General features: G+C 43.9%; 6 protein-coding genes across 17 annotated transcripts; 3 read left to right on the top strand and 3 right to left on the bottom strand.

Moving 5' to 3' along the window:
- Positions 1-18,958: 18,958 nt before the first annotated feature.
- On the bottom strand, positions 18,959-30,643 carry LOC110527931 (RNA-binding protein 38). 4 transcript variants are annotated; one of them, XR_016497265.1, is made up of 5 exons: positions 28,988-29,821; positions 26,041-26,164; positions 25,586-25,640; positions 21,969-22,088; positions 18,959-20,580 (listed from the first exon to the last, which is right to left on the bottom strand). XR_016497265.1 is itself a non-coding variant. In XM_021609564.3 (4 exons), the coding sequence occupies exons 1-4, from the start codon at positions 29,198-29,200 to the stop codon at positions 20,268-20,270; spliced, it is 720 nt and encodes a 239-aa protein (XP_021465239.1). In that variant the 5' UTR covers positions 29,201-30,643; the 3' UTR covers positions 18,959-20,267. The 4 variants fall into 4 exon arrangements, 2 of the variants coding, with proteins under 2 accessions (XP_021465239.1, XP_021465240.1); XR_016497264.1 differs by having other exon boundaries at positions 26,026-26,164; positions 28,988-29,483; XM_021609564.3 differs by lacking the exon at positions 21,969-22,088 and having other exon boundaries at positions 26,026-26,164; positions 28,988-30,643.
- A 34,219-nt stretch (positions 30,644-64,862) lies between these two features.
- LOC100136282 (bone morphogenetic protein 7) lies at positions 64,863-80,838 on the top strand. 2 transcript variants are annotated; one of them, XM_036983421.2, is made up of 7 exons: positions 64,863-65,470; positions 77,313-77,502; positions 78,443-78,591; positions 78,948-79,154; positions 79,391-79,467; positions 79,638-79,748; positions 80,041-80,838. In XM_036983421.2, the coding sequence occupies exons 1-7, from the start codon at positions 65,059-65,061 to the stop codon at positions 80,188-80,190; spliced, it is 1,296 nt and encodes a 431-aa protein (XP_036839316.1). In that variant the 5' UTR covers positions 64,863-65,058; the 3' UTR covers positions 80,191-80,838. The 2 variants fall into 2 exon arrangements, with proteins under 2 accessions (XP_036839316.1, XP_021465238.1); XM_021609563.3 differs by having other exon boundaries at positions 78,440-78,591.
- A 1,276-nt stretch (positions 80,839-82,114) lies between these two features.
- On the bottom strand, positions 82,115-84,118 carry LOC149982549 (uncharacterized). The gene is made up of 2 exons (XM_090242314.1): positions 82,942-84,118; positions 82,115-82,597 (listed from the first exon to the last, which is right to left on the bottom strand). Exons 1-2 carry the CDS (start codon positions 84,016-84,018, stop codon positions 82,238-82,240), a joined length of 1,437 nt encoding a protein of 478 aa, XP_090098440.1. The 5' UTR covers positions 84,019-84,118; the 3' UTR covers positions 82,115-82,237.
- A 12,024-nt stretch (positions 84,119-96,142) lies between these two features.
- LOC110527928 (dysbindin) lies at positions 96,143-120,415 on the top strand. 7 transcript variants are annotated; one of them, XM_021609560.3, is made up of 5 exons: positions 96,181-96,524; positions 98,736-98,836; positions 118,038-118,190; positions 119,173-119,322; positions 119,491-120,415. In XM_021609560.3, the coding sequence occupies exons 3-5, from the start codon at positions 118,070-118,072 to the stop codon at positions 119,739-119,741; spliced, it is 522 nt and encodes a 173-aa protein (XP_021465235.1). In that variant the 5' UTR covers positions 96,181-96,524; positions 98,736-98,836; positions 118,038-118,069; the 3' UTR covers positions 119,742-120,415. The 7 variants fall into 7 exon arrangements, with proteins under 7 accessions (XP_021465233.2, XP_021465235.1, XP_021465234.2 ...); XM_021609561.3 differs by having other exon boundaries at positions 96,195-96,524; positions 119,173-119,316; XM_090241085.1 differs by having other exon boundaries at positions 96,208-96,524; positions 118,763-119,316.
- Positions 120,416-126,607: 6,192 nt separating this feature from the next.
- On the bottom strand, positions 126,608-131,645 carry LOC110527926 (protein LSM14 homolog B). Of its 2 annotated transcripts, none has more exons than XM_021609555.3 (8): positions 130,272-131,645; positions 129,937-130,100; positions 129,672-129,807; positions 129,261-129,449; positions 128,733-128,810; positions 128,494-128,655; positions 128,154-128,286; positions 126,608-128,069 (listed from the first exon to the last, which is right to left on the bottom strand). In XM_021609555.3, exons 1-8 carry the CDS (start codon positions 130,390-130,392, stop codon positions 127,910-127,912), a joined length of 1,143 nt encoding a protein of 380 aa, XP_021465230.2. In that variant the 5' UTR covers positions 130,393-131,645; the 3' UTR covers positions 126,608-127,909. The 2 variants fall into 2 exon arrangements, with proteins under 2 accessions (XP_021465230.2, XP_021465231.2); XM_021609556.3 differs by having other exon boundaries at positions 127,219-128,066; positions 130,272-131,583.
- A 33-nt stretch (positions 131,646-131,678) lies between these two features.
- Positions 131,679-141,362, top strand: LOC110527927 (transcription initiation factor TFIID subunit 4B). Its single transcript, XM_021609557.3, has 6 exons — positions 131,679-132,091; positions 135,443-135,507; positions 135,753-135,842; positions 139,025-139,081; positions 139,178-139,291; positions 139,508-141,362. The coding sequence occupies exons 2-6, from the start codon at positions 135,454-135,456 to the stop codon at positions 139,739-139,741; spliced, it is 549 nt and encodes a 182-aa protein (XP_021465232.3). The 5' UTR covers positions 131,679-132,091; positions 135,443-135,453; the 3' UTR covers positions 139,742-141,362.
- Positions 141,363-144,179: the final 2,817 nt, after the last annotated feature.

Below are 144,179 nucleotides of genomic sequence, written 5' to 3'. Positions count from 1 at the left end.
CCAAGGTAACCTGCCTACATGACAACCGACCTGTAGCACTCACGTCTGTAGCCATGAAGTGCTTTGAAAGGCTGGCTCACATCAATACCATTATCCCAGAAACACTAGACCCACTCCAATTTTCATACCACCCCAACAGATCACGCAATCTCTTGCACTCCACACTGCCCTTTCCCACCTGGACAAAAGGAACACCTACGTGAGAATGCTATTCATTGACTATAGCTCAGCGTACAACACCATAGTGCCCTCAAAGCTCATCACTAAGCTAAGGACTCTGGGACTAAACACCTCCCTCTGCAAATGAATCCTGGACTTACTGACGGCCCGCCCCCAGGTGGTAAGGATAGGTAACAACACATCTGCCACGCTGATCCTCAACATGTGGGCCCCTCAGGGGTGCGTGCTCAGACCCCTCCTTTACTCCCTGTCCACCCATGACTGCACGGCCAAGTGCAACTCCAACACCATCATTAAGTTTGCCGACGACACAACGATGAGACAGCCTATAGAGATGAGGTCAGAGACCTGGCAGTGTAGTGCCAAGTTAACAACCTCTACCTCAAAGTGATCAAGACAAAGGAGATGGACTACAGGAAAAGGAGGCGTAAGCACATCTCATTGACAGGGCTGCAGGGGAGCAGGTTGAGAGCTTCAAGTTCCTTGGTGTCCACATCACCAACGAACTATCATGGTCCAAATGTATTTATTTAACCTTTATTTAACTTGGCAAGTCAGCTACTCTTATTGTCAATGACGGCCTACACCGGCCAAACCCAAATGATTTGTGTGATGCCCCATGGGACTCCCAATCATGGCTGGATGTGATGCAGCCTGGATTCAAACCAGGTACTGTAGTGACTCCTCTTGCACTGAGATGCAGTGTCTTAGAACACTGCACCACTCAGGAGCCTTGCTACTGTTATTTTATTTGTTGCTCTTTAAATCTCAGACTGAAAAATCGTTTTGAACAGTCATCAACTTGGAATTCCAAGTTGTAAACTGGCATCTTTCTAGAACTCCGACTTTCTGAGAGGCTTTGAAGCCACTGGTCGGCCATATTGGCACTCCCCAGAAAAACTGTCCCCCATAGGAATGAATGGAATTCTACAGTATTTCAATTAAAGACAAAATTACATTTATTTAAGTATTTTTTTGTTGTAGTGGGGACAGTAAGATATAGCATAAAATCAAATGTAAACTTCTAGCTTACATAATATAATTTAAAAGTATGTATTAAGGTGTTCGTAATAGAATAAACATTGCAAAAACAAATGACATTAATAAATGCATTAAAACTACCCTTTCCTCACTAAAAGGCACACAACTCACCTGTTTGTATATCAGCTGAAAGCCCCCAGTGTGTACCCCTCGGTCCAGCCAGAGGTCCAGGTCCACCCAGGGAGTGTCCCCCTGCACGGCAGCACACAGGCATGTTGTCACTGCTGTAGAGGTGCCCGTGGTGGGGCTGGCGTTGATCTCTATCAGCCAAGGCATCGACCTATAGAATAAAATATGTTTAGCTATCTACCTTTTCACTCTTCACTGCCAATAATAACAAATACTGATGTAACTATGTGACATCCATAGAGATCCTATTAAATTGCTAGAGGAGAGATGTCAAACCTTCAAAGTTCCAGAATGGTCCGAAAATGGCAGCCACACTCCCAGTCAGAATGGGCGAGTTCGTTTTACACCGTTGCCCCAGGTAGCCGGAGTCTGTACCCCGGGCCATGCAAAACAAACTCTCCCTATGATAGAATGTCCTGTCAGAATGTCCTTGGGGGAAAACAACCCGTGGTTATATTTGTTACCACATTGGCCCACAGCAAAATCTTGACCTTTTTCCAAACAGAATTTTCTTGTGTGCTTGTTTTAGTCAATTATAAAACTATGGGTTAATTATAAAACAGTGGGTTAACTGCCTTGCTCAGGGGCAGAACGACAGTTTTTTACCTTGTCAGCTCGGGATTCGGTTATGGATTCGGTTACTGGCCCAAAGCTCTAACCACTATGCTACCTGCCCTCCCTGGAGTTAGAGATTCCTAAAATGAAAGGTGGGAGGTAAGAAGAGGAATATGAACAGAGGGGTATAGTCAGATAAATCGGGGTAGGAGAAAAGTATGGAAAACTAAAGGGATGAAAAGGCAGTGCTGTAAATCCCACCAAGACTAATGAAGTGACGCATTCCGTTAGAGGGGGGAAATAGGAAGATCAGAGAAAGAGGGTTTGGGATAGAGAACTTTAACTATTTGCACATTGTTACAACACTGTATAGAGACATAATATGACATTTGAAATGTCTTTATTCTTTTGGAACTTCTGTGAGTGTAATGTTTAGTGTACATTTGTATTTTTATTATCTACTTTACTTGCTTTGGCAATGTTAACATGTTTCCCATACCAATAAAGCCCTTGAATTCAGAGAGAGAGAGGGAGGGAGAGTATATCTACATCTCCTTAAGCATCACATACAGTATATGGACAGAAGGGTTGTGCTATTTTAGAATCTTAGCTTTACAGCTCCAGCTGTACTCCACCAGTACTTTGGTTGTCTGCGGTCTCTCTGGGTTGATGATGGGCAGGTTGAGGCTGTGCCTCACTCTTCCCTCACCAGGTGGCGCTGATACACACACATGTACATAAACACACAGTCAGATACAGTGGCTGTAATAACCACTTACTTTACAAGCTGTTTAAGTGTTACTGTAGGCCAAGTCTGTGTTTAGTATGAATGGCTAGTCAGAGTGTTAAGTGTCTGAGGGTCCTGCGTGCAGGCCTGCATGGTGTTTGCTGTTGGCCCTTCTCTGTGGTGAGGTTCAGCAGCATTGGAGTGCGTCGCTGGCACAGGGCTCTGCTCTGCCGGTGTTTACAGGGGTTTCCCTCCTAGAGGGTCTGAATCTGAGGAGGGAAAACAACTCCATCCATCTACATGGGGTTTGAGGTACATGTAGCAATTCAGTGTTCTAACGAAAGTTCTGTATTCAGTCAAAACAAAACACATTGCTGTGACAATGACGCGGAACAATTCGCAGAGTACTAACAAGTAAATAACATGACATGCTGCTAGACACTTCAAGGGAAGAATATAACATCATCACATCTCCATGTAGGCCTAATGTGCACAGCAGATAAATGTCATGAAGTTCACAAACCCCTGGGAGTGTAAATGAAACCTAAACCTTGACCTCTTCAGCCCAGGACCAAAAGAGCAAACAACCTATCCCTCAACGTAGACAAGCCTAAGGAGATGATTGTGGACTACAGGAAAAGTATGATCGAGCACACCCCCATTCTCATCGACGGGGCTGTAGTGGAGCAGGTTGAGAGCTTCAAGTTTCTCGGTGTCCACATCAAAATCACCCACCTGTAGCACGTGCTCAAGAAACTTGAAGCTCTCAACCTGCTCTCAACCTGCTCCACTACAGCCCCGTCGATGAGAATGGGGGTGTGCTCGGTCATACTTTTCCTGTAGTCCACAATCATCTCCTTAGGCAGGTATATCTCTCTGGTCACCCCCAAAACCAATTATTTCTTTGGCCGCCTCTCCTTCCAGTTCTCTGCTGCCAATGACTGGAACAAACTACAAAAATCTCTGAAACTGGAAACACTTATCTCCCTCACTAGCTTTAAGCACCAGCTGTCAGAGCAGCTCACAGATTACTGCACCTGTACATAGCCCATCTATAATTTAGCCCAAACAACTACCTCTTCCCCTACTGTATTTATTTATTTTGCTCCTTTGCACCCCATTATTTTTATTTCTACTTTGCACATTCTTCCACTGCAAATCTACCATTCCAGTGTTTTACTTGCTATATTGTATTTACTTTGCCACCATGGCCTTTTTTTTGCCTTTACCTCTCTTATCTCACCTCATTTGCTCACATCGTATATAGACTTGTTTCTACTGTATTATTGACTGTATGTTTGTTTTACTCCATGTGTAACTCTGTGTCGTTGTATGTCTCGAACTGCTTTGCTTTATCTTGGCCAGGTCTCAATTGTAAATGAGAACTTATTTTCAACTTGCCTACCTGGTTAAATAAAGGTGAAATAAATAAAATAAATAAAAAACTAGAATGGTCCAAACACACCAAGACAGTTGTGAAGAGGGCACAATGAAGCCTATTCCCCCTCAGGAGACTGAAAAGATTTGGCATGGGTCCTGAGATTCTCAAAAGGCTCTACAGCTGCAACATCGAGAGCATCCTGACTGGTTGCATCACTGCCTGGTACGGCAATTGCTCGGCCTCTGACTGCAAGGGTAGTGCGTACGGCCCAGTACATCACTGGGGCTAAGCTGCCTGCCATCCAGGACCTCTACACCAGGCGGTGTCAGAGGAAGGCCCTAAAAATTGTCAAAGCCACCCCAGTCATAGACTGTTCTCTCTACTACTATTATTGGAGTACCAAGTCTAGGGAAAAAAGGCTTCCCAACAGTTTTTACCCCCAAGCCACGACTCCTGAACAGGTAATCAAATGGCTACCCGGACTATTTGCATTGTGTGCCTCTCGCCCAACCCCTCTTTTTACGCTGCTGCTACTCTCCGTTTATCACATATGTATAGTCACTTTAACTATACATTCATGTACATACTACCTCAATTGGGCCGACCAACCAGTGCTCCTGCACATTGGCTAACCGGGCTATCTGCATTGTGTCCCGCCAACCCCTCTTTTATGCTATTGCTACTCTCTGTTCATCATATATGCATAGTCACTTTAACCATATCTACATGTACATACTACCTCAATCAGCCTGACTAACCGGTGTCTGTATGTAGCCTCGCTACTTTTATAGCCTCGCTACTGTATATAGCCTGTCTTTTTACTGTTGTTTTATTTCTTTACTTATTTATTATTCACCTAACACATTTTTTGCACTATTGGTTAGAGCCTGTAAGTAAGCATTTCACTGTAAGGTCTACACCTGTTGTATTCCGTGTATGTGACAAATAAACTTTGATTTGATTTGAAAAGTTCATGCCTAACCTCTATAATCAAACATTCAACCATCTGACAATTTCAAGTGTGACCTCATGACTTATCCAACAGTCTTTATACATACATACGGTATTCACACAAAGGCTGAATCTACTGAGAGTGTAAGCCGTGCAGAACACCCATAGCTTATATTATATCTGCTGCTGAGTTCAGTGGAAAATAAATGCTGCACTGTAGCAGAAACCCCTATTAGTTGAAATGTGTGTATGTTCCTTATCTTTGACAGACAGATGATTACAGAGGGCTTCCCTCACCACTGTCAATGCATGGTGATGGGCTTCCATCAATGTGCTGATCTCCCTCCTGCCTCTGCCCCAGATGGACACACTTTCTGGGCTTGGGAGCCTCCAAAGAGACACTGGCCTAGGGGCCCCTGGTCTCTACTCCCTATATCATGTTGCCTCCAGCTTGTACTCTTCTTTTAAGTCTCTGTTTGGCTTGATCAGTTTGCCATAGTAACTGTACAAATAATTCACAGGTTATTGTGAGGTTTCAATTATGGGAACTATAATACCCCATGCATAATTACAAACATATCATATCCATTCAAATGTTTACATCCACTGTTCATCTAATGCGAGACAGTTGATTGGTGCATGCAACGTGTCTTTACTAGATGCAGTGGACTATAAAGTGGGTCAAATTGCTGAGTGGAGACAGCTTGGCTACACCTGTCACGTTTCTTACACCCTGGACCAGGCACTGTTACGTTACACCTACTATTGTCACCTACTACTTCAGACAATGGAACACTGGCCGAGTTCTGAACAGCCTATATCTGTGACATTCACAGATTAACACAGCAGGAGGACTGACCAAAAATCCTAAATGACAAAAATGAACCTGTCATTGATCGACAGACACAAAAATCAACTACCTCTTCTCACACTGCCACGTCTGTATTCGTGATTTTGCTGTTCGTTTACAAGACACCCTCGCTTCTAAAGACCCCGGCTTCACTCAATGATTGTGACGCTACAATAATCGGAGTGATTGCCCGATTGCACAAAACATTCTTCCCGGGAATAGGTTTAATTTTCTGTTCAATTTATTCTGCGTACGGGGTTTCTTGATGTTTAGGCCTACTGACATTTCAGTACGGGAAAATCGAGCTGTCAGAAAGCAAATTTTCGGGCATACTTCACTCGCCTCATAGGACATGGTGCGTTCTTCAGTTTGCAGGGTCGCACCTGTGCAATGCCATTTCTCCCTGCTATCAGTTTAGCCAGTTTAGCCCACTGTCTCCATACTGTAACAATAGCGAATATGACAGTGTGAGGGCTAGGCAAACGTTTTGCTCAAAGCAAAATAAAACTTTTTTTGGATAACATTTCATTCAGGTGACATTACCTTTCCATTTAATTTACTGCACGACTTTGCTTATCTCGTGAGAGTTTAATCTACGGAAATCTAAGAAGAACTGATATTTGTGATGCGTTGCCTTCTGCTCAGAGTTGCTGTCTTGTTACAATGTTGTTATGTAGCAATATTGTTTCCTGTATAATTTTTTTTTATCAGAAATTGATGTTATGATCACTCTGTTTATGATCACTAGGTGGCGGTCAATGCCCATAGTAGCATATCTCCGTATTTGGAGAAAAGGGCAAAGCAAAAGCAAAGCCTCTCTAATGTGGTTCGAGAAAAATGCACAAGCCGACAACCATGTTTTATTTCTGGCTTTTGTACAACGATGGACTGATATCTATCCACATCTCAACCATGTTTTCATGGATATGAACAGAGAAAATCTGGGTAATCTCACTCTCACTGCCAATAGCTCCCTGTGGGATGACTATGCAAGGTCATGGTTCTCATCCTATGTCCATTGCCCTCTGGGGCTAGTATTTTATTTATTTTTATTTAAATTCTTATTGACAATGATGGCCTACCAAAATGCAAAAGGCCTCCTGCAGGGACGGGGGCCTGGGATTAACATTTTTAAATAAATACATTATAAATATAGGACAAAACACACATCACAACAAGAGAGACAACACAACACTACATCAAGAGAGTCCTAAGACAACATAGCAAGGCAGCAAAACATGACAACACATCATGGGACATGGTAGCAGCACAAAACATGGTACAAACATTATTGGGCACAGACAACAGCACAATGGGCAAGAAGGTCGAGACAACAATACATCACACAAAGCAGCCACAACTGTCAGTAAGAGTGTCCATGATTGAGTCTTTGAATGAAGAGATTGAGATAAAACTGTCCAGTTTGAGTGTTTGTTGCAGCTCGTTCCAGTTGCTAGCTGCAGCGAACTGAAAAGAGGAGCGACCCAGGGATGTGTGTGCTTTGGGGACCTTAAACAGAATGCGACTGGCAGAACGGGTGTTGAATGTGGAGGATGAGGGCTACACTAGATATCTCAGATAAGGGGGAGTGAGGCCTAAGAGGGTTTTTATAAATAAAAAAGGTTGCAAGTATTCAGCCCAGTCATTCAGGGATCTCTCACCGGGGAAATGTCAGGGCCTTATGCAGCTGGTGAAGTAGTGTAAATCTTGGATACTTTTTTTTATACCATAACATGAGATAATACAAGCTATTTAAACTCCAGCATTGTCAGTAGGCCTACAGTAGCTACTGGTATAGGAGGCAGCCCCCATGGTAGCCTACCTGAAGACCTGGGGTCTCATTTATAAACGTTGCATAACCACAAATATATGTCCCGAAACATATATGCACCAGTTTTCACGCAAAAGTCAGCATTTATAAATACTGAACTTGATGTGAGAGTGTGGTTATCCTCCCCCAAACTTTAGATCATGCTTGTGCACAGTTTCTAGTTGTTGAAGTATTGCATTGCAAGAAGGCAAAAGTAGCCTAGTAGTAGCCTTGTGTAAAAGTGGAATATACGATAACACTTTTATTCAAAACAAAAAAAACAGGTAGGCCTAGCTAAATATAACAGCATTAGGAGAAAAGTTAGCTGAAAGGGTTATGGTTAGTGGAAGGGTTAGCTAACATGCGAATTAGCTAAACCTCTAAAAGTTGTCCGTGATGAGATTCGAACTTGCAACCTTTCAGTTGCTAAACCTGCACGTTATATGCCCACCCACCCTACCTTTGTTTTTGCCTTAAGTAACCATCTGTCTCATGCAACCATACCAAAACATAACATATCAGACTAAACATAATGTACTCCCTGTTCACTCATGACTGCAATGCCAGGCCCGACTCCAACACCATTATTTAGTTTGCCGACAACACACCAGTGGTAGGCCTGATCACCGACAACGATGAGACAGCCTATAGGGAAGTCAGAGACCTGGCCGTGTGTTGCCAGGACAACAACCTCTCCCTCAATGTGATCAAGACAAAGGAGGAGATTATGGACTACAGGAAAAGGAGGACTGAGCACACCCCCATTCTCATCGACGGGGCTGTAGTGGAGCAGGTTGAGTGCCTGGTATGGCAACTGCTCGGCCTCCGACGCAAGGCACTATAGAGGTTAGTGCGTACGGCCCAGTGCATCACTGGGGCCAAGCTTTCTGTCATCCAGGATCTCTATACCAGGTGGTGTCAGAGGAAGACCCTAAAAATTGTCAAAGACTCCAGCCACCCTATTCATAGACTGTTCTCTCAGCAAATGCACAGCAAGCGGTACCAGAGTGCCAAGTCTAGGACCAAGAGGCTTCTAAACCGCTTCTACCCCCAAGCCATAAGACTCCTGAACATCTAATCAAATGGCTACCCAGACTATTTGCATTGCCCCCCCCCCCTCCCCTTACGCTGCTGTTACTCTCTGTTATTATCTATGCATAGTCACTCTACCTACATGTACATATTACCTCAATTTCCTCGACTAACCGGTGCCCCCGCACACTGACTCTACCGGTACCCCCTGTATGTAGCCTCGCTATTGTTATTTTACTACCTCTCTTTAATTATTTGTTACTGCTGCTCTTTAATTATTTGTTACTTGTATCTATTTTTTTATGTATTATTCTTAAAACTGCATTGTTGGTTAAGGGCTTGTTAGTAAGCATTTCACTGTAAGGTCTACTACACCTGTTGTATTCGGCACATGTGGCAAATAAGATTTGATTTAATAATTTGAGTGTCCCGGATTAACATTTAGCATGTTACATCTGTCTATAAGACCAGGCTGTTAAAAGCTTGTAAAGCTGCTACCTGTGTCCTCTAAGCAAATTCATAATGCTAATGACTGTCATTTAATCTTTAAAAACAGATGGAGCTATTGAAACCTATTCAACGAGTGTGTGTAAGTGAATGAGATAAAAGGTAATGAGATGCTGAATAGCTGTTGGTTGGTTGCATTGTGCCGTGTGCTTTTGTTCCGTTCTGTACTCATAAACTGAAGGGCAGGAGGGCTTTATGTTGATTCAGAGCTCATACACCCTCAATGATGCTCATCCACTATTTGCAAAAACACTTATTGTATTGGCTTTAAATGCCAGTAGGACTCATTTTACTACACAGGTGGTTCTACCCTGTCATGAATCTTCAAGGCCATAACTTCACCCTGCCTCACACCAAAGCTCTACTCAGTCACAGATGACCTCCTCCTTCTCAATGTGCTTGTGAAATTGAGCTCAGTAGTGAGTGTATTCGCTCCTCTCTGTTATGGCCAGTAAACCTTTGTGGGTGTTTGAAGAGGAAGGCACTCCATTTGGAGGGTCTGGTAAACACTACTCTAACTCAGATCAGCTCCACTGGCACAAGGTTGAAATGGCAAGGAAGGGAAAGAGGCAAACGGTGTGCACCGTGTGTGAGGGTTGTGGTGGTGTTGAAGAGAGGATGAATATATTGTGTTTTTTGTTTTTTTTATATTGTGTGTGTGTCAATGTGTTTGTACGTGCCTGCGTGTGTCTCTACAGAGAGAGGGGCTCTCTGTCCATTGGACCTTTGTCTTTCAGTCTGTGCAAGCCATCTCTTTATCTCGGTCTCTCCTCCTACTCCACCTCCATCCCTACGTTCCAGTGTTTGAGGCAAACAGAGAGAGGGAGTGGGGTGAAGGCAGGGAGACACACAGCGGTTCAGACAGCTGCTGTGGTCCTTCCAGTGTGAGGAGCCTCTGTCCAGATAGGCCACGCCCCGGCTCCTCTGCCTCACAGAGCTTCCATTGTCCACACCATGACTGCCTCTACTATTGTGATGTCACAGTTTGTCATTCTCAGAGCTATGCGGCTGCTGCTAGGGTAAACTGACATTCACATTTTATTCGGGAGAGAATAATCACTAATGCACATGTTGACACGACATTCGCACACACTTGTTTTACTGTCTTTCTCTCTAACCAAGAGGAAGAGATCCAGCCTCCCATATTAACCAGGTGTCTCTGGTACAGGCTCTTCTCGTGTGGATGTAACTGTGACTCATATGTCATGACAGATGTAAACAGACTGTCTGTAACCCTCACCCTTTGACCCGCTCTTTATCATCCCTCATTTCAATCTATTTGCATCTCATTTGCATGGCAGTTGGAGCTCCCTGTGTAGCGCCGATGAGGCTGGCAGCACATGCAAACCAAACTTTTTCTTTCCCATCCAGCTCAGATGACTATTAGAACCCAGAGGTGTTAAAGAAGTATGTTTTGGGTCTCCCCCACTTCCCCCTCGTTTCCCTTCCTGACCTGGGTAGCACTACGGGCCATTCACTCTCAGAGGATCAGCAGAGGAAACAACGGTCGACATGTGAACAGGACAACACCCTCCTGTTTACTTTGTAGGCTGTTGTTGGTGCTTATATCAACGGGAACTAAATCTGGTTATTGGACTGTCTGATATGCAGTAGATCCGGATAGAATCGACAGTGGCTAGACCAACAACATCATATTATGTTCGATTTTGCTCCACTATACGTTCAATAGGGTTCTTACATCATGTCATACTTCATGGTGACACATCTAATGTTTGACAAAGCTTGAAACTACATGGAGGTTGCCCTGGCAACCGATACAAGAGATAGAATCGCTATGATGCAGCGATAACGACCAGACGCTGAATTATCAGTTAGTTCATATTTACTTTCTGTATCTTTTCATTGTTGTTCTTCCTGAGTCTCACCCACTGTTAAACTCTCCTAGTTCACGATGTGTCCTTGTCAGCACAGGATCATAATTAAATCCCTCCCCCCTTATGCTCTGGACCTATGAGAGAGCCCCCTGAGCTGACAGGGTGTCCTTCATTGGTAGTCTACTATTTCGACCACACAGAGCAGCAGTTTGTAAGAATCACTAAGGGATTACATGGGAGATAAGAAAAATAGGTATCCTGCGGGCGCCACATTAGAGCGCTGTTTGGACAGCAGTGGTCAAAGCTTTTGAGTGGCGATGGAGATAAGGCCTGATACAAGAGGTATGTGGAGAGCAAGTTTAACAAGAATCTCTGAAACTGGAAACACTTATCTCCCTCACTAGCTTTAAGCACCAGCTGTCAGAGCAGCTCACAGATTACTGCACCTGTACATAGCCCACCTATAATTTAGCCCAAACAACTACCTCTTCCCCTACTGTATTTATTTTATTTATTTATTTTGCTCCTTTGCACCCCATTATTTTTATTTCTACTTTGCACATTCTTCCACTGCAAATCTACCATTCCAGTGTTTTACTTGCTATATTGTATTTACTTTGCCACCATGGCCTTTTTTTGCCTTTACCTCCCTTATCTCACCTCATTTGCTCACATCGTATATAGACTTGTTTCTACTGTATTATTGACTGTATGTTTGTTTTACTCCATGTGTAACTCTGTGTCGTTGAATATGTCGAACTGCTTTGCTTTATCTTGGCCAGGTCGCAGTTGTAAATGAGAACTTGTTCTCAACTTGCCTACCTGGTTAAATAAAGGTGAAATAAATGAATAAAAAAGTTGAATGGCTTCAAAATGCACTGAGAGGCAGGCTAGGAAAGTCGTACACACAGAGATGTGTGCGCACAAAAACAAACCACAAGCACATTTTTAGCATATAATTGAAACAATTATAGTCACCCCAGGGTGCCTAAACAATCCAAGAGGTGGAACAGAGCAGAGACGCCTGTCAAGGGGGCAGTAGAAGGACCCATTAGGGGCTGATAATACGTGCCCTGTATTGACTTCCGACATCCCACCAGGCCACTGGCAGAGATTTAGATGACAGCCTTTGAAGAGCGCTCAACATGTGAGGCACAGTGACACCCACAGTGACTCTTTCTCTCTCCTCCTCTTTCTCTCTTACACTGTCTTTCTGCTCTGTTATTATCCAGATCATTATTATTCTCCTCTCCCTTCTGTTCTTAGGGAGAGAAAGGCCTGCATGCCCGCCCACATGGCTTTGGTGAGATTCCTAACAGAAGTAGAGGGAGAGAAAATAGACAAGAGGCCCAGTAAAGTCTGTCTAAATATAGACTACATGCCTTTTTTCCCTCTGTCCTTATAAAGATCTGTGGTTAATCCGTGTGGCGTATCTTCCTCACTCCTGAGAGAGCAGAGCTGTGCGCTCCCCCTCGGACTGGGAACACTGCCACACTGCCTCTGTACTGTTTAAAAAATATATTTTCTTTTAAAAAAAAAACATCTTAACTTTTCATCTTTACACGAGAGAGGGGAAATAACATTAAGCGGAACATACTGAAATAGGAGAGGTTCAAGGGAGGAAATCAGGGAGAGAGGGAGTGTGAGGAGTTAGGCTTCACAGAGGAAGATACTGTGGCAGATTAGGAGTTGACCTTCAGATGAACTGCTGTCAGTTAATACTGCCCAGGTATCTTTTATTCTATAGTCCTATTCAATACAATTCCTTCCTAATCTAATTTCTATGACCAAAATACCATTGACAGCTTTTGTCCTTATCGGTTTCTTTCTCCCTCCCTTAGTTGAGTTCACTTTATCTTTCCCCTAGTAGATTCTCTTGAGATTTAATCTAAATTTAAGGAAAAATCTCTGTTAAAGCACACAGAGTTCTAGAGATTGTTGCACAAGACAGGCAGGGGCGGACTGGGACCAGAAATCGGTCCTGGCATTCTTAACACACCTGACAATTTTTTTCCCTTGAGGCCCCCATACCGGCCCATCTTTTTCCTCGAGGCCCCCACACTGGCAACATTTTTTCCTTAAAGCTCCTATTATTAGCCAGAAAATGATAATTTAGCACAAAAGAAAAACCAAGTTACACAGGCCCACCTGGCATTTGCCCAAAATTCCAGATGGCCGGTCTGCCCATGAAGACAGGTGAGAAAGACTTGAGTCTAGTCTTTGTCTATGACCCCCCTCCCATCTCCAGACTGTTCCTATCTGTCTCTGTCCCTTTTTATCAGTAATTGACTGCCCTGCTTTCCTCATCCAGCTGTAGCATGGTGCCGCTGTCAGCATCCAGCTGCTCTGTCGCACAGTTATCTCAATCATCATTAACAACACAAGTGCCCCCTCACTTATCAGCAGATTGAAAGAAACACATACATAGTCAAAAACATATATTCATCCATGCATTTACACACACACGGACAAAGACACAATATCACGCATAGATACCAACTCACAAAATACAACTCTTCATTCTGCTTCCAAGGGTGTTAGATAACAAAATCTATACAGCTGTCTCCATATGAGAACAATGAACCAAGAGGGCCTCGGTTCAGAAGTCGCTGACAGAGGGAGAGAGTTGTTGTGTTTTTAACATCCCCCTTACACCTGTTGCCTGCTCTCTCCTGTTGTATGTGGCCACACACAAAGGACCTTATGAGAACACATACTGTGAAGTCTCACACACACTTCCTGTGACTGTAAAGCCTCACACAGGTCCGCACACGCAAACACGTTCAACACATGCTCACACACACACACACACACACACACACACACACACACACACACACACACACACACACACACACACACACACACACACACACACACACACACACACACACACACACACACACACACACACACACACACGGCTCATGTTAGTATTGTGCTGGCCGTCTGAACTGAGATCAGTTCGAATGCTTCAAAGAAAGGCAGGCTCCGGGAGGCTGAATAACATCCATGCAGAGCAGATGACACAGACTCATCATAATATAATCAGCCATTGCATTCCTTTCCACAGCAGAGCCAGTCAGAGTCGGTGTGTGAGACAGAGCTAGTATTTCTCAGTGTATAGGTATTTTTTTGTTTTGTTTGTGGATGTGTTGGGGTGTGTGCCTGTACCAGTACATGTATGCATGTGAGTGTGCAGAATGTGTGGGCACACATGTCCCCTGTTTGCTGCTGTGAATGACACACTGAATGAGGAAGCTCAACTTTCAGAACACATCAGGCTTTCAGGCCTCTCTGTCTCTGTAGGTTCTGCCACTTAGCCTCTCCTCCCTTCTCCTGTCAGTAGCTCTCGCTTGGGCACTGCTGGGGGTTAGGGCAGGGGCCAAGCCCTGGGTGTATGCATGCTGACCAGAGATAAGGAAATCTGGCATAGAATCAAGGAAACCCCACTGCGGAGAGCACACGTGAGTGCCCTCTCACATTGGGGCCATGGTATGGTTTGGTCCTCAGAGGTAGAGTAATGGTTGGGGAACGGGGGTTAGGAGGGAGCAGAGGCACTTGTTCCAGTTTGTTAAAAGCTAAAATAACACCTCGAGTGGATCCCTTCCCCCCTCACTCTCTCCTCTCACCCCTGCTCACCCTAACCCTTCCTCCCTCACCCTCCTTAAGGCGTCCGCATGCTTCCCATCTGAAACAGTTCGGAATAGTTTGTGCATATATTCTGAAATTATTTTGGCAAGGGGTTTTCCGGCTGTTCTTGCACACAAAACATTTTCTCTAAAGTCTATGCCTCTTTGTCTGTGACTTGTCAACAGAGAGACTAGTTTTCAAGCAATTTTTTTCACTTGAGAAATACTGCACCAAACATCTTAGTCAGATGTAAAAATTGCAACTAAGATCTCGTCGGCAAAAACGTTAAAATGAATGACAGATTTCTTGAGTTACCTTAGATTAACTCAGACTATTTTGAGGAAACGGCTACAGTGTCTCAAGATGGACAAACTTTTTTCTAGTTTTCAAGCGAAGGTCTTTTAAGTTAGTAAACAAGCACACTCGTTCAGCCGAACCGAACTATGCTGATGCCTTTACCTGAACCTATCACCCCTCCTCATAACCACACACACACAGACACACACATTTTAATATCCTTGTGGGGACCTAAAATTGATTTCCATTCACAATCCTATTTTCCTTAAACCTAACCCCAAACCCAAATCCAAAACCTAAACCGAACTCTAATCCTAAACCTAACCCCTAAGCCTAAAATAGCATTTTTTTCTTGTGGGAATCGGCAAAATGTCTTGTTTCACTATCCTTTGTTAGAACTTATTTTCCCCACAAGGATAGTCAAACCAAAAGCACACACACACAAACACATACACCTCACCCTTCTCTTCTCACCGCTCCTCACACTATAACCTTTCCCCTCGCCCCTGTATGTGATCTCACCCAGAGGAATGTGTTAGCCATGCTACATTAGCCACTCATACTGCATGATGACACAAAGCCCTTGTGACTGCACAGAGAAACCCCCTTTTTCCAGCTGTATGTACAGCAAGGCCCATGTCCTGTATGTGAGCAGACTGTGCACAATCACACATCGCTGGGTAAAGTGTGTGTGGTGCACTGTCCATCCTACTGAGGATTGTGTTTGTGTGCATTGCTGAAGAGTGTGTGTGACAGTGTGTATGTGCATCGTGTAGGGCGTGTGAACTGTACATATAGGCTGGTGTGAACAGATTAGTAGACAGGGGGAAGGATATGGAGATAAGAGGGTTTTGTCTTCCTCGCCTGGCCTGGTCTGTATGTCTGTCTCTTGGAGACTGAGCCAATGATTACACACTGCTCCTGCCTGTCCTCCCCAGGCTTAAACTCAGTGAGACAAACTCAGATCAAATTACAGGCTTGAAAACATGGGGGATCTGAAGGGAGAGAAAGAGAACAAAACACAAACACTCCATCACAAGGGTGATGAGAGCACACATACACTCACTCACTCACTCACCCACCCACCCACACACATTTAATTTCACTCCCTCACACTTCCTGTAAATTCATACATAATCACACTCCCAGAGCAAAACCTGTGCATCAACATTCTGTTATTAACACCAAAAGACTGAAAATGTCCAAGTGCATCATCGCTCTAGAATAAAACACTCATGACCTTGCAAGCACACACTCACATAATCACACGCATACCAATTAACCAACCTCCACTTCCATTTAGCCTTTAATGCACATGACTGACAGTAACAGCCTGCTATAGATAGTCTGAGTAGTAGATGTCTTCATTATCATCACCCACCCACACCTTTTAATGGCTGAGTGTGAGAATCACACAGAGGTCCATTAGCCTAGCTGATAGGGAGCAAGCCTGTTTATTGGAACGCACAATAACCTATCCCATTCCCACTCAACGGCCCCCTGTCCATAGCAACCTATCCTCTACTCCCTACCTCCTGGTTTTTCTACATCCCATTCCTTTCTAACTATGTCCATAAGAGCAACCTGCCTTCACAATAAACCCCTGTCTGGCTCCCCCACCCCCCCATACCCTACCACCCATCAGCCCTCTGCCCTGTCTGTCGATGTTCCACATACATATCCCCAACACTCTACCCCACTCCAGACCTGTCCTTATAATCTCTCTGGGTTGGCACGGGAAGATGACATGGGTCAGGGCTGGGCACTTTGAGAGGGGGGAGGGGTAAATATAGAGCTGACCCTATCTGAAATGGCTGCTGATATTACCCAGGCCCCAGGGGGCCACTTCAGACTGTTACACAGGACCACTAATACAGCCGAGTTGAGAGATGGTCAGAGTAGCTGGATATAGGGGGTGGTGTGTTTACAGAGGAAACAGAATACAGACTTTGAGTAGATGGGTTAGTTCAGTATTGCAACAGTACACAACATTCCAGTTATAGTACGCAATAGGATATACCAGAACATTCACCTTTTGCTGTTGGTGTTTTGCAAAGGGGTTTCCTTCAATCCAATCTATGTGGCTTTTTGAATATCACTAGATGAGGTGACCATGACAGGCATTACCTCATACCATTTTCCATTTTAAAAAAAAGTTCATTAATAGTTGTCGATTAATATTGAAATATATTACACAAATATTTTATAATTATAAAAACGAGTAATTGCAAGAGGCATCACAGAGAGTTATAAAATGTGTCTGAGGGATGGTGTGGAAATCCACCTCAAAGTGAAAGATCAACACATAGTGAAATCAAGAAGGGTGGGAGTTGGGGGGTAACCGAGTAGAAAAAGTCATTTCATTCTGAAGGTAGCTGGGGGCTGATAAGACAGGACAGAGTTATATGAGTTCTGAGGAATCCATTGACATCAGAGGGGAACATGACTCAGAGTAGAGCATGTGTGGAGTTAGATTTGAGTGAACTGCACTGTAGAATGTGCGTGTGATGCCTTATGGTGACTCTGCAAAACATGCTCCAATAGGCCTGTGTATGACCTCCTTCATCCACCTGACACTCTACTCGGTTTCTCCCCGCTCATGATTCAGTGAGAGACAGTGGGAAGGTGAGAGAGAGGTTAGAATGACAGGGAGAGAGTGAGATAAGAACGAAGCGTGAGGAGGAGAAACAGAGGCAGTAGGAAAGAGAGAGGGAGAGTGAGATAAGAACGAAGCGTGAGGAGGAGAAACAGAGGCAGTAGGAAAGAGGGAGAGTGAGAAAAGAACAACGAAGCGTGAGGAGGAGAAACAGAGGCAGTAGGAAAGAGAGAGGGAGAGTGAGATAAGAATGAAGCGTGAGGAGGAGAAACAGAGGCAGTAGGAAAGAGAGAGGGAGAGTGAGATAAGAACAACGAAGCGTGAGGAGGAGAAACAGAGGCAGTAGGAAAGAGAGCGGGAGAGTGAGAAAAGAAAGTGAGAATAGAAACAGAGAGCATGCAGGGGAACGGGCTACAAGGAGAAACTGAGGACTGTGAGAATGTGAGGGAAGCCAGACGATTGGGAGGAGCATTGGGGAGAGTAGGGAAAGTAACGAGGCGACCATACATTCACAGCACTTGAACTCCGCACTCTCCTACTTAAACACAGTGACGTCACAGACCAGAGGACACCCAGTCTGTCACCACACACTTGCCATAAACACCTATGACATGATTCAACAATGTAACCGTAACCCCTGAGACATGTGTTCCATTACTGCACATTGCTTATTTAAACATGCTGTATGGTTCCCTGAAAATGTCCAGAATACTGCAACAAAGCCATCTGGTATCCCTCTGCGTTCTTTAAATATACACACGGTCCTTCTTCCTCCACTAGACCTTTGTACAGAGTCCTGTCAGTCAGTGAGGCTTCACAACCTTGTACTTGACATGTTCCAAGGCGTTTTACAAGACTCCGCCAGCATCTCTGATGTGTGGTCTGGTAAAATAAAACATCTCAAATTGTTAAACAAAGGACTTAAGCGCAGATAGAGGGAACCAACCAGGTAAACCGTTTATGTTTGACAACTCACATGGTTACGATGCATTAAAATAAGCACGGTAACCAGGGTGACTGTGCTTTTAACCACTTACTGTACTAATAAACTCCTCCCCTTCTGGCTCTACAGTTCCAAGCTTGTCATGTCCTCAGCAACACCCCGTGGCCCTGGCAGGTGGTAGTGTTGTGGGCTGATAAAGTATGGTCTCCTGCTCCCAGAGTCCTTACCCCCGCCACAAAGCAGACAGAACACACAGCACTGTGATAACGACTGTCACACACCAGCAACTGAACCCTCTCACCCCAACAGGAGCTAGTTTGTAGCTCTAGTCAACCTTTATTAGAAATAACTGAGTCCATTCTCGAGATTGTAAAAAACCCATTCCATCGTACATTTAAGGCAAAAATGACAGAGTTTGAAATGTTATCTGTTCTTCATAGAGTTGTGGGTATCAAGTTAGATTTTTAAATCAGGAAACAAGTCAAAGACCCTTTTTAAATACAAATTCTTTATTTTTCCAAGATTTTTTTGGTTTGGCTTCTTTGAATGGACTGGAAATGACATTTTGCTGAAACAGTCTACAGTGTCTGATCCCAGCCAGCAGCAGTGAAACTGGGGCTACAAAAGAGCATCTAGCATTGTGCATACAGGCAAATCCATTGGTTCAGAGGGAACATGGAAAATACAAATATGGCCATCATCAAATGAATAAGACAAATTGTGGATCTGCACATACACTTACCAAGTTGTAGGACTTCAGTGCAACAAGACCAAGTTACAAAAAAGCTACAGAATTTCCTATAAATACCTCAAAACATAAATATTGTAAATGTACTTGATAATGAAACACTTACAAATACTGTACATGTCCTTTCTGAGATCAACATTTGACAATCCTAGATGAACAGTTCGACAAAATATGCAGGCACTGGTTACATCAGCTGCCTTACATAAAATACCCAATGCTCTTTGACCCCTCCTCCCACTTCCTGCATATGATTATCTACAACAATCAAGACAAAGTGAGTCAATAGACTACAAGTGTCTGGTATAAATATGAAGTCAGGCCATGTGAAAACTTCCTGTGGCTCTGTGAGTGAAGGAAGGGGTTAAAGGAGGAGTGTTTGTAAAAACAGGAGTTTTATTAAGGCATCTTTCATAAAAATAAATGTCGTTCTGATGTCTAACGATTGATCGACTCAAATAAGGGGATCCCAGGATCTCTTCGTTCTCCATTTAGTGATGACCTCTAAAAGACAGAGTCATGCCCCCCATGGTGTTGGAGCAATAACACTGGGGGTATGAGAGGGCAGAATCCTCGTCTGCTCTGGTGTGGATGGAAACAGTTGGCGTCATGCCTCCCACCTCTGTTCCAATTCCCAGTGTACCCAAGCAGCAGTGCCGTCGCCAACCCCATGCCCTGGTAAAGAGGGGGGAGGGGGAAAATGTCCAAGTAAGCCCACCACCCCCCTCAGCTCTCTCCAAAACACAGGTATGTACCATGGACATTGAAGGTTTCCACTGATTGAAACAAAACAATTAATAATGACATTGATAAAGGATACTAGTATTAATACAATAAAGACTAATAATAAAAATGAAGTGTCTGTTTCTGGAAGCCCTCTGAAGCAACCATGCATTTTATTCTAGCCCAACCCCCCCACCCCAAACTCAGGGGAGGGCTCATTCTATATAGTGCAATAGTCCCGCTTTCTCCAGCCCTTCCCTGAAAGCCCTGGCAGGGGCAGCACAGGGTGACTCCCCTGGCGGCCTACAGGACTCCCTGCATCCTGCCTCTCCTCACTGCATGCGGTCTGGCTGAACATGCTGCTGGGGGGCGTACTGTAAGAAGTTGGGGGCTGGGCCTGCCCCTGTGGGGAGAGTCTGATGAACAGAAGCAGGGGCCTGGGAGGGGGCGGCGGCAGGGCTGGGGGTGTAGCCGTAGCCCAGGAACCCTGGGGAGGCAGCGTAGGGGTACTGCTCAAAGGCTGCCTGGGCGTACTGGGCATAGGCAGCACTGTAGTCCAGGTAGGGGGCGGAGGAGGACACCTGAGAGGGGAGAACCAGGCTGGGCTGGATGAAGGCTTGGGGATACACATACTGCTGGGCCAACCTGGAGAACACAGACAACAGGACACTAGTTACACACTTGAACATACAATGAAGGACAGGAGCAAAGAAAGCTTAGGCCTGGATGCTGTCATTTACATTCTCCAGCAGGTCTTCAATACAGTAGAGTTGTGCTGAGCCCAGTACATCCAGTGGGGGGGAAACTAACCAGATGCCACACCACCCACTACTAATGTGCAAAGAGAGCGAGGTAATGAGAAGAAATCAACATCCCTCGTCACTTAAAAAAAAAAAAAAAAAAAAAAAAAAAAATACAAAACCTGTTAGGTAAGCCCCCTGAGAGAGAAAGGGTGTGGTAGTGGGGAGAAGAGACAGCCGTTACTGGCAGGTTTTCAAGCCCAGACACCAGCTAGTGTTTTAACAGCTGCTGCTCTTCACTCACTGAGCACACTCCAACCAATGTCTGCGCACACACACACTTGCTCACAAAGGGGAAGTTTGATGGAGTTGTGGTTCCTGTTTTTGAGTGCAAGCTACATTGGGCATCAATGGTTGAAAGGTGGGGAGTACTTATCAAGGCAGTCTATTAGCCAGTTGGGTCTCATGTACTCAAAGCTTTCCCTCCCTGAATGATGATTTGTGCGCTGGAGTCTTTAGACAGCTCATTCTCCTCCAGTCTCAGTCTAGCAGCACATCATTCATGGGGAGACAGACGGAGTTGGGGCGATATTTTTAACCAGGCCTCAAAGTGCCTCTAGGGTCTGTTCCTCTGGGGTTGCACCCCCTCCCCTCCCCCTTGATACTGCAGCTCGAGGGAAACAGAGGAACTCGCTCACTGCAAAAGCACACAAGCCAAAAGCAGAGCTCAGAGGAGAGTAACATGGGGAACGTTCTTCACACAGAGTGTCTGGTAGGAGACTGCAGTACGGTCGGAGTGAAAGAAGGTAAAGAAAAGATAGTACAGTCACAGCACAGCACACAACGCAACACTTCTCAGCTGAGTTTCAATACGCCAACGGCTTCCTTTCCTTGCCTCTTAACGTCATGGCCACTGGATGGGTTACCACCATGTGGTGTTCACCCCGCGTCCTTTCAGGTCAGTGGTCATGAGAGAAGACGTGGGAATGAAGCAATGGAAGACAGCCATCAACTCAAACACAGCAAAGGGGAAGCGTGCAGGAGTGACAAGACATACTCACAACATCCAACTGCACCCTGCCTTACACACTCACCCAGCCACACCCCCAAACCCGTCAGCCCCACACTGGAACTTTAAACAGCAACCAAAGTCACCACTGCAAACCATGCCATAATAGGGAATAGGCACTCTAATCAGCATAACCTTTTCATGTCATATCACACACACACAGGGAAAAATAAAGGCACTCCAAACCATCACAACACACTGCACTCTCAAGCCATCGTTGGCACCTTAGAGAGGGGCGGGAACAGTCACAACTGCCTGCTACCCTCCTCCTGGGAGCCTCCAAACAAGGCCGAACGAAGCCTGTACCTCAGGTATCTTCACTCCCCTTCCGGCACACTGTTCAGCTGGGAGCACAGAGCAACCATGAGGGGGTTGGGGAGGATAGTGGAGGTTAACAACATGTATTCATCATCTGGATCCTCATTGATACTATTGGGATCGTTCCATCCTTCAGGGTGATGAGTGAAGCTAGCGGCTAAGCTGTTTTGCAACGTCTGAAGACATTATGCTGATATGATACAGAAATCAAGACCAGTGTTGCCTGGGTTCACACACATAGCAAGTCTTTTTCTGTGTAGGTAGGCATTTAATAGTCAGGACAAGAGGTCTGCTGAGTGGTATAGACCAACAATAATCCACACAAAAATAAAAACATGAACACTATAGACAGAGATAATATGAACCAACCAGGAGCCCATGGCAGAGGGAACAGAGCATGCTGATACACTGTTCCCCTCTAACGGTACTGAATGGTCAGCTACTCACAAAGAACCATTCAGACACCCACACAGACAGGCACAGACAGTTGACTATACATGAAGCCTGTCGGGCATACGCACATTCACACACACAGAGATGAGCCTCTCCTTTCTGTGGCCACAGACCTCGATCAAGATGACCTTTCTGATGTACATTAGTAGGAAGTACAACAAAATGGTCAATGCTTCAATCATTTTGATAGAAAAATTAATAGAAATTACTATACTGAGAGGATGAGACGTGAACGCAGAGAAACAGAGTGAGAGAAGAGGCAGAAAAGGAGAAGATGAAACAGGGAAGCAGAGCTCCCTGGGCCATCTGACATCACAAGGCCTGTGGGGGTCTTGGGGGTGGAGGGATCGGGGGTCAGTTGGTTATGACAGGGAGGGGGGGCTGCCAGGGCGAAGGGACTGCCGCACCAAGCAGATGGACTTCCTGACCTAGCCCTCATGTTTTCATCGCGGTGAACAAATTGAAGGGCTTCATCAATTCATGCTAAATGTTGCTAGATAGGATAAATCCGTTACATTTTGGCTTTCATGGCAAATAAATCCACTGCCAATACGTAGTTCTGACATACATGCTAGGGCTGACCCCATTTAGTCGACTGGTCGATTGTTTGGTCAATAGCTTGTCAGTCGATATCAAAACAAATTTTTACCCTCGTCTCATCACTGCAACTCCCCAACGGGCTCGGAAGAGGCGAAGGTAGAGTCATACATTCGCCGAAACACCCGCTGACTTAATCCAGAATCACCAATGTGTCGGACGAAACACAGCGCAACTGACGACCAAAATCAGCCTGCAGGCACTTGACCCGCCACAGGGAGTTGCTAGAGCACAATGAGCCAAGTAAAGCCCCCCGGCCAAACCCTCCACTAACCCGGATGACGCTGGGCCAACGGGACTCCCGGCTACAGCCGGTAATGATCAAACCCCAGGCTGTGGTGATGCTGCAACACTGCGCCGCAGTGCCTTAGACCACTGCACCTTGTGCTGGGGAAAAGAAAATGCCACTTCAAAATGTGCACAACTTAGACACTTGTGAGAAAAAAAGTTTGTTTATTTCATTCCATTTATGAGTTGTCAATTTATTCATTATGTTGTGTTTGGAGCGCTCCTGTCAATGTTGAGTAAGGACGTGCACCTGATTACGCATGGAAGAAGGCATAAACTACCTGGCCTGCGCGCAAATGTAGGCTTATAAAATGTGCCCATTTGGGGATCTGATAGTATTTCGGATCACTCACCACCACTAATGAGCTGTGGAGCTTCTTAAAGTAATTTTCTCTTCACAAAAAACAGCAAGTATGTTTTTACATCCATTGAGAATGACAATAGTTCCTCAACGTAGCCCATTTGGAAAATCTTTCCAGCTCTCTCCCTTTTGATAACCACTCGGCATGAAAGGGAAAACAATGTCATGCTCTGATCCACTGGAAACATACAATAGGTCTACCTGATTACTTCTTATCCCTTGCGCGCAAATAGCCTATAGCGGTGTCTGTCCAGAACTCACTTTCACAGGAAAATGAGGGTCCAGAATGTTTTATACAATGCTGCAAGTTTGTTAGATCAAGCTTTCTGCTGGACCAAGTTGATACAACATTTCAAGTTCCTAGCAGACAGTATGTGCGGCCAATGTGATTTATTTGTATCAAGATATTTTCGACCTGCAGGCAGCAATGTTTTTATTTGTTGGCTTTACGTACGCAATTTTTTTTTTTAAATTTAAGAGATTTGTATAATTTAGATGCATTTGAAAATCATAATTGGCACACAGATCAGTAGAAATGTTAAGATAAATTGGCACTCCAAATGGAAAAAAAGGTTGCCAACCCCTAGTGTAGCTGCATTCAAACTTAAGGCTACATGCAAAAAAAAGGTCCTGGCATCGCAAATTCTGGCCTGAAAGTAAAGCAATATTATACAGAAAAGCGATCATAATGCTAAATACATTGTGGGTAACACCTGTAGGAGGTGTGGCGCCAGGTGAAAGTACAGCATCATTAAGCACAATGCCTCTTCAGAGACAGAGCTGTCGCAACCCCCCAACTTAAACCCCTTCCCTAATCTTCCCCCCTTATTCCCACCCCCAGTCTCACAGGGGTGTCAATTTTCAGTGTCTCAGTCTAATCATCCTCCCCGACACCCAGCAGAAAATAGTGTTAGGGCTTTGTCTTTCTCGTCTCGTTTCTTCTCCTTCTAGGAGGGGAGGACAAGAGGCAAAAAAATACTATAGGGTAAAATGAAGGGGGAGTGGAAGAGAGGCACTATGCTACGGTCCAGTCTGGTCCACACACATGCTCAATCCCTCCCAACCATACCACTTCATAACATGCCGTTTAAGGGTCTGGTGCGGGAGAAAGGCTGAAAGAACACTTGTGTGCGCTCCATCTTAGAGCAGCCTGTGTCTGTCACAAGCCCATAGAGAGATCTCTGAGCTCAACAGACAGGTGCCCTCTCTCCCTCTGGGGCTGCAGTCAGTCACAGGGGATTAGGTAGTGTAAAAAGCTCCAATAAGAGCCAACACCTGTCAGACACATGACCACAGAGCACGTTTCAGACCCTGAGGGGCTCCGCCCAGCCCGTTATGACATAGGGGGGATTCTAAGCACCCAAAGTCCATTGACACGATCTTATAACATGTAAGGGCTTAGACCGCTGGCTTCAAAGCTAGGACTTGAGGAGAGAGGGAGGGGGGGTGACACTGCAACAGCAGGGGGCGAGTGGTGTCAATCCCATGTCAGTGGCATGGCCATTAAATACCCAGCGGAACACTTGTCCTGGACACCAGTCACAGACTGGCCTCCCTCCAGACTGTTTCTACAACACAGACAAACACTCTGCCCCGGAGCCTTGCTCAGTGAGAGCCCACTCAACCAGATAGATACAGGAGGGTCTAAAAGAGGGGATGAGCGTCACATGTCCCCATGGAATGTACCATGCTACGACCATTTGAAAACAAAAAAAGTTAGCAATTGGCAAAAGTCTAGCACGTACATACATTATGCACATATGGGTTTAATCTGTCCTAATGTGTCATTCAGAAAATACTGTGGTATACTGCCCACTCACTTACCCATACTGCCTCTGGATGAGCGCTGGGTGAATAGGTTGCATGCCGATGGATATGCCTGGAAGACAGGAAACTTCCCTTCAGATACATTTGCATTTACAGAAGAGGGCCAGAGAACAACGCAGAGGAGAGGCAGAGCAAAATACACTAAACTCTGGGGTAACTCAAGCAACCTACCAATAACAAACAAAACATGCAGAGATGGCAAATTACATTGCGCTTTTGGAATACATTAACCCAGTCCCCTATTACACAAGTGTAAGAGTCAATCCAGATGCAATTAAAAAGGTTTGTACATTTCTGTATGACGTGAGATTTCTGAATTACCATTTACCAACAGATATTTGCCTAAACATTACGATATGTGTGTGTGTGTGTGTGTGTGTGTGTGTGTACGTGACAACTGTAGTTGTGGTGTTGGTGCGTCCGGCGGTTGTTCTCACCCCTGGTCGGCTCACCTAGTTGCATATTCCGGGGCTTGGCGCCAATGTAAGCCAGGTTCACGTTGGACTTGCGCCCGTCGATGATGGGGTTGGGGTCTTTACAGGCCCTCTCTGCTGATCCCCGATCTGTCATCGTCACCTGACATGTAATCACACAGACGTTGACAATATTAGCAATACTGAAAAGACACCAGTTCCCCCCTTTAGCTGGTAATACAGTCGAAAGTAGATATCTATTCATCGCCAATTGTGGCAGCGAAGCTATAAAAAGGTCAGTCAAGGACAGGGCCACCCTGATCCGCAAAGCAGAACTAAAAGAAACAACCCCTGCTGGTATGTCATCACAGAAATCCCCCTGTCCAGCTTCCACTGTAAAAATACCCCTTTCTGAACAGAAGAGGAAATCGTAAACAAAGCAGCGATTATCAGTTAAACACAACCCAGAAGACTTGATCAGTCACCCACCCACTTGTCAGCAGCACAGTCAAAGAAGTCAGCTGAAATATGTCTCAGTAATGATGAATAACAAGGGCTTATCCAATTAGGCAATAAGAGCATAAGGAGATTGTTAGAATCCACCCCTCACCTTTCAAGGCATTAGACAGCATCACCTTCTGCCAATTCAAGATGTCTCAGATGATTACATATCTAAGGTGTAGATCTACTCTAGTCTGTTGAAGAAAGCATACCTCTTTAGACTAGACGAGAGGTTGAGACCACTCCATGACGTGTTATGAACACATATGAGCAGCGAGGCTGTGTTGACACTGAAACTCTATTGGAGAGGGTCTACTAATCCACCATTGGAGTGTGTTTAAAAGTACTCCTAGCTCTGGAGACGTGTTTTCTCCTCCTGCTACTCAAGCAGTGAGCAACAGGATGATCAAGTTGGCCCTGTCGGTTACTGGGATAAAGCCGGAGGGGTTTTTGCCCTCCGCTGCATGCAAGGTGGGGAACACCTATTTTTCCAACCTCGAGCACCCTCATAGGCCCGAGCCAGTCAGACCTGAAACACCAGACACATTTGGCAGCAGTAGCAGCCATTAATGACAGAGCTCCACTGTTTTTTGGTCACCGCTGATGTGTAAACAAAGTGCAATTTTCTTAACAGTTAAACTGGCTGAGGCGTAAACGACACACCAGTTTTCCATTCCATCTTCGGCCTCTGTTAATGCTGATGAGTCTCCAAGTTTATGGTAAATATTAGCATTTCTGCCATTTATGTTCTGTGTAACCATGAGAAGGAAGATGGGTTTCTTTTTGCCTGCCTCATACAGATTATCTTTGTTACTGTTTCTGCTCACACTGGCTGATTACCAGAGGGTCATTACAGAAGCTGGCAGACAATCTGAATTTGGGCTGAATCATGTCAATCTTAGGAGCTGAAGATTTGGTTTTATAAAATGATTAATGGAACCATCTATGGCAATCAAAAAACCACCTGTGGTGATTGGTTAAGCTGACACAGGAAAGGGAAGCCCACATAACTTCCATCTCCATCTTGGGAGAGAAAAGAACTCCCACTTTCTAACTCATAACCGCAGTTATGATTCTATAAACGCCACATGTAAGGCCTGAGTGCTTCAGTTGTTTACAAATGGGAGGGTCTATGTCCACACCACTCCAAAATCCCCATATAAAGCAAGCAAGGACAGCAGCTCTCACTTCGGTGTGCCCTTGCAGAGCTCATAAACGATAAGAGCTAAGTCCTTCACGGGCCAGTGCCGGGAGGTTGGTGAAAAAAAGGAAAGGCATGTGGTGTGTTCGTTTTAATGGATAAGCAGAGGGACATTAGATATATAATCTTCTTATCAATAAACTCGTGTGATCTCTCATCCTGATTACAGCTGTGATAACAGCAAGGCAAAAAACGATTCTCTGCATTTGCGCATTTAAGCCGTACATTTGGGCAAGGATTTATTTTGACATGCGTTTGAATGACCGCAATATGCAAGAGATGCAACTTTGGCGACAGCATTGTATTCGGCTGGGGATATCCATCTGTACTTCAAGGGCCAGTGCAGTCAAAAACGTGATTTTTCTGAGTTCTGTATACATTTCCACACTGAGGTTGGAATAAGAATGTGAAATGAAAATGATGCCCTTTTAGTGTCATGGCGAGGTGTTGCTTGATGCAATGAGTTAAGTATAAAAACAATTTTAAAAAGTGACCTACGTTTAAATTGCGCCGCCATTTTCTGAAATTAAGTTTCAGTTTGTGACAAAACAAGAAAGTATAGTGCAGAGAATCATTGCCGCAATGAAATAATTTTACCATAAACAAAAAGTGTTTTTTCAGCAAATGTACAAACACGAGAAAGAAATGTGAGTTATAGATCTTTCAATGTGAATTGGGTCAGGTCGCCCAAAAAGTTACATATTGCCGCTTTAAAATGGGAAGTGCTAATCCAGTAAATGTTCCAGAATATAAACATGTACTGAAAGCAGCCCTCGTCAAGTTTTGCCCATTTTAGACCATTCAATTGGTCTTCAAGTGAACTCCACCAACAGCTAGCAGTTCCCCCTCCCCACTCAGACCACTCACAGGCAGTCCTAGCTAAATTATTGCTTGCGAAAATGCATATGCCAAGGAAAAAAAAGTCTTTTTGACCATTTTAATTGAAAAACAATCACCAAGAAAAAATTGGTGATTGGGGATTACGTAGTGTAAAATTATTTTTTAACTGCTGCTTTGGGCTTTTATACAGGTACTTGGCGCAGCCTCATGTATTACGGTTTTCCTCTAGGCAAGTAGCACAGACAGTTCCATGGAACAATAACTTGGTGGCGGAAGGAAACGTGGTGAGCATTTGCCCAATGACAACTACATAGAAAACAAATAGACCAACCATTAACATTTTATAGGCAACTCGATTTTACGGTGTCGCCGTAAAGACGCACGTGCTGCCACTGATCAAGCTGCAGGATAAATGCATAACCGACAAGTGTCAATGTTACTTACAAAGCCATATCCTCTGGATTTCCCCGTTTGTCTGTCCGTTATCACCACCGCCTCGTCGATGTCTCCGAAGGCCTCAAAATACTTTCTCAAGGAAGCATCGTTAGTGTGGTAGGGCAAACCGCCCACGAAAATTTTGGTAAAAGTAGTGTCTTTTTGAATTGCTGTAGAATGCATCACTTCCAGGCCTCCGTTCCCGAACTGATGCAAAAGCATTGACAAGCCGAGCCGATAAGAGAGCTAGGCTAAAGACTAGTGAACAGTTAACTAAAAGATAGCCTAGTTGGTTAACCAACTATTGATATGTCCAGCATCAAAAGGCTATTAGCTGCTCGACTCGAGATGTTTTCAAATATGCAACAGGGGTCTGTTCTCGCTTGCTTCTCAATTTTACGTTTTTTCTTTCCTGATTCAGAACTTGAACTTCTTGTTGCCAAGTTCACTGCGTTTCCGAATAGGCTACTGCTTGAAATAATTCTTTGAGTTGCCTCTATATTGAAAGTGTTCCGGGAGAGTTTATATACTCGCCGAACCTGATCACGCCCATTTTAGATAACTGGCCTATGGGCAATGATTCTGGATGACCATTTTTTTTCTAACGCAGTAAAACCCGCCCCCACGCGTTCTTCTTGCACCTGCTTTTGTCCTTTACTACACAAAGACGAGTAATAACTGTAGGTCTACAGCCCGCCTCACGCACATGTTACATTGTATCACTCTCGTAGTAATAGAGTAACAACTCTCTACTCTACCTCGTCTGTTGTACCTTAATAAAGATACATTTGTTGACTTCATTTTCATTTTGTTTTGCAATTTTCTATGACCATATGCTGCACATGTGACATGCCTTTTGATTGTAATGGCTCAACAATAGAGTACCACAGTATGCGTCACAATACTGACACCTCCACTGTGACACTATTTTGACTATGCCTGCTACAACACATTATGCCTGCTAAAACGTGAGTGTCTTACAGTTCATCTTGTCATTCTTCTCATTGTCATAAATTCCAAATTGTCATTTCAGTTTTTAGACTTAGCCTACAAGGGGTTCTCAATATAAGTGGCACAAACACATGTGATTCCAATATACGAATTACATGTGGTTAGTATATACCACAATAATGATAGCCTATAAGCCAAATTGTACACCTCGGCAGTAATAGGTTACAGACGACCGTGTTTTCCGGTCAACCCATTCATATAACGAGGATGATACATAGCATTATAATAGGCCCGCCAAAGACGAGCACCCTTTAGGTTATTATCAACAAGGTATTTTTGCTAGCGCCCATTATAAAACAAATACTTGGCTCACATTGATTTCAAGAGTGATAACAGCGTGCAAATACCGCATTACTCTGTTTACTTAAACATTGCCGTTATATGATTCAGGGGGAGTTCACAGACTCGTAAATAGTGTGTGTCAGTCAGACAAGATTGTAGGCTATAATGCCACGTTCAAAATAACTGGGTTCTCAGAAATCTCCGACTTCCGAATTCAACGCGCAAAAGACAACTGGGAACTCGACAACCAAAAAGAGCTCCTCCTGGAAAAAAACAAAACAGTTATTGGGCCATATCTCTGAGGCCATGCAAACCACTGTATTAAGTCCTGTTGTCCCTTTTCAGAGGACATTTTGCATTCTTTTCATTGATATCACGTGTAGGGGTGTGACCTTGACAACTTTATCTTCCTGGTTCATGCAAAAATGTCTGTCATCAAAATTAGCACATTTGGACATTTTAAAAGTAGTGTGTGTAATTATTTATCATCATTTTGTGAGTTTGATATTCAAATTGTTTCTAGTAAGTGAATATCTCAGGAATAGTTAAGGGAGTTGTCAGTACTGTGTTATAATTTTCACATTAAATAAGAGCTTATCAAGAAATGTCCTCTGTAGTGGACACCGGATGCTGCAACTATGTGTTTCACCTACTGTACACATTAACTGTAATGTTCATTTTTCATAATTACTTCCGAATGACCACTACAGCAGACCATTATACACTTACAGTAAAAGATAAATAACAATGTTTTGTCCCCAAAAAATTATTGGTAACCTTTCCCAACTTCCTGCATTTTTAAAAATAATAATAATCCCCCCCAAACAATTATCAGGAGGATAGGGAAGGGGAGTAGAGCTATCCCGTAAAAGAAAGGTTATTGTGGTTAAGTTATTGCTCAAAAACAGTCAAGCCTTTCTTTTTGGAATAACCTACCCTCTGAATTTATCACTAACGGTTTAAGCCACGGCTTAATGTTACACTGGTTGCCATGTTCACAGTGACCTCCAGTAGTATATAAATTATCGGTTAATTGTTCAGAGGAACATCAGTTAGGGCTGACTAGGGTCTGGAGAACATGCCAGGGCAAGTACCAGAATTGTGGGTCACCACCATTACTCCTGAATAAGACATTCATAGGACTCTACTTACTACAGGAGCATGGTACAACATGGTACAGTGTTAGCTGGACTACTATTAAACAACTTGACACACTGACAACCACATAATTTATGAAAATATGGCGTGGAGCGGGTAGAGGTAATAAAACATTGGATTTTAAATGAAGGATGGTGACCTGAGTGGCTGGAAACATTGATTTGTTTAAATTGACAAGGCCATTTTGATGAAAGCACAGAACAGTTTGTGAGGAGCCAGTGGACAGTAACACTAACTTCCAATCCTTAGTGCTTTGGAGCACATCTGCTAAGTACCCAGGCCCTGGCTGGCAGTGAGACACTAATGACCACAATATAAGGCCTTTCAGTCACACCTCCATGACCAGCATCTATTCACACATGGCTTTTGTAGCTCCCCACCACCCCTTCTTCATATCCTACTGACAAATCCCCAATATCAGACTCCTTTCCCACTCCAATTCAAGACTCACCTGATGAATCAAACTGCACTGCGTTGATCCTCAACTGACCTCCCAACCTTTCTCTCTGTCTGTCTGGATCACAGCAGGCGCAGGGGCCAACTAAAAGACAAAACATACCACCTAGTGGCCAATTAAAGAGCATCATGGTCATGTTAGCTCCAGTTTGAAGTTTATACAGTTGAAGTCGGAAGTTTACATACACTTTAGCCAAATACATTTAAACTCAGTTTTTCACAATTCCTGACATTTAATCCCAGTAAAATGTCCCTGTTTTAGGTCAGTTAGGATCACCACTTTATTTTAAGAATGTGAAATGTCAGAATAATAGCAGAGAGAATGATTTAATTCAGCTTTAATTTCTTTCATCCCATTCCCAGTGGGTCAGAAGTTTACATACACTCAATTTAGTATTTGGTAGCATTGCCTTTAAATTGTTTAACTTGGGTCAAACGTTTCGGGGAGCTTTCCACAAGCTTCCCACGATAAGTTGGGTGAATTTTGGCCCATTCCTCCTTACAGAGCTGGTGTAACTGAGTCAGGTTTGTAGGCCTCCTTGTTCGCACACGCTTTTTCAGTTCTGCCCACAAATTTTCTATAGGGTTGAGGTCAGGGTTTTGTGATGGCCACTCCAATACCTTGACTTTGTTGTCCTTAAACTATTTTACCACAACTTTGGGAAATATGCTTGGGGCCATTATCTATTTGGAAGACCCATTTGCGACCAAGCTTTAACTGATGTCTTGAGATGTTGCTTCATTATATCCAGATAATTTTTCCTGCCTCATGATGCTATCTATTTTGTGAAGTGCACCAGACCCTCCTGCAGCAAAGCACCCCCACAACATGATGCTGCCACCTCCGTGCTTCATGGTTGGGATGGTGTTCTTCGGCTTGCATGCCTCCCCCTGTTTCCTCCAAACATGACGATGGTCATTATGGCCAAACAGTTGTATTTTTGTTTCATCAGACAAGAGGACATTTCTCCAAAAAGTATGACCTTTGTCCCCATGTGCAGTTGCAAACCGTAGTCTGGCTTTTTTATGGCGGTTTTGGAGCAGTGGCTTCTTCTGTGCTGTGCTGCCTTTCAGGTTATGTCGATATAGGACTTGTTTTACTGTGGATATAGATACTTTTGTGCCTGTTTCCTCCAGCATCTTCACAAGGTCCTTTGCTGTTGTTCTGGGATTGATTTGCAATTTTCTCACCAAAGTACGTTCATCTCTCGGAGACAGAACACCTCTCCTTCCTGAGCGGTATGACGGCTGTGTGGTCCCATGGTGTTTATACTTGTGAACTATTGACTTGTGGATGTCTACAATTTGTTTTCTGAGGTCTTGGCTGATTTCTTTTGAAGGTAGGAGGTAGGAGGAGGTAGTAGGAGGAGTTTGAAGGTAGGCCTTGAAATACATCCACAGGTACACCTCCAATTGATTCAAATTATGTCAATTAGCCTTTCAGAAACTGCTAAAGCCATGACATAATTTTCTGGAATTTTCCAAGCTGTTTAAAGGCACAGTCAACTTAGTGTATGTAAACTTCTGACCCACTGGAATTGTGATACAGTGAATTATAAGTGAAATAATCTGTCTGTAAACAATTGTTGGAAAAATGACTTGTGTCATGCACAAAGTAGATGTCCTAACCAACTTGCCAAAACTATAGTGTGTTGACAAGAAATTTGTGGAGTGGTTGAAAAACAAGTTTTAATGTATGTAAACTTCCGACTTCAACTGTATATTCATTCTGTAATCGTAGCTATACATATTTATTTACAAAGCACTGATAAAAGTAAACAGTTCAACATTAAGAAACATGGTCGTACGGGAACTTGGTTAATGCCATAGTAATGCATGCTGCACATACTGTGGATGTGAGAATCCAAATTCAGTCAACCAAAGCACCAAACAGAAGAAACTTTATTTTATGCAGTAGGTGTTTCTCAAAATGGAACAGAAATGTGGGGGGAAATTTGGGGAGTATCCAGTGTAAATCTATTTATTTCACATTTGATATGTGGTAAACGAGCTACACCATGGAGCTACACCATGAAGTGACAGCAAATCAAATGAGAATGTAATGTCTTTGGAAGGCAGTGTAAAAATAAAGAGCTGCACATATGAATGACATAAAACAACAACATGGTCGCGTTCCCCTGCTCAGACGTTGCTGCCGCATGCCATATCTTACAACGCTGTGATAGGTATCAGCTCACCACATCATACGTTTTTGCAATCTGGTGCCCGACGGCACGCAAACATTGGTTGATGCATGCAATGTCTAAGCAGGGGAACACGACCATGACCAACAATAACCCATCCCCTATTATGACCTCATAAGACCAATAGTCAAGCAGCTGTTATAAATACTGGGCAGGTCGTCTCCTCTGATTGGTCCTTGCACAGTTTGCAACACCACGCCAAAAGCAGCAGGTCCACAACAGATGGGACTCAATGGATCTAAAGACAGTAGAGAGCAGTCAGTCATCATCAGTCATGTGTTTGTGTCCCTTTTTGCCACAGAACATTAAAGTTTCTAAACCAGCCACGCAAAAAAATATCTGTAAAATAATATTGCATAATTAATTTCAAATGAATGTTTTTCCTTAATTACACACAGATGAAACACTGAAAAATAGTTATCTACTCTGATTCAATACATCAAAAAGTTCTGAATTTCGGAATGTGAAAAGAAATACAATATAAATCCTTATCTTCCCCCCAAATTCAGGAGTTGTGTCAAATTAAAACCTTCTCAAAGCAAGCCTTGAGGAAATCACTCACCTTTCAAGGGATAAGGAAGCCTATATGCACAGCATAGTTTAAACCAAAACTGACAGCCTGACTTCAAATCAGTACAACTGCCACCTCAGACTTAGCACTACACAGCAGCACTGAAAACTTCTATCACACTACTCTCAAAACAGCCAAACTCCTGTCAGCCCACATCCCTGCATTCAAAGAATCATGGGATGCTGATAAAGGCACCAGGAAGTGATGAGCTTGGGACTATAAGGTTCAATCTGCATCTTTTTCCAAATTGTGTTATTGATGTAGCTTTGTTCTGTTCAATGTTCTCTACCAACACTGAGTACACCTTACTAATATTGACTTGCACAAGGTGTCGAAAGCGTTCCACAGGGTTGCTGGTCCATGTTGACTTCAATGCTTCCCACGGTCATGTCAAGTTGGCTGGATGTCCTGTGGGTAGTGGACCATTCTTGATACACATGGGAAATCCATCAGTGTTGCAGTTCTTGACACAAACCGGTGCTCTTGGCACCTACTAGCACACCCCATTCCACCTTCTCCACTGCTGTCCCTTTTGATGTGGATAGGGTGTGCTCCCTCTGCTGTTTCCTGAAGTCCATGATCATCTCCTTTGTTTTGTTGACGTTGAGTGAGAGGTTGTTTTCATGGCACGACACTCCGAGGGCCCTCAACTTCTCCCTGTAGGCTGTCTCGTCGTTGGTAATCAAGCCCACTACTGTTGTGTTGTCTGCAAACTTGATGATTAAGTTGGAGGCGTGCATGGCCACGCATTCGTGGGTGAACAGGGAGTACAGGAGGGGACTGAACACTCACCCTTGTGGGGCCCCAGTGTTGAGGGTCAGCAAAGTGGAGATGTTGTTTCCTAACTTCACCACCTGGGGGCGGCCCGTCAGAAAGTCAAGGACCCAATTGCACAGGACGGGGTTGAAACCCAGGGCCTCCAGCTTGATGATGAGCTTGGAGAGAACAGTGCCTTGCAAAAGTATTCAACCCCTTGGTATTTTTCCTATCTTGTTGTATTACAACCTGCAATTTTACATGTATTTTTATTTGGATTTCATGTAATGGACATACACAAAATAGTCCAAATTGGTGAAGTAAAATGAAAAAAAAAAAAGACTTGTTTAAAAAAATTCTTAAAAAATTACAAACGGAAAAGTGGTGCGTGCATATGTATTCACCGCCTTTGCTATGAAGCCCCTAAATAAGATCTGGTGCAAACAATTACCTTCAGAAGTCACATAATTAGTTAAATAAAGTCCATCTTTTGTGCAACCTAAGTTTCACATGATCTGTCACATGATCTCAGTATATTTACACCTGTTCTGAAAGGCCCCTGAGTCTGCAACACCACCAAGCAAGCGGCACTATGAAGACCAAGGAGCTCTCCAAACAGGTCAGGGACAAAGTTGTGGAGAAATACAGATCAGGGTTGGGTTATAAAAAAATATCCAAAATGTAGTGTCTTAACACTTAGTACTTATTTATGTAATAAGAAAGACTCGGAATACAAGCAATTGAAACTGGAGCTTCACATTTACTCAAACTAGTTAGTACCAGAATAACATAGAACAACACTGCGCATGACCAAGGGTGCTCCATCCTTAAAGGGGACATCAGTAATTAACAGAACATAACATTCCTTCTCTTATACAATCAGAGTTACTTTTACCAAACCACAACTGAAACATTTCCCAGAACTTGTTGTAGTTATTTTGCATCTTTTAATTTGAACTTGAACAGTTTATTTTTGCTTGTTTGTTTATAAGTCTAGTCTGTCTGGTGGACGGTGCCTTCGTTCTGGGTAGCGCCTCAGATCGTCTGGAGGCTCCTGAACATCCTCAGTGTGTGCTTGTTCCATTATAGCGTCTGCTATAGCAGCACCTTCATCAACACGGTCCCTTCTTTCAGCCTGGGGTCTCTCTACTGCCCCACCGTCCTCTACAGTTCCCTGTGTGTCACTCTCAGGAGCTCTCTGTGCCTGTTCTCTCTCGATTGTTGTGCTGTTTTCCCTGGAATGCATTTGGTTAATGTGACGCCGCCACATTATGTCTGGGCTTACTTGAACCTGGTAAGTTCTGGATCCCGTTTGTGTGTGTACGGTCCCTCTTGTCCATTTCCCTCCTCTTCTGTAGTCTCGCACCATCACTTCCTGTCCTGTTTGGAGATGGCGCTCCCGGCCACCGGAGAGCATCTTGGCTTGTCTGTTCAGCACTTCATTACGCCTGTTTGGCTTCATGATGTCCAGCTGTGTGCGGAGAGGCCTCCCGAACATCAGTGCGGCTGGGCTTTCATTTGTCGTGGCATGTGGGGTGTTTCGGTAGGAGGCCAGGAACTTGGCCAGTTTTGTTTGCAAAGTCCCTTCGTCTCGTTTTGCTGCACAGAGTGCTTGCTTTAGGGTTTGCACAAAGCGTTCTGCCAGCCCATTGGTGGCAGGGTGGTACGGAGCTGAGGTTGAGTGTTTGATTCCATTTACTGACATGAATCTTGTAAACTCGTCACTTACAAAAGCTTGCGCGTTGTCACTTACCAGCTGCAGTGGCAAACCGAAGCGTGCAAACGTTGTTCTGAGACACTCTATCGTCTGAGCTGAGGTGGAGGAGTCAGTGCAAAACACCTCTGGCCATTTGGAATGGGCATCAACTATAACCAGAAACATGTGCTTTTCAAAAGGACCAGCGTAGTCCACATGAATTCTCTGCCATGGCTCTGCGGGCCATTCCCATGGGTGGACTGGGACAGGAGCAGGCATGTGAAGGGTTTCCAAACATCCACTGCAGTTCTTTGCCATATTTTCTATCTGTTGGTCCAGACCTGGCCACCAGAAGTGGCTCCTTGCGAGCAGCTTCATTTTGACAATTCCAACATGACCTTCATGTAGTTGCTGCAAAACCTGATGTTGGCATTTCTGGGGTATCATGACTCTCATTCCCCACATCAAACATCCTTGGTACGTTGTAATTTCGTTTCTCCGCTGGAAATACGGAGTCAGCTCCTTTCTGCCAGTAGCTGGCCATCCTGACATGGTGTAAGTGTACACTTTTGACAAGGTCACATCTTTCCTTGTCTCCTGTTTGATAACTGTGCTTGTGACTGGTAGGGCCTCGAGCTGAGCGGTATGGAACATGTCCACTGCATCCACCCTCCTTTGTCTTTCTCTTGTACACGGCAGTCTGGATAATCCATCTGCATTTGTGTGGAGGGATGACGGCTTAAACTCAATGTCATACATATGACTGGCAAGGAACAGGGCATATCGCTGTGACCTGGCTGCTGTCATTGCCGGAATGCCTTTCTTTGGACTGAAAATGGAAAGCAACGGCTGGTGATCTGTAACCAGTGTGAAACGCTTGCCATATAGGTATGCGTGGAATTTCTTGACACCCCACACTAGTGCCAGTGCTTCTTTGTCGATTTGTGAGTAGTTTTTCTCTGCATCATTCAATGTTCGTGACGCAAATGCAACTGGCCTCTCTGACCCATCTTTCAGTGTGTGTGAAAGGACTGCCCCTAATCCATAAGGGGACGCATCACAAGCCAACTTCACTGGCATTTCAGGGTCGTAATGCATCAGGACCTGTTCAGATGTTATGAGCCGTTTTGCCTCCAGAAATGCATTTTCACACTGCTCTGTCCACCGCCATGTCCTATTCTTTTCCAGGAGCTGATTTAGAGGCTGGAGTACTGCTGAAAGGTTTGGGAGGAATCTTCTGTAGTAATTGATCAGTCCCGTGAAAGATCTTACTTCTGTGATATTTTGTGGTCGTGGTGCCTGTACCACTGCCTCGATTTTGTCCTGTGTTTTGTGCAATCCATTGCAGTCAATCTCATGTCCACAGAAGACAATCTTGTCTTTGAAGAACTCACACTTCTTTAAGTTTGCCTGTAGACCATACTCTTTCAGTCTTTTCAGGACCTCTTCCAGGTTATCCAGGTGCTCTTTGTCGGTGCGTCCTGTTATGATCATGTCATCCAGGATACACTGGGTTCCTGGGATTCCTTGCAAAATCTGGTCAATAGTTCGTTGCCAAATGGCTGGGGCTGATGCAATGCCAAAAACCAGGCGGTTATACCTGTATAGACCTTTGTGTGTGTTTATTGTCAGGTACTGTTTGGAACTCTCTTCAACCGGTAGCTGCAGGTAAGCCTGTTTCAGATCGATTTTACTGAAGTGTTTCCCACCAGCTAGTGCAGCAAAGATGTCATCCAGACGTGGTAGGGGGTATTGGTCCACATGCAACATTGAATTCACAGTTACCTTGAAGTCCCCACACATTCTAACAGACCCGTCTTTCTTCACAATAGGAACTATGGGTGTGGCCCATTCGCTTCTGTCCACTTTCGTCAGGATCCCTGTATCCTGCAAGCGATCGATTTCCGCTTCCACCTTTGGTCTCAGGGAGTATGGAACAGATCTGGCTTTGCAGAATTTGGGGGTTGCGTCATCTCTTAGTACAAGTTTTGCTGTGAAGCCTTTTACTGTTCCCATCTGATCACTGAAGACTGTGTTGTATTTCTTCCGCAAGTGTTCCAGTGTTTGGTCTGTGCCTTTCTCTTTGGACTGGAACGCGTGGAGCATTTTCAAGTCACACCAATTCAGCTTTATTTTTGAAAGCCATTCCCTGCCAAATAATGGGGGGCCAGTTCCAGGCACCACATACAGCTGTAACTGCTGTGTTTGCCCCCCATAATGCACTCTGACCTGCAACGCCCCCATTGGGCTCAATCTCTCTCCTGAGTATGTCTTCAGCAACACATTTGTGTTCTTCAGCTTGATAGCCTTAAAGTGCTCATTGTAGACAGTAGTGGAAATTATAGACACTGCAGATCCTGTGTCCAGCTCCATTTTGAGGGGTTTGCCTTCGATATCTGGTGTCACCCATATTATGCTACTGCTGGGAGAAGTCACTGTGTTTAACTCCATTGTACCAATTAATCGTTCATCTGAATCACTGCCACTGTTCTCTGCTAGTGCATTCACCAACCCTTTAATTTTCTCAGTTTTACTGTTGTGACTGAATTTTGCTTTGCATGCTCTTTGAATGTGCCCCCTTCTACTGCATTTGTGACAAATTTCGTCTTTGAAACGGCAGTCCTCTGCTTTGTGACCATCTCTGTCACACCTGTTGCATTTTTCGGCCACACGGGGGCGCTGTCGACTGCGTGAAAACTTGTGCAGGGAAATTTGTGACAGGTCAGTACTTCTTTTACTTTGCAACTCAAATGCATCTTTAGTCGCGATTTCCATAGCCACAGCAATTTCAACAGCCTTTGCAAACGTGAGCTCTGATTCTGTGAGCAAACGTTTTTGAATGTGTTCATGTTTCAGTCCACACACAAATCTATCCCTTAATGTGTCATTTAGGTTCTCTCCCAACTGGCAATGTTCAGACAGTTTCTTCAACACTGCTACATATGTACTAACACCCTCCCCCTCATTCTGATCTCTCTTGTGGAAACGAAAACGTTCCGCGATGAGGAGTGGTTTAGGTGATAGGTGATTTTGCAATATCTCCACAATCTCTGTGAATGTTTTATTTGAGGGCTTCAGAGGGGCAGTCAGATCTCTTAGCAAACTGTATGTTTTTGGGCTAATTAAACTCAACAACGCTGGTACTCTTTTGTTATCAGCAATGTCGTTTGCAATGAAGTACTGTTCCAGTCGTTCAATGTAAGTTGCCCAGTTTTCTTGCGTGTCATCAAACACATCTATTTTCCCGATGCTAGCCATTCTCTTTACCTCCGGCTCCACGGGTCTTTGATCTGCCGCCTCGTTCTCGTTAGCTCTCCCCTCGTCCTCACTGCTTGCTAGCTGTTGTGCTACAGGGTCAAAATCTTCCTCTCTTCCTACGAACTCCATCTGTATTCGTGATGCACACTGCAGGTAATCATCCTCGTCGCCATTGTAGTGTCTTAACACTTAGTACTTATTTATGTAATAAGAAAGACTCGGAATACAAGCAATTGAAACTGGAGCTTCACATTTACTCAAACTAGTTAGTACCAGAATAACATAGAACAACACTGCGCATGACCAAGGGTGCTCCATCCTTAAAGGGGACATCAGTAATTAACAGAACATAACACAAAACTTTGAACATCATACGGAGCACCATTAAATCCATTATTAAAAATGTTTAAGAATATGGAACCACAACAAACCTGCCAAGAGAAGGCCGCCCACCAAAACTCACAGACCAGGCAAGAAGGGCATTAATCAAAGAGAGAACAAAGAGACCAAAGATCACTCTGAAGGAGCTGCAAAGCTCCACAGATGAGATTGGAGTATCTGTCCATAGGACCACTTTAAGCCGAGCACTCCACAGAGCTGGGCTTTACGGAAGAGTGGCCAGTAAAAAAGCCATTGCTTAAAGAAAAAAATAAGCAAAATGTTTGGTGTTCGCCGAAAGGCACGTGGGAGACTCCCCAAACATATGTAAGACGGTCATATGAGACTTAAACATAGCTTTTTGGTCATCAAGGAAAATGCTATGTCTGGCGCAAACACAACACCTCCCATCACCATGAGAACACCATCCCCACAGGGAAGCATGGTGGTGTCATGTATTGTCATGTTGTGTCTTGTTTCTGTCCTTTCCCTTCACCCTGTCTCCCTCTGCTGGTCGTTATTAGGTTACCTTTTCTCCCCCTCTTTCCCCCAGCTGTTCCTTGTCTCCTCCTAACTACCTCGTCACCCCTTTTCCCACCTGTTCCCTTTTTCCCTCTGATTAGTCCTCTATATCTCTCTCTGTTTTTGTTCCTGTCTTTGTCGGATTCTTGTTTGTGTTTTTCATGCCTGAACCAGACTATCGTCATGTTTGCTGCAACCTTGTCCTGTCCTGTCGGAATCTACCGGTCCATCTGAGCCTACCTATGTTTTGTTATTAAAGAAGTTCTGTTTACGTTAATTCGCTTTTGGGTCCTCATTCACGCACCGTAACAGAAGAATCCGACCAAGAATGGACCCAGCGACTTCGGATCCTCTCCACTCAGCCGTCGAGATCCAGGGAGCGATGCTAGGCAGACACGAGCAGGAATTGTCTGCTGCTCGACATGCCGTTGAGACCCTGGCCACCCAAGTCTCCAACCTCACAGAACAGGTTCACCATCTCCGCCTCGATCCACCGGCCACTTCCAGGGCTTTCGAATCTCCGGAGCCCAGAATCAATAACCCGCCGTGTTACTCTGGGGAGCCCACTGAATGCCGCTCGTTCCTCACCCAGTGTGATATTGTGTTTTCTCTCCAGCCCAACACTTACTCCAGGAGCACTGCTCGTGTCGCCTACGTCATATCTCTCCTTACTGGACGGGCTCGTGAGTGGGGCACGGCAATCTGGGAGGCAAGGGCTGAGTGTACTAACCAGTATCAGGACTTTAAGGAGGAGATGATACGGGTTTTTGATCGATCTGTTTTTGGGGAGGATTCTTCCAGGGCCCTGTCTTCCCTATGTCAAGGTAATCGATCCATAACAGACTACTCTATTGAGTTTCGCACTCTTGCTGCCTCCAGTGGCTGGAACGAGCCGGCTTTGCTCGCTCGTTTTCTGGAGGGTCTCCGCGCAGAGGTAAAGGATGAGATTCTCTCCCGGGAGGTTCCTTCCAGCGTGGATTCCTTGATTGAACTCGCTATTCGCATTGAGCGACGGGTTGATCTTCGTCACCGAGCTCGTGGAAAGGAGCTCGCGTTCTCCGTTGCCCCCCTCTCCGCATCACTACCATCTTCCTCTGCCGGCTCGGGTGCTGAGCCTATGCAGCTGGGAGGTATCCGCATCTCGACTAAGGAGAGGGAACGGAGAATCACCAACCGCCTCTGTCTCTATTGCGGTTCTGCTGGTCATTTTGTCACTTCATGTCCAGTAAAAGCCAGAGCTCATCAGTAAGCGGAGGGCTACTGGTGAGCGCTACTACTCCTGTCTCTCCTTCAAGATCCTGCACTACCTTGTCGGTCCATCTACGCTGGACCGGTTCGTCAGCTTCCTGCAGTGCCTTAATAGACTCTGGGGCGGAGGGCTGTTTTATGGACGAGACCTGGGCTCGGGAACATGACATTCCTCTCAGACAGTTAAGGGAGTCCACGGCCTTGTTCGCCCTGGATGGTAGTCCTCTCCCCAGGATTCAGCGTGAGACGCTACCTTTAACCCTCACTGTTTCTGGTAATCATAGCGAAACCATTTCTTTTTTAATTTTTCGTTCACCCTTTACACCTGTTGTTTTGGGCCATCCCTGGCTAGTTTGTCATAATCCTTCCATTAATTGGTCTAGTAATTCTATCCTCTCCTGGAACGTCTCTTGTCATGTGAAATGTTTAATGTCTGCTATCCCTCCTGTTTCCTCTGTCTCTTCTTCACAGGAGGAGCCTGGTGATTTGACAGGGGTGCCGGAGGAATATCACGATCTGCGCACGGTGTTCAGTCGGTCCAGGGCCACCTCTCTTCCCCCACACCGGTCGTATGATTGTAGTATTGATCTCCTTCCGGGAACCACTCCCCCCCGGGGTAGACTATACTCTCTGTCGGCTCCCGAACGTAAGGCTCTCGAAGATTATTTGTCTGTAGCTCTTGCCGCCGGTACCATAGTCCCCTCCTCCTCTCCCGCCGGAGCGGGGTTTTTTTTTGTTAAGAAGAAGGATGGGTCCCTGCGCCCCTGCATAGATTATCGAGGGCTGAATGACATAACAGTGAAGAATCGTTATCCGCTTCCTCTTATGTCTTCAGCCTTCGAGATCCTGCAGGGAGCCAGGTTTTTCACTAAGTTGGACCTTCGTAACGCTTACCATCTCGTGCGCATCAGGGAGGGGGACGAGTGGAAGACGGCGTTTAACACTCCGTTAGGGCACTTTGAATACCGGGTTCTTCCTTTCGGCCTCGCTAACGCTCCAGCTGTCTTTCAGGCATTAGTCAATGATGTCCTGAGAGACATGCTGAACATCTTTGTTTTCGTTTACCTTGACGATATCCTGATTTTTTCACCGTCACTCCAGATTCATGTTCAGCACGTTCGACGTGTCTTTTTGTGAAGGCTGAGAAGTGCTCTTTTCATGCCTCCTCCGTCACATTTCTCGGTTCTGTTATTTCCGCTGAAGGCATTAAGATGGATCCCGCTAAGGTCCAAGCTGTCATTGATTGGCCCGTCCCTAAGTCACGCGTCGAGCTGCAGCGCTTTCTCGGCTTCGCGAACTTCTATCGTCGTTTCATCCGTAATTTCGGTCAGGTGGCAGCTCCTCTCACAGCCCTTACTTCTGTCAAGACGTGCTTTAAGTGGTCCGTTTCCGCCCAGGGAGCTTTTGATCTCCTCAAGAATCGTTTTACATCCGCACCTATCCTTGTTACACCTGACGTCACTAGACAGTTCGTTGTCGAGGTTGACGCGTCAGAGGTGGGCGTGGGAGCCATTCTTTCTCAGCGCTCCCTCTCTGACGACAAGGTCCACCCTTGCGCGTATTTTTCTCATCGCCTGTCGCCGTCGGAACGTAACTATGATGTGGGAAACCGCGAACTGCTCGCCATCCGCTTAGCCCTAGGCGAATGGCGACAGTGGTTGGAGGGGGCGACCGTTCCTTTTGTCGTTTGGACTGACCATAGGAACCTTGAGTACATCCGTTCTGCCAAACGACTTAATGCGCGTCAGGCGCGCTGGGCGCTGTTTTTCGCTCGTTTCGAGTTCGTGATTTCTTATCGTCCGGGCTCTAAGAACACCAAGCATGATGCTTTATCTCGTCTCTTCAGTTCTTCAGTAGCCTCCACTGACCCCGAGGGGATTCTCCCTGAGGGGCGTGTTGTCGGGTTGACTGTCTGGGGAATTGAGAGGCAGGTAAAGCAAGCACTCACTCAAACTCCGTCGCCGCGCGCTTGTCCTAGGAACCTTCTTTTCGTTCCCGTTCCTACTCGTCTGGCCGTTCTTCAGTGGGCTCACTCTGCCAAGTTAGCCGGCCATCCTGGCGTTCGGGGTACGCTTGCTTCCATTCGCCAGCGTTTTTGGTGGCCCACCCGGGAGCATGACACGCGTCGCTTCGTGGCTGCTTGTTCGGTCTGCGCGCAGACTAAGTCCGGTAACTCCCCTCCTGCCGGCCGTCTCAGGCCGCTTCCCATTCCCTCTCGACCGTGGTCTCACATCGCCTTAGATTTTGTCACCGGACTGCCTTCGTCAGCGGGGAAGACTGTTATTCTTACGGTTGTCGACAGGTTCTCTAAGGCGGCTCATTTTATTCCCCTTGCTAAGCTTCCTTCTGCTAAAGAGACGGCACAAATCATCATCGAGAATGTTTTCAGAATTCATGGCCTTCCGTCAGACGTCGTTTCGGACAGAGGTCCGCAATTCACGTCTCAATTTTGGAGGGAGTTTTGCCGTTTGATTGGGGCTTCCGTCAGTCTCTCTTCCGGCTTTCACCCCCAGTCTAACGGTCAAGCAGAACGGGCCAATCAGACTATTGGTCGCATCTTACGCAGTCTTTCTTTTCGCAACCCTGCGTCTTGGTCAGAACAGCTCCCCTGGGCAGAATACGCCCACAACTCGCATCCTTCGTCTGCGACCGGGCTATCTCCTTTTCAGAGTAGCCTCGGGTACCAGCCTCCGCTGTTCTCATCTCAGTTCGCCGAGTCCAGCGTCCCCTCCGCTCAGGCTTTTGTCCAACGTTGCGAGCGCACCTGGAAGAGGGTCAGGTCTGCACTTTGCCGTTATAGGGCGCAGACTGTGAGAGCTGCTAATAAGCGTAGAACTAAGAGTCCTAGATATTGTCGCGGTCAGAGAGTTTGGCTCTCCACTCAGAACCTTCCCCTTAAGACCGCTTCTCGCAAGTTGACCCCGCGGTTCATTGGTCCGTTCCGTATTTCTCGGATCATTAATCCTGTCGCAGTGCGACTTCTTCTTCCGCGATATCTTCGTCGCGTCCACCCGGTCTTCCATGTCTCCTGTGTCAAGCCCGTTCTTCGCGCCCCCGCTCGTCTTCCCCCCCCCCCCATCCTTGTCGAGGGCGCACCCATCTACAGGGTCCGTAGGATTTTGGACATGCGTCCTCGGGGCCGTGGTCATCAGTACCTAGTAGATTGGGAGGGGTACGGTCCTGAGGAGAGGAGTTGGGTTCCCTCTCGGGACGTGCTGGACCGTGCGCTGATCGATGATTTCCTCCGTTGCCGCCAGGTTTCCTCCTCGAGTGCGCCAGGAGGCGCTCGGTGAGTGGGGGGGTACTGTCATGTATTGTCATGTTGTGTCTTGTTTCTGTCCTTTCCCTTCACCCTGTCTCCCTCTGCTGGTCGTTATTAGGTTACCTTTTCTCCCCCTCTTTCCCCCAGCTGTTCCTTGTCTCCTCCTAACTACCTCGTCACCCCTTTTCCCACCTGTTCCCTTTTTCCCTCTGATTAGTCCTCTATATCTCTCTCTGTTTTTGTTCCTGTCTTTGTCGGATTCTTGTTTGTGTTTTTCATGCCTGAACCAGACTATCGTCATGTTTGCTGCAACCTTGTCCTGTCCTGTCGGAATCTACCGGTCCATCTGAGCCTACCTATGTTTTGTTATTAAAGAAGTTCTGTTTACGTTAATTCGCTTTTGGGTCCTCATTCACGCACCGTAACAGGTGGTGGCAGCATCATGCTGTGGGGATGTTTTTCCATCGGCAGGGACTGGGAAACTGGTCAAAAGGGAAATTCTTGAGGGAAACCTGTTTCAGTCTTCCAGAGATTTGAGACTGGGACCGAGGTTCACCTTCCAGCAGGACAATAACCCTAAGCATACTGCTAAAGCAACACATGGGTGGTTTAAGGGGAAACATTTAAATGTCTTGGAATGGCCTAGTCAAAGCCCAGATCTCAATCCAATTGAGAATCTGTGGTATGACTTAAAGATTGCTGTACACCAGCGGAACCCATCCAACTTGGGTCTAGGGTGGCAGGTAAGGTGGAGGTGATATGATCCTTGACTAGTCTCTCAAGCACTTCATGATGACAGAAGTGAGTGCTACGGGGCGGTAGTCATTTAGTTCCGTTATCTTTGCCTTCTTGGGTACAGCAACAATGGTGGCCATTTTGAAGCATGTGGGGACAGCAGACTAGGATAGGGAGCAATTGAATATGTCCGTAAACACACCAGCTAGCTGGTCTGCACATGCTCTGAGGACGCGGCTAGGGATACCGTCTGGGCCAGCAGCCTTGGGAGGGTTAACACGTTTAAATGTTTTACTCACGTCGGCCACAGAGAAGGAGAGTGGGCGCAGTCCTTGTTATAGCGGGTCGCGATGGTGGCACTGTATTATCCTCAATGCGGGCAAAGAAGGTGTTTAGTTTGTCTGGAAGCGTGACGTCGGTGTCCGTGATGTGGCTGGTTTTCTTTTTGTAGTCAAAGCCTATTACTGTGACCCTCATATTGGCTATTCAGTAGCTACCTCCCAAGTCGTTGCGGGACAGTAGTGCTTGGCAAGCGGGAGAGAAGGACAGTGTCCTCGTGTTGTTGCCATTCATGTCCTCCCCATTGAGTAGACTGTATGTATGCATCAAGTTGACATCTAGATGGTTATCAAAAATAGTCATTTCTTGTGTAGGCTGCTATCCTACACAATAAATATGATAGAGCTGCTGCTCTTTTGTTATGTCTTTGTTTTCTGTTTTCTGTTGTGTGTCTGCAAGAGCCAGAACTGTTTTCGGTCGTTTCTCTTTGTTATTTTGTTATTTCCGTGTTCATTTAATAAATATGGACACACTCCATGCTGCACCTTGGTCCTCACCTTCTTCCACCGACGACGACCGTTACAGAATCACCCACCACCAAAGGATCAAGCAGCGTGGTAACAGGCAGCAGCAGCAGCAGCAGCGATCTCAGGACTCCTGGACATGGGAGGAGATCCTGGACGGCAAACGACCATGGGCACAGGCTGGGGAATATCGGCGCCCCAAGGCAGAGCTGGAGGCAGCGAAAGCTGAGAGGCGGCGATATGAGGAGGCAGCACGGCAGCGCGGCTGGAAGCCCGAGAGGCAGCCCCAAAAATATCTTAGGGGGGGGCACACAGGGAGTGTGGCGAAGTCAGGTTGGAGACCTGTGCCAACTCCCCGTGCTTACCGTGGAGAGAGAGGGACCGGGCAGGCACTGTGTTATGCCGTGATGCGCACGGTGTCCCCGGTGCGCAGGCATAGCCTGGTGCGATACATAGCAGCGCCTCGTATCAGCCGGGCTAGAGTTGGCATCAAGCCAGGTGCCATGAAGCCGGCTCTGCGCATCTGGTCTCCAGTGCGTCTCCTCGGGCCGGGGTACATGGCACCAGCCTTACGCATGGTGTCCCCGGTTCGCCAGCACAGACCAGTGCGGGCTATTCCACTTCGTCGCACTGGCCTGGCTACGGGGAGCATTCAACCAGGCAGGCTCGGTGCTCGAGAGCTCCAGTGCGCCTTCATGGTCCGGTCTATCCGGTGCCACCTCCACGCACCAGCCATCCTCCCTACATGTGCTCCCGCCTGTCCAGCGCTGCCAGAGCCTTCCTCCTGCCCGGCGCTGCCAGAGTCTCCCGTCTGTCCTGAGCTGCCAGAGTCTCCCGTCTGTCCTGAGCTGTCAGTCTCCCGTCTGTCCTGAACTGCCAGAGTCTCCCATCTGTCTTGAGCTGCCAGAGTCTCCCGACTGTCCTGAGCTGCCAGAGTCTCCCGTCTGTCCTGAGCTGCCAGAGTCTCCCGTCTGTCCTGAGCTGCCAGAGTCTCCCGTCTGTCCTGAGCTGCCAGAGTCTCTCATCTGTCCTGAGCTGCCAGAGCCGCCAGTCAGCCAGAAGCCTCCAGAGCCGCCAGTCAGTCAGGAGCTGCCAGAGCTGTCAGTCAGCCAGGAGCTGCCAGAGCCGCCCGTCAGCCAGGAGCTGCCAGAATCGCCCTTCACTCCGGAGCTGCCGGACTCTCCCGCCTGTCCGGTGCTGCCGGAATCTCCCGTCCATTCGGGACCCGTGGCTTGGGCCCCCAGTCCGAGGTCGGCGGCGAGGGTCGCCGCGTTAAAGAGGCCACGGAGGCGGGTAAAGAGGCGGAGAAGGACTATGGTGGAGTGGGGTCCACGTCCCGCGCCAGAGCCGCGGACAGACACCCACCCAGACCCTCCCCTATAGGTTTAGGTTTTGCGGCCGGAGTCCGCACCTTTGGGGGGGGGGGGGGGGGGGTGGGCACTGTCACGTTCTGACCTTAGTTCTTTTGTTATGTATTTGTTTCCTGTTTTCTGTTGTGTGTCTGCACCAGCCAGAACTACTTTCGGTTGTTTCTCTTTGTTATTTTGTTATTTCCGTGTTCATTTAATAAATATGGACACATACCACGCTGCACCTTGGTCTTTACCTTCTTCCACCGACGACAACCGTTACACTTCCCTATAACTGCCACTCCATTTGGTTCTTTCCATAGGTGTTATTGACTCTGTTTGTGTTCCATGTCGCTCCACTACTCTTGTTTTGGTCCATGTTAATTTCTTAAATTATTCACTCCCTGTACTTGCTTCCTGACTCGCAGAGTACACGTTACAAAGATGTTTGGTGCAGTATTTCTCAAGTGAACAATGCGCATGATAACTAGTCGTCTCTCGTTGAATGACAAACACTTTATGTTCCCACTCCTACTAGGAATCACCGGCAAAGGGGCGTAGACTTCAGCTGTCTAACTTCGACGTCAATAAAAACAAAATTGCACAAACAGACAAAAAAAACCTGTCGAAGACAAAAACAAACAAGTGTCACAAAATGTAGTCATAATATATGCGCAAATTGTTTCACCTGGGAAGCATGTGATAAGCTTTCTCGACTCGTCATGCAGCCCAATCAGCCACACAAAATGGTGCCAACAAATCTGCCCAATTAGCTGATTCACTTTCCACACACCCATTCCTTTTCGACACACCCACTCACCCATACTCAAGTCAACATATTGGGCTACAGCTACCCATACCTGCAATTAGAGCCTTTGAAGCCACCGGCCGACATATTGGCACTCCTCAGAAGGAGCAGTCATCCATAGGAACGAGTGCAATTCTACAGTATTTCAATAAATGTAAAGGACACAATTATATACTGAACAAAAATATAAACGCAAATGCAACAATTTTATTGAGTTATAGTTAATATAAGGAAATCAGTCAATTGACATAATTTAATTAGGTCCTAATCTATGAATTTCACACAACTGGGAATACAGATATGCATCTGTAGTCACAGATACCTTAAAAAAGGGGCGTGGATCACCAGTCAGCATCTAGTGTGACCACCATTTGCCTCATGCCGTGTGACACATCTCCTTCGCATAGAGTTGATCTGGCTGTTGATTGTGGCCTGTGGAATGTTGTCCCACTCCTCTTCAATGGCTGTGCGAAGTTACTAGGTATTGGCGGGAACTGGAACATGCTGTCATACACGTCGATCCAGAGCATCCCAAACATGCTAAATGGGTGACATGTCTGGTGAGTGTGCAGGCCATTTCAGCTTCCAGGAATTATTTACAGATCCTTGTGACATGGGGCTGTGCATTATCATGCCAATTACACGTTCCATCAAAACATGAGACCTCTGTGGCATTCTGTTGTGTGACAAAACTGCACATTTTAAACTGGCCTTTTGTCGTCTCCAGCACAAGGTGCATCTGTGTAATGACCATGCTGTTTAATCATCTTTTTGATATGCCACACCTGTCAAGCAGATGGATTATCTTGGCAAAGGATAAATGCTTACTAACAGGGATATAAACAAATTTGTGCACAAAATATGAGAGAAATAAGCTTTTTGTGCTTATGGAACATTTCTGGTATCTTTTATTTTAGCTCATCAAACATGGGACCAACACTTTGCTTTCATATTTTTGTTCAGTTATAGTTATGTTTTCATGTTGTATTGTAGTAACAAAAGTTCTGAACCTATATACATTTTACAGACAGAGTATTTTACATTTGTTATCTTGTTGTTATTAGTCCCACCCTTCAGCTCCGTTCAACTCCTCCCATCTATCTCTATTTGCCATATATATATTTAACTGTGCTGTGGTGCTTCAAAAAGATTCTGAACCTTTCTATTCTCATAGTTTCATAGTTACAAATTGTTAAATAAAAATGAACATTTTTGCTTCAATTATTATTATATTATTGATCGACTATGACTATGACTTTTCAAATCACCCAGTATCGCTCTCTGCAGCGTTAGCTCCAGGTAAATGTTGCAATTCTTCAACCATTCCTGGACCTGAGACCAAAAACAAGCTACATACAGTATGGACAGTACCAAAACAAATTATCTAATTATTCTGTGTCTTTACAGCACAATATGCAAAGCTGGGAAGGTTGTATCCCCCATATATATAACATTCTGTTGGTTGCAATAATTTTTTGTACAATAATTTAAAAACTTAAATTTCTAAGTTTTGAATCCGTCATCGTTTTTCGCATCAGTTCATAAACCATGTGCCATGGAATCGGTACATCGAAAATCTTACAGCTATCAATTTTTTTGGTCCTTAAATTAAACTGGTATATTTTTTTATTTATCACAAATTTCTTTAACCAATTTTGGTCTTTAATGCAGGGCCGACAGACAAGTTCCTTACTTTTTCCCCCTTCCACTTCACACTTTTTCTGTGGTAATGCTGCAATTAGTTGACTGTAATTTTGGGTAGAGCAGACATTTCCATATATTTTCGTAAGATGCATGTGTGACATAACCCCCGCAGTCCTGTTTATGTCCTCTGTATGATATCATATACAAATATTATATCTATTTTTTATCTAGGGCTCAGGTCCTCCGAGAGAGAGAAAGAAAAAAGCGAGAAAGAGAGAATTAGAGAGAGCACACTTAAATTCACACAGGACACCGAATAGGACAGGAGAAGTACTCCAGATATAACAAACTGACCCTAGCCCCCCGACACATAAACTACTGCAGCATAAATACTGGAGGCTGAGACAGGAGGGGTCAGGAGACACTGTGGCCCCATAAGAGGACACCCCCGGACAGGGCCAAACAGGAAGGCTATAACCCCACCCACTTTGCCAAAGCACAGCCCCCACACCACTAGAGGGATATTTTCGACCACCAACTTACCATCCTGAGACAAGGCAGAGTATAGCCCACAAAGATCTCCGCCACGGCACAACCCAAGGGGGGGGGCGCCAACCCAGACAGGAAGATCACATCAGTGACTCAACGCACTCAAGTGATGCACCCCTCCCAGGGACGGTATGAAAGAGCCAGTGACTCAGCCCCTGTAATAGGGTTAGAGGCAGAGAATCCCAGTGGAAAGAGGGGAAATTTGTTTGTTCTGTCTTTTCTGGTGGATTAAACTGAAATTGCAACCAACTTTCTATGGCTTGTTTTTAAAATAGCAATATTTTGGAGATTATTTCATTTTCAAATAACCGAAAGTGAGAGGTTGCAATCTGAATAAAGAGGAAAGGGACATTCTTGAACATGGGGTGAGACATTCTTACTAATCTATTAGAGAACCAGTTTGGATTTCAATATAACTTTTGTATGACTGACGCCTTTAGTGAGAGGTCTAATGCTTTAATATTTAATCATTTCATCCCTCCAAATTAATATTCATTATATAAATAGACCCGTTTAATTTTGTCTGGCTTGCCATTCCCAAAAAAAATAGAATATGTTTTGCTCATATGTTTAAAAAAACAGGTCGCTAGGTGTAGGCAAGGCCATAAGCAATTAGGTAAGCTGGGATATGATTAGAGTTCATCAGGGTGATTTTTCCACAAATAGACAGATTTGGTCCTGTCCATGGTAGCTAATCATATCTATTTTTGCTAATTTTCTATTAAAATGTATTGTAGTAACATAATTACTTTCTTTCATAATATGTACACCGTGTATGTCCACATCACCATCAGAACATGTTATTGCTGCACAGTAATGTAACATTTGAACTTTTTTGTGTTCCAATACCTAATATAGTACACTAATCATCATTTGGTTGTAAATCCAGAGAGGTTAGAGAAGATATCTAGATCCCTCTACAAGGCTGTGGAGGGATCCAAATTGTGGATTTAAAAGAAAGCATCATCAGTGTACAATGACACCTTTGTTTTTGAGCCCTTGATTTTGAACCCCTTGATATTATTGTTGGATCTGATTTTAATAGCTAACATTTTGATGGCGATAATAAATAGATATGCCGAGGTTGTCCACCGCCTTGTCTTACTCCTCTTGACAGTTTAATACTTTGAGAAATAGCCATTATTTCCAATTTCACAACTAGGATACCTATACATAACTTTAACCCATTTTATAAGAGATTCCCCAAAATTGAAATATTCCAGGCATTTATATATAATTTCCAGTCGCACTTTATCAAAGGCCTTTTCAAAGTCAACTATGAATACCAGGCCTGGTTTCCCAGGTTTTTCATAGTGTTCTATTGTTTCCAGTACTTGACTTTGTCACGTTCGTCGTAATGATTGGACCAAGGCGCAGCGTGCGTAGAATCCCACATGTTTAATAAACTCACCAAACAAAACCGAAGAAAAACTTAAACGTGACATTCTGGGCTGCTCACAGGCAGCTACACAAAAACAAGATCCCACAAAACACAAAAGGCTGCCTAAATATGATCCCCAATCAGAGACAACGATAAACAGCTGTCTCTGATTGGGAACCATACCAGGCCAACATAGAAATATAAATCACCTAGATGACCCACCCTGGTCACACCCCGACCTAACCAACATAGAGAATGAAAAGCTTTCTATGGTCAGGGTGTGACACTTATATTATCTGCAATGTATCATCCATGCAAACAATCTCTCTGATTAGGATGAATTATGTCCGACAATGCCTTTATGGGCTATGCATTTTACTAGAATTTTTGCATCACAACAGTGAAGTGTAAGGGGCCTCAAATTTTTCAAATTTAATGATTCACTTTTTTTTTTTACATTTATTTAACTAGCCAAGTCAGTTAAGAACAAATTCTTATGTACAATGAATGCCTACACCGGACAAACCCGGACGACGCTGGGCCAATTGTGTCCTGCCCTATGGGACTCCCAATCATAGCCTGGAATCTAACCGGGTGTTTCCAGTGCGCACTCATAGCCCGGTGCGCTATATTCCAGCTCCCCGCATCGGCCGGGTTAGAATGGGCATCCAGCCAGGACGAATGGTGCCGGCTCAGCGCATCTGGCCTCCGGTGCGTCTCCTCGGACAAGTATATAATGTGCCGGCTCTACGCACAGTGTCTCCGGTGTGCTCTCACAGCCCAGTGCGTCCTGTGCCAACGCCCCGCAGTTACCGGGCTAGGTTGAGCATCCAGCCAGGACGGGTTGTGCCAGCTCTGCTCTCCAGACCTGCAGTGTGTCTCCACGGCCCAGTGATGATCCATGGCACGAAGCCTCCAGTGATGATCCATGGCACGAAGCCTCCAGCGACGATCCATGGCAGGAAGCCTCCAGCGACGGTCCCCTGTACGGAGCCTCCAGCGACGGTCCCCGGTCCGGAGCCTCCAGCGAGGGTCCCCGGTCCGGGGCCCCCAACGAGGGTCCCCGCACCAGAGGCGCCACCAAAGTGGGCTGAGCCAGAGGTGGAGCGGGGTCTACGTCCCGCACCAGAACCGCCACCAGTGATAGATGCCTCCCTCCCCTATAGGTTCAGGTTTTGCCGGGGGGGCGGGGGGTACTGTCAAGCCCTGACCTTAGAGAGCCTATTTATGTCTCTATTTGGTTTTTGTCAGGGTGTGATTTGGGTGGGCATTCTATATTCTTTATTTCTAGGTTTTGTGTTTCTATGTTTTGGCCAGGTATGGTTCTCAATCAGGGACAGCTGTCTATCGTTGTCTCTGATTGGGAATCATACTTGGGCAGCCTGTTTTGCCACCTTAGGTTGTGGGATGTTGTTTTTTGTTAGCTCTGCGTAGCCTACGGAACGTGACATTCGTTGGTCTTTTGTTTGGTGGTCAGATTTAATAAAGAATCATGTACACGTACCACGCTGCACCTTGGTCCACTTCTTCCGACGAGCTTTACAGGTACAGTTTTAATTGCTATCGATCTGCATTAGTCCTTCCGTTTCCTTTGTTAGTATGGACTCTTTAGACCTAAATTGCTTTTGTTTTAGAGACTAGTACTGAATTGCATGGTTTCTAAAGGCACAAAGTGTCCTATACAATAAGGGGACCTGCTTTACCTATGTTATGTTGGAAAAAGTCCTTTAGAAATTCTTCTGTCCTAGTTAAGTTATCATTCAATAGGCTTTGATTAAATTTACAATATCCTCGCCCACGTAAAGATGATGTATGAGTAATATATATATATATATATATGCCAATTAATTGATGGTTGGACCGCATTCTGTCCGCTATCAACACTTTTTTTTTTGCTTTTGGTGCCAGCGAGAATGGCATAAGAAAGTAGTCAAGACTACTAGTTTGATTGAGCCTCCTTCATGTATATCTCACTAGGTCAGGATATTTAAGCCTCTATACATCCACTAGTTCCAATATCCATGATATTTGTGATTTCCTTAAGTGTATGCGGGTGATAGTTTAGTGTGATTTCCTTTATGGTCCATTGAGGTATTTAAAACCGTATCATTATCAAAGCACAAGGCGAGACCCAAATGCAGACACAGGAGGCAGATGGTTGGAGTCTTACAATGTTTATTAATCCAAAAGGAGTAGGCAAGAGAATGGTCGTGGACAGGCAAAAAGGTCAAAACCAGATCAGAGTCCAGGAGGTACAGAGTGGCAGACAGGTTCGTGGTCAAGGCAGGCAGAATGGTCAGGCAGGCTGGTACAAAGTCCAGAAACAGGCAAGGAAAAGGAGAATGCAAAAAGCAGGAGAATGGGAAAAACGCTGGTTGATTTGGAAACATAAAAGACGAACTGACACAGAGACAGGAAACATGAAAACACTGGGGGAAACAAGCGACACCTGGAGGGGGTGGAAACAAAGCGGACGGGTGAAACTGATCAGCGTGTGACAATTATAATCTCCCACCATAATTTTTTATTTATTTTACCTTTATTTAACTAGGAAAGTCAGTTAACAAATTCTTATTTTCAATGACGGCCTAGGAACAGTGGGTTAACTGCCTGTTCAGGGGCAGAACGACAGATTTGTACCTTGTCAGCTTGGGGATTTGAACTTGCAACCTTTCGGTTACTAGCCCAACACTCTAACCACTAGGCTACCCTGCCGCCCCAATAATAATAATAGAGTCTTGTATTGCTTGTATGTTTGATAAATTATTATATATATTTTCAAAGAAGTGTGGATCATCATTATTTGGAGCATATAGATAAATTAGCCATATCTGTTTAATAACATACTTAAAATCATCCATCTACCTTGCAGATCTGTTTGGACAATTTGCACATTCGGATCAAAATTATTGTTAATTAATATCATCACCCCTTTTGAGTTTCTTTGCCAAAGGGAGAAGTATATTTCGCCCCCCCCCCCAGTCATTTTTCCACACAATTTCATCTAACATTGTTGATTGAGTTTCCTGTTAACAGTAGATATTATATTCCTTCTCTTTAAGCCAGGTAAATACTGATCTGCGTTTCTTATTATCTACTAAGCCATTACAATTATAGTTGGCTATACTTATTTCACCATAGAGACTGGGTCCCATCTTTTGAAAAGAGCACATAGTGCCACCCACAGAACAGAAGCAGATCAACCCCCAAAACCATTTCCACTTAGACTTAGACTTGTATTATATATAGTTATCAAAACATACATATACTGTAGATAAAATCTTGCACATCTTAATTTCCACAATTCACAAAAAAGATGTGTATATACTGTAGGCAGTTTATGTGAAGGATTGTTACTTATAACCGGTATTGCCATTACAAAGATTACATTTTTTGCAAGCAACTATTATTTTAACAAAAACAATTATTGTCATTCATCCTATATTGTCCCTAACATCATGACCCCATAGCAACAGATGTGGTATACATACACACACATACACACTCAACCTATTTCCCCCACAAACAACCACAAGCTCAGATGTTCAACAGTTGTTCCATACCCGAGCCCAAATCAAGAAAGGACTTGATGTGCGAATGCATAGACAGTTGCAGCTGTTTGAGAAGGCATGCAAAATGTTGCAAAGAAAATGAATTGGGATATTTGATTAACTAATGTCAAGTCCTAGCTGTTGGAAACACACACGCTGGTCCCCCGTTGTGACCATTTTGTCAAGCATCTCTGTGCAGTCAGACCTTTGATTATTCCGTGCCACTACGGCCACAGTCATTTTCCCCGTCTCTGAATGTCTGAGTGTGACCCCTCCCTCCCCAATGGGTTACTGCAACTAGTGTTGCCAGCACCGCCACTAACTGGGTGGGGGCACCCCACCGGAATCCCCACCGGCTAGGTATAAGGTCATCAAGGTTCACATAAACAGCTTTAAGAAATTCCTTGCATATTATGCTCACCTAATCAGGGTGCTTTGGCTTTGTAGGACCAACCCTGCCAGGCAGGCTCAGAATCTTGAGTGGGACGTGCTGCTTTAGTGGGTTTCTGACCTCATTTATCTTTCTGTTTTGGCTACGTATAAGCTACTTACAGTAGTCCATAAAACAGATAAGTACTTCTCCTTAGTGTGTGTGTCACGTTCTGACCTCTATTTCCTTTGTTTTTGTATTTATTTAGTATGGTCAGGGCGTGAGTTGGGTGGGCAGTCTATGTTTGTTTTTCTATGTTTTGGTCTAGTTCTATGTTCGGCCTGATATGGTTCTCAATCAGAGGCAGGTGTTCGTCATTGTCTCTGATTGGGAACCATATTTAGGTAGCCTGGGTTTCACTGTGTGTTTGTGGGTGATTGTTCCTGTCACTGTGTTTGTTTGTCACAGGATAGGACTGTTTTGCGTTTGCACATTTCTTGTTTTTGTTAGTTTGTTCATGTGTATTGAGTTATTAAAACATGAATAACCACCACGCTGCGCTTTGGTCCGCTTCTCTTCCTCCTACAGACGAACGCCCTTACAGAATCACCCACCTACCAAGGACCAAGCGGCGTGGTAAACAGAGGCAGCAGCAACAGCAGCAGCAGGAGAAGCGACTGGTGCAGCAGGAGCAACAGCAGCAGCAGCAAAGGCAGCAGCAGCAGGAGCAGCAGCAGCTACAGTGGGAGAGGCTGCACCACCTGGAGAAGTGGACATGGGAGGAAGAACTGGACGGGAAAGGACCCTGGGCAGAGCCAGGAGAATATTGCCGCCCCAAGGCCGAGCTGGAGGCAGCAAAAGCAGAGAGGCGGCATTATGAGGAACTAGCACGGCAGAGCGGATGGAAGCCCGAGAGTCACCCCCAAAAATTTCTTGGGGGGGGGCACAGGGGGAGTGTGGCAGAGTCAGGAGTCAGACCTGAGCCAACTCCCCCCGTTTATCGTGAGGAGCCAAGGAGGAGCTCAGAACCAGAGCTGGTGTTGAAGGTGAGCGAAGCAGAGACTGTGAAGGAGTTAATGGGGAGATTGGAGGAGAGTGATATGAGGGACTTGCTGGTTTGGTGCATGAGGCACGACATTCGCCCGACGGAGCGTGTCAGGGATTTAATGGCACCGGGGTCAGCTCTCCATACTCATCCTGAGGTGCGTGCGAGGGGTCTGGTGAAGACTGTGCCAGCCTCACGCACCAGGCCTCCTGTGCCTCTCCCTAGCCTTGCACGTCCTGTGCCATCTCAGCACTACAGTGCTCATAGCAGTGCTAACTGTGGCGGGCGTGGTGCTGGTCAGGCACCGTGTTATGCAGTTGTGCGCACGGTGTCCCCAGTACGCGTGCTTAGCCCGGTGCGCTACATCCCAGCTCCCCACATCTGCCGGGCTAGGGTGAGGATCCAGCCAGGGCGGTTGGTGCCAGCCCTGCTCTCAAGATCTCCAGTACGCCTTCACGGTCCGGTCTATCCGTCACCACCTCCACGCACCAGCCCTCCGGTGGCAGCCCCCCGTACCAGGCTGTCTCTCCGGCCCATCCGTCCAGAGCCTTCCTCCTCTCCAGCGCTGCCGGAGTCTCCCGCCTCTCCGGCGCTACCAGAGCCTTCCTCCTCTCCAGCGCTGCCGGAGCCTCCCACCTGTCCGGCGCCTCTGCCGGAGCCTCTCGCCTGTCCGGCGCCGCTGCCGGAGCCTCCCGCCTGTCCGGCGCCTCTGCCGGAGCCTCCCGCCTGTCCGGCGCCTCTGCCGGAGCCTCCCGCCTGCCGGGCGCCTCTGCCGGAGCCTCCCGCCTGTCCGGCGCCTCTGCCGGAGCCTCCCGCCTGTCCGGCGCCTCTGCCGGAGCCTCCCGCCTGTCCGGCGCCTCTGCCGGAGCCTCCCGCCTGTCCGGCGCCTCTGCCGGAGCCTCCCGCCTGTCCGGCGCCTCTGCCGGAGCCTCCCGCCTGTCCGGCGCCTCTGCCGGAGCCTCCCGCCTGTCCGGCGCCTCTGCCGGAGCCTCCCGCCTGTCCGGCGCCTCTGCCGGAGCCTCCCGCCTGTCCGGCGCCTCTGCCGGAGCCTCCCGCCTGTCCGGCGCCTCTGCCGGAGTCTCCCGCCTCTCCGGCGCTACCAGGGCCTTCCGTTTCTCCAGCGTTGCCGGAGCTTCCCGTCTGCCCAGCGCCAGCTGAGCTTCCCGTCTGCCCAGCGCCAGCTGAGCTTCCCGTCTGCCCAGCGCCAGCTGAGCTTCCCGTCTGCCCAGCGCCAGCTGAGCTTCCCGTCTGCCCAGCGCCAGCTGAGCTTCCCGTCTGCCCAGCACCAGCTGAGCCTCCCGTCTGCCCAGCGCCGCCAACGCCGCCCGTCTGCCCAGCGCCGCCAGTGCCGCCCGTCTGCCCAGCGCCGCCAGTGCCGCCCGTCTGCCAGGGGCCGCCAGTGCCGCCCGTCTGCCAGGGGCCGCCAGTGCCGCCCGTCTGCCAGGGGCCGCCAGTGCCGCCCGTCAGCCAGGGGCCGCCAGTGCCGCCCGTCAGCCAGGGGCCGCCAGTGCCGCCAGTAAGCCAGGGGCCGCCAGTGCCGCCAGTAAGCCAGGGGCCGCCAGTGCCGTCAGTCAGCCAGGGGCCGCCCGAGCAGCTGCCCCTCTGTCCAGAGCAGCTGTCGCCCCTCTGTCCCAAGCTGCTGCCGCCCCTCTGTCCCGAGCAGCTGCCCCTCTGTCCCGAGCAGCTGTCCCTCTGTCCAGAGCAGCCATCGCCCCTCTGTCCCGAGCTGCTATCGCCCCTCTGTCCCGAGCTGCTATCGCCCCTCTGTCCCGAGCTGCTATCGCCCCTTTGTCCCGAGCAGTTGTCCCTCTGTCCCGAGCAGCTGCTTCACCTCTGTCCCGAGCTGCCCCTCTGTCCCGAGCAGCCCCTCTGTCCAGTGGGGTCATTGAGAGGGGTGGTCATGGTGAGTAAGCCAGGGAGGCGGACAATAAGGCGGACTAAGACAATGGTGAAGTGGGGTCCGCGTCCCGCGCCAGAGCCGCCACCGCGGACAGACGCCCACCCAGACCCTCCCCTATAGGTCAAGGTTTTGCGGCCGGAGTCCGCACCTTTGGGGGGGGGTACTGTCACGTTCTGACCTCTATTTCCTTTGTTTTTGTATTTATTTAGTATGGTCAGGGCGTGAGTTGGGTGGGCAGTCTATGTTTGTTTTTCTATGTTTTGGTCTAGTTCTATGTTCGGCCTGATATGGTTCTCAATCAGAGGCAGGTGTTCGTCATTGTCTCTGATTGGGAACCATATTTAGGTAGCCTGGGTTTCACTGTGTGTTTGTGGGTGATTGTTCCTGTCACTGTGTTTGTTTGTCACAGGATAGGACTGTTTTGCGTTTGCACATTTCTTGTTTTTGTTAGTTTGTTCATGTGTATTGAGTTATTAAAACATGAATAACCACCACGCTGCGCTTTGGTCCGCTTCTCTTCCTCCTACAGACGAACGCCCTTACAGTGTGGGTCGCTCAGGTGGGTGTCTAGGGTATAGGGTTGGGGACCGTTCCATCATGATAGGACAATAAATAAATAAACTATATTTATTTATCTTAAAATGTATATCCCATATCTGCACACAATTCAAAGCTCTCTCTGACAACCCCTGCTCGCAGACATACATTGGCTCTTGTATTCGCAACCATTTTCCTTTTTCATTGACTTAACTCAGTTTTGTCACCAAAGCCCCATATATTACCCACCACTGTGACCTGTATGCTCTCGTTGGCTGGCCCTCGCTTCTTATTTGTTGCCAACCCCACTGGCTCCAGGTCATCTATAAGTCTTTGCAAGGTAACGCTCCGTCTTATCTCAGCTCACTGGTCACCATAGCAGCACCCACCCGTAGCACTCGCTCCAGCAGCTATATTTCACTGGTCACCCCCAAAGCCAATTCCTCCCTCCTCCTTTCCTTCCAGTTTTCTGCTGCTAATGACTAGAACAAATTGCAATAATCACTGAAGCTGGAGACCCATATCTCCTTCACTAACTTTAAGCACCAGCTGTCAGAGCAGCTCACAGATCACTGCACCTGTACATAGCCCATCTGTAAATAGCCCATCTGTAAATAGCCCATCCAACTACCTCATCCCCATACTGTTATTTATTTTTTTGCTCCTTTGTACCCCAGTATCTCTACTTGCACATTCATCTTCTGCACATGTATCACTCCAGTGTTTAATTGCTAAATTGTAATTATTTTGCCACTATGGCCTATTTATTGCCTTACCTCCATTATCTTACCTAATTTGCACACACTGTATATAGACTTTTTTCTCGATTGTGTTATTGACTGTATGTTTGTTTATTCCATGTGTAACTCTGTTGTTTATGTCGCACTGCTTTGCTTTATCTTGGCCAGGTCGCAGTTGTAAATGAGAACTTGTTCTCAACTGGCCTACCTGGTTAAATAAAGGCAAAAAAATATATATATAAAAAATAAACTATAAGAAAACACTTATTTGATTGTTTTCCTATAAGTATTGTTTTATTACAATCCCTACTGTGGGTAGTATTGGGTGTTCCATTATTCGACTCCTTTATGGGAACGTTATAATATTTAGAATAACCATGGAGAAGTCTCGGTGTCTCGGAACTCAGATTTTTCACTTTAAAATGTATGACAAACTAAAACCAATGATTGCAATCCATACAACTCTATGCACAACATGTACTTTGTTATTGTTCAAAGTAGTCCTTGTGCATGAAGACTTGTGGTTTGTTTAACTTTGCAATCATGCTGTGGAATTGCCCAACTAGAATTTCAAGGGGTAGTGTTTGTATTTTATTCAACAAATGTTATTGTTGTAAATTAACCAATTCATTTGAATAGTCTATATATTCCTACTGACTAGTTTACTCACATAGGGAGTTTATTGCAAAAAACTATTTATTGAGCATAAAACAACTTTTCTATTAGGTCAAAATTGAGGAGGACCGGTACCCTACTACTGTATGCTGATGTCTCTGTTCATGTGGTCCATTACCACATTGATACACAAGAGGGCAGCATGTGGCTATGTACGCAACAGTAGAATGCTGCAGATGTAAGGGTTTAGGGGATTTAGTTGTTTTTCCATGGTTGTTCTCAACAGCAATAAAATGTTTAACTTCCACAGCATCTTCTTCCCCAACAAAAAGTGGTGGAATTAGGCCCCCTGTTAAAATGACTAAACTGAAGAAAATGATGTTGTACTCATTATAATGTTGTCATTTTTAGTTAAATCTTTTATGTGCAGTTAATATTAAAGTTAATTTTGGTTTGTTATAGGGTAAGATGTGAGGTTGCCCACATGTGAAAACCATGTCCTTTGATCATTTCCTTTAGATGAATCCAGGGATTATTTCCACCCCAAACCCACCGAGACACAATTTCTGAGTGGGACATGGTTTTGACTGAGGCAGTTTGATGTGGGTTAAACAACTGGCTTTGTTCTTGGCATGAGGTCTCTCTCCCCCCCCCCCCCCCCCCCCACACACACTGCACACATACCTTTGAGTGGATTGACAAAAAAAATGAAGGGCTATGAAAGTGTGTATGCATGTTACTTAAATAGATCTTCATTATAATAACACCACATTTATAGCCAGGATAATATTTTGTTTTGGTGGCTCAAGGACAGCAAATGTAGGTACCTAGTGAGTAAAATGACGTTGAAAAGACATCTAAAAGACGTATTTTCCGAATGTTTAAAAGTAGTATTTTAAACATGTTGGGAAAAAAGTATTTTATGGATGTTGAAATCAGGTTAATTTTCAGTTCTGAATGAGTGTTGAAAATACAGATTTTATGGTAATTTACTCAATGGCCAAATTTCAACTGCACAAACACTGTTAACTTCATTGAGAATGTATCACAATATTAACTTTTAAATTAACATTTCCATTTAATTTAAAAAAGTAGAGCCAACATAGAATATGTTCCATTGCTCCCATCTGTCACATGCACTTATGTTAGCTTATCAAAATACACACAAATTACACACACACAAAAAAAAATATATATATATATATGAATAAAATAAACAAAAAAACAGCAGCAATTATGTTCATAGTAGGCCAACCTACACAAGAAAACAATAGAACACTTCAACTACCATAACATTCCCACTACAGAATTATTACAGGATTATTGTTCTTACTATGACTGTGATACGTTGTTGTTTATCTACCGTAGTTGAATGCAATGACCGAAAGTCGCTCTAGATAAGAGCGTCTGCCGAATGACCAAATTCTAAATATAAAACAAACACTTGCAAAGCATACTGGGTATTATACTAATGAGCTCAACCCCCAAACAAGTAAAAAATGTGGTCATTCCAGACCAGACCGAATCTGAATGAATCATTGACGTCTATGCAATTTTTCACAAGTTTGAAAATCCCAGTAAAGTATGGCACCGGACAGTAAAGTTTAATTTAGGAGAGTACAGTAGAGTTTAATACTCTGTACTGTACTGTACTGAACTATACTGCACTGTACTATACACATTTTTTCTTTACTGTGCTGTCCAAACTGAACCGTAGTCAAGGCCGGTCTATACACAAAAAAGACGTCCAAAAGACATCGTCCTCATTCGGTGCTTAGTGGGTATTTTACCTTTCAGGTGAGGATTTTCAGAAGTTATTTATAGGCCCACTACATTCTTAGTGCTCTGTAGTGTGGAACAATAGAAAACCTCCACAGTAGTAGGCTGTGTGTCGTGTGTGGGTAATGCCAAAGATTCTGGGCCCCTCCCCACCCTCTCACACAAAAAGAAGAACCCTGGCCGTGGGGAACTTCGCACCTTGTCCTGTAATTCAGTGGCTACATTGGCACCTCCCTTGTCATGTGTCTCCACAGGGCTGCTGTTGATCATTCACACACAACAAGGGTGGACCCTGACTCATTGTTTAGGTTCAAAGGTGTCTGCTGGTGTGAAAGAGGGATTAGAGGATTATCCCTCATTACCCATTACCCTTTGATTGACCACAGGGGAGTAGTGGGAACACTCATGCAACAATCGGTAATGTAGAACAGGGTTGCTTGTGCCCTAACAAAACACAATTGGAATTTGTGATTTATTGACGTCATAGGCTGAAAAGCATGCTCTAAACTTTCCAGAGGGGTATTGAAACGAGATGTTGGTCCGATACCAATTTAACCTTTCAGCTGAGGAGCTGTGTTGGGATATATTTGACCTTTGCGCTCAGGAGCAGAGGAGTGAGGAATCCTGGGATGGCCACACAGCGGGGGGAACGCCAGGCCTGAAGCCTCTGTAGTTACAGTAATGGGAAAGGGAGGCACTGACACAGCAGGAGTCAATGCTGTGCCAAGAAGTAATCAACTGTCCCTAACTGTCACATGCTTCACTTGCAGTTCAAAATTAGGCTGGAGTGGAACCTTTGAGTCTGGATAGACCTATTGAAAACAGGTGCTTTCAGCTCTTGGAATTTATTTTGTTATTTTGTGTGTGTGCACATTCCAGCATACAAGCTAGTAAAAACTGTATACGTAAATGTTACCCCTATAGGAAAAGCTCAAATGAGATAAACTGTGATAATGATAAACTTGTGGTGGTTATACTATTTGCACATCTGCAAGTTTATCAGGTGCACAATTTAACAGAATCTACTGAATTCTTGTCTAAGTTACTTAGTAGCTATATGGCACCAGTTTATCAACTGATACACTAGTTGCAATCATGTCCAAACAAAGGATTGATAGGACAGGACAATTAGGTTTTAAACGTCTACCCAGATAGAGGTGCATACGCAACCAGCAACGACATTGATCCCCCCATGGGGAAATCCCATCCCAGAGCCCACTGACCCCTCCCCTCAGATACTGCAACTCAATAAAGTCCGATGGCAGGGGAGCTGCTTGACATCGCAGCAGCAGCGCGAGCACACTCCCAACAGCAATCGCGAGTGGTGTGCACCAATGCAGATGATGTGTGGCTGATGTTTGATTCAGTTTCTAAAGTAAAATCAGGGTCTAAATTCGTCCTCCAATGCATGCGGATTTGAGACACTAATTTTAGATAGCCTATCTCTACCCTTATATGAATCAATTACACGGATGAATTTGATAATGGTGGTTTTATTGCATCTACGCGCGTCGGCGATGGTTCTTGCTTGGGGTTATTGTATTTTGGCCGAGACAACTTTTTCTAACTTCACTCTGGATAACGAAGTTCAATCCAGCTTCATCCAGCGCCGTCTGCGGAACCAGGAGCGCCGGGAGATGCAGCGAGAAATCCTCTCCATCCTGGGGTTGCCCCACCGGCCCCGGCCGCACATCTACACCAAACATAACGCAGCCCCGATGTTTATGCTGAATTTGTACAACGCTATTTCCACTTATGGACAACAGCCCGCCGGCTTCTCATATTATAAACCCGTCTTCACGACCCAGGGACCCCCGATGGTGACCCCCCAAGACAGCAGTTTTCTCAATGACGCGGATATGGTGATGAGCTTTGTCAATATTGGTATGTCCTTATCATCACCCTATCCAGAGACGTATCAATTCATTTCGATGGATATGAATTGAGAAGTTATTGTTTAGTCTACATTATCTCATTAATGCTGTAGCATAAAACGGCTTTCCCCATATATCTTACTTTATTTTTTTAAAAGCAAAAATAATTTTAGTTCACCTTTGCGCAAGAGACGACGCAGTCTTGACACAGGCTCTTAATCTCTTTAAACTTTTTTTTACTCAACACATCTCACATGAACGTTACCTAAACAGCTGTTTATGTTTACTTTGTGATATCTGATACTGGCACTGTCATGCTGATAGTTTACAAAACACTCTTAATGCTTGCTTTGACTCATTCAGTGACTCAATGTCTCATCGCTAGGGTGATGAGACACCCTTTCATTGGAAAATAGTTTTGAAAAACACTTCTCACAGGGGTTCTCTGTGGACCTGTCTGGTCTGTAGGTCTGCTGACTAGGAGAGCAAAGGTCAGGCAAGGTGAAGTGTGGGTGTGTTTTAATGCTCAGACAGAGCACTGCTGAGGATCCAGTGGTGCTCCCAGACAAGAGTCTCTCTGGGCTTAACCCAGCCTTATAGCACAGGAGTTGACTGGAAAAAAAACAGGTTTACTTCCAGTTTACCTGTTGGCAGAAGGATTAAAGAGTGAAAGCTTTCTTCAATGCCTTTTTGTTGTCTGAAGGCACTTTGCAGAAAGGACAGTACTGTTGAACCCGAGTGCATTAGCTAAGTGTTTGTCTGTGTGTATGACGTTCGATTTGTGTACAGCTCCTAAATGTGGAGGCTTTAAGGTAACTTTCCCTGTGCTTCAGATAAGACTTCTCTAAGACTGTTCTGCATTCCGAGTTGTAAATGTTATGACAACATGGCTGTATCCGATTTCCCCTGAATCCTGTTAAAGCTCTGGGAGACCGGCTTCAGCAAGGCTTTGTTTTGCATGACTAGAATTTGAACAGGCATTTCAGTACCCTGGGGAGGGCAGGACAAGTTGACAGGGAGATAAAGACTCAGGTACTGCATCTAAATACTCTTTACAGGAGACAGCTGGCAGTGTGTGTGTAAATCAAGGGGGTGGGGTGCTTCCTTGGACATTATTGCGTTTCTAAAACCCAAATCCTGCTTTTGTTTCCTTTGGAGATCTCACTACGGGTCTGATATCACTAAAGTGGAACAGTAGACGGAATGGTGCCTGTGACTCCCACCCGGATGTGGCTTTTCTTCCAAAGACAACCATTTCCCCTTCATTGTCCTGTGTCAGGGCTTACAGGTTGGGCTTCGTGGCCTGCTTTACATTTACATTTCAGTCATTTAGCTTATCCACTTATCCAGAGCAACTCAGAGTAGTGAGAGCATATAGTTTCATACTGGTTCCCCATGGGGAAACAAACCTACAACACTGGCGTTGCAAACACCATGCTCTACCAACTGAGACACACAGGACCACTGTATGTGTTAGGATGTCAGTTTATCATCAGGAATAGATTTGGCACTTTTACACTTTTATTCCAATTCACGTGAGAATGTACGGAGTGACCTTGTTAGAGAGAAGGGGAAGAAGTAAGCGCATAAACTCAGCAAAAAAAGAAACGTCCCTTTTTCAGGACCCTGTCTTTCAAAGATAATTCGTAAAAATCCAAATAACTTCACAGATCTTCATTGTAAAGAGTTTAAACACTGTTTCCCATGCTTGTTCAATGAACCATAAACAATTAATGAGCATGCACCTGTGGAACAGTCGTTAAGACACTAACAGCTTACAGACGGTAGGCAATTAAGGCCACAGTTATGAAAACTTAGTACACTAAAGAGGCCTTTCTACTGACTCTGAAAAACACCAAAAGAAAGATGCCCAATGTCCCTGCTCATCTGCGTGAACGTGCCTTAGGCATGCTGCAAGAAGGCATGAGGACTGCAGATGTGGCCAGGGCAATAAATTGCAATGTCCGTACTGTGAGACACCTAAGACAGCGCTACAGGGAGACAGGACGGACAGTTGATCATCCTCGCAGTGGCAGATCACGTGTAACAACACCTGCACAGGATCGGTACATCCTAACATCACATCTGTGGGACAGGTCCAAGATGGCAACAACAACTGCCCGAGTTACACCAGGAACGCACAATCCCTCCATCAGTGCTCAGACTGTCCACAATAGGCTGAGAGAGGCTGGACTGAGGGTTTGTTGACCTGTTGTAAAGGCAGGTCCTCACCAGACATCACTTGCAACAACAATGCCTATGGGCACAAACCCACGGTCGCTTGACCAGACAGGACTGGCAAAAAGTGCTCTTCACTGACGAGTCGCGATTTTGACTCACCAGGGGTGATGGTCAGATTCGCGTTCATCGTCTAAGGAATGAGCGTTACACCGAGGCCTGTACTCTGGAGTGGTATTGATTTGGAGGTGGAGGGTCCGTCATGGTCTGGGGCGGTGTGTCACAGCATCATCGGACTGAGCTTGTTGTCATTGCAGGCAATCTCAACACTGTGCATTACAGAGAAGACATCCTCCTCCATCATGTGGTATCCTTCCTGCAGGCTCATCCTGACATGACCCTCCAGCATGACAATGCCACCAGCCATACTGCTCGTTCTGTGCGTGATTTCCTGCAAGACAGGAATGTCAGTGTTCTGCCATGGCCAGCAAAGAGCCCAGATCTCAATCCTATTGAACACGTCTGGGACCTGTTGGATCTGAGGGTGAGGGCTTGGGCCATTCCCCCCCAGAAATGTCTGGGAACTTGCAGGTGCCTTGGTGGAAGAGTGGGGCTCACAGCAAGAACTGGCAAATCTGGTGCAGTCCATGAGGAGGAGATGCACTGCAGTACTTAATGCAGCTGGTGGCCACATCAGAAACTGACTTATTTTAGATTTTGACCCCCCCCCCCCCCCCCCTTTGTTCAGGGACACATTATTCAAATTTTGTTAGTCACATGTCTGTGGAACTTTTTCAGTTCATGTCTGTTGTTGAATCTTGTTATGTTCATACAAATATTTACACATGTTAAGTTTGCTGAAAATAAACGCAGTTGACAGTGAGAGGACGGTTCTTTTTTTTGCTGAGTTTACATATGAAGGGCAGAGAAAAGAGAAAGAAAGATAAGGAAACACAGTGCCCCAATCCTCTCATGAACCAATAGCCACTCTCCTGTTGATTGGCAGTCTGTTTTCCCACCATTTTGTAAAGAGCCAGTCATGGTGGTCTCTGGAGTGATCACTTAAAGCCAAACTGGATTAAGGCATTTCCCCTCGACAAACCACAGCTTCCAGTGAGGGAAAGAGAGCTACTCTTCCCCCCCCCCCCCTCTCTCTACTGTATGTGCAGGTATATAGGTGGCCAACGTTGACGCTTCTTGGAAATTATGGAATCTGTTCAGTTTTATTTGTTTTGTGCCTTTCATTTTCTAAACAAATTAACGGTGGAAAAGCTTTGTCTTCCAATGCCATTATTTTGGAATTAGATGCTCGACTACCAGGTGTCCACATACTTTTGGCCATGGAATGTATGCGCATGCCCACAGACTCAGTGGTGTTAGAATCTCCAACCACCATCCAGTCTGCCCACTACCAATATGTATTCATCTCATGTCCATGCAACACATCTGACCATACAGATGCAGTTTGACTGCACGCATCTGTAGCTTGCCTGCCCATCTGTGTGATTATAATAGAGCTATAGCGATACTGAATACAGAGCTCAGGCCTGCTTTAGCAGTCTGACTATATTCTGACTGCATGGTTCCTGGTTGGACTGAGTTGACCTGCATTCCTGCACTGCTAGTGCTTCTTGCTGGGAGTCTGCCATAGGCTGATACAGATGTCTCTGGGATGTTCTTGTTCCCATGAGAACACACCTGCAGCATATGGGAATAGGAGACAGGCCTATCCGTCATCTTTCACAGCTCTCCATGTGAAATAAAATAAAGAAGATTATGCTGTATAGTTAAAGTTTGACTTATAACAGTTTTGGGATTTAAAAAAAAGGGTTTTATAGTATAGACATAATGTAACTGTAAAAATGTATTACCTTTTAAATGTGGCATGAATACAACCATTCATGGTGTTTTCATCTGATTGTCAAACAAATCACTTCAAAAAGTAGGTTACCTTCACACATTCATCCAAAATTATTCCAGCATCTGAACAGTTCGTTGTGCACCCGCCAACTTTCCTTCAATTCTCAGGAGGTTGAAACTATCTCACTGGAGAAAGGATCCGAGCAAGCAAAACAGTGCCCCTCTGTCTTACTATATGTATCGAATGCTGTCTGGCCAAAAAATGCCATACTGTTTTTGGCCAGACAGCATCAGATACATGGGCTACACATGCATGTCCTCTGCCTCAATGATAATAGCAGTGTTATCTGCAGCACCTGTCTTTTTACTAAAGAAATGCGTTTTGTATCAAATCAAATTTATATTTCTCACATGCGCCGAATACAACAGGTGTTGAACAGGGAGTACAGGAGGTGACTAAGCACACCTTACCGCAAAATGCTCACTTACAAGCCCAACAATGCAGTTTTAAGAAAATAGAGTTAAGAAAACATTTAGTACGGTAGCCGTGCGGTAGCAGAGAGAACAGTCTATGACGGTGACTGGAGTCTTTGACAATATTTGATCTTCCTCTGACACCTAGTATATAGGTCCTGGATGGCAGAAAGCTTGGCCCCAGTGATGTACTGGGCTGTACGCACTACCCTCTGTAGTGCCTTACGGTCAGATGCCGAGCAGTTGCCATGCCTGGTAGTGATGCAACTGGTCAGGATGCTCTCGATGATGCAGCTGTAGAACTTTTTGAGGATATGCGGACCCATGCCAAATCATTTCACTCACCTGAGGGAGAAAAGGCATTGTCGTGCCCTCTTCACGACTTTCTTGGTGTGTTTGGACCATGATAGTTTGCTGGTGATGTGGACACCAAGGAACTTGAATCTCTTAACCCGCTCCACTACAGCCCTGTCGAGGTGAATGTGGGTGTGTTCGGCCCTCCTTTTCCTGTTGTCCATGATCATCTCCTTTGTCTTGCTCACGTTGAGGAAGAGGTTGTTGCAGGCACAACAGTGCCAGGTCTCTGGCCTCCTCCCTACTGGCTGTCTTATTGTTGTCGGTGATCAGGCCTACCACCGTTTTGTCGTCAGCGAACTTAGTGGTGGTGTTGGAGTCGGGCTTGGCCACGCAGTCGTGGGTGAACAGGGAGTACAGGAGGTGGCTAAGCACACACTCTTGAGGAGCCCCCATGTTGAGGATCAGCGTGGCAGATGTGGTGTTGCCTAACCTTACCACCTGGGGGCAGCATTTCAGGAAGTCCAGGATACAGTTGCAGAGGGAGGTGTTTAGTCCCAGGGTCCTTAGCTTAGTGATGTGGAGTGCGATTTAGATTGCATCATCTGTGGATCTGTTGGCGGTATGCGAATTGGAGTGGGTCTAGGGTTTCTGGGATGACGGTGTCGATGTGAGCCATGACCAGCCTTTCAAAGCACTTCATCGCCACCGACGTGAGTGCTACGGGGTGGTAGTCATTTACACAGGTTAACTTTGCTTTCTTGGACACAGGGACTATGGTGCTTGAAACATGTAGGTATTACAGACCCGGTCAGGGAGAGGTTGAAAATGTCAGTGAAGACACTTGCCAGTTGGTACACGTCCTAGTAATCTTTCTGGCCCCGCGGCCTTGTGAATGTTGACCTTTTTAAAGGTCTTGCTCACATCGGCTATGGAGAACGTGATAACACTGTCGTCCGGAACAGCTGGTGCTCTCATGCATGCTTCAGTGTTGCTTGCCTCGAAGCGAGCATAAAAGGCATTTAGCCCATCTGGTAGACTCGCGTCACTGGGCAGCTTGCGGCTGGGTTTCCCTTTGTAGTCCATAATAGTTGGCAAGCCCTGCCAAATCTGACGAGCGTAGGATTCAATCTTAGTCCTGTATTGACACGTTGCCTGTTAGATGGTTTTTATAAGGGCATAGCAGGATTTCTTACAAGCATCCGGATGAGTTTCCCGCTCCTTGAAAGCGGCAGCTCAAGCCTTTAGCTCGATGCGGATGTTGCCTGTAAACCATGGCTTCTGGTTGGGATGTGTACATACGGTCACTTTGGGGACATCGTCGTTGTGAATGCACTTATTGATGAAGCCGGTAACTGAGATGGTATACTCCTCAATGCCATTAGATGAATCCAGAACATATTTCAGTCTTTGCTAGCAAAACAGTTCTGTAGCGTAGCATCCGCATCATCTGACCACTTCCGTATTGAGCGAGTCACTGGCACTCCCTGCTTTAGTCTTTGCTTGTAAGTAGGAATCAGGAAGATTGAATTATGGTCAGATTTGCCAAATGGAGGGGGAGTAAGAGCTTTGTACACATCTCTGTGAGTGGAGTAAAGGTGGTCTTGAGTTATTTTTCCTCTGGTTGCACATGTGACATGCTGGTAGAAATGAGGTAAAACATATTTAAGTTTGCCTGCATTAAAGTCCCTCGCCACTAAGAGAGCTGCTTCTGGATTAGCATTTTTTTGTTTGCTTATGGCCTTATACATCTCGTTGAGTGCGGTCTTAGTTCCAGCGTCGGTTTGTGGTGGTAAAAAGGCGGCTATGAAAAATATAGATGAAAACTCTCTTGGTTGATAGTGTAGTCTACAGGTTATCATGAGGTACTCTACCTCATGCAAGCAATACCTCAAGACTACCTTAATATTAGACATCGCACACACCCCCATCCCATGGAAAACCCAGCCAACTATATATTATCTGTGTTGTCGTTCAGCCACAACTCGGTTAAACATGAGATATTACAGTTTTTAATGTCCCGTTGGTAGGATAGTCTCGTTTATTCTCCAGCGATTGCACATTGGCCAATAGAACGGATGGTAGAGGTGGGTTACCCACTCGCCGATTAATTCTCACAAGGCACACTGATCTGCGACCCCTGTATTTCCTTATTTTCTTCATCGGAATGACAGGGATTTGGGCCTTTTGGGCAACATATCTTTCGCGTCAGACTCATTTAAGAAAAAAATTTCTTCCAGCTCAAGGTGCGTAATCGCTGTTTTGATATCCAGAAGATCTTTTGGGTCATAAGAGATGGTAGCATCAACATTATGTACAAAATGAGTTTCAAACAATGCAAAAAAACCACACAAAATAGTACAATTGGTTGGGAGCCTGTAAACCGGCAGCCATCCCCTCCAGCGTCATTCTTCACCCTAGAGTCTAAGGTCCGGGGCTGGGTTTCTACTACCTCGTCGAACAGGTTTCCCTAATCAATTCAAATCAAATGTTATTTGTCACATACACGTGTTAAGCAGATGTTATTGCGGGAGGCGTGAATTGCTTGTGTTTCTTGCTCCAACGGCGCAGTAATATCTAACAAGTAATATCTAACAATTTCACAACAATACACACAATACACACAAATCTAAAGTAAAGGAATGGAATTAAGAATATATAAATATTTGGACGAGCGATGTCAGAGCGGCATAGAGTAAGATACAGTAGAATAGGATACAGAATATACACTACCGTTCAAAAGTTTGGGGTCTCATAGAAATGTCCTTGTTTTTGAAAGAAAAGCACATTTTTTTGTCCATTAAAATAACATCAAATTTATCAGAAATACAGTGTAGACATTGTTAATGTTGTAAACGACTATTGTAGCTGGAAACGTCTTTTTATTTTTATTTTTTTATTTCACCTTTATTTTAATGGAATATCTACATAGGTGTACAGAGGCCCATTATCAGCAGCCATCACTCCTGTGTTCCAATGGCACGTTGTTAGCTAATCCAAGTTTATAATTTTAAAAGGCTAATTGATCATTAGAAAACCCTTTTCCAATTATGCTAGAACAGCTGAAAGCTGTTGTCCTGATTAAAGAAGCAATAAAACTGGCCTTCTTTAGACTAGTTGTATCAGAAATCAAGGTAAGGCACAGATGCAGACACGTTGAATAAACAATGGTTTATTAGACCAAGGGACAGGCAAGAGACGGGTCAATAATCCAGAGAAGGGGCAAGGGTACAGATCAGCAGGCAGGGTCAGGGGCGGGCAGAGTGGTCCGGCAGGAGGGTACAGAGACTGGAAGAGACGAGTGTCAAAACCAGGAGGGCGAGAAAAATAAAAGCTCATGAGGCCCCTTGATGATGTGAGGCAATTGCCTCTTCTGCCTAATGGTAAGTCCGCCCGTATGTGAACCCAACAGGCTAAATTGAAAGCTGACTGTTTATCATGGTAATCTGATTTTGGGGGAGAATAAAGAGATTACACCAGGAATGTATTCTCTATACTCATAATACTATAATTCCTCCAATTATGTTTTAATCCCTTTTTGAAAGATTGCTTTCTTTTTCCGTTGGACACGGTTTTAGCTGAAATGCCAAGCAAGGTGTAAGGTTGTTTTGGTGGATAAAGTAATCTGATCCAAGAAATAAGGTTTTCGAACATAAACCACTGAATTTTGTCAAACTACCACCAGTGGCGTTCGGTGCTGTTTACGGATAAGGGAGGACAATATATATTTTTAGCATGGCCTTATTTCTATTACAGCATATTGGATGACTGTCATTCATATTCCATTCACCCAGCTCAGTGTAGCATTGCACATAATACTCCAATTCTCCCGATACCCATGAGGTTGCTACAACCTATTCTATGAATTAAAGTTTATAATGTATTTAGGTGCACATGTCAAGAAACAACTTCTATATAAAAATGTATTGAATAACACATTCATAAATGGCAAATAAGACAGCCCAAAAAATGTATCATAAGGAATAAGGTTTTGTCTGTCCTTTATCTAGGAGATATAATAAAGCTCAGGAGATATATATATATATATATATATATAGTTCACACATAAAACCCCTTGTAGTTTTGTGGCAATTTTTTATTTATTTCTTCCATTCATTTGAATGGGTTACTTTTAGACGAGGCCATGGGGCTTGTGGCCAAACTGTTCGGATGCTACAGACGTTTTTGTGAGAAGACAAGTTTTCGGGATGTCTCCTGGTCTGACAGACAGCGCTGTAACTCTGCCACTTTCCACCGCAGATGCAGAAGGGCGACATAGGTGAATGCGGCGGATTGAGATTCAGACATTGTCAAAAAAAATATCTCTAGCTTGAACTGAGGGATTTTGATGGAGATTTTTTTATTGTTACTTCGATTGACACACCGGTGCGTCAACAGACTCTAGGGGGTTTAAAGCAAGTGTTTTTCATTAGACAACAGGCATGCTATCTGCATTGGTGGAAGTACCCAATTGTCAAAGTTGAATGAAAAATAACTAAAGTAAAAGTGCAAGTAACCCAGTAAAATACTACTTGAGTAAAAGTCTAAAAGTATTTGGTTTTAAAGATACATAAGTATCAAAAGTAAAAGTATAAATAATTTCAAATTGCTTATATTAAGCAAACCAGACTGCACAATTTCCTTGTTTTTGTATTTATTTACGGATAGCCAAGGGCACTCTCCAACACTCAGACATCATTTACAAACTAAGCATGTGTGTTTAGTGAGTTCGCCAGATCAGAGGCAGTAGGGTAAATGTTGAAGTTGACAATTTTCCTGTCTTGTTATGCATTGAAAATGTAATGATAATTTTGGGTGTCAGGGAAAATGTATTGAGTAAAAAGTACATTACATTAAGAATGTAGTCAAGTAAAAGTGAAAGTTGTCAAAAATATAAATAGTAAAGTACAGATACTCTTGAAATAGTACTTTCAAGTATTTTTACTTAAGTACATTACACATCTGGCTGTCTGCCAGTCAGTCTGTGTTTCAGCTTACTTTATTTTATACCAAGTAGATTTTCTAGGGTTTAGTTGTGCCTCTGATGTAGGATATTCATAAACTTCACCCATATCTTTTGATTGGCAGCTGAAAATTATTAACGCCAGCACGGCAAGTTGAACCCTTCGTCATGAGCAAAGAAAAGTGTTGAAATGCCTCACAAAGAGAAGTTTGCATATCTGAGGGCTGATCTCTGGAGCTAATGGTCCCAAACGTAAACACACCAAGTCCTTACAAGCAATTATTGCCTTCATAAAAACGCCCCTGGTTTCTTTCCAGCGTTTAATTGCGGTCAAACAAATGACTAGCAGGGTTCAGAATGCTCTTCTTTATGCCGTATGTGTGTGTTGTGCATGTGTGTGCGGTTAGAAGTAATTTTAAGGGGTTTAAAGCATTTTGGTGCATGTGTGCTGCATTAAGTTGTGTGTCTGCTGTAAGAGGGTTTATGCTATTGTGTGTGTGTGTGTGTCTGTGTTATCCGGCACTGAAACAATACCAAGGCATGGGTGAGACAGACGTATGATGTCATGGAGGCTGCCAGTGGGCAGGATGTGTTTAAGGTGGGTAATCATCACTCCACTCTGCACACCTCCAGTGTGGGAAGTCCCCCATTGCTCCGGAGACCTCCACCAAACTTTCCAAGGACAAACACATTGGGTAACACTGTAAAAACATGGCGTTGGAAACCTCCAGGAAGTCTTTGGCTCTTCCCCACCACCATTATTCTGGAAACTCTGAGAGTAGCTCAGCTGTTTCAGGGCAGGGTGGGATATTGTGGATCTCAGTGGTGGCCCTTCAAAAGGTTCATTTCAACTGTTGGGATTTATCAAGCATACTCTCAGAAAGCCCATTCATATAAATGCTATTTTATAGCTTTTTCATTACCTCCAGTGTATAGTACTTTACGTATAGTGGTTAAATGCATTCTCCTATAGTAGGGTGGATTATAGAAAATATACTGTACACTGAGTGTACAACACATTCGCAACACTTTCCTAATATTGAGTTGCGCCCCCTTTTGCCCTCAGAACAGCCTCAATTTGTCGGCGCATGGACTCTACAAGGTGTCGAAAGCGTTCTACCGGGATGCTGGCCCATGTTGACTCCAATGCTTCCCACAGTTGTGTCAAGTTGGCTGGATGTCCTTTGGGTGGTGGACCATTGTTGATACACACGGGAAACTGTTGCGCTTGAAATACCCAGCAGCGTTGCAGTTCTTGACACACAAATCGGTGCGCCTCGCACCTACTACCATACCCCGTTCAAAGGCACTCAATTATTTGTCTTTCCCATTCACCCTCTGAATTGCACACATACATAATCCATGTCTCAATTGTCTCAAGGCTTAAAAGTCCTTCTTTAATCCTTCATCTACACTAATTGAAGTGTATTGATATCAAGGTGACATCAATAAGGGATCATAGCTTTCACCTGAATTCACCTGGTCAGTCTGTCATGGAAAGAGCATGTCTTGTATTATCAGTGTATTGAAGATGATGACATTATGACCATAGTGTTTCTGCAGGGTGTATGTCTGCATGTGCATGTGCATTGGATTGGCTGCTGTGGTTTTCCAGTCCGTGCTTTTCTTGTGGTCAGCACATGTGTGCAATTTAAACATAGAGCCAAATTGAGCCTTGAGTGTGGTTTTCCTCCCACATTGGCACATTATGCAGACTGATGTTTAGATCAATCAGCTCTCTCATGGAAGCAGGAGTTTCCTATTTTTGACACAGTGCATCCTATATGTGGGCTGAGCAATGTGGATCAGAAGACTTTGATTCAGCGACCAGTTTTGACAGAATTAAACCATGGACTGGATTCTGATTGTATTCACAGCAGTGGGTGTGTTGGGACACATGCACCCCCACTGTTTCAAAAGACCAGGGGATGTGGCGAGAAAAGGGAGGTGCCTTTAACCATCCAGCGTCTGTGTTAGTTGTACAGCTCATAATGGGTGAGGTTAGCCATTGGAAAAAGCTGATCCGGGATGAGTTGGTATCAGTAGTGAGTAACCTCTTCTCTTCCCCATCTCCTTTCATCAGCTAAGCTGGATCAGGATGTCCTGTCTTCTCAGCACAACAGGGAATTCCGCTTTGACTTGTCCCGGATCCCAGAGGGAGAAGCTGTCTCCGCTGCAGAGTTCCGAATCTATAAGGACTACATCGGAGAACGCTCTGAGAATGAGACCTTGCACGTGAGCGTGTACCAGGTGCTACAGGAGCCCTCTGACAGGTGACACCTCTTCCATTAATCTTTGTGTGTGTGTGTGGCCTTATAAAACGATATACCACTCCCTGAAACAGCAGAGACGCCACCTTGAACAAATAGAGCACCCCCACAAACACCACCCTCAATGCCCACACCTCCACCATTCACTTAATCCCCCTTCTCCATTACCTAACACCCCTCCCTTAACCCAACCCCTCTCTTCCTGGAGAACCGACCACACTAGACGTTTTGATTGTAGTGAACAATAGTTGGATTTCTCCAACGAGTAAAAACACCCCCTTCTCTCCAACACACACAAACACACAGCTTGTCATGCTCGGTGACATCAGAGCTCAGTCGTGTGTAGGCATGGCCTGTCCCACAGCGGTGACGGTGAGGCTATGAAGGTGCTGAGAACAAAAGCATTGTTATTCAGAGACACGTTTGCCTTTCATACAGACAAGGCAGCAAGACAAAGAGACAGCCTGAGGAGTAAGCCTGGGGGCCTGAAACTCAATCTGTAAACAAAGCCATTGTCTGTGAGATATGCCCCAATCAGTCTGGGAATTTTCATCTGTGATAAAGAGAGAGCCATTATTAAAAGAGCTATCGGCAGGGTTAGATTGACACTGCGTGTTGTCTCTTGTTTTGGATTTCATGTATCCTGTGTTCTCTCTGGGTGGCTAATCTTTACAGTTATTAGAATATGAATCTACCGTCTAGATCAACTTTTATATAACTGCTTTACTTATACATACTGCACTAGATAGCATCACACCTGCTACTGAGGAGAAGGGTTTGAATTGCAATGTGAAGTGGCAAGGCTATACAGTTATGCAGATTTTAGTCAACCAATGATAGAATTTAGAGCACACTTCCTAGGTCGGAAACTCTTTGTTGTATCTAACTGTTAGACTGCATGTGCTGTGTATCTAATGTTAGTAGTCTGCGTGCCCCGTAGTAGTGACGACTACCTGTTCCTTCTGGACACGCGGGTGGTGTGGGCTGCAGAGGAGGGCTGGCTTGTGTTTGACATCACGGCCACCAGTAACCAGTGGGTGGTGAACCCAGACCAGAACCTGGGCCTCCAGCTTGCTCTGGAGAGTATGGACGGTGAGTCACTGTCAGAGTTAAAAGGGTGCTGTATGTCCACTTGTCCAACAGAGATAGAGCTCTATGGCTGGTACACACCCACCACATAAGATTGAACTGAAGCATACCAATATCAAGACAATTTATTATATTGACAAGATATTCAAGTGACCGCTCTAACAATATAAATATATGTTGATCAATTCGATCATATAAGCCTCAGGTAATTCGACACTCTCACATAGACCTCCATTAAAAAAAGGGCTTATCTCACACGGGCAGATTTTGGCCGGAGTAAATCCTCTGGCTTCACCTCTCCCTCTGCCCAATGTGCACCCTGGACTGAAGTGTGCATGTCTTTCTGTCTCCCCCTACAGGTCAGAGTGTGAACCCCAGACTAGTGGGGCTGCTGGAGGGCAGTGGGCCCCAGGACAAGCAGCCCTTCATGGTGGCCTTCTTCAAGGCAACCGAGGTTCGCCTCCGCAGCGTCCGTTCTGCCCACGGCCACAAGGGGCGCAACCCCAACCGCTCCAAAAAACCCAAGACTCCCCAGGATGCACTGAAGGTTGCTGAGGCTGCAGCAGGTGCACAAACGGAGCACCCACTTGGAGCACAAGGAATCAGTCATCTAGCCACTAGATCTATACACAAACATTATCTGATAAACTTGTAACATAATGCTAGAAAAATGGCTGCTCCTTTGACATGTTAGAGTACTTTGTTGATTAAAGCATTCAGGCTATGTATAATAGATACAGTGCTCACAGTTGATTGTGTTGATTCATCTGTAATGTTGTTCATATGACCCATTGTCTTTCAGAGACCCTCAGCACAGACCCGAAACAGGGCTGTAAGAAGCATGAGCTGTATGTCAGCTTCAGAGATCTGGGATGGCAGGTACAGTACTATGACTCCTATCACACCAGTCCTGTTCTGATCTGAGCACGTCCTCCTCTTTCTCTGTTCACCCACTTAGATAGGTGTTTGACTTCACTAGATTCAATGACGTCTGCATCTCCGTTGGTTGGATGTGCTATTATTATGAGTCCTATCACTTGTCCTCTCAGGACTGGATCATTGCACCAGAGGGCTACGCAGCGTACTACTGCCAGGGCGAATGTGCCTTTCCTCTGAACTCCTACATGAACGCCACCAATCATGCCATTGTGCAGACTCTGGTAAGAATATTCATGGTTTTCATGAATCATATCATCATGTACATTTCTGAGGGGGTTGAATATGGCATTTACTCAGGGTTTCACTGTAGGTTCTCTAGCTTCGTTGTAAATATAACCATTCAGCAGCTGATTGAAATTCTTATATTCATTTTGTGAAATCAAAGCGCTCTTTGATGTCTCACATCCTGTGAGAAAAACTGCTGAAGTATCAACACACATTTTCCCACACACTTGAATCTTTCTAATTGTGCATGATTTCCCTGATACTGGTGTTATATTCTATCCCCCCCAGGTCCACTTCATAAACCCAGAGACCGTGCCCAAACCCTGTTGTGCCCCCACCCAGCTCCATGGCATCTCAGTCCTCTACTTTGACGACAGCTCCAACGTCATCCTGAAGAAGTACCGCAACATGGTGGTCAGGACCTGCGGCTGCCACTGACCACCATCAGACCTCCCCTTCCCAGGATACACGGGGGCTAGTAGAGGAAGATAAGGAAGAGGGGATGGTGCAGGGAAATTCATTTACTGCCTGATCTATAAGGACCTGTTGCTTCAGGACTTGCAGGAAGACCAACTTCCTTTATTATTGGCTGCAAACGGACAAGTACATAAAGTACTGGCAAAGATGTTCAACTTTATTGCCTTGGTGCATTGAAACAAGTAGAGGCATATTGCCTTAGTGCAACTGCAAAGAGGATCTTTGGCATCTGGACTGTATACACTACATGGTGCATGACACACAGGATCAAGAATGCTCATCTAGAGACCATCATAGAATTCCCAGTCAATACCATGGAGGAATGAAACATCAGACATTGAACTGTCGCCAATTTATTTATAAGCTCATTTTACTTCAGTGATCAAAGTAAGGAAAGCGTTGATGAATACAAAAAGTCAGCCCCGAGGACAGAGGCATGAGACTCAAATGAAATGTTAGAGATGCTCAATAACTGATACAAATTTAGAATTGAGCAATTGTTTGTTTGTCCACGAGCAGACATTTTACAGTGTCTTTTAAAAAGATAAGCTCTGCTGTGTGCACTCTGCGTCTCTGTGTAAAAACATTGCATTAAACGGTCTACAAAAATGTGTTTACTTTGACACATGATTATTTATTTTACAGCATACATTCTTTTTCACAAGCAGCTGGGTTTACTTAGATTTCAGTGAGAACAAAATGGCGGTCCATTTTTCCTTTGAACAACAGGTAGGTGAAGGTGTAGTTTGCAGAGTGGAGGTCAGGTGTAAGACATATGGCTGTCTGTATGCAGATTGAGAGGCTGCTGCTGTGAGGGATGATGGGGCTGACGTTAAATACGAGACTGCGCGGGATTCATAGAGCAAGCCCTGTTGGGTTCAGTTTCCTGAAGGAGGGTGCACAGACCTACTGTACATCACTAAGCTCTGCACAACACAACAGCGGCATGTGGTCCCAGAGATGCCAAGGTTTTTGCCCACAAGAGACAGATCGAGAGAACTCTGAGCTATCATTCAGTTTCAGCTGCCTTTTGATGTCCTTCCAGATCTGCAGGTGGGCGAATCGAGGCCATATTTTCTGTCAAAACTAAATGTCAGACTACAGCAACAAAATATACCAGAACTGTCAGACATAGCAGGTGCAATACATTTATATCATTTGGCCAGAAAAGCATTTTCTCACACAGTGACAGCCAAAGCATGGGAACGGAAAACGCTGATGGATTTATACATGATATACATATTGTAAACATCATCTGGTGAGGTAAAGCATAGAAAATATACTTTAAACATTTACTATTCTTAATCAACACAACAGTTCCTAAATCAGTCGCAGTTATTTACCTTACAATGCGTCTACATCTGCATTGCTTGCTGTTTGGGGGTTTAGGCTGGGTTTCTGTATAGCACTTTGTGACATTGGCTGACGGAAAAAGGGCTTCATAAATACATTTGATTGAGTTATCATTTCAGAACAAAAATGTTGTCATACTGAAGTAAGAACAGACAAACGCCAAAGAAAAGCCACCGGTGTATAAGGTAATGCCAACAACTGTCAGCTATACAGCACACAGAGAGCCATTCACACTCACTGAGACACTACAACATTCACTGTTCTACATACAAAACTGTTGTCACTTAAAATGGTTTATATAGGAGGTAGCGAATAATAAAATATATCCCCCCTGAATGATCTAATTGATAAAATTCTAAAGTAGGCTAAAGGTAATATGTTGTGCCTGACATATTCTGTCTCTCACATCTCTGATAATCCACGGCTTTTACACCAGTACCTGCAATTGTCCTTTGCTTACTATCCGTACAGAATCCTGAGTCAAATGTACATTTCTTTCCTACTTTATCATAATTATTCTTTATACAAAACAGAGACAGTCACGAAGAAAGGGATGGAAAGAATGTGAGGTTGAGATAAAGATAATAAAACAAAAGTTAGGCTTGGCTTGGCTTTGTTGGCTCCCTCTCCATAATGGCAACGGTGTTTATCATTGTCAGTAAGGGCAGTTGGTGCCTGGGCCACGCAGCTCAGGGGCTGACAAATGCCTCTTCCGTGCTGGGCCCAGCCCCCCTCCCTGCCCTTTTATTGGCGTGTCTGGAGCAGCGGGAAGGGGAGAATGAGGAAAGGACATTTGTAGGGTCTTAGGCCCTCCATGTCTCCCTCGGGCTGGGGTGCCAGGCTCCTGGGGCTGGGTGGCAGAGGGTGATGTAGGTATAAGAGCCAGGCAGACATCACCAACACTGAGCTGATGGCAGCGGAGTCCACACAGACGGGCTGTTCTCGGGGGGCAGCAAGAGGACCAGCCACGTCCGCACACAAAGAACGGGTACTCCACATACACATCCAGAAGCTCCTGTGATGAGAGATAGTTAGTCATGACAATGCAGTACCTCTCTTTGTCCTCTAAGTGGTGGTAGGGTTCTGCAATTGGGGATTGGCATCAATCCTTGCATCGTGTCATGATGAGGGATACTTTAGGAATGTAAATCATTAGCATTTTATTTACCTTTATGATGTAGACGAATCAAAAAGTGTACTATTTGCAAATATGTATGATATCTTGTATATTGAATTCCATGTTATAAATTATGGAAATGTAAGAAGCCAAAAACACACGGACCAAAAACACGCTGACCCTGTTATGATCTTGTGTGATGTAATGATGTAGTAGACTCAGCAGGATCAGGACCAGCTCACCTGAGAATGTTCTTCATGTAGGAGGATGAGGAGGCGGGAGAGGGAGGGGTCTGTGGAGGGGGAGATGTGCTGCACAGTACAGCAGCTCAGATGTAGCGCTGGACAGGCCTCTGCGTCGATCAGGAAGTCTTCTGTCTGCAAATCCTCCACCCTCCTCAGTCGCCCGTCTCTGAGCTCGATTAGAGAGCCTGCCGCAAAGTGAGGGAGCAACCAGGGCAGCTGGTCAGAAGAGGTGGAGGGGTAAGAAGAATGATGGGTGGAGAGAAGGGTAGACACGTCTACTTTTTCTGTTACTCCCACAGTCCAGTTTTTCTCTGTTGACTGAACAGTAAGTGACGGTCTTATGGGAGATTCTTCTGCAAACGCCGAAGGACTTTGCCCTGAATCAGGATACTTGGGGGCTGTGGAGTGGTGTGTGTAGACCAGTTCAGGGTGGTGGTGTAGGTCCTTGGAGGCAGTAGGAGAAAGAGCAGTGTTCAGGGGGGCAGAACCTGCCTCTGAGCTGTGGCTCTGTGGCTGGTTTACTCCCTGTTTCTCTCTTCTCATATACAGGCCCCTCTGTCTGTTTTGCTGTTCGGTGTGTAGACTTAACTTCTCCCTCATTTTTTTATTAAAGTGCCAACTGTACCCTCCATCCTCCCCACTGGGCTCCTCTGTAGGCTGGGCCATATTTCTGCAGATAGAGTGGCGGCGTGGGTGTTCTGAGGGATATGTGGAGCGGTGATTGAAAATGTAGGGAATATGCCGGCCTGGCGGGACTGCAGCCCAACCTCTGTAATAGTGCTCCCTCCACTCAGCCCAACCATGGCTATCCCTGATAGGAGAGGAGAGATGGTTGGCTCTGGTGGTGGAGGCTGTGGTGGGGGACTGGGTCCAGGGCTGGTATAGCGGGGGAACAGATGCATGTGTAGGTGGGAGCAGATTTGAGTGGGAGGGCTTGACTACATTATGGCTCTTGTAGGGGAAGGGGACCTTGAATGTGACAGCAGCAAGCTGCTCTGAGAGGCCTGGTCTGGGGTCCCTCTTTTTGGGTGGGAGGCTCTCTCTGTCTGGGTCTGGGGTTGGTGTGGTGCTCATTGGTTCACCCAGTTGTCACATATACTGTCACTTCTCTTCTCCGGCCTACAGGTTGTTGTGGAAAGGTTAAGTCAAATAAGCCTCCTGTGAAAGAGGCCGGCTAAGGGATTCTGTCACTCCCTGGTGAAGCATCACTGACAGAGAGGTCACAAGGGGTCTCAGTCTCAATGCTCCAGTCTGAAAAAAGACAGGAATGTATTGACATATGTTATAATTGAACCAATTCTTAAATGTCCATATCATTTATGTCAAAAGCACTAAGATAATTTTATACATTTTATAGCCTCATATAACAGGATTCTCAGCTTCTAGTCACATGGCTTTTGATGATTTCATAAACCATACTTCACTATGTACTCATAACACCTCTCTCTCTCTTATCCCTCTAACTTCTACTTCATTAGTGATAGACAGAGACTTTCTCTGCCCTTTCTCCCTCGCTCTCTTAGACCCCTGTGGAGTAACAGATGGTAACTATGAACCTTAAAGTCTCATCACTAATTTCTCCATTGCCTCAAAATTGGAGCCTTTCAAACCATAGACTGCTGCATTGAGAGTGTGATTGACAGCTGAAGTCTGGATCAGTAGAACACTTACATTTTACCAGATTTCCCTCAGAAGACGTTACTATGGTTAATCAGTGTATTACTGTATATGTGCATACTGTGAGAAAAGGGTAGATAAGGGTGCTGTGCTTTCCAACACTGCCCTGCCGGGACATTCGGTTCTGGGCATGAAGCCATACATTTCCTGATAAGTAAAATTGAACGTCTTTGAAATGTTCTAAGAACGGAAGTGAAAAATGGGCTTGTTCTGGAAACGTACATTTTTAGGTTGTAGGGAGGTTTTAGGTTGCAGGGAGGTTGATTATCCTCAGATCCTCAAAAGGTTCTACAGTTGCACCATCAAGAGCATCCTGACTGGTTGCACCACTTCCTGGTATGGCAACTGCTCTGCCTCCGTCCGCAAGGCACTATAGAGGGTAGTGCGAACAGCCCAATACATCACTAGGGCCAAGTTTCATGCCATCCAGGACCTTTATACCAGGCGGTGTCAGAGGAAGGCCCTACAAATTGCCAAAGACTCCAGCCACCCTAGTCATAGACTGTTCTCTCTGTTACCACACGGCAAGTGCTACCGGAGCACCAAGTTTAGGTCCACGAGGCTTCTAAACAGCTTCTACCCCCAAGCCATAGGACTCCTGAACATCTAGTTAAATGGCTACCCAGACTATTTGCATTGCACTCCCTTCCCTCCCCTCTCCACATCGCTGCCACTCTCTGTTGTCATCTATGCATAGTCACTTTAATTGACTCTACCTACATGTACATACTACCTCATCTAACCAGTGCCCCCGCACAATGACTCTGCACCGGCACCCCCCTGTATACATCGTTATTTTTTACTGCTGTTCTTAATTACTTGTTACTTTTATTTCTTATTCTTATGCATATTTTTTGAAACCGCACAGTTGGTTAGGGGCTCGTAAGTAAGCACTTCACTGTTGTATTTGGCGCATGTGACTACTAGAATTGGATTTGATTCTAAGAACGTTTTACTATGGTTCCATGAACGTTTTAAAGTTCTGAAAACTGAAATGATAGGTTATGTGGAAGTTTTTGAATAACTTTGTTAAAACTTTCAATGAATGTTAAGACTGCTAGCTTAGTTTAACTGTTTGGACCTCCAAGCACAGATAAGACACATGGAAATGATTTTGCTTAGGCATTAATCGCGCAAACACATTTCTAGCGTGACATGTTTTTTTTAAACTCATACAAAGCTGTTCATTTTAGTCTATTCAAACAGACCCCATTTCAAAGGAAACAAGCACTCATTAAGGTCAGGTGTGGCCAATTAGTGAGCGTGGCCTGCACACCTGAACACACTTAACAAGATAGAGGATTGAGAGAGTTTTGTTGATGCTGAGAACAGAATGTTTACGTTTTTCAATAACATTCTTAGAACGTTCTTTGAACGTTACAGCTTTCTTGTGGTTTTTATGTCAAACCAGTCAGAGAACGTTCCTAGAACAAGTTCCTTAAATGTGCTGAAAATGTTCCAAAGCCAAGCAACTATCCCTCACCATTCCCAGAACATTTTGGGAAGGTTGTATGCAAAATAACCATAGGACAACCACGCTCTCACCAAGTACTAAGGAGGTTCTGAGAATGTTATGTGCTAGCTGGGTGATAAATATAATTGTTATGAAAACCTCATGCATCAATTAGATAATCTGATAAAAATTAATCCACTTCGAGTAATATCTTTCATTCCTAGCTAATGATCAACATACATGGAATAGATTCCGTGGCATTATTTTTATATTATTTTATAGTATGAAGAATACAATTGAACAAAGCTGAATAAAATAGAAACAATATTTTCTCCAAACGATTTGAGGGAGTGCGCACATGTGGCTATTCTGTGTTGAGCGGTTAACAAAAAAATAGGTATATGCTTAATTTAGAGTTATTAATGTAACTTTAGTTGTTCTACAAACGTTGGGCTATATGTTTTGATTTTTAATACATTGTAAGGCTGCATGATGCGACTCTAATAATGATGTGAAAAAAGTTGCTTGAAAGGCATGAGATCTGCTTTGTTTTTTGGTCCAGGCTGAACACACTTCATCAGTCTCTCATTCACAATTTAATATATATATTTTTTATATATATTTTTAGAATTTTACCCCGTTTTCTCCCCAATTTCATGGTATCCAATTGTTTTTAGTAGCTACTACCTTGCCTCATCGCTACAACTCCCGTACGGGCTCGGGAGAGACAAAGGTTGAAAGTCATGCATCCTCCGATACACAACCCAACCAAGCTGCACTGCTTCTTAACACAGCGCGCATACAACCCGGAACCAGCCGCACCAATGTGTCGGAGGAAACACCGTGCATCTGGCAACCTTGATTAGCGCGCACTGCGCCCGGCCCGCCACAGGAGTCGGCCAACCCCTCCCTAACCCGGACAACGCTAGGCCAATTGTGTGTCGCCCCACGGACCTCCCGGTCGCGGCCGGTTACGACAGAGCCTGGGCACGAACCCAGAGTCTCTGGTGGCACAGCTGGCACTGCAGTACAGAGCCCTTAACCACTGCGCCATCGCATTCACAATTTGACAAGCACTTCACGGCAGCATCCCCTTTGTGTGGCCGTAATGCACCCTAAAATAATCCATGCCTTTTACGGCCAGTGGCCGTTGTGTCCTTGGCCCGGAGTGCTGCGTTGTCACCTTCTCCCTGAGTGCTGCGCGTTCCAAAGCATCTCTCACTCACATGGCTCTCCATCACGTGATCGGGTCTTTCTCACAGGCTACAAGTGAAGACAGACACATCGGGGACGCAACTGCCTGCGTCTTTATCCAATTCCAAGGTGCATATTGAAGCTATTGTCCACATTTACTTTTCGTCAGCCAACAAGATGAGTAGGCCTAAAGAACATCACAAGCACTAGTTTATGTCAATCTAATATCCCCCATAGTACAAAAGTTGACCTATTCTATTCTGTGTGAGAAATGAATATTCCAAACATAGTCTGGGACAGTTGGGGATATGATAGAACCCAAATTAATACAACCACTAGTTTCAAAAAACTTTTTTACGCAATGTGGTTGACTCAACAGATTAGATTTGTTTGTCTTAAAATGTTGCTAAACTATTAGTCTATTTCTTCACATTATAAGGGAAGGAATGCACACATGGCAGTAGGCTATAAGTACGAATGTTCCATTAGTGGGACAACACCATTAACAAAGTGACCACAAATGGGATTATGCATATAATGCATGTATTATTAAGGTGCATTTCTATGGTGAAAATTACCTTCCTCAAACTTGAAACTCACACACTGCTTATGTAGGCTCTACACCCCTTGTAAAGCAGATTAATGTACTTAATTTTAAGATGTTTTTTGGCCACTTTAGTTGTGATGCAAACCTTATCAAAACATATGGGCTAGGCTACATGAGGTGTGCAAAAAAAGGGCATAGTTTCTTGCCTCATGCTGGGCATCATTCACAAGTGACAATATATAATTCACAAGTGATAGGCTAATATTATCAACCATCAGACTATCCTTGATTTAATCTTGTCTTTACATATACTAAATAACTATTTTTTTGTGAAGAATCAACAACAAGTGGGACACAATCATGAAGTGGAACGACATTTATTGGATATTTCAAACTTTTTTAACAAATCAAAAACAGAAAAATTGGGCGTGCAAAATTATTCAGCCCCCTTAAGTTAATACTTTGTAGCGCCACCTTTTGCTGTGATTACAGCTGTAAGTCGCTTGGGGTATGTCTCTATCAGTTTTGCACATCGAGAGACTGAAATTTTTTCCCATTCCTCCTTGCAAAACAGCTCGAGCTCAGTGAGGTTGGATGGAGAGCATTTGTGAACAGCAGTTTTCAGTTCTTTCCACAGATTCTCGATTGGATTCAGGTCTGGACTTTGACTTGGCCATTCTAACACCTGGATATGTTTATTTTTGAACCATTCCATTGTAGATTTTGCTTTATGTTTTGCATCATTGTCTTGTTGGAAGACAAATCTCCGTCCCAGTCTCAGGTCTTTTGCAGACTCCATCAGGTTTTCTTCCAGAATGGTCCTGTATTTGGCTCCATCCATCTTCCCATCAATTTTAACCATCTTCCCTGTCCCTGCTGAAGAAAAGCAGGCCCAAACCATGATGCTGCCACCACCATGTTTGACAGTGGGGAGGGTGTGTTCAGGGTGATGAGCTGTGTTGCTTTTACGCCAAACATAACGTTTTGCATTGTTGCCAAAAAGTTCAATTTTGGTTTCATCTGACCAGAGCACCTTCTTCCACATGTTTGGTGTGTCTCCCAGGTGGCTTGTGGCAAACTTTAAACGACACTTTTTATGGATATCTTTAAGAAATGGCTTTCTTCTTGCCACTCTTCCATAAAGGCCAGATTTGTGCAATATACGACTGATTGTTGTCCTATGGACAGAGTCTCCCACCTCAGCTGTAGATCTCTGCAGTTCATCCAGAGTGATCATGGGCCTCTTGGCTGCATCTCTGATCAGTCTTCTCCTTGTATGAGCTGAAAGTTTAGAGGGACGGCCAGGTCTTGGTAGATTTGCAGTGGTCTGATACTCCTTCCATTTCAATATTATCACTTGCACAGTGCTCCTTGGGATGTTTAAAGCTTGGGAAATCTTTTTGTATCCAAATCCGGCTTTAAACTTCTTCACAACAGTATCTCGGACCTGCCTGGTGTGTTCCTTGTTCTTCATGATGCTCTCTGCGCTTTTGACGGACCTCTGAGACTATCACAGTGCAGGTGCATTTATACGGAGACTTGATTACACACAGGTGGATTGTATTTATCATCATTAGTCATTTAGGTCAACATTGGATCATTCAGAGATCCTCACTGAACTTCTGGAGAGAGTTTGCTGCACTGAAAGTAAAGGGGCTGAATAATTTTGCACGCCCAATTTTTCAGTTTTTGATTTGTTAAAAAAGTTTGAAATATCCAATAAATGTCGTTCCACTTCATGATTGTGTCCCTCTTGTTGTTGATTCTTCACAAAAAATAGAGTTTTATATCTTTATGTTTGAAGCCTGAAATGTGGCAAAAGGTTGCAAAGTTCAAGGGGGCCGATTACTTTCGCAAGGCACTGTACATGTGAAATTTGTTTTGATTTAGAATGGACCATTATCATGCATCTGTCTCGAAACAAGGACAGCAGAAAAAAAATACATGTCATCTATGCACTTAAATAGTGAACGAAGGATGCTTTTCCCATGGTTCATTTTCATTCCAGCCAGGTAGGATATACTCTTGTTTTAAAGATAAGCAATGTGCTAAATATTAGAAAAAGGTTAGAAATAAATATATTAGACCAAGCATATAGAAAGATGAAGGGATCCTCCTCTTTTTAATAGAGGCCGTCGCTGTCTTTTCTCACACAATTGCATAGCTTATAGAAATTATGCGCAACATGAGTTCATGGGCTCTCATGAAGTGTTTGATTAGATTTTCTATTACATTTGCATTGATGTCAGAGTGATTATATAGTCAGAGCCCTTTATGTAGTTTAACTATTGTTATTTTACTGCTGCTCTTAATTACTTGTTACTTTTATTTCTTATTCTTATTCGTATTTTTTTTAAACTGCATTGTTGGTTAGGGGCTCATGAGTAAGCATTTCACTGTAATTCGGAGCATGTGACTAATAAAACAAAATTGGATTTGATTTGATTACAGGGACAATAGAGTTCTGAGTACCAAGCAGTTATAAAGTTGGGTAGGCTACTTATGGCCATCAACAGCATCAGATCTGGGAGAAGTCTAATTACCCTGACTAAAAGGTAACGTGTCATTTGAATGCCTTCATGACTCGTGACCCCTGTGAATACGGTCACCGCATCAGCCCTAATTGAGAGACCTTTGTCCAAAGATGCCACATATCAAGTTTCATGAAGATCGGTCATTCGGTGCCAGAAGAGTAGCGTTTTAAGTGTTTTTCATAAAATGATAAATGGCGGGAAATCTATCATGGTGGACCTTATGGGTCACTGAGGCAAATTAGTTCCTCGTGAGGAGAGCGACCTATCTACATCATTTCATGACTTAAAGTCGAACGGGGTGAGGGGTGTGACCTTTCAAAGTTTGTATTTTCAGTCTCTTGTCATAGCTCCACAATCTGGCCAATCAGTGTCATTTTGTAAATGCCGGATCTCTATGGCAAGAAGCATCACTCACACAAGTGTAATGCAAATCGGGCCAGTGCTGTCTGAGATATTGCGTGTAACTAATATACAAACATACAAATGCACAGTTCCTTCCCCGATTTCATTGTGGGGGACAACTGTGCTGTATGTACTCAACTGTGTTACTATTAGTGGAATAGTAATTGGTATGAAAGTCCTGACATTTAATGTTTAATGGTTATCATTATATATGTGCAGAGATCTTTTGTCACAAACAAAACATTGCCAAGCTACTAAAGTTACACCACAAAACATATAATATCACAATATGTAAATTCTTATTGATGTGAACCCTAATGATCTAGATGAGTTACAGTAGATGCATTTCATCACCGATGCGATACAGTATTGCTGTTAAGTTTTTACCACTTGGTGTAAATGTAACACTTCAGGCAAAAGATAAAATAAATAGCATGTATATCTAACGACGACAAGGGCGATGTTAACATGAATACCTTCCTCCCACACACATTCACACATGATTATTATCACATACACATGCGAATACTTGATGCCTTACCTCTCTCTTCTGGTGAAGGTATGAGTCCTTAGTAAAGCATGTTGCAGAGTGAATGAACATCCAGACAGCGTCACTGTGTCTATCAGACAGATGCATGCTCTATTTATCCTCCCACCCTCTTTAACCCCTCGGTAAAAGAGAGTGGGAGGGAAAATAGAGCATGCATCTCGGTAAAAGAGAGTGGGAGGAAAAATAGAGCATGCATCTGAGAATGTTTTATTATAGAGGGGCGTGACCTCTATAGAGCATGCATCTGAGAATGTTTTATTATAGAGGGGCGTGACCTCTATAGAGCATGCATCTGAGAACGCTTTATTATGGTTCCCTAAACATTTTCTTGGGAGGTTAAATTAACATTCTGAGAATGGAAATTCTAGGTTACTTGAAGGTAATTAAATAATGTTTTTTTTAAACTCATACAAAGCTGTTTATTTTCATAATATTCAAACAGACTCCATTTCAAAGGAAACAAGCAGTCATTAAGATCAGGTGTGTGAGATTAGTTAGTGCGGCCAACACACCTGAACACACTTAACAAGATAGAGGCTAGAGAGAGTTTTGTTTGCGCTGAGAACAGAATGTTTATATTTTTAAATAACATTCTTAGAACCTTCTTTGAACGTTACTAAGGTTTTCTTGTGTTTTTTATGGAAAGTTTTCTTAATGTTCTGAGAACATGACTTTAAATACACTGAACAAACATATAAACGCAACATGTGAAGTGTTAGTCCCATATTTCATGAGCTGAAATAAAATATCCCAGAAATGCTCTATACGCACAAAAAGCTTATTTCTCTCAAATTTTCTCAACAAATTTGTTTACATCCCTGTTAGTGAGCGATTATCCTTTGCTAAGATAATCCATCCACCTGACAGGTGTGGCATATCAAGAAGCTGAGTAACCTCTCTAGGGTACGTGGGACACTAACGTCCCACCTGACCAACATCCAGTGAAAGTGCAGGGTGCCAAATTCAAACAGAAATTTCATAATTAAAATTACTCAAACATACATGTATTATACACCATTTGAAATATAAACTTGTTGTTAGTCCCACCACAGTGTCCGATTTCAAAAAGGCTTTACGACAAAAGCATACCATGCGATTATCTTAGGTCAGTACCTAGTCACAAAAAAACACAGCCATTTTTTTCAGCCAAATAGACGAGCAACAAAAAGCTGAAATAGAGATAAAATGAATCACTAACCTTTGATTATCTTCATCAGATGGCACTCATAGGACTTCATGTTACAGAATACATGTATGTTTTGTTTGATAAAGTTCATATCTATATCCAAAAATCTCTGTTTACATTGGCGCGTTGTTATGTTTTGCCTCCAAAACATCCGGTGAAAGTGCAGAGAGCCACGTCAATATACAGAAATACTCATCATAAATGTTGATGAAAATGCAACTGTTATGCATGAAATTAAATACAGTGGGGCAAAAAAGTATTTAGTCAGCCACCAATTGTGCAAGTTCTCCCACTTAAAAAGATGAGAGAGGCCTGTTTTCATCATAGGTACACTTCAACTATGACAGATAAAATGAGAGAAAAAAAATCAAATCCAGAAAATCACATTGTAGGATTTTTAATGAATTTATTTGCATCTCCATCTTCTTCTCTCCCTTTAACAACCATTCTTTCTCTCTATCTTCTCTCTGGTTTCCGACTCTTTCCCTATCTCCTTTTCTCTTTCCCTATTTCCTTCTCTTTCTATCTATCTCTCTCTCCCTCCCTACCCCTCTCTCCCTACCTCTCTCTCTCTCTATAGATAGACATAAGACTGCTGTGAGACTCGTCAGCTGATAGTTGGGGTATAGCTGCCTGATGGGCGTGGCACTCTGGTGAAGGCGGGAAACTATAGCTTTGAATGTTCCGGGCATTACACACCTTTAGCTTTCTTGAGTGTTCAACCAGGTGGAATGCAAAACTTTCCTATGGACTATACACTGAGTGTACAAAACATTAGGAACACCGGCTCTTTCCATGACAAAGAGAGACCCGGTGAATCCAGGTGAAAGCTATGATCCCTTATTGATGTCACTTGTTAAATCCACTTCAATAAGTGTAGATAAAGGGGAGGAGACAGGTTGTCTGATGGACAAATCTGGGTTTGGCGGATGCCAGGAGAACGCTACCTGCCCCAATACATAGTGCTAACTGTAAATTTTGGTGGTGGAGGAATAATGGTCTGGGGCTGATTTTCATGGTTTGGGCTAGGCCCCTTAGTTCCAGTGAAGGGAAATCTTAACTCTACAGCATATAACGACATTCTAGATGATTCTGTGCTTCCAACTTTGTGGCAATAGTTTGAGGAAGGCCCTTTCCTGTTCCAGCATGACAATGCCCAAGTGCACAAAGTGAAGTCCATAAAGAAATGGTTTGTCAAGATCGATGTGGAAGAACTTGACTGGCCTGCACAGAGCCCTGACCTCAAACCCATCGAACACCTTTGGGAGGAGTTGGAACACGGACTGTGAGTCAGGCGTGTTCGCCCAACATCAGTGCCCGTCCTCACTAATGCTCTTGTGGCTGAATGGAAGCAAGTCCCTGCAGCAATGTTCCAACATCTACTGGAAAGCCTTCCCAGAAGGGTTGAGGCTGTTATAACAAAAAAAGGGGGGGGGACCAACTCCACATTCATTCCCATGGTTTTTGAATGAGATTTTCGACAAGCAGGTGTCCACGTACTTTTGGTAATGTAGTGTGCATCCGTTGGCTTCACAGTTATTGCAATTCTCAGTTGTTGAAAATTCCCACAGCCAATTCTCACATGTCTATCACTCTATTACTGTCAACACCAACAGTCTTTTCTTAATTCTCTCGCTGCTGCATACCTTTGAGACACCGAATACATCTGATCCAATGAACAGAACGCCAGACAGTGTGAATGACAGTAACGTTAGAAAATGAACAGCCATAATTACTTTCTATTCAACAGTTAAAAAGATCAGCATTTAGACCGAGATACATTCAGAACAGACATCGTTTTGAACTCATGACACTAAAATACATGTTCCTTCTTTTACTCTCCTTTGTTCTCCTCTCTTTATATTCTGATATTACATTCTATTCAGCTCTACTCTCTCATTCTACAGACTAAAAAGTGATGATTGCCTGATCTGATTCACATTTAGCTGCAGATGCTACATTCTCTGCATGGTGAAAACCCAATCATGATGAAGCCCACAAACACATTCGAGAGAGGTGACAAGAGCTTCTCATTTTGAGTCACATCATGCTTCCTCTGCCCACACACACTTTCTCAGACAGTACAGGACATGCCATTAGCGTTATGCATGCATCTGCAGTCAGTAGCTTACATCTGCACCCATGCATGGATGCCAAGACTTGTTATTGTTAAGGTTTCCACTTGTATACAAAGACAGAGTTATTCATATGTCCTTCCCCTCTCTCCAGTTCTCTCTCTTTATGTCGCTCTCTGGGTGTTATCATGTGTGTGCTTTCAGTTCAAAGCTACCTCACAGGAAAACATTGTATACAATAAAACCCCATTGACATTATGGTTTATATACTATATATAAGGCCTATTCACGTCAAGCTAATACATTTTTTATGAGCTATTTGGATGCGGGTATAATAATTATCTATTTCCAACAGCTCAGGTTGCAAGGAAAAGAAAGCGTATATATTTTCACCACTAGATGGTGTTAATAATGTTGATATTCACATAACGCTGTTTTGCTGAGTGATCATTATTTATGTATTTGCAGGCAATCATGAATTATCATTAAAAAAGTCCCAGGCAACATACACATTTGCTGGGACTGTACTACCCTTACATCAAAAATACCTACTTTTACATGATACTTTTTGAATTATCAGTATATAGTACGATATCAAAACTGCATTGCAATTAACATTAGCAACACTTGTTCTTTCCATGACATAGACTGACCAGGTGAAAGCTATGATTCCTTATTGATGTCACTTGTTAAATCCTATTAAATTAGTGTAGATAAAGGGGAGAAGATAGGTTAATGAAGGACTTTTAAGCCTTGAGACAATTGAGACATTGATTGTGTACTGGTGCAATTCAGAGGGTGAATGGGCAAGGTGAAAGATTTAAGTGCCTTTGAACAGGGTATGGTAGTAGATACCAAGCACACCAGTTTGTGTCAAGAACTGCAACTCTGCTGGGTTTTTCACACTCAACGGTTTCCTGTGTGTATCAAGAATGGTACACCACCAAAAGGATATTCAGACAACTTGACACAAATGTGGGAATCATTGGCTTCAACATGGGCCAGCATCCCTGTGTAACACTTTCAATTGAGGCTGTTCTGAGGGCAAAAGGGGGTGGGACTCAATATTAGGAAGGTGTTCCTAATGTTTTGTGTACTTTGTGTAATTGTACGCTTTTACGCTTTTACGGCTACGGAGTTATATAAATATATTCCTATAATAAATATTTTGCAGTCGAGCTAAACACAATAAGATATTTTAGAGGTATTGGCTTCTAATTTAATTTTTTGTGAAAAAAATTGAACCTATGCCATGAACTGAATTATACATAAAGCCGCTGAAAGCAACTATTCCTCTGAAGAACAGTGTGTGCTCGGTCAAAAGGGCGAGCCTTTGATTTGTTCAGTAACATCAATGCTATTCCATTAATGGCAAGAAGATCTCGTATCCTGCCGCATTACATTTTGTGCACATCAATTGACCCTTGAAGTGAGAGGGACACAGAGGAGAAAGAAGAGCGAGAGAGGGTCGAGGATGACAAAAATAAAAGCGAGTGTCTGTCTACTGACTTGGTATTTCCCACTGTTACATAAAAGACCCAGCGCTATAGCCTATCCACCCCTCTCACACCAAGCTCCTCCCTCTGTGAATAACCACTTGGTATGCTCCACAAGCCATAACTTGCTGTCCTCATCCAAATACTTTAGTTGACTGATTGAGTACACTAAGGGAGAAGGGTCCTGTAGAAGAGAGAGCGTGTGCTTGAGAGAGCCAGTGACTTTCTTAGGAGTGCTTTGACTCTGTCTCTCTGTCCCAGGAGAGGAGGAGGGCGATGAGCTGTCCTGCTAAAGCTCTGGAGGGCTGATTGTTCCCCACCTCATCGCATCTCTGTGCCTGACTGTGTGAACTGACCCTCCAGTCCTCCTCAACAGCACATCTTATCTGATTCTGCAGCTCTCTGTCCGAATCTGCGAGCACCATGAGCTCATCTGGGGCAAACCTCCACAACAAGCGTCTACCCTGTGAGTAACTTTACAGCTTATTTAGCTCTCTCAACAACTGCTTGAATGTGTAGGAGTTGGAAAGACTGTGTCACTGTGTGAATACGCCATAAGTTATTACAGATCATTTTTGTAATTTATTCTGTTCTGTACTGTTTTTATTAACTTTCTACATAGGTTCATTTACTGTAATCCCCCTATTGCTGAGCAGAAAGATACATAGAAAAATTATTGTCCATATTTGGTTATCTGCTTTAGCTTTTACAGACAGACAAACACATTCAATATTTAGGGAAGAGAAACATAAATCAAGCCACAATCAACAGAACCTGTTGAAGTAATCATGGGTGAAATACTGATTCCTGTTGTGGTTGATGTTGTTGTTGTTGATGTTGGTGGTGTTTGAGCATTTAAATGTGCCAGTGTCGGTGTTGGATGCTTTGAATGTTCAGCCGATATGGTAAGGACCTGCTGTTTTGATGTTACTAAGGCTGGCATACTGTACATGCTTTCCTGACCAAATAAAAACAAGAATGTTGAATCATCACCGTATATACTGTCCCGCTGTAATCAGTGGGACTCTACTCAAGCCGCTGAGGGTTCTTAAAGGGATATATTCTAATTTTGGTTTGGGGCCACAAAGGCATCCATTGGTTTCACTGGCATAAATCTCTAACTCCTAATGAGATTGTGTGTCTATCTCTTATGGGAACAGATTTACTGCAGTGACATAGGGCTATAGACTGTCCTACAGACTGTGCTCTCACAGAGAAACCCAGATAGGGGTAATTTAATTTGTCAGTCAGTCAGTGGCGTCTGGGGCTAAATTGGATCAGAACATGACTGTGAGAGAAGACATCTTCCATCTGTTGCGTTGACCAGTCCCGGTGCCCAGTGCCCTGTCTGTATGGACTGAATTGTGTGGGAATGTTATGTTTGGAGGCACAGCAGTTTGGGTTGGCTTGGAGGACTGAACAGCTGTTGTCACACTGTTGAAAAGTTAGATGACGGGCTGAGAATTATGAAGTGAGTGCGGAGTTGGTATTGAATGGTCACAGACAGGATGGTTGCTGCCAGAGTGCTCCTTTAAAACGGAGCCAGCCTCCCACCGAGGCAGACACAGCCTGGTACTGTCCTCATAGTGACACAGCCCACTGTAGGATGGAGCGATGGTCACAACACAAGTCTGTTTTTAGTGCACCTGTACTCATTTAACTTTGACTGCTACTGCTGCAGTGTAGATACTGTAGTTTGTCCCTAAGCATGGCTGACCAACAACTTGATCAACCAGATATTTATTTTTCTAATGCTATTTGGTAGCAATTAGCCTGGGGACGAGGGGGGTGTATCAATATGTATTAATATACGTGCACATGTGTATTTCCACTCATATCCTTTAATCTATGCAGCCCTCAGATCAAAGACCAAATCCTCTTAATTCGCTTTGAACAAATCTTCCATCATCCGTAAAACTGACTATCCTACCGGTCCTCGACTTTGGCGATGTCATTTACAAAATAGCCTCCAACACTCTACTCAGCAAATTGGATGCAGCCTATCACAGTGCCAGCCGTTTTGTCACCAAAGCCCCATATACTACCCACCACTGCGACCTGTATGCTCTCGTTGGCTGGTCCTCGCTACATATTCGTCACCAAACCCATTAGCTCCAGGTCATCTATAAGTCTTTGCTAGGTAAAGCTCGGCCTTATCTCAGCTCACTGGTCACCATAGCAACATCCACCTGTAGCACACGCTCCAGCAGGTATATCTCACTGGTCATCCGTAAAGCCAACACCTACATTGGCCGCCTTTCCTTTCAGTTCTCTGCTGCCAATGACTGAAACTAATTGCAAAAATCACTGGTTGGAGACTTATATCTCTCTCACTATCTTTAAGCATCAGCTGTCAGAGCAGCTTACCGATCGCTGCACCTGTACACAGCCCATCTGTAAATAGCCCATCCAACCAACTACCTACCTCATCCCATATTTGTTTTTCTGCTCTTTTGCACCCCAGTATTTCTACTTGCACATCCTCACCTGAACATCTATCACTCCAGTGTTAATTGCTCAATTGTGATCACTTCGCCAATATGGCCTATTTATTGCCTTACCTCCTTTGCACACACTGTATACATATTTTTCTATTGTGTTATTGACTGTTTGTTTATTCCATGTGTAACTCTGTGTTGTTGTTTTTGTCGCACTGCTTTTGCTTTGTCTTGGCCAGGTCACAGTTGTAAATGAGAACTTGTTCTCAACTGGCCTAAATGGTGAAATAAAAAAATCCCACCCTCTGCTTGGTGAAAAACAACCCCGGATTCAGACCAGGTACATGTGAATGCCTATAAGCATATTGTAGTTAATTAAATACAACAATACAGTTATTATTCATTATTCATAAATCTGTCAATATATGCTGGAAACCTCTCCCACATCAACACAGGTATCACTCCCATTATTCATTGTATGGGAAGTACATAGTGGATTGGTTTCAGGTCTTTGCTGTTCACCATAGACCTATGGCAGGATAATTACTAACTACTACTCACCCAGCTAGCATTCCTTGGAAGAATGTGTAAACGTAAGTTGTTGTTTTCCCATTGGTTCTGGGAATGAAGCCATCAGTAGTGATGTGTGGGTAAAATCACGGCGGAAGCCAAGCCAGAAGAAAAAGCCATTTAATAACCTGTGTTGTGATAATAACCTGTGTTGTGATAATAACCTGTGTTGTGATAATAACCTGTGTTGTGATAATTTCATTTTTTGCTCTATAACCTGTTAGTTAATATGCTTTGACACTGTGATACATAGGCCTAAGGCCAAGACAATAAGAAGACGCAGTGGCAGAATAAATTCAACCACAACATTCATCACAAAACCAGAGAGCAACCTCTGTCCAGTGAACTGTTTTGAACTCCAGGAAATGAATTTGCTTAGGCATTAATTAATAAATGTTTTATTGTGGCACGGCGTCGGGGAAATTCGAGCCTACGATATTCTGTTCTCTATCCATGACATTAGTCCACTGTGCCACCAGGATGGAGCTAGCATGCCATGTTTTTTTTTACTTATACGAAGCTGTTCATTTTAGTCTTTTCAAACAGACCCTACTTCAAAGGAAACAAACACTCATTAAAAAGATCAGGTGTGGCCAATTACTGGGCGTGGCCAACAGACCTGGGTGTGGCCAATTACTGGGCGTGGCCAACAGACCTGAACACACTTAACAAGATATTTTTGTAATTTTTTTACTGACCACGGGAGCCAATTTGCGCTGTTCTGTGAAGGGTGTAGTACACAGCATTGTACGAGATCTTCAGTTTCTTGGCAATTTCTCGCATGGAATAGCCTTCATTTCTCAGAACAAGAATAGACTGACGAGTTTCAGGAGAAAGTTTTTTGTTTCTGGCCATTTTGAACCTGTAATTGAACCCACAAATGCTGATGCTCCAGATACTCAAATAGTCTAAAGAAGGCCAGTATTATTGCTTCTTTAAATCAGGACACCAGGTTTCAGCTGTGCTAACATATTGCAAAAGGGTTTTCTTATGATCAATTAGCCTTTTTAAAATGATAATCTTGGATTAACTAACACAACGTGCCATTGGAACACAGGAGTGATGGTTGCTGTTAATGGGCCTCTGTACGCCTATGTAGATATTCCATTTAAAAAATCTGCCGTTTCCAGCTACAACAGTCATTTACAACATTAACAATGTCTACACTGTATTTCTGATCAATTTGATGTTATTTTAATGGACAAAAAAGTGATTTTCTTTCAATAACAAGGACATTTCTATGAGATCCCAAACTTTTGAACGGTCGTGAATGTTTTTAAATAATATTATTATAACCTTCTTAGAACATTAATGTTTTCTTGTGGTTTTCATGTAAAGTTTTTTTAATGTTCAAAGAACATGACTTCCAATGGAACCATGAGGAAACCTGTAGAAAACATTATGCTGAAGTACCTAAAATGCCACTTATTGTTCTCAGAACATTGTGATAGCTGGGTATCCTGCACCATTCCAAGAACATTGTGAAAAGGTTGTATGCTAAATAACCATAGGACAACCAAGCTCTCAACAAGCTCTAAGAAACATATGGTTCTCAGAACGTTTTGTGCTAGCTGGGCAGGCTCTTGACAGCACAAGATTTGAGAAATGATAGATCAGTGCAAGGCCAGAACTATTCTATTGGGTTTAGCCAAACATTTCAGTGACACTCCCCACTGATATGAAAATAGCAATCTGAACTATTCATCACAAAAAGAGGATCCGCAACAAATAGGTTCCAGGAACACCAGGGAAGATGAACAATTGGACAGTTTATGTATTGCCAAAGGGCTGGTAATGAGTTATCATTTGATTATGACTTGGAGTCTTCAACTCACGATGGCGGGAGCTCAGTTGACCGACACATACATCCACTCCCACAACACTCCTGGCTAAACCTGCACATTCATGGTGAGTGAGTGTAGTCTAATGGAGACATTTCTCAGATGTCAGCTGCTTGTGTCCATTGTGGACCAGTATTCTGCTCATGGACCACATAGAGGGCACTAGGACAGGAGATTGAGGCTGACTGACACATAAAAGGTCCTATTGTCTGTTCGGGGTGTGTATGTTTGTGCTGGGGGAAGAAGGGGGTTCATAATGTCTTTGTGGTGTTTACTGAGTGAGATATGTGGTGGTGCCAGGCTGTGATTCAACCCATTGCAAAAAGCTTACCTACCCCACACACACAATCCAAACAAACACACACACTGCTCAACTCTCACCATCAATAATTCACTCTCTTTGCATTTGGAACCAAGCCCAAATGGGAGTTTCCGGAGAGAGCAGGAAGATACAAAAAAATTACCCAAAATAAGCAGTGTAAAGAAAAAAACGACGAGGCATCTTGTTTTATGAAAGGGAGGCTGCTGCCTGCCACCGAGGTCAGTTTACCACCTACCAAACCTCTTCAATTAACAAAGTAATTGCACAGGGCTTCATATAATCTGATGGTAAAGCTAGTTTTTCTGAAGCTGTTTAAATGTTGACCCCTGATTCTCAGCAGTTTATCCAGTGAATTTCCAGTTAGAGGCAGTCATGGCCAGCTGGTGATCTCCATAGTGCCTGCTTTAGCCAGCTACTAGACTGCTGAGAGTGGAATGTGATGATGAGAGCAGCAGAAAATTCATCCTGTCAAAACAGCAAGACATCCTCTGCTAATGAGCCCCAATCAGAGTTGTCACATTTCTTCTCTTGGCTCGCCCTGTCTATTCCACACCAATTCCTTTTGCTTCTCTTTTAAATCCTACTGCTGGCTTTCCTCTGAAGCTAAGTAGGGTTGGTCCTGGTCGGTCCCTGGATGGGAGATCAGAAGCTGCTGGAAGTGGTGTTGGATTACTAGTAGGAGGCACTCTTTCCTCTGGTCCCCCCCAAAATATCTCAATGCCCCAGGGCTGTGATTGGGGACATTACCCTGTGTAGGGTGCCGTCTTTCGGATGGGATGTTAAACCGGTGTCCTGACTCTCTGTGGTCACTAAAGATTCCATGGCACTTACCATAAGAGTAGGGCTGTTAACCCTGGTGTCTTGGCTAAATTCCCAATCTGGCCCTCATACCATCATGGCCACCTAATCATCCCCAGTTCTCAGTCAATTTACCTGGTAAAACAAGGGTTTAAAAAATACATTCCTCCTTTCTCCTCCTTTGTACTTCCATTGAAACATTTACTCTTTATCTGACCTTTCTCACTCCTCTCTGTGTTCTGTCCACTTTCCCTCCTGACTTGACTCCAGAACAAGTGATGTGATGGTCCATGTTAAAATAAAATGTTTCCTGTCGCCCTCCCACCCCCTCAGCAACATTAAAAGGTCAGTCTCATCTCCCCAAACAGCATTACATCACGTCTTGTTGGTCCTGATGCATCTGGTCAGGAGTCACTGCCTGGTGAAGGGAGGGAGAGAGAAAGAGAGAGGATGAGAGACTTGCAGAGTGATGTGTAATTCCAACATTTTGAATTTTCTTTCCAAATTTAGAACGACTGCCGGGTTGGAATGACTAAGATATGAGACTACCTAAAGCATGTAAACTGGAACAACTATTTCAGTAATGGGTGCAATAAATCCAAGTAATTAGATTGGATTAGTTTATTAAAATGTATGTTATACTGTACATAAATAGCATAAGATTAATTAATCAAAAATATGGTTATTGAAACAATTTTAAAAATCTACCTGCAATAGAGCATGCTGGGAAATATGAGAATGATGCCTGTGGTTTTGGTTTAACACTGGTTTAATTTGCTGTATGGCAGAGAATTCCCTCAACATGAGAGTCTGGCAAACTAGTCCATAATTAGTTTGCACAGAAGGAAGTGGCCATTCCCATAAGGGTTTTAGTTTCAGAGCTGCTCTAGCAGGGCCACAAACCAGCAGCCCGGGTGAAAGATCTAAAACCCAAAAGCATCTGGATCATCTGCAAAGCTAATCATCCATGTTTTGTTCCCAAACACTGTTTGTTGTTCTGAGGCTCTTCCGATCATCACCCTCTCAGTATCTCAGTATCTGGCTGGCACTAAGGTCTAATGTGAGGATGAATACAGGGAGGGACAGTGCGTTGTTGATGTAATGGGATACCCCTTCCTACCCTTCCCTACATGCCCATTGAGTAAAATAACTTCCTCTCACTCGCATCAAGTCTTCAGAATCAGGCCCAGGCCCACTCCCTCACATCCCTGCTTTTGCACTTCTTTTGTTTTTACTGTCAGATCTGTGTTTGTCTTTGTGTGGGAAGGTAGAGTGAGCACGCTGACATGTCCGGCTCTGTCTGAATCCGACAAATTTCACACGTCCAGCTGGTACTGAGCCCTAATCCTACACTCTGTCCCTTCCACAACTCCCACTGCATTCACTGAGACGGAGGGAGGGAGTAAAAACTGTGAAAAAACCTGTCTTAAGAAAATCAGACAATCTGCCTTCATCCTTTTTGTCCCAGTCCTCTCTCATTGCCCTCCCTCCTCTTCCTCCCTCCTGAATAGCCACTCTGTGTTGCCTGCTGGCTGTCACACTGGATCGCTTGTGATGTGAACTGGGGGGGTTTGGGTAGGGAATGGAGAATGACTGACCGGAAAAGTGATCTCATCAATCCAGGACATTTGTGATCACATCATTGTGTGACCTAGGGAACTGATCAGAGGTTGAAAAGGTCAGTTGTGAGTTTCCCACACCTTATTGATTTAAGGTGACTAGATGGTAACTAAATGGAATAGGAAGAAAAGCATCTTTAACTACTCTCCCTTTAGCTCATGTATAAGCCAGGTCCCAGGCCTCTAAGAAAAATACATCAATGCATCAATGTCAAGCAGGTTGTAGGATCTATTGCACTGACGTGACGGGTCATATTCAATTTGTATAGCTGAAGCAATTGAAATGGTAATTTACGATTGAGCCGACATATGCAGCATTTACCGTGAATGCAGTCTCCATGATATGAGACAGAAACCGTTGGAAGCAGTAGAACGGTGAGTAGACATTCCCCTTTATAATGGCTTTTTTTTCCAGCTTTTAGATATTCATAAAACCCTCTATAGCCTACGTTGTCTCAATATCATATTCCCATGGGGAGCAATTATGGTGCCTGTCACTGTATTTAGACATAGGTTATTTAAAACAAGTTTCATTTTATTATATTTATTCATCATCTTTTTAGGTCTTGTCATAAGTGAATTTAATCGTGCTTAATGTCAACGCTTATCCATGGCTCACAGGCCAACTACACCGCTCGCGTCGCAAAATAAATGTAGAAATCTAAATTATTAAATTATTGCGCGCGCCAGCGTTACCTAGGGGTAAAATAGAAGTCAGTTCTATTTCTGACGCAGATTGCGCTGGTAGTCCTGCCTCTCACATCTCCTCATTGGTTTATAGAAGCAGGTACCCACGTGCCATCTCCTCATTGGTTATACCCACGTGGGTGACAAAGACGAAATAGGTCAGTGGCGGTAATGCACGTAATTTATGAACGTTGCCAATCGTAATATAAAGTCAAGAGAAGAAAATGCCTGGAAGGAGGAGAGATGACTATAAACGATTCGGTTGAATGTTTTATGTGTGGATTAATTGGTGGAGTAGAGGACCTTGTGCATTTCAGGTAAAATAACAACTCAATGTTTATATCCCAGGACAAATTAGCTAGCAACAGCAACAGCTAGCTAAATAGGAGAAATTAGCTAGCAAGTGCAAGCTAGCTAGCTAAATTGCCATAAATGTTTGATGCTTTTCGACCTGTCCCCAAATTAATATAATTGGTTGAGAGTTTTTTTAAATATTTAACCTGCGTGTCGCGATCGGTGTGGGGGGACAAAATACATTTATGCACGATGGCGCACGCGCGCAGCAGGTTTCTGTTAGTTGTCAGAAATAATTGCAATTTAGAGTACAGCAGGCGTGTATCAGTGCTAATGCTGTTTTAATATTTTTTTTCTTATTGCTGTTACTTACAACAATATGGACTGCAAACATGTTCAACATATTTAGCAAACATGGGATAGGCCTACATTTTGTTTCGGTTGTCTATTTCCACTGAGTGTACAAAACATTAGGAACAACTGCTCTTTCCATGACATAAGCTATGAAGGCTATGATCCCTTATTGATGTCACCAGTTAAATCCACTTCAATCAGCGTAGATGAAGGGGAGGAGACAGGTTCAAGAAAGATGTTTAAGACTGAAAACAATTGAGACATGGATTGTGTATGTATGCCATTCAGAGGCTGAATGGGCAAGACACAGATGTAAGTGCCTTTGATAGAGGTATGGTAGTAAGTGCCAGGTGAACTGCAACTTTGCTGGGTTTTTCACGCTAAACAGTTTCCCGTGTTTATAAAGAATGGTCCACCACCCAAAGGCAATCCAGCCAACTTGACACAACTATGGGAAGCATTGGAGTCAACATGGGCCAAAAGGAGGTGCAACTCAATATTAGGAAGGTGTTCCAAATATTTTGAACACTCAGTGTATAACAGAGAAACATTCCAATTGGAGCTGATAACAAAATACTGTAAATACACAACTTCAAGCAAGCACATATTTAGCCATGGAACATGTTCTGAGTGACCAGTGAAGGGCCAAGCCTCAACACACATACAACTTATTTATTCATCAAAACCCAGCACTTTTGGGCTATCAGCTATTGAGCCCATAATTCCCACTGTGAAATTACCCAAAATATTTTTGACACACCCAGACCTATAGTGCTATTGCCAGCGCTAAGATATACCATTGCATTAGGTTTTTTAAAGGCCTGTGCAGTCAAAAATTCTTCCACACTGTGAGGTAGGAATAATAGTCAGACATTTCAAAAATTATGACAAAGGACATTTAGTGTAAAAGCTGTTTGAAAAGATCGCCTGAAATGTCAGCCTGTTTTGGTGGGATGGAGTTTTGGTCTGCCTGGTGACATCACCAGGCTGTAAATTAGCTAGACCAATACATTGTTTTCTCCAAACCTCTCTGCCAATAACAGCATATTTTCAGTTTTCCCTTCCCCACTCAGACTACTCCCAGACAGTCCTAGCAAGGTTCTTGCAGGAAGGTACTTAATTGTTACCCAGAAATGATTTGATATTGTGATTAAAAACAGCTGCATTGGACCTTTATAAACCTCTTCAATTTAAATAAATGTAATCAAAAATCTATTCTATTTAATCCCCAAAAGTAATTATTTATCATGAGAGGGCCATAAACAATAACGAGTAATTCTGCATACTCCAAGAAAGGTTCAAATCTCACATTCTGGTAAAAATATTTATAAATGACTGAGGTGTAGTCACTTTTGTACACAGTACAAATATGATAAAAATATGAGAATGTTACATTTTATATGATGTATTTCCTATTCAACAAACTAAACTCAGCAACAAAAAAAGAAACGGCCCTTTTTCAGGACCCTGTCTTTCAAAGATAATTCATAAAAATCTAAATAATTGAACAGATCTTCATTGTAAAGGGTTGAAACACTGTTTCCCATGCTTGTTCAATGAACCATAAACAATTAATGAACATGCACCTGTGGAACAGTCGTTAAGACACTAACAGCTTTACAGACGGTAGGCAATTAAGGTCACAGTTATGAAAACTTAGTACACTAAAGAGGCCTTTCTACTGACTCTGAAAAACACCTGCTCATCTGTGTGAACGTGCCTTAGGCATGCTGCAAGGAGGCATGAGGACTGTGGATATGGTTAGGGCAATAAATTGCAATGTCCGAACTGTGAGACGCACAAGACAGCGCTAGAGGGAGACAGGATGGACAGCTGATTGTCCTTGCAGTGGCAGACCACGTGTAACAACATCTGCACGGGATCGGTACATCCGAACATCACACCTGTGGGACAGGTACAGCATGGCAACAACAACTGCCCGAGTTACACCAGGAAGACACGTCAGTGCTCAGACTGTCCGCAATAGGCTGAGAGAGGCTGGACTGAGGGCTTATAGGCCTGTTGTAAGAAAGATCCTCACCAGACATCACCGGCAACAGCGTCACATATGGGCACAAACCCACCGTCGCCGGACCAGACAGGACTGGCAAAAAGTGCTCTTCACTGATGAGTTGCGGTTTTGTCTCGCCAGGGGGGGATGGTCGGATTCGCATTTATCGCCGAAGGAAGGAGTGTTACACCGAGGCCTGTACTCTGGAGCGGGATTGATTTGGAGGTGGAGGGTCCGTCATGGTCTGGGGCGGTGTGTCACAGCATCATCGGACTGAGCTTGTTGTCCTTGCAGGCCATCTCAACACTGTGCGTTACAGAGAAGACATCCTCCCTTGTGTGGTACCCTTCCTGCAGGCTCATCCTGACATGACCCTCCAGCATGACAATGCCACCAGCCATACTGCTCATTCTGTGCATGATTTCCTGCAAGACAGGAATGTCAGTGTTCTGCCATGGCCAGCGAAGAGCGTGGATCTCAATCCCATTGAGCACGTCTGGGACCTGTTGGATCGGAGGGTGAGGGCAAGGGCCATTCCAACCAGAAATGTCTGTGAACTTGCAGGTGCCTTGGTGGAAGAGTGGGGTAACATCTCACAGCAGGAACTGGCAAATGTGGTGCAGTCAATGAGGAGGAGATGCAGCCTTCGAGATGCTGAAAATAAACGCAGTTGACAGTGAGAGGACATTTCTTTTTAGCTGTGTTTAGGAATAAGGCTTAAAATTACTTCTAAATATAGTATAATCAATTTATAAAATGACTATTAGATTACACCTCATATATTTATTTTGAGAGAACATTTGCATATTTTTTTAAAGTCTCACAGAACATGGCTTCTTGAACTTGCCTTTTATCTCATATTAATCATGTTCGTCTATGACAAACAGAAAGTGTGTTTTCTTTCAAGTCCATAAATTCCTTTAGATTACTGGATATAAATCGATCTCTGAATATGCTACAGTGGCGAAACCATATTACAATGTAAGGATTCCAGGCATATGCTGTGAGGTAGTGTTCAGCCAGGAGTTGATGGACTTCACACAGGCAGAAGAAACATACACCTGTGAGAATTAGGGTTACCGCTCATTGCAAGCCATTTTGATCTATGGTGACCACATATCAATATATAAGTGAAATGTCGGTTGGGACCGGAACCATAACCACGCAGGTCCCCAAAACAGGGGACTTTACATCTAAGACATTGTTTTTAAAGAGCCCTAAGATATTGGTCATTTCACCAGAATTTTGAGATGCACCCTGGCATGTTTTGATATCCCAGAAATCAAAACGAACTCAAGTTCATGTTGGACATCCTCCTCAGATGCCTGGCCTCAATTCTGTCTGGCATCTTGCTTTGTCAGCATGGCTTCCACTGTGCCGTTATGAGAGAACACAGTGTCTGGTTATCTGGTTGTGTAAGACTGTGAGAAGAGAAAAAGGAGTCACTCTCTTTCCCCATGCCTACACTGAACAGCTCTGGTCTGAGCATGCAGACCTCTCCAGTGACCTTGTTGAATGCCATCTATACCTGACGGGGGACATAGTAAAGAGACCCTGACCCATTGAGGTTTCTTTTTTTTGACAAATGTTAAGAGCTTGAGCTAACATACAGTTTGTATTGTTGTGCCTCTCTTATCTTACACGTATCTTATAACGACAATATGCATTCATTTATAAATGACAAGGGTTAAAATTACTAGACGTAACAGAGATTGGGGTCTGATCATGTGTTTATGTTGCCGTAGAGAAGCAGTTGTCTGTATTGCTGTTAAGCGCCGGTTGTCTCAGCTTTGGTTGTGATGTCAGGCGTCATGTAACTTCTCGCTGAAGAAACTCTCTCCACTTCATGTACACTGTCAGGGCTGCCAGATGGTTTCTCCTCAGTGGTCTTGGTTCTTTTGTTGTCCGAAGGGGTAGGTGATGGGGACGGCACACCAAGCAGCTGCCAGCCCAATAGAGATTCCTGGGGACCTTTGCTGTTCCTCATGTATGATGGTGAGGAGCAGGATTGGCAGTTGTGAGGCCATGACCGTGAGGAGGTTGAAGTTGTAGTTTACTCTGGAAGAATCTGGGTTACTTTGGCGTAAGGCAGTGAGGATAGTGACCACTGGACAAGGAGACCAGTCTGGAAGAATCCTGATCTCCTCGATGGGAACTATTGTTGGTGTAACCTACTGATTGTTATTGTTTTGTTTCCTATTTATGTTATCCAAAAGTGTTTGGTATGGGCATCTCTTATCAAGCTCTGGGGTACAATACCCTGGACTGTCCATATTTGAGATGTGTAACTACATCAGGTCAATCGGGGGATTGAGTTATTTGTGCCAGAAAGGCATGGGCCAGAATCAAACCCACACTGATACAGTAGGCCTATGTGTGCGTGCTGGCCTTAACTGCTATACCACCCAATTAAACTCCCTTCGTACCCTTGGATCCACTAGACACTTTTATGTCGTGGAGACCAATGTCTATTTTGTGTTATTAAGCTATATCAAATTTGGGTTGTCTATGTGTATGGCTGCATTTCAGGTACATTTTTGTACATTTGAATGTTGCAGTAATCGGACCTAGGCTTAGCATTTGAGCAAGTTAGAGAGAAAATGATTTTGATTGCAAGCCTTGATCCCAATGAGCGACAAAAGAGTGATCAAGTTAAGATCCGGCATCTGTAGGTCTCCATAGAAACCAATGATGCATTACAGGTAATAACTTTATGACATCACATTGTGATGCGTTTGGGTTCCGTACACACTAGTGATGCAGTAAACATCACAATAGGCTTATTTTTCAGCCTAGCATTGAGAAAATTGAGAAATCAGATGACGTATTAGATTTTCCGTTGAGTTTTCTATTGTATATGTCTGTAGACCCACAGCATGAGTTCACATGATCTCCCAGATTGAGGCTGAAAAAAGAGCAGCCTGCATGGTGAGAGTGTTTCAGTGGGCTCTGTCGTACGACTTCATGACGTAATCGTAACTCCATCACTCGCACCATGCTTTGCTTTCTGCGGGGGAGTAAAAAGAGGGACACTATCCTTCTCTCTCTGTTGGTTACATAAAAAGCAGCTCTGGGAGACTTGACCTTTAGAAAATACAGAGTTGGAAATGACAATGAAAACAGTTCTAAATGCCGGGAAATGATTTCTCATCACTTGATGTTAACAATGACCACGAGGGGAGAGAAAAAGGGATGATAAGAGAAGAGAAGACAAGAAAGGAGAGGAGAGTAGAGACTGCTTAAGGAGGGAAAGACATATTTCTAATTATATCGGCTTGTTACATGCCTCAGTTTAGCTTAGTTGGTCAGATAGGTGTTAGCCTGCACACTAACAATAGAAGTGACGGATGAAATTATGTTGCTCAATGTAACGAGTTATGTCGTGTACATACACAGAGCGATAGAATCTAAGATGAAGCACAGTTGTGGCCTAATTCCATGACTGCAAACTTGTAACCCATAGAGCACACAGAATACCAATGTTATGAACCGCCACAACTCATTTAATGTTTGGCAGGACGCAGTAGACATCTCACCAGCTCTGTATTTTTGCTGTGTCATTTTGGTTTTGTGCCTCTGGAGCTCTGAGAGTTTTCTTGGGCTGGTGTCAGAAGCTCTCCATCACATGGCTCAGTGTCTTAGTGTTTACCCACAGATGCCCAGTGGTGCAGACAAACAGACAGACAGGCCCAGGGGGTGAGTGAGGCGTCTCCCCTCTCCTCCCCAGCTGACCCGAAGCCCCAGGACAGGGCTGTCAGACTGAAGGAGACAGGAAGTTGCTGTGACAGGCCTGCCTCCTGCTATCACTAGACAGAGGACTCCACAGGACCCACAGGGAGGCTGGGGCTGACACAGCAGACTGGACTGGGGGGAGTCTGTTGCCCTTTTCAGATGGGCTTGAATCATTCTGCATACAAAGGAAAACGAGGAACACTATTGGTATTATCATTATACTGCACCATTTGCTTACTGAGAAGCATGGTCATACACAAACAGAAGCAACACTGCTTCATGTGATTCCTTGTCATGACTCAGCAAGGATAAAAAAAACATTTTCTGAAGACGATGTGAAAATACAATCAGACACCCATTTGGAGCTTGCAGTCCTGTGGTCGGAGTCCTAGTTCCTCTTTCCCTTGTCATTGTTTCTATCCTGATCCCTTTCTGTCCTCAGCTGCTCAGAGCCTAAGTACTGTGCTGCTAATAGCACCACTGCCTGTGTGTGATCAGTGCTCATAGCACAAGCCAGATAATATTTACATTATTCCCTATTTAAAAACCTCATCCAATTAGCCCAATCCCTGCCTGTAGTTTCTCATTATGCCTAAATCCCTAGACACTTTTTTTCAGAGTAGGGGGTCAATATATGGATGTGGTGAGAGGACAGAGCGAGGGCAACACTTTTACAGAGCTGTGTTGAAATCTCCAATGTATATCAATCTGCTGTCTGCTCAAATGTGTGTACATGTCACTTTATGATGTCCATGTTCCATCGCTAATCCATTAGTGACTGTGTTTACAGATTGAGTTTTATGTTGACAGTGGGAGAATATGTCTTGTCAGTCTGTACACGTGATGTGTTCAGGGAGCCCACCATAAAAGGTGATGTAACCTGATTTACTCTGAGCCATGAACACACTGGCATTCCTCAGGTTATTCTGGGTTCCTGCATTTCTCTTTCCTGTCTCCTGCGTATCACACTTGTGTGCTGTCCACTCCCCTGGCTCTAGCAGCACTTTGCTTTATTACAATGGTGCTGATGAGGTGGGAAATGTGATTGCATTGTATCCCAAACAAGATTAACTTAGGGAATTGACAGTTGGCATTTGCAAAGCAATTGGTGGGTGCTGAGCGATTAACACAGTACACTGTGGTACTGTGTGAATATTGTATGTTTTGATTTCTCAAGCCATCCACACTGGTCAGGAAATGTATGGGTCTGCAACAGTAAAAGCATTAGCTTTATGTAGAATGGGCTGGCTCTAGCATTTTGGGGGCCCTATGCGAGATTTGGTTGGGTGGCCCCACACCTTGCAGCAAAACATTTTACTGGCCCCCCTACTGACGGTGGAGATCTGCCTACGGTGTGGATCTGCCCAACGAAGTCTCTCTACCAGACAAACTCAATGCATTTTATGCACACTTCAACAATAACAACCATGCCATGCGTGAGAGCCCCCACCAACCCAGAGGACTGAGTGATCTTGCTCTCTGAGGCCGACTGAGGTCTTTAATTGGGTCAACACTTGCAAAACAGCAGGGCTGGATGGTATACAGGTCCTGAATTCTCAGAGAACGCGCAGAACAGCTGGCAGGCATATTCACAGTCACTTTGAACCTATTTGTCCGGGTCTGTAATCCCCACGTCTTAAGCTGACCACCATCATTCCTGTTCCCGAGAACTCTAAGGCTTCATGCCACTATAACTAGCGCCCTGTAGCACACATCTGTAATCATGAAGTGCTCTGAAAGGCTGTCTATGGTACATATCAACTCCAACATACCAGACACCCTAGACCCACTCCAATTTGACACCCCAACAGATCCATATACAATCTCAATTACACTCCACACTGCCCTCACCCACTTAGAGGAATACTTACAGTTGAAGTTGGAAGTTTACATACACCTTAGCCAAATACATTTAAACTCAGTTTTTCACAATTCCTAACATTTAATCCTAGTAAAAATTCCCTGTCTTAGGTCAGTTAAGATCACCACTTTATTTTAAGAATGTGAAATGTCAGAATTATAGTAGAATAGTAGAGAGAATGATTTATTTCAGCTTTTATTTCTGTCATCACATTCCCAGTGGGTCAGAAGTTTACATACACTCAATTAGTATTTGGTAGCATTGCCTTAAAATTGTTTAACTTGGGTCAAATGTTTCCTTCCACAAGCTTCCCACAATAAGTTGGGTGAATTTTGGCCCATTCCTCCTGACAGAGCTGGTGTAACTGAGTCAGGTTTGTAGGGCTCCATGCTCGCACACACTTTTTCAGTTCTGTCCACAAATTTTCTGAAGGACTAAGGTCTGGGCTTTGTGATGGCCACATTAATACCTTGACTTTGTTATCCTTAAGCCATTTTGCCACAACTTTGGAAATATGGAAATGGAAGACCCATTTGCGACCAAGCTTTAACTTCCTGGCTGATGTCTTGAGATGTTGCTTCAATATATCGACATAATTTTCCTTCCCATTGATGCCGTCTATTTTGTGAAGTGCACAAGTCCCTCCTTCAGTAAAGCACCCTCATAACATGATGCTGCCACCCCCGTGCTTCATGGTTGGGATGGTGTTCATCGGCTTGCAAGCCTCCCCCTTTTTCCTCCAAACATAACAATGGTCGTTATGGCCAAACAGTTCTATTTTTGTTTCATCAGACCAGAGGACATTTCTCCAAAAAGTATGATCTTTGTCCCCATGTGGAGTTGCAAACCGTAGTCTGGCTTTTTTTATGGCGGTTTTGGAGCAGTGGCTTCTTCCTTGCTGTCGTTATAGGACTTGTTTTACTGTGGATATAGATACTTTGTACCTGTTTCCTACAGCATCTTCACAAGTTTCTTTGATTTTCACTTTTCGCACCAAAGTACGTTCATCTCTAGGAGACAGAACACGTCTCCTTCCTGAGAGGTATGGCGGCTGCGGGGTCCCATGGTGTTTATACTTGCGCACTATTGTTTGTACAGATGAGCGTGGTACCTTCAGGCGTTTGGAAATTGCTCCCAAGGATGAACCAGACTTGTGGAGGTCTACAATTTTTTTCTGAGGTCTTGGCTGATTTCTTTTGATTTTCCCATGATGTCAACCAAAGACGCACTGAGTTTGAAGGTAGGCCTTGAAATACATCCGCAGGTACACCTCCAATTGACTCAAATGATGTCAATTAGCCTATCAGAAGCTTCTAAAGCCCTGACAATTTTCTGGAATTTTCCAAGCTGTTTAAAGGCACATTCAACTTAGTGTATGTACACTTCTTTCCCACTGTAATTGTGATACAGTGAATTACAGTGGGGCAAAAAAGTATTTAGTCAGCCACCAATTGTGCAAGTTCTCCCACTTAAAAAGATGAGAGAGGCCTGTAATTTTCATCATAGGTACACTTCAACTATGACAGACAAAATGAGAAAAGAAAATCCAGAAAATCACATTGTAGGATTTTTAATGAATTCATCTGCAAATTATGGTGGAAAATAAGTATTTGGTCAATAACAAAAGTTTAGAATACTTTTTTGCCCCACTGTATACACAGAGGATAATGGGGAAGATGGGCGACAACTGGAGGGGGGTGGAGACAATCACAAAAACAAGTGAAACCGATCAGGGCGTGACAGTACCCCCCCCCCCCCTCTAGAGGCACCACCTGGCGTCCTACCTGGGCGCATACCAGATTTTTAAGCTTGCCAAAACTATAGTTTGTTAACAAGAAATTTGTGGAGTGGTAGAAAAATGTGTTTTAATGACTCCAACCTAAGTGTATGTAAACTTCGGACTTGAGCTGTATGTGAGAAGGCTGTTCATTGACTACAGCTTAGCATTCAACACCATTGTCCCCTCCAAGCACGTCACCAAGCTTAGGACCCTGGGATTGAACACCTCCCTCTGCAACTGGTTCCTGGACTTTCTGACGGATGGAACCCAGGTGGTGAGGGTAGGCAACATTACCTCTGCAACGCTGATCCTCAACACGGGGACTCCACAGGGGTTTATTCTTAGTGCCAGGACAACAACCTCTCCCTCAATGTCAGTAAAACAAAGGAGCCTATCATGGAGTACAAGAAACGGAGGGGTGAGCACGCCCCCATCCACATCAACTGTGCTGCAGTGGAGCGAGCCGAGAGCTACAGGTTCCTCAGTGTCCAAATCACTAAGAACTTAAAACGGTCCACACATTCCCGCACAGTCGTGAAGGCCGAGCTTCGTGCCATCCAGGACCTCTATCAGACAGTGTGAAAGGAAGGCCTGGGAAATTTGTTAAAGACTCCAGAAACCCAAGCCATAGAGTATTCCATCTGGTTCCACACAGCAAGCTCTACCAGTGCATCAAGTCTGACACCAACAGGCTCCTGAACTGCTTCTATCCCCAAGCCACAAGACTGCTAAATAGATTAACAAAATGGCTACACGGGCTATCTGAGTTGACATATTTTATTTTTGCACTCTCTATGCACACTCACAAGAATCTACACACTCAAGCACACTGATATTCCAACACACACACACACACACACACACACACACACACACACACACACACACACACACACACATTTATGATGACTCCTTCGGAAAGAATTCAGACCCCTTGACTTCTTCCACATTTTGTTAGGTTACATCCTCATTCTGAAATTGATTAAATTGGTTTTCCCCCTCATCAATCTACACGTAAAATCGCAGAAAGACAATGCAAAAACAGTTTTTTAGAAATTGTTACTAAATTATTAAAAATATAAAACTGAAATATCACATTTACATAAGTATTCAGACCCTTTACTCAGTACTTTGTTGAAGCACCTTAATAAGCAGCTATTACAGCCTCGAGTCTTCTTGGGTATGGCGCTACAAGCTTGGCACACCTGTATTTGGGGAGTTTCTCCCATTCTTCTCTGCAGATCCTCTCAAGCTCTGTCAGGTTGGATGGGGAGCGTTGCTGCACAGCTATTTTCAAGCATCTCCAGAGATGTTAGATCGGGTTCAAGTCCAGGCTCTGGCAGGGCCACTCAGGGACATCCAGAGATTTGTCCCAAAGCCACTTCTGCGTTGTCTTGGCTGTGTGCTTTGGGTCATTGTCTTGTTGGAAGGTAAACCTTACTGCACATGCAGGGCATCATTAAGTGATAATACATCATTCACAAGTGATAATATCATCACTCATCAGACTATTTGAATCTTGTCTTTACATATACTAAATAATATATGTGTGAAATGTGTTATGATTTAGAATGGACCATTATCATGCACCTGTCGGAATAGGTGAGATTTTCCCCGTGGTTTATTTTCATGCCAGTCAGGTAGACTATACTCCTGTTGTAAATCGAAGCAATGTGCTTAATATTTGGAGTTGAGAAATAAATATAGTAGGCCTAGCCTATAGAAAGCTGATTGGATCCTCTTTTTAAAAGAGGCCATAAAAACTGTTTTATCGCGCCTATAGAAATGTTGCGCAATATGATTGTGTACTTAAACCTTAAGTAAACATTTCTCTCTCTCCTTACTTGTGACAAGTGTTGGGGTTAAAGGTGAAGCCAGGTTCAGGTATGGGGGAGAAGCATGCCCCCTGGGTGGTCCTGAGCGCTCTGGAGCAGGTTTTAATCACAGATCTCTCTGTACTTTGCTCTGTTCATCTTTCCCTTGATTCTGACTAGTCTCCCAGTCCCTGCCGCTGAAAAACATCCCCACTACTAATAACCATATGCACCATCAGAGCGCAGTTTTGGAGAAGCCTAGTTACCGTGACTGGTTTAGTAAACATTTCTCTCTCTCCTTACTTGTGACAAGTGTTGGGGTTAAAGGTGATGGTGCCAGGTTTCCTCCAGACGTGATCCTTGGCATTGAGGCCATAGAGTTCAATCTTTGTTTTATCAGACCAGAGAATCTTGTTTCTCATGGTCTGAGAGTCTTTAGATGCCTTTTAGCAAACTCCAGGCGGGCTGTCATGTGCCTTTTACTGAGGAGAGGCTTCCGTCTGGCCACTCTACCATAAGGCTTGATTGGTGGAGTGCTGCAGATATGGTTGTCCTTCTGAAAGGTTCTCCCATCTCCATAGAGGAACTCTAGAGCTCTGTCAGAGTGGCAATCGGGTTCTTTGTCACTTCCCTGACCAAGGCCCTTCTTCCATGATTACTCAGTTTGATTGCGCGGCCAGCTCTAGGAAGTGTCTTGTTGGTTCCAAACTTCTTCCATTTAAGAATGATGGAGGCCACTGTGTTCTTGGGGACCTTCAATTTTACAGACATTCTTTGGTACCCTTCCCCAGATCTGTGCCTCGACAAAATCCTGTCTCGGAGCTCTAAGGACAATTCCTTCTACCTCAAGCCTTGGTTTTTGCTCTGACATGCGCTGTCAACCGTGGGACCTTATATAGACAGGTGTGTGCTTTTCAAAATCATGTCCAATCAATTTAATTTACCACAGGTGGACTCCAATCAAGTTGTAGAAACATCTAAAGGATGATCAGTGGAAACAGGATGCACCTGAGCTCAATTTTGAGCCTCATAGCAAAGGGTCTGAATGTAAATAACGTATTTCTGTTTTTTATTTTTAATACATTTGAAAAATAAAATGTTTTTCACTTTGTCATTATGGGTTATAGTGTGTAGATTGATGAGGAAAACACTGTATTTAATCCATTTTAGAATAAGGCTGTAATGTAACAAAATGTGGAAAAAGGGAAGTGGTCTGAATACTTTCCGAATGCACTGTAGCTTGCTCCCTTCTCGTGTTCTTGGTCGGGATTCGGCAATGATTACTACAAGTTTAGATGGCTGGCTAGCCTAATTTACCAATCTAAAAATTGTTAGCTGACATGGCTAATTGACTGACTGTCAATGTCTGACATAACATGAGAAAATGCACAACTGCTGATGCAAAACCACATTTCTAAATTGCACCCAGTTTATTCTACTATTCTTACTCTCAATAGTAAGCTGATACCCCAACTGAGTTCCTAAAACTTGTTGTTTCATGAATAAAACAAAGGAGAGAATGTGTGATATGTTTTACAGGACCAATCATATTTCACCGTAAAGCATTAGTAAGAAATGTTGCATATGCATGCTCTATCTACATTATGCTAAAAGTGTCTGCTACTGAGTGGTACCAAGGAAAACAAGTCTGCAAGAGGACATGAAAAGCCAAAAATTCACAGCCCCAAAACCTGTGATTACAGTAAAGGCTGGGTTTTCCTGTAATTTCTTGTTCCTATGGTTCAGTGTTACCCCTTTCTGGCATTCACATTGTTTCTTGCAGCTTTGGGGAGTGTTGATCTTGCAGACCGTTTGACCAGAGTTTCTGACAGATATGTTCTGTTGTTCTCTGTGCCAGCGGAGACCGAGCATGCTCAGAGGGTCCCAGCAATGGACGCAGCCCAGCAGATGAAACTGAAAGAGCGACAGCGCTTCTTTGAGGAGGTCTTTCAGCACGATGTGGATGTCTACCTGTCCTCTGCCCACTTGCAGATTCATGACTATAAGAGACGTGAGCGCAGTCAGCATCACACATGTCCATACCCAAGCTCAACCCTTACCTTAGCCATTACCCTAACACTAGATTCATGTCCACACCCTGGCTAAGCCCTAACACTAACCCTAGATTAATGTCCAAACCATGGCTCAACCCAAACCCTATCCATAACCCTATATCCAAGTCCGCACAATTCAAGTACTCGCTTTCTATCACTCGCCATATTACTCTGAACAAAAATAAACAAGTATCCCAGAAATGTTCCATACGCACAAAAGCTTATTTCTCTCACATTTTGTGCACAAATTGTTAACATCCCTGTTAGTGAGCATTTCTCCTTTATCCAAGATAATCCATCCTTACCTGACAGGTGTGGCCTAAAAAAAAAGCAGATTAAATGGCATGATAATTATACAGGTGCACCTTGTGCTGGGGACAATAAAAGGTCACTTTAAAATGTGCATCTTTGTTACACAACACAATGCCGCAGATGCCTTAAGTTTTGAGGGAGTGTGCAATTGGCATGCTGATGCAAGATAATTTAATGTTTATTTCCCTACCATAATCCGCCTCAAATGTTGTTTTAGAGAATTTGGCAGTACGTCCAACCGGCCTCACAACCGCATGTAACCACGCCAGCTCAGGACCTCCACATCCGGCTTCTTCACCTGCGTGATCGTCTGAGGGGAGGGGGTGGTATTTCTGTCTGTAATAAAGCCATTTTGTGGGGAAAAACTCATTCTGATTCGCTGGGCCTGTACCCCTGCCCAGCCATGTGAAATCCATAGATTGGGGCCTTATCAATTTCAATTGACTGATCTGCTTATATGAACTGTAATTCAGTAAAATCTTTGACAATATTGCATGATGCATTTATATTTTTGTTCAATATACACACGTGAAAGTTTCTAAATGTTGCTAAACATTTCCTATGAGAAGTGAAACTGACATTATATGCCTCTAATCACCTCACGGTTGTCTCTTGGGTTGTTGTTAGCTCCCATTGGCAGTGTCTCATCCATGGAGGTTAATGTGGACATGCTGGAGCAGATGGACCTCATGGACATCTCTGACCAGGAAGCACTGGATGTCTTCCTCGGCTCTGGAGGGGATGAGGGGGTGCTGGCCTCCCCTCTGCCAGGTAAAGGTGAGTGGAGGGGAGACGCCAGTCTGAGGCCGTCCTATGTTGATAGTGTAGTATTTGGCAGAGAGTCGAGGCTTTTACCCTCCTCTATACTAGCTGGCAACACTAACTGCAATATTGAGCGTAGCACTGAGAATCTTTTGTCTAATATCCCCTTAATTTTACCTACAGTAGTTCATGGAAACAACAACAACGATAAGGTAATCAACCAGGGACGCTCTCTCCACTACACTGACGGTTGTGATGGGAAGTTCCGCGTGGCCTCCACCTCCTCCACCAACAGCCAGAACACCAATGAGGACGGACGGGACACCCAAGTCATCCAATCAGATGATGAAGATGTGCATGTCGACACCGTCTTGCTGATGGGATCACCCCCAGGGAAAGATGAGGAGAAGAATCGGTCTATCCTCTCTTCCTAGGCGCCTTCCTTCACTTCCAATATTCAGTAACATTTTGGACTTACTGATGCTTACAAGTATCACTTAAACTGGACACACACACTTCCATGGACTGGCAAGACAACTGACACTTTCCACAGCCTTTTCTTTACTGTTCATTTTGTTTTGCCTGAACTGTACATATAAAGCCAACTCTTCTCCAAGCTTGTCCCCATTTATACTTCTGGAATGTAGATGACAGGACATTCCTTTTTATTTCCTCATTTAGCATCCTATTAAGATCTGGCAATGTGTGGTACTGTTTTGGGAAGGACATTTTTGTGTGTAAGCAGGCTTTACTATACTACAGATCGGAACAACTGAGTGTTAGTAAAAAATGTAATCATCTGTATTAACCAGGTTGAAATAAAGGTTGAATAATTTAGGAAATAAAGATGTAGAGAATTAATATTTTTTTTGTAAGAACTTTTTTTTCTTTAGAGAGAAACATATGAACTGTGCACAACTTTGCCATGCTTTGTAAATATGGCCCTTAGTTCCCATATTCCCTAAAATGTTCAACCAACCCAAAACACCTGCCACAAATGAGGACATATTGTACATAGTGCTTAGTGGTGCATTAATTTAATTTGACTTAAGGTTCATTTATTTTAACTATGAATAGGAATAAAAAAATAACATTTGTTTCCTGCAAACAATTATTTTTGTTCCTTTTTTGTGTGTGTGTGGAGGTATTTGTAATGAACAGGAAGGGAGACAGAGAGCTGGTTTCAAGCGCAGGGTGCTGCAGGTGTTTATTGCAAAGGACCACAGGAGTAGGCAGGTAGCTGGGTCCAGGGGCAGGCAGAAGGTCATACACAGGGGGTCCAAAAAGGAAACAGTACAGGCAAGGAAAAAGCTAGTCTGGGAGATCAGGCAATAGGGAGATAACAGGAAATCTGATAGGCTAAAGTACAGGCAGGGAATAGGCAAAAGGCGTCATTAGTGAGACACGGGAGGCGTAAAATCACGGGAAACCCAGAGCTCCGAAAGACGTGTGTCACAAATCAAACAATACCTCACAGTGATGGGGTGCAGAGACCCGAACTAAATAGTGTGTGATAATGACATACAGTAAAAATACTTTCACACAACATTTTCACACAATACTAACATCTGCTTCCAACTCACACCCTCAAACACATAGATCCCCTGAACGCAGCTCACTTTCCAGCCCACTTTCCAGCTCATACTCTCAAACACCTAGATCCCCTGAATGCAGCTCACTTTCCAGTCCACTTCCCAGCTCACACTCTCAAACACCTAGATCCCCTGAACGTAGCTCACTCTCCAGATCCCAATCACCTGACTTCTAATCACATGTTCAAACATCCAGTGTTTGTTCCAGTGGCTCCCCTGTGAATCTAGACATTTTGGGAGGCAAAGTAATTTAGGAACCCTGGTACTGGGCTTGCTTGTAGGCTAGATGTACACTGTTCACAGGTCCCCAGGACCTGTTAGACTTAATACCTCTGCTTTAAAAAAAAATAGGTATTCTTTTTCACCCAAAACATCAATGCAAATGTGCATATACAAAACAAGCTCATTGAATGTGAGACAGCTTGACATGCGGGTTTAATTGTTCACCACACATGCATTACCTTAGGCAGATTTAATCTGAAAAATATATGCATAAGAAGGAATGCTGTTCAACTTCTTTCGCCACTCTATTGAACTGACATGAGCACACATCCACCCCCAAACACATTCATCCTGGATGAAAACCTATTATCTCCAAAACATAAACTTTTCAAGAAATAAAAAAAATCCCATATTTTCCCATTAACAAACAAATATAATTATGAAACTTCAGACAATATTCTTGGTCCATGAGTCATGAAATGTTCAGAGTATATTGAGTGGAGTTCAATTAATGCTTTCAATGAATGCAAAAATATACACTGCCGTTTGGGGTCACTTAGAAATGTCCATGTTTTTGAAAGCAAAGCAAATTTTTTTGTCTATTAAAATAACATCAAACTGATCAGAAATACAGTGTAGACATTGTTAATGTTGTAAATGACTATTGTAGCTGGAAACACCAGTCTCAACGTCAACAGTGAAGAGGCGACTCCGGGATGCTGGCCTTCTAGGCAGAGTTGCAAAGAAAAAGCCATATCTCAGACTGGCCAATTAAAAAGAAAAGATTAAGATTGGAAAAAGAAAACAGACACTGGACAGAGTTTCTCTGCCTGGAAGGCCAGCACCGCGGAGTCGCCTCTTCGCTGTTGACGTTGAGACTGATGTTTTGCGGGTACTATTTAACGAATCTGCCAGTTGAGAACATGTGAGGCGTCTGTTTCTCAAATTAGACACTCTAATGTACTTGTCCTCTTGCTCAGTTGTGCACCGGGGCCTCCCACTCCTCTTTCTATTCTGGTTAGAGCCAGTTTGCGCTGAGAACATCCCTGGCCATCCCTACTGCCTCCGATCTGGTGGACTCACTAAATACAAATGCATTGTTTGTAAATTATGTCTGAGTGTCATTTAAAAAAGATAAGAACATTGTCCCGTCTGGTTTGCTTAAAATAAGGAATTTGAAATGGTTCTTACTTTTACGTTGACTTTTGACAGTTAGGTATATTTCAAACCAAATACTTTTAGACATTTACTCAAGTAGTATTTTACTGGATGACTTTATTATTTTACTTGGTGACTTTCACTTTAACTTGAGTCATTTTCTATTTTCTATTAAGGTATCGTTACTTTTACTCAAATATGACAATTGAGTACTTTTTCCACCACTGCCAAGAAGAATCGAGGATGTATTTGCTGCAAAAGGTGCTTCAACAAGGTACTGAGTAGAGGGTCTGAATACTTATGTAAATGTGATATTTCAGATATTGTTTTGTTTTTGCAAAAATATATTTAAACATGTTTTGCTTTGCCATTATGGGGTATTGTGTGTAGATTGATGAGGGGATTCTTTTTTTAAATCCATTTTAGAATAAGGCTGTAACGTAACAAAATGTGTAAAAAGTCAAAGGGTCTGAATACTTTCCGAATGCACTGTGTATACAGTTGAAGTCGGAAGTTTACATACACCTTAGCCAAATACATTTAAACTCAGTTTTTCACAACTCCTGACATTTAATCAGAGTAAAAATTCCCTGTCTTAGGTCAGTTAGGATCACCACTTTACTTTAAGAATGTGAAATGTCAGAATAATAGTAGAGAGAATTATTTATTTCAGCTTTTATTTCTGTCATCACATTCCCAGTGGGTCAGAAGTTTACATACACTCAATTAGTATTTGGTAGCATAGCCTTTAAATTGTTTAACTTGGGTCAAACATGTTGGGTAGCCTTCCACAAGCTTCCCACAATAAGTTCCTCCTGACAGAGCTGGTGTAACTGAGTCAGGTTTGTAGGGCTCCTTGCTCGCACACGCTTTTTCAGATCTGCACACACATTTTCTATAGGACTGAGGTTAGGGCTTTGTGATGGCCACATTAATACCTTGACTTTGTTATCCTTAAGCCATTTTGCCACAACTTTGGAAGTATGCTTGGGGTTATTGTCCATTTGGAAGACCCATTTGCGACCAAGCTTTAACTTCCTGACTGATGTCAGTCTGTTTTTTATGGCGGTTTTGGAGCAGTGGCTTTTTCCTTGCTGAGCGGCCTTTCAGGTTATGTCGATACAGGACTTGTTTTACTGTGGATATAGATCATTTGTACCTGTTCCCTCCAGCATTTTCACAAGGTCCTTTGATGTTGTTCTGGGATTGATTTGCGCTTTTCGCACCAAAGTACGTTCATCTCTATGAGACAGAACACATCTCCTTCATGAGCGTTATGATGGCTGCGTGGTCCCATGGTGTTTATACTTGCGTACTATTTTTTGTACAGATGAACGTGGTACCCTCAGGCGTTTGGAAATTGCTCCCAAGGATGAACCAGACTTGTGGAGGTCTACAATTTTTCTTCTGAGGTCTTGGCTGATTTCTTTTGATTTTCCCATGATGTCAAGCAAAGAGGCACTGAGTTTGAAGGTAGGCCTTGAAATACATCCGCAGGTACACCTCCAATTGACTCAAATTATGTAAATTAGCCTATCAGAAGCTTCTAAAGCCGTGACATAATTTTCTGGACTTTTCCAAACTGTTTAAAGGCACATTCAACTTAGTGTATGTAAACTTCTGACACACTGGAATTGTGATACAGTGAATTATAAGTGAAATAATCTGTCTGTAAACAATTGATGGAAACATTACTTGTGTCATGCACAAAGTAAATGTCCTAACCGACTTGCCAAAACTATAGTTTGTTAATAACAAGAAATTTGTGGAGTGGTTGAAAAACTAGTTTTAATGACTCCAACCTAAGTGTATGTAAACTTCTGACTTCAACTGTAAATTAACACAACATGTAAAAGTGTTGGCTTCATGAGCTGAAATAAAATATCTCAGAAATGTTTCATACACAAAAATCTTATTTCTCTCAAATGCTGTGCAGAAATGTGTTTACATCCTGTTAATGAGCATGTATCCTTTGCAATATAATCCATCCACCTGACAGGTTTGGCATATCAAGAAGCTGATTAAACAGCATGAACAGTACACAGGTGCACCTTGCGCTGGGGGAAATGAAATTCCACTCTAAAATGTGCAGTTTTGTCTCACAAATGCCACAGATTCCAAAGTTTTTGAGGGAGCATGCAATTGGCATGCTGATTGCAGGAATGTCCACCAGAGCATTGAAAGTTTATTTATTTACCATAAGCCGCCTCCAACTTCATTTTAGAGAATTTTGCAGGATGTCCTTCCGGCCTCACAACCGCAGACCACATGTATGGCGTTGTGTGGCTATGCGGTTTGCTGATGTCAACGTTTTGAACAGAGTGCCCCATGCTGACGGTGGATTTATGGTATAGGCAGGCATAAGCTACGGGCAAGAAGCATCATTGCATTTTATTGATGGCAATTTGAATGCACAGAGATACCGACGAGATCCTGAGGCCCATTGTCATGCTATTCGTCCGCCGCCATCACCTCATGTTTCAGCATTATAATGCACGGCCCCATGTCGCAAGGATCTGTACACAATTCCTGAAAGCTGAAAATGTCCCAGTTCTTCCATAACCTGCATACTCACCAGACATGTCACCCATTGAACATTGGATACTGGGATACTCTGGATTGACGTGTATGATAGTGAGTCCCGCCAATATCCAGCAACTTCGCACAGCCATTGAAGAGGAGTGGGACAACATTCCACAGGACACAATCAACATCCTGATCAACTCTATGTGAAGGACATGTGTCGCACTGCACCAGGCAAATGGTTGTCACACCAGATACTGACTGGTTTTCTGATCCACGCCCCTACCTTTTTTAAAAGATTATCTGTGACCAACAGATGCATATCTGCATTTCCAGTCATGTGAAATCCATAGATCCTTATATGAACTCTCAGTAAAGTCTTTGAAATGTTGCATGTTGTGTTTATATTTTTGTTCAGTATAGTAAAGGAGAGAACAGCCTCAGGGCTTTGGATTGTTGACACCACCGGAGGTGAGTTACACACAGCATGGTAGTGGCAAGCGATGCTGAGTCAGGAGACAGACCAAAGCCCACTTCTAAGAAATGCATTGAAGTAGAGGATGCCAACAACTCATCAGTGTTTCTGGACTCTGTCCAAGATGTCATGGTGGAAGAGAAAACAGAGATTGGACACCCTGTAGAGATGCTTACTGCCATTGACCATGATGCTAGGCATAAGTCATTTCCATATTTTTGTAAGAGTAGTTTGACCTATCCATTGACATTTGTTATACTTTTATGGTGCTGACAACTATCAGTCATTAATCAGTCACTGATTTTGCTTGACCTATGCTTCCACACTTCTACCTTCAGGTATGTGAAGGGTGATGATCAGATGACAGTGGAACCTCATATAGGTCTTGTCACTTCAGCGAAGAGACTGGAGTCACCTTTCATGATCAACTATGCATACACAGTCATACTCTATGCAGTTGACAATGGTAAAAACATGAATACAATCAATGCAGGTGATCAGTTGTTTGATATGAGTTTTATTCTGTGCCAAAATGCAAGATAAATAATTTCACCCACTATGGTATTTGTACATTAACTTCACTTCGTAATGGGCAGGTGAACCACCGATGGATGACAGGCTAAGGGACCCTGAGGATCCACGTGAGGGACCAGAATGATAATGTCATATCTGAGAGAGGACTGGACGTGTATCTGTTGGGCCAACATTGCAGCCTCTGACAAAGGCCAAGAGCCCTATAGAGGACCCTTCCAATTTGAGCTGCTTGGAAAATGGGTAATGGACCCTTAATATGGTCAATCTGCCATTTAAAAATGCCCCTTAAGTTTGTGACAACTAAATCCTTGAGAACAGACAAAAAAACAAATCTGACAAAAGTTCAACTCAATGTCATCTGTGAAATGTCCCTCAATGTGTTGAGCAACAGTTCTTACATAAGGTTTCACTGGGAACCTGGTGGAGCCTGCTGTGTATGCAAGCCAATACGGTCTCCTTGTACAAGCCCTCACTGTTCTTTCCCGCCCAACTGCCACCAGAGAAGGGACGAGCAACTGACACCCGATGGGACCAAATGCATCATAGTCACCATGTGTGGTACTGCTTTTAATTTATTAGAAAAGAGTTCAATTAACATTTCAGACTCCTCTTCCTGCTGCTGGTGATTTGTCTCTTGTGGAGATGGAGATGTCAACATCTCCATCAACATCTCTGGAGCTGTCCTGCTTCACTCACACATTGAGGAAACAGGAACTGAGGTTATAATACTTAACCTATGAATGTACAAGCATTGTTTTGCATGGCTTGACAATATAGTAAGGCACAACTATAGTTAACTGTTGACAAGTTCATTTAATGCCAAGGTACACAATATGCTGCCAGTGCTGCCTAAAGTAAATGAGCAAACATCTGATTAGTTGGGATCACATTAGAGGAATGCAACAAATCGAAGGAATGGAATGAAGCTACAGTTATGATTGGGCAATAAGAAACTACCAAACTTTTGGGGATGAATCACTATCCCTCACCAATTGTACAGGTTTTAGGCCAGTGCTTTATAAGACCTAAAATCAAGGGGAACAGTATTTGCCATCTCTTCAATGGCAGCTCAATGCATTAATCTCTGGTCATTTAAAATGAGCCACTTCAATTATACAGAGTACGCAGGCCTCATTTTTAGCTTGGTCTTGATTTCATACCCATATGCTGTGTTTTCCACTATGAACCTTAGGGAACAAGTGCACAATTACGAAACATGGCTGCCATCACCAGGTACAAGGCTCTTGACCTGAGAGTGACAACCCAGTTTGTTGACCCTGGGGCCCAGGTTATCTGCACACACCTATGCTAAGGGTTAATTCTACAACAGCAGTTGGAAAAGCATGTCAAAATATGTAAATTTGAGATTAATGTTGAGTTCACCAAGTTTGTTAATCAGGCCACAAGCAATTTCTCATGTAGTTTATTACTGGATTAGTAACTATACAGGTGTCCCACAATTGCAATTACATTCAGTACAGAGAAAAAAAAAAAAGTTTTGCTTTTGTACAACTAACCAATTTCCATAATTTTACCATGTGGAAAAAAACCTCACCCTTTAAGGGCCATGTGTACATACTTGGCCAGTCAATAGACATGCCAACTTATTTTATTTACAAGAAATAATAGAAAATAAATAAAGTACATCGCTTTGGTCCAGTCTAAGTAAACATTTCCTGAAGAATTATGCCTGCAGTTTTTTTAACAAGGCAAAATCAAGAATGATGTTCTAATGTGTACAGAAATTGCACTACCATGAATGAAAATGGATTCTGAACACAAACTATGTACACAATTGCAATTCCTGCTCAAATAGTGAAGTTCCGTACACAACTTTGACAAGGCACAAATGAGAAATGAAAAGAAACGGCAACTTAAAAATCATTTGGATTGAAGGGCTCCAGGGCCAAGAACAAGTCTTTCAAGAGGAAGGGAAGGAATCATAGGACACTTCAGTATCAACTCTTACATAAATATCAGTAAAAGATAAAACAAAAATACTGATGCCAAGTGATGGTAGTAGGAAAGCACCTAGGAAACTAAAACGCAAATAAAAGCTAACATTATTACAGTAAGCGGTAGGTAACTGCACACCTGTTCACACCCTTGCACTGTCTACTTTGGGCATGGGGCGCTGGTTGGCCCTCCCAGCTCCTCTCCCACGATTGTCCCCTCGGAAGCCTCTGCCCCTCAGGAATCGGCCCGGAACGCCAAACGTCTCCACATTCAGCTTCCTCTCCTCTGCCCAGGTGGTCCTACTGAACGACACAGGGTGGGACAGAATCAGACAGCCTGTTAATTCACTACTATTTAAAATTTTAATAAGGTATGTTTTTTTTTACCTAGACTTCATCTCAGATGAGACATTGTCAAAGAAGCACTTCGTTTTGTCATAGTAGAATTTCTCCCCAGGAGGATCCTCCACTGTGCCCTCAGTGTTCTGGCCCTCACTAACCCCAGACTCCTCCTCTGGGTCTGAATGAGAACAGGGATTAAAAGAGAAAGGCTACCAACTCCAAATCCTATAATAATTTTAGGTGTGGTTAAATTGACATTATATTTCTCTGCAGTTAAGCAACTTAGTGTTTAGATTGACAACCAATGTTATACATGCAGTATTTCACTGAGCATCAGTTGGGTTTCAAATTTGGAATCTTGAGAATTCACTTTGTATGCAGGTACCTTTAATGGTCAACTTTTCCTGAAGCTCCTTCTCGAGTTCATCTTTGTGGAACTGAGCATTGGCAGATTCAAAATCAAAGTCAGACTCAAATTGTAAGGTTCTGGCTTTTGAGTTTCCTACAAGAAGCTGACCTCTCCCACGGTTCCTTGCCCTACGATTGCCTGTGAACATATCGATACATTTAGACATTAAAATATAAAAGCAAATCGCTACAATAGACAATGACGTTGCTAATTACCTTGTCTTCGTCTCTGTGGTCTGCAGTTCTCATCATTGCCTTGCCTTTGTTCCTGGGCTGTGCCACGCAGTGCTTGACCTAAAAATGGACAAGGGATGAGGGGGATACCACAACGTCTAGTTTAAGATCATGACAGCATTGCCAATTAGTGCCATGCTGTCGCATTACTCATAAGACAAGTGCAAGTTAAATTTCTTGTGCTCCCTCAATTGATGAGAATGCATAAAGCAGGAGTAAAAACACTTCATGCATTAGTTGAATACCATCGCAAATCAATTAGCAACGGAAAACCTTTTAATCAAGATATTTTGCAATGAAACTTGTTTCTATAACAAATTCAGGTCCCACTGGTTATTTTCTGTTTGCTGCCATTTGGTTCATATAGTAAAGTTAGTTGCAAAACGTTTTGCAAGAGATTAAATGTTTCGCAACGGAATCCAACTAATGAATACAAAGGTGTTCCTGTTGAGTACTCCAACTATGTTCCACGCTGTACAAGAAGCACTGATCCCGGTTGTCTGAGCTTACCACTGGAAGCAGCCCTCTGAGACAGATGGCCATCTCTGCCAGAGGGCTGGGAAAGCCAACCAGACTCTCTGCCTTGCTGCTGGGGGGCTGACTGGACCCTTTTTTCAGCAGCATTCTCAGCTGGTACAGTCTGGACAGCCTGCTCTACCATCGGGCCTCGTCTTGCTGGAAGGCTGTGAAGTCCCGCTCCTAAGGAAGGCCACGGAATACATGGAGAAAGAGGTTAAGACATGGATGTTTCCCAGAATTCTTGAGATAACACTACATGGAGACAAGTTCAAGAAAAGGTGCTATATAACAGTTAATCATAAGGGCCTCAGCAGTTTAGGGGCTATTAAAACAATCTTGAAATACAGTACATCATGAAGGTGGCTGTGTGTTTACAAGGGACTCCAAGACCATTTCACTCACCTAGACCCAGGGAAGCAGCATACTGCTGGTTGAGTAGAGAGCTGGCAGCCAGTTGGTTGTAGGAAGGCACCATACTCCGGTAGGGACTGTATGGGGCCTGGGATGGGTATGTGGACAGGGAGCTCCCAATGGATGACTACAAAATGGAAAAAAACAAAAACAAATGCTTAGGTCTTATGATGGCTGTGCGCTTCATCAAATACATGGAAGCCAATTCTGTGATGTTTTTTCTTGCAGAGTTAATGTACTAGCCCTCGTCTCCTACCTGTACAATGGCAGGGTCCTGAGGTAAACCATGGTGTGGTTTAAGCGGCTCACACACCGTTATGTCCTTGATGTCACTCCCTCTGAAAATTATGTATTCATAAATGTCATCTTTGGGTGGCACTGGTCTGTCTGTAGGCCGTCGTTCTGTCCCGAATGATTTAACTGTGGGGGGGAAAAAAATACAATGTACCTTTGGAAGCAGGATTGTTACCCAAGGCATGTAGGACCTGTAGGTCCAAACGCAGCGTGCCAGAGTAGTTCATTCCAAACGTGGAGCATCAAAATTCGGGGCTAAACCTAATGCTGAAACTCCTCAATTGAGGGAAAGCTCACCCTTTGCCAAAGCCACTGTTGCGTTATCCGTGTCGATTGTATACAAAACGCCCTCATAACGAATCCCGGCCTTGGAGATTAGACTTATTTTACTTCCAATATAAGGTGTTCCGGTGCTCATTGTTGCTGTTACAGTAATATCTTATTTCGAATTCTCAAAACAAGCCATCGTTGTTTCCGCATTCCCCCAAGGCTGACACCAAACTCGAATTTATAATGTATCTGCAGGTGCACAATCTGTGAAAACAGGTGCGTTATATTACAAAACCATTTGGCGACAAGCCTCCATTAGCCACGCCTGCTGTTTGAGATAAATGAAATGAGTATCGTATCACTGCAACAAGTCCCTTTTAATAGAGCAATGCATTAGTTGGATTTAGGCAATAGCCGAAACGTTTTCTGACAACTCGAAACTGATTTCTCGATTGACCTACACGTGTAGGCTATCCATATTGCATAGGCCTATCATTGAAGGGGCATCATGCGTCAAGTGTCCGATGCACTATGCAATGTCAGATTTTTTCAGTCGTTCATGCAGAAACCAACCCAATCTGTTACATTTATTTTGTGTGCATTTTTCTAAAAATGTCTAAATAGTCTATTTGTGGGCAAAAATAATTTGTATGGGAAACTGGCCCTATTGTCATAGTATTTGTGCTTTTATTTGTTTCACTTGTTGTATTAATATATGTTTTATTTGAGGAATACATTTAGCACATTTTCTCCATTGTCTGTAAACGGGTTTTTTTTCGGCAGTAGGCCAATCTGAAAAAAAGGATAGGCTACAAGCCTATGCCATCAAATACAGAACATTATGTAAATAGTTTATCATTGATCAATCCCATACATTTATTTCACACCGAACACAACTTGTTCCTCCTATATGTTGACAGTCCCCGTGTGGTTTTGACAGCATTCTAAAATGTTGTTGGCAGAGAAGTTTTGGCCGCGGCGCCCTCAAATGCATTTCTAAAGTGTAGTTCCAAACTTCCTGAGCAAAAACAGCGGAAGCTGTTGAAGCTCGAGACTCAGATCCGCAACAACGGGGAATTTGCATAAATGTATGGTCCGAATTCTGTCGCTAACCATCATTTCATAATCGAATATATACGGTAGCATAGAGCAAACCTAGAATATGAATGGAAAAACGCTAAATACAATTTGTACTATCCAGTTCATTCCACCATTTCCAGATCTCTCTTTATTCAACTGTAGTTCCACCCAGTACATCCTTGTCATGATAGTCCACCCAGTACATCCTTGTCATGATAGTCGGAGCCATTTGTTCCGCCCTTTATTTTCAGGAAACAACAATCGCACTGCATTCCGGACTCCCTGTGGGGTGACGTTCCAACCCAGTCGCTCATTCATTTTGGACAGTCTATGTATTTTGCGCATGCGCGCGTCACTTTCGACGTTCCAAAGCTCACTGTAGTGTGATAATGGCGGCAGGCTCCGATCTGCTGGACGAGAAAGTAGTTTGTGATCTTGTGGGGTCTTTTGAGTCCGAGCTCAGGTCACGGGAACCCAGACAGTTGCTAAACACAGTTCCGGGACAGGGGGCAGCTAATGCTAATGTCCAGCAGAGCAAACAGGGGGATCGGATATAGCGTTGAATGGGAGCACTAATACGGGATTGACTTTGGCCTTCAATGTTGCGGGTCAAGCTTTCACAATTGCGCCGGGCATGGGCATGCAAACTCCGCTATTGAACAATGGGCGGTGAGGGATTCAAGCTATCACGCCACAGGTGTTGGCCCCTAGGCTCCCCCAACCATTCCTGAATCAGCCCAACTTTCAGAACATCCAGCTCCCCCCAGGTACGTTACATTTTTTTGTCTTTGATATTAAATAGTTTACAAAAACATAATATTGTTCAAATAAACCCAGCAAAAAAACTAACGGCCCTTTTTCAGGACCCTATCTTTCAAAGATAATTTGTAAAAATCCAAATAACTTCACAGATCTTCATTGTAAAGGGTTTAAACATTGTTTCCCATGCTTGTTCAATGAACCATAAACAATTAAGACCGTTCCACAGGTGCATGTTCATTAAGACACTAACAGCTTACAGATAGTAGGCAATTAAGGTCACAGTTATGAAAACTTAGGACACTAAAGAGGCCTTTACTGTCTCTGAAAAACACCAAAAGAAGATTCCCAGGGTCCCTGCTCATTCTGTGTGAACTTGCCTTAGGCATGCTGCAAGGAGGCATGAGGACTGCAGATGTGGCCAGGGCAATAAATCACAATGTCCGTACTGTGAGACGCCTAAGACAGCGCGATAGGGAGACAGGATGGACAGCTGATCGTCCTCGCAGTGGCAGACCACCTGTAACAACAATTGCACAGGACCGGTACATCCAAGCATCACACCTGCGGGACAGGTCCAGGATGGAAACAACAACTGCCCAAGTTACACCAGGAACGCACAATCCCTCCATCAGTGCTCAGACTGTCCGCAATAGGCTGAGAGAGGCTGGACTGAGGGCTTGTAGGCCAGTTGTAAGGCAGGTCCTCACCAGACATCACTGGCAACAACGTCGCCTATGGGAACAAACCCACCGTCGCTGGACCAGACAGGACTGGCAAAAAGTGCTCTTCACTGAAGAGTTCCAGTTTGGTCTCGCCAGTGGTGATGGTTGGATTTGCGTTTATCCTTGAAGGAATGAGCGTTACACCGAGGCCTGTACTCTGGAGCTGGATCAATTTGGAGGTGGAGGGTCCGTCATGGTCTGGGGCGGTGTGTCACAGCATCATCGGACTGAGCTTGTTGTCATTGCAGGCCATCTCAATGCTGTGCATAACAGGGAAGACATCCTCCCTCGTGGTACCCTTCCTGCAGGCTCATCCTGACATGACCCTCCAGCATGACAATGCCACCAGCCATACTGCTCGTTCTGTGCATGATTTCCTGCAAGACAGGAATGTCAGTGTTCTGCCATGGCCAGCGAAGAGCCTAGATCTCAATCCCAGTGAGCACGTCTGGGACCTGTTGGATCTGAGGGTGAGGGCAAGGGCCCCCCCCCTCCTTTTGATTTTCCATTTCTGTTAGTCAACATGTCTGTGGAACTTGTTCAGTTTGTCTTAGTTGTTGAATCTTGTTATATTCATACAAATATTTTTTATTTGTACTTTTTAATTTTATTTGACTGTTATTTTACCAGGTAAGTTGACTGAGAACACGTTCTCATTTACAGCAATGACCTGCGGAATAGTTACAGGGGAGAAAAGGGGGATCTTCTGTATACCCCCCCCTACCTTGTGACAACACAATTGTGTGATTGGCTTAAACGCATTTACACATGTTAAGTTTGCTGAAAATAAACACATTTGACAGTGAGAGGACGTTTTCTTTTTTTGCTATGTTTATATACACTAGTCAAGTTTTAGACAACTTACTCATTCATGGGTTTTCTTTATTTGTACTATTTTCTATATTGTAGAATAATAGTGAAGACATCATAACTATGAAATAACACATTGAATCATGTAGTAACCAAATAAGTGTTAAAACCTCTTTGGGATAGGGGGTAGTATTTTGAGGTCTGGATGAAAAGCGTGCCCAAAGTAAACTGCCTGTTACTCAGGCCCAGAATCTAGGATGTGCATATGATTTGGATAGAAAACACTCTAAAGTTTCTACAACTGTTAAAATAATGTCTGTGAGTATAACAGAACTGATATGGCAGGCGAAACCCTGAGGACAAACAAATTCTTATTTTCAATGACGGCCTAGGAACAATGGGTTAAAACTTTCCGGTTACTGGTCCAACGCTCTAACCACTAGGCTACCCTGCCGCGGTTGGGTTGTGTATCGGAGGACTCATGACTTTCAACCTTCGTCTCTCCCGAGCCCGTACGGGAGTTGTAGCGATGAGACAAGATAGTAGCTACTAAACAATTGGATACCACAAAATTGGGGAGAAAACGGGGTAAAATAAAATATTTAAAAAATGCACTTTTTTTCAGCCTACCACTGTTTCCAATGGCTGTTGTGTTAATTATGAGAGACAATTTCTGTAATTTGAATTTTGCACTCTGCAATTTCACCAGATGTTGTCAAATCTATCCTGTTAACGGGATTTGATTCATAAGAGGTATTAAGCAAATCAAAATATATTTGAGATAATTCAAATAGCCACCCTTTGCCTTGATGACAGCTTTGCACACTTGGCATTCTCTCAAACAGCTTCACCTGGAATGCTTTTCCAACAGTCTTGAAGGAGTTCCCACATATGCTGAGGACTTGTTGGCTGCTTTTCCTTCACCCTGAGGTCCGACTCATCTCAAACCATCTCAATTTGGTTGTGGTCGGGGTATTGTGGCGGCCAGGTTATCTGATGCAGCACTCATCACTCTCCTTGGTAAAATAGCCCTTACACAGGCTGGAGGGGTGTTGGGTCATTGTCCTGTTGAAAAACAAATGATAGTCCCACTAAGCCCAAACCAGATGAGATGGTGTATCGCTGTAGTGTGCCTTAAATTCTAAATAAATCTGTGCCACCAGCAAAGCACCATAACACCACGTCCTCCATGCCTTACGGTGGGAATTACACATGCGTAGATCATCCGTTCACTCACACCGTGTCTCACAAAGACAGCGGTCGGAACCAAAAATCTCAAATTTGGACTCCAGACTAATGGACAAATGACCATTGCTCGTGTTTCTTGGCCCAAGCAAGTCTCTTCTTATTATTGGTGTCCTTTTAGTAGTGGTTTCTTTGCAGTCTCCTCTGAACAGTTGAAGTTGATATGTCGGTTACTTGAACTCTGAAGCATTTATTTGGACTGCATTTTCTTTAATGAACGTATCCTCTGCAGCAGAGGAAACTCTGGGTCTTCTATTCCTGTGGCGGTCCTCATGAGAACCAGTTTTATCATAGTGCTTTATGGTTTTAGCGACTGCACTTGATGAAACTTTCAACGTTTTTGTAATTTTTCGTATTGACTTAATGTCTTAAAGTAATGATGGACTGTCGTTTCTCTTTGCTTATTTGAGCTATTCTTGCCATAATATGGACTTGATCTTTTACCAAATAGGGCTATATTCTGTATACCAACCCTACCTTGTCACAATACAACTGATTGCCAAAAACGCATTAAGAAGGCTTGAAATTCCACAAATTAACTTTTAACAAGGCACACCTGTTAATTGAAATGCATTCCAGGTTACTACCTCATGAAGCTGGTTGAGAGAATGCCAAGAGTGTGCAAAGCTGCCATCAAGGAAAAGGTTGGCTACTAAAACTTATCTGAAATTTAAAATGTATTTTGATTTTTTTAACACTTTTGGTTACTACATGATTCCATATGTCTTATTTCATAGTTTTTTTATGTCTTCTTTATTATTCTACAATGTATAAAATAGTAAAAATAAATAAAAACCCTTGAATGAGTAGGTGTGTCCAAACTTTTGACTGATACTGTATATTTGGCTATTTCTTAGGAACTCTGATGGTGTTTGTCTTTTTCCAACAGGAGGGGAAAATTGAAGCCGAGGACTTCACCAGCAGGTTATGCAGAGAGCTAAACTTCTCACCTCAGCCTTACCTTGTGTCTTTCCTCAAGGTTAGGAATCCTTCTGCGCACCAATCAATAAACAAAACCAAGTCATGACCCAGTCTTCAGCACCACCACCAGTTTGCTCTCACCAAACTCTCTAACCATTCTAACCAATTACCATATTACTGCACTGTTTCTAATGTCTGCCTTTCTGTCTGTGTCTTTCTGCACTCCAGAGGACCCTCCCTGCTTTCCATACAGTGCTGGACAAATATATGAACATCCTGTCACTTTTCTTAAATAATTCCATATATTTCTTCTGAAATAAGTTTGCATTTCAAAAAAACGTCATCACACCTTATTGAATATTCAACATTGCAGAACCAATTTTGTTTTTGTAAAATTAAGTTCACAATTTTAATTTAGAAAATGACTTGGCATGGACAAAATTATTGGCACCCTGGAGCTAGTACTTGGTTGCACAGGCTTTGGCCAAGATGACTGCAGACTAAAGCTTCTTGTAGCCATCAATGAGCTTGCTGCACCTTTCTACTTGAGGTTTTACCCAATTTTCAGCAGCAAACTGCTCCAACTAACTGCTGTTTTCAGCTCTTGCCATAGGTTTTGAATGGGATTCAGGTCTGGACTCTTCGCTGGTCACACCAGAACAGTCCAGCATCTCTTCTTGAACTATTTATGGGTGCTTTTTGATGTGTGTTCGGAGTTGTCCTTCTGTAAGACCCACAACCTTCAATGGAGACTCAGTTTTTGGATACTGAGTTGAACATTGGACTCCAAAACACCAGATCATCTGCTGATTTCATGTCTTGTGCACTTTCAAGTACCAGAGGCATCAAAGTAACCCTGCAGCATTATCAAACCTCTGCATCTTTGATCGTAGGGAGGGTGTTATTTTCAATGAATTATTCATTTGGTTGAAAGTAAACGCAGCACTGATCTGTATTGCCAATGATAGGCATTTTGTTTCATTGGTCCACAGAACATTTCCCCCATGATTTAGGCTTGTTTATGTGGGTTTAAGTTAAATCAGTCTCTTGTGTTTCCTTCAGCAGTGGGGTCTTCCTATGTTTGCCAATGACCAAGTGAAGCATTCAAAGAAAATAACACCCTCCCTACAGTCAAATATGGGAGAGGTTCGATAATGTTGTGGGGTTGCTTTGCTGCCTCTGGTACTGGGGGGCCTTAAATGTGTGCCAGACATCATGCAATCAGCAGATTATCAAGGTATTTTGGAATGCAATGTTCAACTCGGCGTCCAAAAATGGTGTCTCTGTTGAAGGTTATGGATCTTCCAGCAGGACAACCCCAAACATACATCAAAAGCAACCTGGAATGGTTTAAGAAGAAACGCCAGCAACGAGTCCAGATCTCAATCACATCCATAACTTATGGCTAGAGCTGAAAACAGCAGTTGATCAGCGTAGATGAAGGGGAGTAGACAGGTTAAAGAAGGATTTTTAAGCCTTGGGACAACTGAGACATGGATTGTGTATGTGTGCCATTCAGAGATTTAAGTGCCTTTAAACGGGGTATGGCGGTAGGTGCCATACCCCGTTTAAAGGCACTTAAATCTCTGAATGGCACACATACACAATCCATGTCTCAGTTGTCCCAAGGCTTAAAAATCCTTCTTTAACCTGTCTACTCCCCTTCATCTACGCTGATTGAAGTTCTTCTCCACTTATTTGAAGTGGATTTAACAAGTGACATAAATAAAGGATCATAGCCATATAAAATATCTAGTTTGTAAAATAGTTGCTGCTGAGCTGAAAATTGAGAGCTGAGAAATAAAAAGTATATCTACAGAATGCTGATAATCTCTCTCCATCTGTGACGATGGGATAGATGTTCTCCCTGCAATTGGATTTTAAAATGTTATACAATCAGAACACTTTTTTCTCACGGAGCATTGGCTCATCACTGCCTCATCCCTGCTGTATTCACTTCTTGCCCACATCCTCTTGAAACATAATAGCAGCTAGATGGCGATCATGGAGTTTATTTTTCATGGATTAATTTCTAAAGTGGCTAGTTTGATGATGCAATCTCTTTTTTTTTTATCCATTGAGTGGATGGTCAGGGGGCCGGAACATAACAAATCATTTGTAGACTGCAAAATGACAGCAAGAAGCCCAAACATATGTAATATTTGACTAAAACAAAAATGTAAAACTTTACATTTTGTATACGATCACATGTATCTCTGTTATGTGTGGGAATACTTTGGAACAGATTACCAAAATTAAAATCACTTGGAGCTGATTTGCTGGTGTTTTTACAGTCCCTCAAACACACACACACAAAATAAATCAAATCACCTTTGGCCCATGGGCCGCCAGTTTGGGAACCTGCCCTAATCAAATCCTCTAAGTTGTACAGCTCTTCTATTGAGAGCATCTTGACTGGCTGCATCCTTGCTTGGTATGACAATAGCACCGCCCTCGATCGCATGCTACTACAGAGGGGTACTGGGGACAGCCCAGTACATCACTGGGGCCGAGCTCCCTGCCATCCAGGATCGCTACATCAGGCGGTGTGAAAGGAAGGCCCAGAAAATAATGAAAGACTCCAGCCACCCAAGCCATAGACTGTTCTCTCTGCTTCCGCATGGTAAGCGGTACTGGTGCATCATCTGACTCCAACAGACTCCCGAACAGCTTCTATCCCCAAGCCACAAGACTACTAAATAGCTAACAAAATGGCTGCATGGAATATCTGAGTTGACCCTTGTATTTTATTTGTATTTTTGCACTGTCTCTATGCTTTTCACATGGCCCTACACACAATAATGACAAAGCTAAAACAGCTTTTTTTTTAAATAAAAAATTAACAGATACCTTATTTCTATAAGTATTCAGACCCTTTATGTGACTCGAAATTGAGCTCAGGTGCATCCTGTTTCCATTGATCATCCTTGATGTTTCTACAATTTGATTGGAGTCCACCTGTGGCAAATTCAATTGATTGGACATGAAAGGCACACACATGTTAAGTTCCCACAGTTGACAGTGAATGTCAGAGCAAAAAAACAAGTTATGAGAGTGAGATTCTGATGAAAGGCAGCAAAGGTACTGGAATTGTATCAGAAGCACAGACCAATTCCACTATCACTCCCTTTTTATATTTGACTTTCAGGGCCACTAGTGGGGAGAAGTGAGAATGAATGACTTTATTCTGGAGACCCACTTGATCCACTCTGATCTCTTTTCTGTTGGGTGTCCTTTCAGTCTCGATCTCGTCAGGAAGACCCTGAGCAGCTGCGGTTGAAACAGAAAGCCAAAGAGGTTAGAGATAAGAGAATTTGGCATAACAAAATACTGTGTGTCTCTGGAGTGTCCATAATAGGGGTGTGTGTGTGTATCTCACACGTGTTTCTCCAGATGCAGGAGCTGTTTCAGTTGAGATCGAAGGAAGCTAACCTGATGGCACTGGCAATTGTCGGCCCCAGGAAGATGAGGGAAATGGAGGCTGCAGCCGCTGGAGCTGAGAACATGGTATCCTCCTTTCCTCACAGTGTGATGTTTCTTTCTGTATTTAATTCACATTATTAGCTGTCTTTCATTCTCGCTCGCTCACTTACTTGCAGCCTTACACAATCTCTTTGTCTTGCTTTGTTTTTATTTCAATTTCGCCCTCTCACCTCTCTGCCCCTTTGTCTCTTTCCCCCCTCAAACTACCTCTATTGTTCTCTGACTGTCGCCCTCTCTCAGGGCTCTGGGTCATGTCCCTCTGCGTCTGGTAGAGCTAGTTCTGGAGCGTCCAGACAATTTACCCGCCAGAGCATCACTCCTGTCGACCCCAGGGACATGCTCTTCTGTCTGGAGAATGAGAGAGAGACCAGTCACTCCCACTTCATCGACAGAAGCTTCCTTAAAAATACACCCCATAGAGACAGACCGGAGAGCTGTCACTCTCGCATCCACTATAGCAACTCCCTCAAATAGAGAGCCCAGACAAAAAGGTATCTACCCTAGAATTGGATAAGAGGGATGGGACAGTGATAAATGGATATCATGCTTCTCCAGGTCACAGTGAATGGATCTGACCAAAATGAATGGAACGTTTGTCTCCACTGTGTACTCTGGTTGTCCTTTTGTTCTCCATCTAGTTCTATGCCTAACTGCTCCCTCTACACTCCACCTTCCCCCAGAGCATTCCTGGGACTCTCACATGTTCTAGGTTTTTATAAATGTTTTATTTACTTTTTTTTTAATTTTTAGAATTCCGTTGTAATTAAAGTGTAAAGAAGTAAATATTTGCATTATATTATTATACATTTTACTTGGAAGGCCATTTTGTAGTTGCAAATGACAGTTGTACACATTCCAAGTCATTTTACAAGTCTGTTTATATGAAACCATGTTTTAAAGAATGAATCAGCTGTGTTTCTAATGGATGTTAAGAACAATATCTTTGTTTTGTGATAGTTATTCTATTGGCCTCTTTCTGCTTGTCTACTGCAGTGGTTCCCAACCAGAGGTACTAGGACCCCTGGGGGTGCTTGGTCTATCCACAGGGGGTACTTGAGACGACTCATGAGACCATAGGCCTACTGGTCAAATGCACATGAGGGGGTACTTCAGGGGTACTTAAGGCAGAGCAAAATTCAGTTGGTGGTTCAGTAACCAAAAAAGGTTTGGAACCACTTGTCTACTGAGTTTCCTTCCTGACAAAATAAGCCGTATATTTGTATCTGATCTTAAACAGCACCGCAGTGACTCTGACTCCTGCTGAAATCTGACGCAGTAGATTTTTGTCTCTTCAGTTTTTTGTTTGAGCTTCTCTTGAATTGATTTAACACCTGATTTACTTAACAAAAGGCACATCTCAATAGGTGGTCCAGGTATCCTCATGACATGGGTCAAGTGAGGGGGGGGTGGCTTTTTTTTTGTTTTTTTTTTCTATTGCTCAGGACAGAGGCCGATGACATCAAAGTCACCATCAGAGCAACTCCTTTTAAGTGTGCAGTCGTGTCTAAACAACACTATTTTACTGAACTTTTTTTAATACCCTTTAACGTGTGTACTTTTACTGCATTTATACTAATGGGATATCGCTGTTCAACAGGAAAAGTTCAATCACGAGGACGTCTTTTAAGGACTGCATGTATTCTACTACCCTTTTCTCAAATAACTTATTAGTGGGGATAATGTTCTATTCTAAACCTCAAAACATGCAAACGTTGTACCTTTTTCTAGTGAGATTCTGATGATATTTAATATTAGTGTGAACGAGGATGTTATGTTTTTTAAAGCTTTCCTATCTGCCCAATAATCGGTGCTTCTGTTCCGATGCCTCATTGGACAGCCCTAGCTAGAGCTCTGTATTTTTTTTCCAGATCACTTTGATTTTAGATGCAGATTGTTCGATACCTTTTCATATTTGTCTCTTACAAAGAAATAAAAGTAAGAGGGGGGGGGGGGGGGGGATTGGAAGCATAGCATGTCTCCCTTAGTTTGAGTACATTTTGCACAGACACTTGTTCATATGTAAATATTTTACCTAAAGTGTTTAACTGCAATGGTTTTGTTTAGAATTGGAAGAGAATAAACCCCTTCAATGAAAGTGGGAAAAAATATGTATTCCTTGCCATATCTGCCATACCTTATACAAGTACTGGGGAGTATGTCTAGACGGTACACTGTCCTTCTCTCGGCACATACCAAAGCTGCAGGCTAAAGTTAAATCTAGATTTGGTTTCCTCTATCGTAATCCCTCTTTCACCCCAGCTGCCAAACTAACCCTGATTCAGATGACTATCGTACCCATGCTAGATTACAAAGACATCATTTATAGATCGGCATGTAAGGGTGCTCTCGAGCGGCTAGATGTTCTTTACTATTCGGCCTTCAGGTTTGCCACCAATGGTCCTTATAGGACACATCACTGCACTCTATACTCCTCTGTAAACTGGTCGTCTCTGTATACCCGTCTCAAGACACACTGGCTTATGCTTATTTATAAAACCCTCTTAGGCCTCACTCCCCCTATCTGAGATATCTACTGCAGCCTCATCCTCCACATACAACACCCGTTCTGCCAGTCACATTCTGCTAAAGGTCCCCAAAGCGCACACATCCCTGGGTCGCTCCTCTTTTCGGTTTGCTGCAGCTAGCGACTGGAACGAGCTGCAACAAACACTCAAACTGGACAGTTTTATCTCAATCTCTTCATTGAAAGACTCAATCATGGACACTCTTACTGACAGTTGTGGCTGCTTTGTGTGATGTATTGTTGTCTCTACCTTCTTGACCTTTGTGCTGTTGTCTGTGCCCAATAATGTTTGTACCATGTTTTGTGCTGCTACCATGTTGTGTTGCTACCATGCTGTGTTGTCATTTGTTTCTGCCTTGCTATGTTGTCTTAGGTCTCGCTTTGTTGTGCTGTGTTGTCTCTCTTGTTGTGATGTGTTTTGTCCTATATTTAGTATTTTTTTATTTAAAAAATGATCCCAGGCCCCAGTCCCCACAAGAGGTCTTTTGGTAGGCCGTCATTGTAAATAAGAATTTGTTCTTAACTGACTTGCCTCGTTAAATAAAGTTTAAATAAATAAATAAAATAAAAATATCTTAAGATCCAGATTCATGCACTAGAGGGCAATGCTACATCACTGATCAGCAGCAACCCGGCAAATGATTGGTTCTGATTCATTTGATTCAATGCAAATTCAACCATAGAAATACAATTGACATAATAACTACATGTAGTTCAACCATGAATTAAACTACGGTTTGCAGTAGCTTGGTGGTAGTTGAATTAAATTATTGGGTGTGTTTTCAGTAGTTTAATACATTTTTTGCCATGTAGCGGTGCAGCAAACTACTGGAACTACACACTAATGTTTTTGCAAACCCCCCCCCCCCCCCCTAATTCTCAATTTGAACAACGTTTTGTGTTTAATAGGCAAAATTACACATTCTGTGAACCCAAAGTGATCCTGTTTTTGCATGGACATTGCCATTGAAGTAATCATAATCATTTATTCAACTTTTTATAGTGCTATTCATTACATAAAGAATCTAAAAGCACTTTAGCAACACAAAAAGACAAGCATTTTAGAAATCAAAAACATGAGATGGAAGGTCATAAGAAGGTCATAAGAAGGTTGGAATGTTCATGGCTTGAGTGATCATTGGAGGGAGGTGGTCAAAGGGGGAAAGCAAGCAAATACGGTCTCTGGAGCAAGTCTCGGGGCAAGCAGGCAGCATGGTGTCATCAAGGACCAAGGTGGCTCGCTGTCTGTGTGGCTTCTCCATACTGTAGTAGGACTTGGATGAAGTTGGAACTCATGCACCACCGTTTGTGGACTCCACAGTAGGTAAACCTAGCTAGTCCTTCACTACTACCAAAATGAAGCACCGACTTGGGTGAAGCTACAGCAGTCACGTGGCACCTGAAAGCACACCACATTTCAATAATAATTCAAGAGTAGCCTTGTAACTCAGTCCTCCTTACAATCCTCATCACTGCACACCTCAGCCATATTTATTTTGGTCTTCTCTCCATCCTCAACCTCTGGACACATGACTGGCATTTGAATCAAAACAATTGCCAGCTAGCCAGCTGACATTAGATAGCGAGCCAAACGAACAAATTACTTGCCAGCTTTAGTCTTTAAACTCCATGGAGGACTCTGATGACATTAACTGTTCATCCTAAAAACAGAAATGCCATAAAAATGTATTAATTATACAAATATTTACAAAATGTACAGGAGCTCCCTGCCTATGTACATATAATACCTATGTACAATGCATTTGGAAAGTATTCAGACCCCTTCCCCTTTTTCCACATTTTGTTACGTTGAAGCCTTATTCTAAAATGCATTAAATAAAAACATTTCCTCATCAATCTACACCCCAAACCCCATAATGACAAAGCAAAGACTGGGTTTTTTCAAATAAAAAAATGGAAATGCCTTATTTGCATAAGTATTCAGACCCTCAGGTGCATCCTGTTTCCATTGATCATCCTTAAGATGTTTCTACAACTTGATTGGAGTCCACCTGTGGTATATTCAATGGATTGCACATGATTTGGAAAGGCACACGCCTGTGTATATAAGGTCCCACAGTTGAGTAGGATTGTAGTCAAAGCAGGATTGTGTCGAGGCACAGATCTAGGGAAGGTTACCAAAAAATGTCTGCAGTATTGAAGGTCCCCAAGAACACAGTGGCTTCCATCATTCTTAAATGGAAGAAGTTTGAAACCACCAAGACACTTCCTAGAGCTGGCCGCCTGCCCAAACTGAGCAATAGGGGGAGAAGGGCATTGGGTCAGGGAGGTGACCAAGAACCCCATTGTCACTCTGACAGAGCTCCGGAGTTCCTCTGGAAATGGGAGAAACTTCCCAAAGGACAACCATCTCTGAAGCACTCCACC

The sequence above is a fragment of the Oncorhynchus mykiss genome, chromosome 7, assembly GCF_057628025.1.
Source record: "Oncorhynchus mykiss isolate SJ-2025 chromosome 7, ASM5762802v1, whole genome shotgun sequence".
Taxonomy (NCBI): domain Eukaryota; kingdom Metazoa; phylum Chordata; class Actinopteri; order Salmoniformes; family Salmonidae; genus Oncorhynchus; species Oncorhynchus mykiss.
This window is presented reverse-complemented; position numbering and strand designations above follow the sequence as displayed.

Bases quoted from the DNA above. Each gene is read 5' to 3' on its own strand.
- LOC110527931 (XM_021609564.3), bottom strand. From the start codon at position 29,200: ATGCTTTTGCATCAGTTCGGGAACGGAGGCCTGGAAGTGATGCATTCT. The intron at 25,641-26,025 runs GTGAGAACAACC...CCTGTCTTCCAG, and splicing joins ACTAGGTGAGCCGACCAGGG to GCATATCCATCGGCATGCAA. The intron at 20,581-25,585 runs GTAAGTGAGTGG...TGTGTTCTCCAG, and splicing joins CTCATCCAGAGGCAGTATGG to GTTGGCCCAGCAGTATGTGT.
- LOC100136282 (XM_021609563.3), top strand. From the start codon at position 65,059: ATGAATTTGATAATGGTGGTTTTATTGCATCTACGCGCGTCGGCGATG. The intron at 79,155-79,390 runs GTGCACAAACGG...ATTGTCTTTCAG, and splicing joins GGTTGCTGAGGCTGCAGCAG to AGACCCTCAGCACAGACCCG. The intron at 79,468-79,637 runs GTACAGTACTAT...TTGTCCTCTCAG, and splicing joins TCAGAGATCTGGGATGGCAG to GACTGGATCATTGCACCAGA.
- LOC149982549 (XM_090242314.1), bottom strand. From the start codon at position 84,018: ATGAGCACCACACCAACCCCAGACCCAGACAGAGAGAGCCTCCCACCC. The intron at 82,598-82,941 runs GTGAGCTGGTCC...CTCTCATCACAG, and splicing joins TACATGAAGAACATTCTCAG to GAGCTTCTGGATGTGTATGT.
- LOC110527928 (XM_021609558.3), top strand. From the start codon at position 96,482: ATGAGCTCATCTGGGGCAAACCTCCACAACAAGCGTCTACCCT. The intron at 118,191-119,172 runs GTGAGCGCAGTC...GGTTGTTGTTAG, and splicing joins GATTCATGACTATAAGAGAC to CTCCCATTGGCAGTGTCTCA. The intron at 119,323-119,490 runs GTGAGTGGAGGG...TTTTACCTACAG, and splicing joins CTCCCCTCTGCCAGGTAAAG to TAGTTCATGGAAACAACAAC.
- LOC110527926 (XM_021609555.3), bottom strand. From the start codon at position 130,392: ATGAGCACCGGAACACCTTATATTGGAAGTAAAATAAGTCTAATCTCC. The intron at 130,101-130,271 runs GTGAGCTTTCCC...TCCCCCCCACAG, and splicing joins AACAGTGGCTTTGGCAAAGG to TTAAATCATTCGGGACAGAA. The intron at 129,808-129,936 runs GTAGGAGACGAG...TCCATTTTGTAG, and splicing joins AGGACCCTGCCATTGTACAG to TCATCCATTGGGAGCTCCCT.
- LOC110527927 (XM_021609557.3), top strand. From the start codon at position 135,454: ATGAAGCTGGTTGAGAGAATGCCAAGAGTGTGCAAAGCTGCCATCAAG. The intron at 135,508-135,752 runs GTTGGCTACTAA...TTTTTCCAACAG, and splicing joins AAGCTGCCATCAAGGAAAAG to GAGGGGAAAATTGAAGCCGA. The intron at 139,082-139,177 runs GTTAGAGATAAG...GTGTTTCTCCAG, and splicing joins TGAAACAGAAAGCCAAAGAG to ATGCAGGAGCTGTTTCAGTT.